At 32.8% G+C, this 144,179-nt stretch overlaps 5 protein-coding genes across 7 annotated transcripts; 3 read left to right on the top strand and 2 right to left on the bottom strand.

The window, feature by feature from the left end:
- Positions 1–55,896: 55,896 nt before the first annotated feature.
- LOC132722820 (uncharacterized) lies at positions 55,897–62,666 on the bottom strand. The gene is made up of 7 exons (XM_060707391.1): positions 62,498–62,666; positions 61,592–61,798; positions 59,327–59,470; positions 59,008–59,223; positions 58,043–58,137; positions 57,501–57,645; positions 55,897–56,799 (listed from the first exon to the last, which is right to left on the bottom strand). Exons 1-5 carry the CDS (start codon positions 62,583–62,585, stop codon positions 58,067–58,069), a joined length of 726 nt encoding a protein of 241 aa, XP_060563374.1. The 5' UTR covers positions 62,586–62,666; the 3' UTR covers positions 55,897–56,799; positions 57,501–57,645; positions 58,043–58,066.
- A 7,990-nt stretch (positions 62,667–70,656) lies between these two features.
- Positions 70,657–79,477, top strand: LOC132722823 (uncharacterized). Of its 3 annotated transcripts, none has more exons than XM_060707394.1 (2): positions 70,657–70,830; positions 78,316–79,477. In XM_060707394.1, exons 1-2 carry the CDS (start codon positions 70,702–70,704, stop codon positions 79,111–79,113), a joined length of 927 nt encoding a protein of 308 aa, XP_060563377.1. In that variant the 5' UTR covers positions 70,657–70,701; the 3' UTR covers positions 79,114–79,477. The 3 variants fall into 3 exon arrangements, with proteins under 3 accessions (XP_060563377.1, XP_060563379.1, XP_060563378.1); XM_060707396.1 differs by lacking the exon at positions 70,657–70,830 and adding an exon at positions 73,650–74,301; XM_060707395.1 differs by lacking the exon at positions 70,657–70,830 and adding an exon at positions 74,308–74,734.
- A 3,551-nt stretch (positions 79,478–83,028) lies between these two features.
- LOC132722822 (hephaestin-like protein) lies at positions 83,029–107,646 on the bottom strand. Its single transcript, XM_060707393.1, has 15 exons — positions 107,199–107,646; positions 98,810–98,932; positions 96,133–96,263; positions 94,684–94,896; positions 93,090–93,417; positions 92,592–92,698; positions 90,901–91,078; positions 90,466–90,564; positions 89,523–89,710; positions 88,900–89,108; positions 88,152–88,302; positions 87,094–87,306; positions 86,393–86,615; positions 84,677–85,605; positions 83,029–84,032 (listed from the first exon to the last, which is right to left on the bottom strand). Exons 1-15 carry the CDS (start codon positions 107,342–107,344, stop codon positions 83,626–83,628), a joined length of 3,645 nt encoding a protein of 1,214 aa, XP_060563376.1. The 5' UTR covers positions 107,345–107,646; the 3' UTR covers positions 83,029–83,625.
- A 19,456-nt stretch (positions 107,647–127,102) lies between these two features.
- LOC132722821 (uncharacterized) lies at positions 127,103–128,162 on the top strand. Its single transcript, XM_060707392.1, has 2 exons — positions 127,103–127,564; positions 128,051–128,162. Exons 1-2 carry the CDS (start codon positions 127,103–127,105, stop codon positions 128,066–128,068), a joined length of 480 nt encoding a protein of 159 aa, XP_060563375.1. The 3' UTR covers positions 128,069–128,162.
- Positions 128,037–131,992, top strand: LOC132722819 (uncharacterized). Its single transcript, XM_060707390.1, has 4 exons — positions 128,037–128,168; positions 128,686–130,018; positions 131,304–131,314; positions 131,737–131,992. Exons 2-4 carry the CDS (start codon positions 129,005–129,007, stop codon positions 131,990–131,992), a joined length of 1,281 nt encoding a protein of 426 aa, XP_060563373.1. The 5' UTR covers positions 128,037–128,168; positions 128,686–129,004.
- The last annotated feature ends 12,187 nt before the right edge of the window (positions 131,993–144,179 follow it).

Below are 144,179 nucleotides of genomic sequence, written 5' to 3'. Positions count from 1 at the left end.
CCAAAACAACAACAGCATCAGTAGCAACAACAATAACAACAACAACAACAACTTCTTAAACCTTTAAAAATATTATGTTCTCAATACATAAAGATCAATCACGCACTGGTAAATCATCCGGTAATTTTAGCTAGGGCAATTATAGGCAATGACGGTTATGTGATTGATCGAAACTTTTGTAACAATGTGTGTCATGCAATAAACGCCTACTTTATTAATTTTGTGATGTAGATCATTCAAGGGGGCGGTATGTTTATTATTAGTATTTGATCCTTTTGTAAATACAGGCGAAAAGAACAATATTGTATGGCTTGTAATGACAGTGACAGATATAATTATTAAACATATCAGGATTAATCATTCCAGCACATAAGTGTTGAACATTGTGTACCGCTATAACCAGTGCTAGGAGGCGTGAGGAATATTGCACTTTAACATTATCTCTCAAGAACAGACTCAATCAAACAGAGTCTGCAATTCTAAATAACAATTTTGTTTTCGGTGATGGATCACCCCATTTCCAGATTTTTTTATACAGCAAACTGATACGCGTTAGTGTAAATCATAAATACCTATAATACAATGTAATTTCAATATTCAGTATAAATATACTTTGAATTAAGTCTTCCAATGATGCTAAAATCAGTTAAAATTTATGACTTAGGTACATGTGTGCTCTATTGTTCGCACGTTGTCTCAGCCACTTAAAAACTAAAATTAAATGTCACTAATAGCAAAGTATGTTTCCATCAATCGATGTATTTCAACAGGATTATCACCAAAGACCACAATTCATTAAAAATTTTACAATATCATTTTAGTAAAATATCAGAATTTAGATATTAAATTCGTGAAATGATTCACCATAAAGCAAACACACATGTACATCACATGTAAACAAACATATGAATTCGTCGATTATCCATTTTTACACTGAGTTTTAATGACAACTGTTTTTCTAATCAGTGTAATTATTCTTCTATCTACATTTTTAAAAATACATTTTGCTTTTGCAATTTTAGTTTTGTATTATGATTTTAGCATACATGAAACTTGATGCCATCAAAACTTTACTGATTCTAAGATTATTTCAATTTTTTTTTAGAATACTACTTGAAGTATTTTACTCTTGTAATACAGGTGACTTTTGATTGATCAAAAAATACTTTCTGACCTGAGAAGGTAGCGATGTTAAATCTCATGCCAATTGAGATACGCTTAAGGAACTCCTTGATTATGCTTTCAAAATGAAAATAACATTAGATTATACCATAAGCTTCCGTTGTCAAACTGCAAGTCAAATGTTACAGTATGAGATTTGATGAAAATCTTTCCTGATGATATTTTTGTTTACACATTTGTTTTTAGTCATTTGAGAAAATAACAAATAACAAAGTGTTGTCTTCCTCTGATCAGATATTCATAACACCTCCTGTATTTGCTTAAAAACCCTGTTTGTAAAAGGGAAAATAGGCTCTGTAGACGCTTGCTTGTAAACAAACGTTAGACGATGTAAGGCTTTACTAGGTTTGTGTTTTATCAGCACTGTGTAATTAAATGATTATCTTCACCATAATATTTGATTTGATCTATATCTGTCTTTTTGCTGAGTTTGCACACCAGGGTTTTGTGGTAGAAGATGTGTGATATTAGTCGGGGTTTTCACTGGAGTACACGAATGACCAATGGTTAGAAGATCCGGGCTGAGAATTTAAACGCGCTCTTGTTGTTTCGTAAAAGTATATCATATGACGCCATGTGAAATCCGCTACACATTTACCCAAATGGTCAAGGTTTCCGGGATCCTCCAACAAGAAGTTAGAAGATTCTATCGTAAAACATCCACCATGCCATGCCCTCTGACATTTACTATAAATATTTTAATGCTTGCAGTAATTTATCTGCCCATTCATGACATCTACTATCCACTCCCCACACCCGACAAGTAAAATGAAATAAAGCATAGAAATTTTTTTTATATACCTATTCTTTTAATAGGGAAGCATCAAAAATGCGTAAGGCAAAAGAGAATGTATCTCAAGAAGATCAATCATGACGTCACAAGTCACACGAGTTAAGATACAAAACAAAATAATTTCTAGACATTTGTTTTCTTTCAAAACGCTGTATCTTACCATAGATAAAATTATTCTGGTTATCATAATGGCTCATTGTATGATAATTTTTGGCAGATTATTGCTTCAGAAGATTCGCTTTTATATATCCCACGACAAACCAGACGTGATTTAAACATCTATTTTCAGTAATTAGCATTGCCACTTATTCAATATCTGGGACAGTATAATATTTTATTGTTTGCTATTCACGCCGCGTTTTCATAAAAAGAAAAAAATGTAATTGTGGTTTGATAGTAAATTTTTTCAAATATAAATTGATAACCTTTCAATATTATTGCATATACATGTATATGTACCATGAAAAAGTAGGGAGACATACATGCCTGAATAGTATGTAATTTTTTCTATTTATGTGATATTATTCATGTTGGGACAAATGTGTTTGATATAATTTGAAATAGGGCATATTACGGCTATAACAACAGTTTGTTTGTATATTACTATTGACCTTTTTACAATACGATTTTCCATAGCAACGAATGTTGCATTTCGCGCATGCGCATTCTTCGTAGGACAATACGCAATAACGATGTCTACAGTCTATCATATTTTAAGGCTTTAATAGATGCGATTTCATGTTATGTCACCCAAAAAATATTAATGTTGAGATGACTTAAGGTGGTAAGTACTGAAAACGTGAATTTATTTTTTAACAGCTGCTAGATCTACGAAAATGTGCGGGAGTTATAATTCAATGGTCAAAAAGGGCACACACATGTTGTTTGTTTAAGGTATAATTAGACGACTTTTTCATCAGTAATTTAAATTGAAACAGCAGTGTGTTATAGATAAAACTTTATTACCCCTGTATTACATAATATTACACAATTTGTATTGTACACTTCCTTTGAATAACTGGATATTGGTCAGGCGGCAAGTGTCAAACAGATTGGCACACCAACGGTTGTTCATTCAACCGGGACTTTTATAAAATAATTAATCAGTTACGCTTATTAGAATGGTAATTTATGAAACTTTTAAATACATGTATACCGATCAATGTTTATGAATTTTGAGAAGGGAAAAATTGTGTGACGTGCATTATTAAATATATCATATGTATTACCACAAATCGGTGGTATTACGAAGAAGCGGATAAAATGTGTGTCATATCTCTTCCAAACAACCCATATTAACTTCTCAAGATTTTGAAAAAAATAATTACTTATTTAAAATCTATTTATGTGACTTTTTTTTTCTGTTTGCATCACAGGCAAATCGGATAAAGGATATATATAATCAGGAACATATTGAAAAATGCATTATCACCTGTTCTGATATTTTACAGAATTATAATTAATCTCGATTTCATGTTTTAAAATTTCTTTTGTTTTTATATGAACTATTTCAACAGCAAATAAGTTGACTTTTCATTTGCTAAAAGATACATTAATTTACACATCCTCTTAAAAAAAGGATCTTAGATAGTGTCAGGTCCATAATCGTAAATTCTTTAACAAGTATTTTTCCCATGCCTTTTTATGACATTCTTTGCCTCAAAGCTATAAGACATCTTTTCTATATTTGTTAAAAGCTATTTCATATAATTTTCTAACGATTACCTTGAACTAACTCGGTATTGTCTATGAACTTCTACTATATATTTCTATGTAGGGCGAAGCATTTTCTTTCCTACGCAAATTGCGCATGCGCGAGAAAATTGTAATTCCGGTTGATTTTTCATAGCAACGGACCGCGTCGTAAAAAGGTCTATAATCATGTTATAGCTTTCAATACAGAGAATGATTTTTTATTATCATAAATGGGTAACAACAATACTCAATTTGTACTTAACATTGCAAGATGTATTCTTTGTCCAATATTTCTTTCACTGATATGAACTTTTGCTCTTTTAGTGCTGTATGAATTTTACAATGTTGGTGAGTCCTTAAACCCAATAAAAATTTAACTGTAATAACTGTTAATCATAATAACACTATATCACAAGAAATTAATATGATTTTTCTGTGTGGTGATGCTATAGTGTTGTTATCGATTTTTTATGTTCCAATACAACAGAGGGTTAATACACCTTGTTTTGGTGCATTTACAACTGCAGAAGTACGAGGTCGCATTTAAAACCCGAGTCCTCAGGGCTTCTGCAGATGGTTATTCCCAAAAGGGAGCGGTGGCCTAGTGGTTAAGGTGTCTGCCTCTCAACCCAGAGATCATAGGTTCGAGCCCTACTCGGGTCACGACCATGTTTCTTCATATGACACCAGTACTGGTTGGTTCAAGGAAGCGGACTCGAAAGTGATTAATATAAGTTTCAAGAACTTGTTTCGCAATCGAGCTTAAATTAATATGTTTAAACCAAACCAGTGATATACTTGCATAACAATATGCGTCTTAACTGGTAATTCCTCTTTTAGTTATCTGTGTTTCGTATAAAGAAACCATTGCTTATATCATGCTTTCCTCATGTTTGTACCTTGTCATTTGAAAGTTATGTTTTGATAATATAACTACCGGGGTCGTCATTGCTTTAAGCTGTTTTTTACATTGCGTCCAAAATCATGCATATAAAAAATCACGCATATAAAAATGTGCAGGTCAAGAGAATATATCCATTAATGCACGTTAATGTATACAAGAGAGTTGTTTTTATACAATAATATTTAAGATAAAAGTTTTTTTTGCGTTACACATTTTAATTTTTTCCCTTACATTCTTACATAAATATCTTATGTATACTCTTTTTGTTCAGTATACATTTTATTATGTTCAGTAAGGCCAACAAATCCTTTAACATTATTATAAATAAGAAATATTCTGTATCACGAAAGGATTTCCCTTTGATTGTAAGGAAGAAACTATTAAGAATGCACTTTAATGCTCAATGATTGGCTGCTACAGCGTGTTTGAAATACATAAAGCTTTTGGCATAATTCTATTAAAATTATGCATTTCATACTGCGTAACCTGATAACAAATAACAAAGAGGTTCTTGTATGTTTCCCATAGAGGACAGTCCCGGCGTTCTATACTCGGATAAAATTGCCATTATGTAACTTTATACATGTAGCTTATAATTTCGTACTTGCACATCAATTTTAAGTATATGTAATTTAGTATTTTTATGTTCTGTTACAGACGACAATTATGACATTTCCGCGTGTATTCTTTGCGCAATTTAACATTTGCAACAATGCAACGTTTTAGAGTAAGTCAATTGTGTTTTTGATATGTTTAATTATTCCCATGATACATTTATCAATTTCAAGCGACGAAGCAAATGTTTTGTGATCTTTATCCTTAATATAAAATATTTCTAATATGAGCATCATTAAAAATCCAATTTCAAAATATGCTTTGGGAAATCATAATATGTATATACGGTTGTTTGAATAATCCCTTGCGCAGACAGAATAGCGTACCATAAATTGTATGGAATGTTTGATACTGTTTCTCAGAATCTTTTTAAACGACTGGATAACCTGTATCAAAGGTTTTTAAGAGCTTAGCACAAAGGACAAATATTATCGTTCACATGAGAATTATATGCTTAAAACTTGATATGGCATAAAATATATGAAAAGTTGCAATATCACTGTTATTGTTCATATAGCAGCTAATTTCATGTCTTAGTGAATAAGCCCTTGCTTCATAAATATCAGTTATATTGTTATAGAACTAATTTGTGTCATGTTGTTTGGATGCTATAGCCACCTGATTATGATGTACCATGATTGATATTAGACAAATCAAAAATCAAAGAGAGCACTGAAAGCAGAAACCGTTCTTAAAAATTGAACTGTGAGGACAACAACGTATAACATTTTGTTTTCTACAATCGTTATGTATTATTCTGGTGAATATGATTTACTTTGAATACAGATTCAACATTGATACGATAGGGTGCATATGTTCTGATGTTCAAATGCTTCAAGTGCTATGAACAATGTATTTTTTAAAAACCGTTGTTTTGTTTTAATTTGTTTTTTTTTATATCATTTAATCAGTAATATTTGTCTTATCACAATGTAGTTATTTATGCAAAATCGTGATATTGCGCCTAGTTGTTTAGTTAATCTTTTTTGCTTTAGTTTTTTAAGTCACACCCACAATGCAGTTTTGAAGAAAAGTGTTTAATTTCATGTATTACATTAAAAAAATATTATGCATTGATGAGATGTAAATAAAGATAAAACTATTATTTCCTCCGTTTTTATTTGCTTGAAAATTTATAAGAAGGCAGTAAATATAGACGATAAAACTTACTTTGGATTTCTTCCTTGAAAGCATGATACTTATACTGTTACAGCGCACATTAGTTAATTTCTTTACTCGATGACATGAGCATGTTCACTATGCATCCTCCAGTTTGTCCTCATTGTCTTGCTCAGATGCTGGAAAAGTGTAGCGACATCATACTTTAGTCTGATTTTTTCGTTCGCTATGAAACAGGGAAATTTCATTAATTATAAAACTGCCTAGATAACTTGATATTGCAATGGCAACAAACGTACATCTGACAGTTTGTCCTCATTGTCTTGCTCAGATGCTGGAAAAGTGTAGCGACAACATACTTTAGTCTGATTTTTTCGTTCGCTATGAAACAGGGAAATTTCATTAATTATAAAACTGCCTAGATAACTTGATATTGCAATGGCAACAAACGTACATCTGACAGTTTGTCCTCATTGTCTTGCTCAGATGCTGGAAAAGTGTAGCGACGACATACTTTAGTCTGATTTTTTCGTTCGCTATGAAACAGGGAAATTTCATTAATTATAAAACTGCCTAGATAACTTGATATTGCAATGGCAACAAACGTACATCTGACAGTTTGTCCTCATTGTCTTGCTCAGATGCTGGAAAAGTGTAGCGACAACATACTTTAGTCTGATTTTTTCGTTCGCTATGAAACAGGGAAATTTCATTAATTATAAAACTGCCTAGATAACTTGATATTGCAATGGCAACAAACGTACATCTGACAGTTTGTCCTCATTGTCTTGCTCAGATGCTGGAAAAGTGTAGCGACGACATACTTTAGTCTGATTTTTTCGTTCGCTATGAAACAGGGAAATTTCATTAATTATAAACTGCCTAGATAACTTGATATTGCAATGGCAACAAACGTACATCTGACAGTTTGTCCTCATTGTCTTGCTCAGATGCTGGAAAAGTGTTGCGACAACATACTTTAGTCTGATTTTTTCGTTCGCTATGAAACAGGGAAATTTCATTAATTATAAAACTTTACATGCCTAGTTAACTTGATATTGCAATGGCAACAAACGTACATCTGACAGTTTGTCTAATTTGAAGTAACAACATATCTCACATTAGGAGCTGAAAACAATAGCCGATGCAACATACACTATTCACTTAACTGCCCTTTAAGAAAGACAATTGCAATGTAGAAATTCGTCACTAAGTGGAAAGATTCACCTATGGGGAGTTCGATTAGGTATGAATCAGAGGAAATCGATGGAACATATTTCAGTTTACAAAAAAAACCCATAAAAAACAACAACAACAAGAGACTATGGTGGCATTTGTCTTCTGTTATCAATCATTCATTGTACATGTATTTCAATATTTTTGATGAATTTAAATCCGGCCCCAAGATAATTTAAAATCGATATTGCAGGAAATTATTTAGTAGTGTATACTATTAATGTTCATAAGTTTTATATCATCCTCTGGGTACTAACAATGACATTATTTTAATTATCATATTTTGCGTCACTATCAAGCAAAGAAAAGGGTATGATACAAGAGAGGCAATATGAGAAAATAGAAAAAAATAAGAATCCCTAAATAAGAAAATAAGAAAAATAAAAGTCCCTAAAGAAATACCAAAACGGCAAAATTTAAAATGTTGCAGACTTGCGCCTGTTCACGGACATACCTGTCAAGTGAAAACTACTTTCCATGTCCCTAGCAACGGCTTAAGCAGAATCCAAAATTTGACATGAAAATAGTGAAACTTTGAATTTAGAAACATCCGCAGATGTATTTATACGGCGGTTTAAATGATGCCTTCAATGTGACACGTAAACTTGTGTCATTCGATGAAAAGCGGCGTATGGTCCCAAGTAAAAGAAAGCGTTCGATTACAATGGAGAACGTATTCCATATATAAATAATTAGTTTTACTAGTTGCTGCCGGATATACAGCATAATATACCGTCAAAGAAATACTATGACCAAAGGCGATAGCCGATGCTTTTATTTATGTCTGCAAGGCGATAATCTCCCGTATATCGTCAGCAAATTAGCAAGTTATATAACGACTTCATTATAACTCAAAGTGTTATTGACGACAAGTTCATAAGAAAATCTAGCAACTTTAGACTGTTTTCAAATTCGCTGGAAATATGACGTCAGACGTTCACCGATAACGCAAACACTTACTATTTTTGAAGAGAATCGAGAAATATGCCAGAAAGAACAAAAACGCATTGATAAATTTATACATACCTCACTTGGCAGAATTGCTCTAAAGGCCATTTTTTATTTGTTAAAAATTGACCGTTACATAGAAAATCTAAAGTCATTTTTCTCTTTCTGTTTTATTTTTAACTTTTCGTACCTACGTTCGTTATAGTTTATCAAAACATTATCAAAAGTATGCAAAATGACGAAAATTAAATTCAAAAACTGAAAAATATAAAATATCAGAAATTCTGATATATCGGACCGTGGTGGCAGAGATCTCTGTACTGATAAGGGGAGATCACTGCGTAGGAGATTGCTTATTGGCATGATAAAGCATTAATTTTGATTTCGATGTCACGATACGTTCGATCATTACTAAACAATATATTTTGTAATGTACTCGTTAGCGTAGAATCTAGGCTTATTTACTAAAATTTCTCTGTCTAATCATGTATGTTTTTATAATTTTTTGCAATGAACATAAAACAAATGATCCCGTATGGGAATAATTTGGTAGTTTGATGATTCAGCAAAAGAAAACGATAGAAATAAATATAATAACTAATAAACTTTTATAATATAGTTAATTATAATTAACGCTAATACCAGAAAATATTATGATGATAGATAACATTCAATCATCATTCAACAAGTAGATAAATGATGCTATTTTTAATCTATCTGATAGAATATAATATTTATGAAATAAAATGCGCATTTCCGTATTTTCACTGTAAAATTTATTTTTCACTGCAGTGAAGCATATTTTCCGTATTTTCACTGGTAACTTGCCTGACTTACTTCTTAATTCAGCCAATATAGAAGTCTTAAGAATTGTATGGTCATAAAAGAGAAAACGTATATAATTAACAGAAAATTGAAGTTATATTCTATAAATACAGGATATACTTTCATTTTGTGATATTAAAATTACCATATTTCATTGTTGTCTACCACCATTAATGAAATATTTATTTTCATACAATTCAATGAAAATAAATCCTGTAGTTATAGAAAAAAACTCGAATATCCTCTGATTATTGTTATATGTCAATCGTAACGTCAAAGATGTCACGAATGTTTATCAACAGTAAGATGACGTCACTTAACGACGTCATTTGACGACGTTTCATAGCAATACCAGAATCAGGGCTAAAGGAGATCCATGATGAGCGCTGCAATTTGCCATTAGCTGAAATGTCCTCACAGAGTTTACCGAGGGCTACAAATGCTATATATCGCGACGATTTTACCGACTCGAGCGACGAAGAATTAGAAGAGGAGGAAGTCAAGCTAACAAATACACCAAAGCAGAAAACTGAACAACTGGCAGCAGAGATAAGTACGAGTTTAGAAGACAAAGAAGAAAATCATAGAGAGTCATTGGATATATCAGCCAATAAAGTGGTAGATAGTACAACGAAAATGAATCAAAGTGCTGAAAGCACTGATGGGGGCGCAATATGTTGCATACAAAATTTCGAGATTTGTAGAGCAATCTACTTCAGGTGTTCCAAGCTGATATCATTCTTCTTTCAAAGTAGAAAAAGTGCTCATTTTGTACACAATTTAAAAGCATTGCCTCCAAACTCTTGTCAAAATTGAAAATCATGTGCCAAGAACATACTAACAAACCCAGGCAAAAACATAATGGATATCATATATATCATGAAAAAACATTTTAAAATATGACATAGAAATTTGTTGGGAAACTATAATTGTAAACCAATTTTCATGTAAATGACTTCCTTATGTGAGTGAATAACAAATAAATCAATGTATTTACTATTTTATTCCAAGAAATGATTATGCAAATAGAAAATAAACAGAAAATTTTACTGTCTATTTAATATTTCTAAAATAAAACCAGGACTGTAAGAACAAACTTATTTTTTTGTAGAAACCTTTCAAGCACAATACAAAATACATGTGAGAATGTAAATTGGAATGGATACATATGATGTAGTTGGCATTGAAAACAAGAGCCACTATCTAGCTTGGGCCATGCTCGGCTTTTTCTTATATTGAAAGTCAAACACATCAGTAGGAGAATATTGTAATATCAATTAGAGTACTTCTAGAAAACATAATATAAATGTATAAAGTAAATTTCAAATTTGAATGTCTACACATTTAAGCAAAGGTCATAGTTGAATGATAAGTGTTCTTTTGTCCAAGAATGAATCATCTCATAGACAAAAACAAAGTTATGACAATGTTAGCGAATTTCAATTGTTTAACCTTGGAGGTAATGGTCATTTAAAGGTCAAAGTTACATCAGAAAAATTCAACATGCTGTTTTTGTGTTGGTTTGTCAAAACATGAATCAAATCTGTAAAAAATAACAAAGTAATGACAATTCCAGCTAACTCCAAAGATATTTTTTTTTATCAAATAATGGTCAATGCCATATATGAACTTGAAGGGCTTTTGTCACAAAAACATATGTCTTCCAAAACTGTGCATGGTTCTGATCACTCCTTTGAATTTTGGCAGTTTAACATGTGATAGATTTTTCTATTTTTAACTCTGGGCGCCATTTTTTGCAGTGAAACGGAACATGCCGGGATGGCACTGTGCACTCCTATGAAATTTCATTGAAATCTAACTAACAGTTTAAACACTACTTTTGTACTTTTATATTAGCTAAAGATAGAAAACATTATCAGTTTTAATCCTATACTTATTAGAAGTATTTATTGGATTCATTATTCAAAATTAGATGAAAGAGCAAATGGAACAAAATATTTTCAAGATCTAGTATAATCTAAATGTTTTTAAAATCTAGTAGAATCAAAACTATACAATAAATATATCAATAAATATACTATAAAGTACATTATAACAATACATGTATTTTGGATAATACACTCTAAGCTGAAATACTTTAAATGAGTGTGGTATTATAAATGTTTGTAAATATTGTAAATTATCTAAACAATAATTATGTCTGTTCTTACTAAAAGAAACTTGCACCTTGACACTTTTCTGTACAAACTAGAACTGCCACTGTCATGGCGTTAATACCCCCCGCATACCAATTTGTCAGAATCACAGTAGTCATTAAGAGCTCAAAGACAACCTCCCAGCCAAATCTGAGGGAAGTAAGCCAGTCATGATTGCATTGCTAAGTTATGTATTTTACATGTTTTTAGTGGAAAAGATCAAAGTGAACTTTACATTTGACCTACTGACCTCAAAACTGAAACTGCCATTGAATGAATACCCCCCATTTCATGCAGCCTTGCCTGGAGGTGTTTTATGATGAATATATGAGACCATTTGAACAGACAAGCTAATTGTAATAAAAGCCCCTGTGACCTTGACCTTTGACCCAATGACCTCAAGATCAATAGGGGTCATCTAATAATCTTGACTAACCTTCATGCCAAATATGAAGACTGTGGGTCAAAGGATTCTTAGGAAATTTGGCGGACAAGCTTTAATTAGCCAAGGCCATTGTGTCCTTGACCTTTGACCTAAGGTGACCTTAAAATAAATAGAGGTCATCTACTAATCATGACTAACCTCCATGCCAAATATGAGGACTGTGGGTCCAAGGATTCTTAAGTTATTGGGCAGAAAAGCTTTCTTCAGTCAAGGCCCCTGTGACCTTTGACCTGGTGACCTCAAAATCAATAGGGGTCATCTACTAATCATGACTAACCTGCATGCCAAATATGAAGATTTGGGTCAAAGGAATCTTAAGTTATTGGGTGGACAAGCTTTTTTAAGTCAAGGCCCCTGTGACCTTGAACTTTGACCTGGTGACCTCAAAATCCATAAGGGTCATCTACTAATAATGACTAACCTCCATGCCAAATATGAAGACTGTGGGTCAAAGGAATCTTTAGTTATTGGACGGACAAGAAAAAACCGACGGAGGCTCGACAAGTTGATTCCAGTATACCTCCTTACAACTTTGTTGTGCGGGGGTATACCAGATTTCAAACATTGATAAGTTAGCTCATCTTCTTGGTGATGAACTGGCGCCTCTATATACAAATGTGGTTCTGTCCATACATAGGTTATCAATAAACTCTCACCTTGAAGTTGATAAAGTTCTGTTCATACATATTTCAAAAATAGATAAGAGTGATCTTGAAAAACTGGTGACTCATTAAAGTTCTATACATATTATAATATTTCAAATATTGGAAAGTTATCTCATGTTCTTGGTGAAAGACTGGTGACTAGTTTTCTCATGTCATTTCTTTTTCTAATTAGATTAAGTCATGGTACTATAATCATGAGGCTTTCGACATCACATCTAAGAACTCATTATCCAACATTGCAAAGGGCAGGCAGTCTCCTGGTATTCCAATTTCTTTTAAGTTTTGAAAAAAAAAAACAAAAAAAAACTAATCATTGTATTAAGGATTTTAAATTTATGCCCATAGAGATTGTCTCCGATGATATGGAACGCTTATTACAGGAATCATACTGGATTCATAAGCTTAACACATTATCTCCTAATGGCATGAATGCAAAAGTTTTGTACAATATATAACTTTGTCATGTTTGAGCCGGTATACATATACATGTAGTATATTTTTTCTTATATCAAGGTTTTTTTTATTATAATTAATTATGAGAATTTGTGTATCACATGTGCAGATCCATATTATATGTGTAATTTATTGTATATTGCTGTATTTATATTCATGAAAGATTCTGTATTTATTTGACAAAGTTTTATTCCCGCGTTAACGTCACGTTCTGTTTAGCGTAAGGATTTAGCTCAATACAGGATTGGAGCAGTACCTCCAGACGCTTGCAGAAATCATGATCACAAAATAGACAAATATCGTTTTTTTCGCCGATTTTTATATTTTTCATTCATTATCATACATAAATCGGTGTGAAAAGATTAATTAGACCTATTAAAGTTCATTCCGTTGGGTAAAAAGGCAAGATTTTAGCATTTTATAATTCAAGCACCTTGCCCGGTATGTACCGGAATACGGAATTTAGTGTGGTTGTTAATGAACTGATTATATATTTTAAGTTTTGAAAAACCCAAATATTTCAATTTCTCAAGTGTTTCCGTCCGACATGAAGACACATCTACATGTATCTTTCCCTATCACTCCTGTTTTTATTGTTCTATCATACAAGCGCCTCTGTTTCCTGAAATATATGTTTTAGAAAAAGTTAATTGCAAAATTAAAATTCCATTATTTTTTTTATTTTTTTTTCGGGGGGGGGGGGGGGGGGGGGGGGGGGAGGGGGGAGGGATTTAAAGCACAATTTCCAGATTTATTGGTTACTGGTTGCTGAAGACCTTGGTGCACCTATGTGAATGATTTAAGGCACCTAGGTACCATCAATTTTCCATAAATTAGCTGGATAGCTTTCTCACATGAAAGAATCCGTAAACCCTTGCAGAGCTCGAACCTACAGCAGTAAAAGGCTTAAAGGTTTAAAGTCAAGAAACTAAACCAACCTGCCACAGACATCCAAAGTGTTTTATCTACATGTATTTGCTAAGCAGTAATTTTTACAAAATTATTTAAATTTATAAATGTGAGTGATTCTGATAAGCTATAGACAGCTAAGGGAAGATAAGATGATCATTTATGTCAGATATGTCAGAGTGCTTACTGTGAATATTCAATATTTTAATGTGAATTGTCCTGAGGTGAAAAGGAAAGGAAAGCTTAATTCCTAAATACATGTTACATGTCACAATTGTTCTTGCTACCTAATTTTGTTTCTAATTTCTAGTATAAGATGATATTTAAATACACTGTAATTCTTTTTTATAAATTTGGCTTTTTGTGACAATAGTCTATCCAGTGACAGAAGCTCACTGACTTAAAATAAACTGTCCTGTGTCAGCTTTTAAACAAGTCAAGAAAAAAAGCTATTAGAATATAATAATTAAGAAATATGATATACAAATACTTCTAAATAATCATGTACCTGTTCCTTAAGGGCCCATGCTATAGAAAGAAACATTTTCCATTTATGCACTCCAAGGTTTGTAAGATTGACAGTCTCACATTTTATTTCATCCTCATTGACCCTAAAGCATCCTAAAAATCGATATCTTGCCGTTCACATTCACAATTTTGACATGTAGGCCGATCTTCTGAAACAGAAAGTTGGAAAGATAAAATATAATTATTATTAGATATACATATAGTATCCCAATAATTATGTTAGTTGATATCAAATCAATAATTTAAGCAGTGTTTGAAATTAGCAGTAGTCCGAGAGCACGACTACTAAATTTCTCCACAGGCTACCAACTTTTCACAGTAACAAGCCCGACCAGGCTACTGTATTTTCAGAAGCAATATCAACAACTGTTTTGAACAAATGAATCGTGCTAGTGAAATGTCTTTTGGGCTAGTGAATATTCCAATCTGGTAGTCCTACCAGCCTAGTTGATTCAAATCCTAATTTCTTATACTGTTTAAGAAACAATTTGTTCAAAATTGTCCAAGCATAAAGATTTTTATAGTATACTATAGTAATTATAGTGTATATACAGTATGTACTAAATGTCTTTACAATCTACTATACTGTCCTGTAATTTTAAGAAAACAACTACCTTTAAAATCCATTTTCTCAGAAGTAAATGAAATTGTTCTGGGTTTGTATTATTCTGCACAACTAGCCACTAACAGCAAAAATCAAGAAAATTTAGACATTTTACCTTGAATGTTAATATGGAGGTCAAGTTTAGTCCGGTCTATTTGAAGGGTTGTTGTGGCAAAGTATGAAGACAATACACCAAGATCTGAAAAAGTTATGAACAAGGTTAAAGTTTGTTGACAACAACAGGAAAGCTGTCATGACTGTAACAATATATTTTGGCTCTAAATGCAAACTGAAAGTTCTAGCCTATACACACTGTTGAGGCTAGCCATTCAGCATTTTTTCAATAATAAATAAATGCAATGATAAAGTCAGTAACTTGCAAGTTTTCTAACATTTCTTAACATAGAATGAACATATATATTTTTCTTAATAATTCTACGATGATGTTCAGCCATTTATATTATAACAAGATATCAATTATAAAGCTCTTATGTAAAATGTAATGGTAAGCAAACATAAAGCGTGAAATTTTCAAGAAGCTAAAAGTTAAATAAAATTATTAAAAATACTTTGTCATAATTCAACTTCTGCTGGAAGTTGACCTACATGTTTGATTACAAATGTATTACATCTATATTGTCCATAGAAATAATAAATTAATTTTCAGTCTCTTTCTCTTTGCGCTTTCACACAGATTTAAATTATTCAAGTCCATGATTTTCAGAAGAAAAAAAAATCTTCTGATCATCAAACACTAAAGTTAATATACCAACTGTAAATTGCAGTCTGTGCGAAAGTCTGTCAGTCCTCAGACCTCGCCAACTAAAAATCAGGAGGGACGAGATAAAATTCGATACAATCAGTCGTCATGTCCGAATAAAATTTCGGCCAGTTTGAAACAATTTTTGGCCTTCTAAAATATGTAAAGCTTCCAAGATCGACCTATTTTTTTCATTTTAGCTTGTATTCACAGACCCAGATAACCAAAATCACCGCAGGATACGACCAGTTTTTGCTAAGTAATGTAAGCCACCATCTTGTCTTGGATAATTTCCTTACCAAAACATATTTTTTCTCCAATCTTCAAAATTAAACCTTTGAAAGATGTATGTTTTCTTGTGAATTATGCTAATGTTTTATTTATTATGTTTCTGTATATTTTTTTCATAGTATCTTATAGTTGAGTCTGATAATTCATATTTGCTAAATATTTTTGTTTATAATTATAGCAATATCCCTCCCCCACCCCTACAAAAAATACCTTTCAGAGTCCGGGCTGGGAAAAAATCATCAGGGCCGGAAATAAATGTAAGGATCCGAGTCCTTGCGGCTGAAAATTTTTTTTGACTTTCGCATTGACTGAAATTGTATATATGATATTCAGTAAAATCTTCTTTTAGAAAAACAAGTTTGCATATTATTGTTTTAGGCAACTCATTTTTAAAATGCTGTATGGCTAGCCTCAACAGTGAGTATATAAATGCTAGTCGTATGTGACTCGCATACAGCCAGCACTTTTGTCAAACAATACTGTTTCATACTGCTAGCCACTGCCATGATTAATTATTCCTTCCTCTACAAATTCACATACTTCCATCAATAAGACTTTTGAATACTATTAGTATAATAATCATATAGATGACTAAATATGATGTATATAAAATTGCGCTGCTAAAGACAAGTTGTTTTTATTGACTGTTCATATCAACAAAGGTAATGAGGTAAGATTCATCAGTGTATGACAGAAGCGGTCAATCAGCTGTTTTGAAAATGAAAGTACACACCAAAAACGCTTCAAATTTTCATTCTTTGTGTAATTAATTTACAGAGTGCGTAAATGAACGCAACAAATTGGTAACCCTGTGCGTTTTTAGTTTGATTTTGAAGCGTAAAATACGCCGATACGCACGTTATCTGGAACCTGACTGTTATATTTAATAATACAAGAGCGATCAGTGATCACATGTGTCGCCTCATGATGGCCAATTTCATGTTGGGACAAGTTATGTGACAGACGGACAGACAGACAGACAGACGGACAGTGCACAACTAGACTTGGTACTGATCATTCCTGTAAAGTTTGGATAAAATTGCACCAGTAGTTTATGAGGAGTAGTCCGGACAAGCTTTTGTGTATCTGGCAACACACAGAAAAAAACACCTTTTTATCAAAGGGCCATAACCCGGCCAAAAATCATTCAACCGGAAAACCCGTGCAATGTGCGCAAGGACTTGAGCTACAGATCAATTCTGTAAAGTTTCATTGAAATTGCATTAGTGGTATAAGAGAAGTAGTCCGGACAAACTTTAAAAATAAAAATTATTAAAGGTACATAACTCTGACAAAAATCATTGAACCGGTAAATGCTGACAATATGAACAATAAGACTTGGTACTGATCATTCCTGTAAAGTTTGGATGAAATTGCATCAGTAGTTTATGAGGAGTAGTCCGGACAAGCTTTTGTGTATCTGGCAACACACAGAAAAAAAACAAACCTTTTTATAAACCTTTATATAAAAAACCTTTTTTGAACCGGAAAATAACTAGACTTGGTACTGATCATTCCTGTAAAGTTTGGATGAAATTGCACCAGTAGTTTATGAGGAGTAGTCCGGACAAGTTTTGTGACGGACGAACGGACGTACAGACGGACGGACAGACGACGGAGAAGTGATCAGTAGAGGCGACACAATAATCAGTGATCTTATTATTATTTACCTGTGGTTTTGAATTTTAATACAACTACTTTTTTCATATAAATGTCTATAAATTTACAAATAAAAAATCTATAAAATTATGGACTGACTATAAATATCATGAAATCCTACATCTGATGAAGGCAAAACTGTGGAAATCAGATCTACATGTATGATATAAGTAGATCTGAACTTGAGTCATATTGTATAACAATTTCAATTATAATTATTACCAGAAAATTTTGGGACGAGTTAGACAAGGGTCGAGTTGAATTTGATTTCTTTCACACGATTTTATGCATTATTAATCACTTAAGGTAAATACAAAGGGATTAAGTAATTGTTATACCAGATTGCAATTATTTTTCAAGGTATAGTGTAATATAAACAATGAATATCATAGTATGAAACAGTCGTAGGCCTATTCAACATTGAACAAAATTTCGCAATGTTTACCTGCTTACCTTGTCATCATGGTGAATACGGCAAGGATTTTTTTTTTGCTTATTTTATAGCCTTATTGGGTCATATTCCGAATTGAAAATAGTATATTATTTTCCCAATTCACAGGAAAAAATTCCCAATTGAAAGTTAAATAATAAAAATATTGAATAAAAATTCTAAAATCTTTGCAAATAAGGGCTTATTCACTATAATAGTGCTTAAATGTTTGAAGATGCCATCCTAGACAGTATTTGTTTGCATCCATTTAATCACTGCAACATTTCATTCATATATTTTTCCCCAATTCTTAACAAAACACCGCTGAAATTCCCAATTCCATGGGTATGGGTTGTGTTCCCATAATCCTTGATACAGGAAAATTATGTACATGAGGAAATAGTATGTATTCATATTCATACGCATACAAAATTCTTACAAAATTTGCACTTTTGAAGCATTTTAAAGCTTATCTGATTTGAAAAACAAAACAAAACATATTGCAATATATTGTTAGTTGAAGCGTTCTATGATAGAAAGTTCACATATGACTAAATAATGTTGGTACTATATTAATGCACATTCTTTGACTTTCATAGGATAGGATTTAACTCTTTGGAAGTGGCTAGCCGTACGGGCCCGTATGGCCAGCAAAAAGTTCTAGCCGTACGTGAGTCACGTACGACTAGCCAGGACTCACTGTATTGTCTAGCCGTACGGCACTTTTCAAAATTATATGGAAGTCGAACATGCATATGTTATTTTGTGCCTCATGATTATGATTTGTTGTTTTATTTGAATAAGAGGTGAATTTTTGTTAATTAAGAACATGAATCGAACAAATAATGATCAGAGTGGAATAAATAAAAAACTTTGAAGGAAAAAAAACAAAAAAAAACAACAACAACAACGGTGAAAAGCAAAATTAATTGTATAATTTTCAAATACAGTAGATAAATATCGAACATAAAAGCACAATTAATTAATAAGCCTTAATTTAAGCCTAACCAGGGACTGACAATACAATTTTAAAATGCATTTCACGGAACATGCACACTTTCCTTAATGATTGACAAACTTCTATACCATTGGTAATTGACGCAATATCATTATCAGAGCCCAACAGCAATAATTTTTCATTTAAAAGGTGTCGAAAATTAAACTTAATTAAACAAAAACGGATTATCATTAAAATTTTGTAAACTATTTCAATTGATGTTATTTAATTGCGACCAAACGCTTTTTTTTCTCAACGTCTTGAGATGACAAAGATCGATATTCGAACTTTTTTTTCTGTAGCCAACAAGGCGATTTATCTCTAAAAAGTAAAAATACGAAGACAATTGTTGTTTCTTGGTTAAAATCCTCGCTTAAAGTCATAAAATAACATATGCATTTTCGCCTCCCATCTAATTTTAAAATTGCCGTACAGCTAGCCATGAGTGTGTCCTTGCTAGTCGTACGTGTCTCACGTACGGCTTTTGGCTAGCCGTACGGGCCCGTACGGCTAGCCACTTCCTAACTCATTACAGGACTGGGGCATATCTTTCCACGTTTCTGAATAAGTCCAGATATTAATTTTCTGGTTTCAACAATAAAGAGCGATAAAACAAACCAATATGTTAATAAATTGAAAAGTGGACAGAGTTTGAAAAGGGCCGAGCTGACTCGGAGCCAAGTACGTTTTAGGGCCGAGCTGACCATGAATCAATGTAATGCACTAAAATTTTCAGTCTATCAAGCGAAATATATCAATAGCTTTACCAGATTGTGAAGAAAACTTGATTCTACATACGGAACAGATTGTAACCAAAATATCAATGTAATACAACGTAATAAAATATAAACAATAAACATCTTGACCTGCTAATTTTCTGTAAACCGTTTTCCTGACGATTTTGCTACTGATAAATTAGTCCTATAAATATGACGTCGCTTTGAGATATTTTTGCTTCTGGACAAAGCAACGTCATATCGTAATTGCTCAAAACCCATAGCATGTTACGCCAGAAAATCGGACGGAACGAAAAACAATGAAAACAGCGTGTATTTACATAAGTTTTGACCTATTTATGAATCACAGGAACTTGACATTTAATCAATAGATCACAAAATATGCGCATATTAGTGATATAGCCCTTATCTCTATATAAAAAACGCAGGAACTTGACATTTAATCAATAGATCACAAAATATGCGTATATTAGTGATATAGCCCTTATCTCTATATAAAAAACACGTGTTTTTATATAGAGATAAGGGCTATATAACTAATATACGCATATTTTGTGATCTATTGATTAAATGTCAAGTTCCTGTGTTATGAACAAAACTAACAAATAAATACTTTTTGTCAAAATAATTAAACTGTCACATCCGAAAAATCATGATTAAATCCTCTCATGTATTTAAATTCCTTTTACAGCCGATAAACGAATGGCGGCCATAAAGTGCGCGAAATCTGATTGGCTAATTCAAATGCAAGCGTTTAACTGAGTCAGAACAATCTAACGGAATATTTTTTTTAACGAAATAATTGCCCATGCACCGTTCGAATACTAGAATATTTTTCCGTTCAAAAATTTGGAATCAATCTGTAAAGCACCTTGCTTAACCAGTATGGCTGATAGACAAAAATAGATTGACGTTTATATTTTATTTTAAATTGATAAGTACATTGTTTGAGAGTTTTTTGTGTATGATTGAGCATGAAATTGAAAGAAAGAAGATAAGCTTTTGAATAAAGCTTGAAAGGCAAGACAATAGACATTTTTTGAATTTTTTATGATGCTATGCGTTTTTGAGCAATAACTATTAGACGTCAGGCTTGACCGACATAAACTATAACAAGCCTGTAACGTCTAATATATTCGAATACTGATAAACGCAAGAAAAAGCAACGAAGTTACTCAACAGTTATGTATAAAGGAAATTAAGTGTTCGTATAATAAAACTCACTTAAACACCTGGGACTTCCTAATTGAAAGCAAATCTTCTCAATCTTTCTCGGTATAACTGGCCAAGATGGCGATTGCGGGAAAATGACGCGGGAGGGGAAATAGTTCGTATTCATACGCAGACAATTTTCTCTCTCTCTGACATTCACACTTTTTAAGCATTTTAAGCTTGAAAGTTATCTAATATGAAAATCGTATTCCATTTTTCCTGAATTATTGTGTTCTATGATAGTTAGTTAATTTATGACTTAAGGTATTAGGAAATAAAGAAATGACATCATAGGTCAGATGTATACCTTAAAGTACGCCTGTATGCAAAATTCAAACAAAGTTTACCGTACGGCCACTTTGCTGAACTCAAGCTAGGATGTTATGAGGGCCCTTTTTTAGAAATGAGGAACCTTTAAATAATCTGCAATAACATTCTAATGAAAAATGTTTCCCATGAATTTTTGTTAAGAAACAAATAGTACCATTCAGCTAACAATCCACATAAGCAAAATTATGGTTTCTACTTAAAATTTATGAAATCTATGCAGATATGTACTTTGGCTCTCATTGCATCGCGGAACCAGAAGTTAAAAATTCTCATTAAATTTTTTATCGACTGCTAGCGTAATAATATTCAAATCGCGTAAAGCAATGGTATATGTAATTTTGTGATAAAAGGATTTTAAATTTAGTAAATAATATGACCAGTCAATTTTAAAATTGATAATGTATTAGGATTATCTGAATATTTTGGCAAAATATTGGAACTATTTTTGCTCAGCGCAGCTAGATAGCCTAGATGCGTTCAAAAGGTAGTAAGCTGATTTATCGTAATTACATTGGGGGCTTGCGCATCCAAAAACGAGGCGGGAAATAAGGTAAACACTTCGAGTTTCACCTTTGTGCTTAGCGTAATACTACAGTACTTATTACAAACTAAAATGATGATAAATTAATCACAAGGATGACATTTTGTATGCAAATATAATGACTTATACTTTTATTATATCTAATGTTTATTATGTATTTGCTATTTGTTACATGTCTACCTCTTTGTGAGGGGTTTGACATTAATGTGAGGATATATTATATTTTTATACACATGAAACATGCTTGCTTTGTACTTCACGGAAAATATTCAATAATTCTGGCTTTCCCAATAGAATCGCCTATGAAGTGGTTTAAGTGAGTTATATCTTTTTGAGCTAAGATTGGAAGCCCAAGCTTACAGGTGCAATCCACAAACCTATATCATTTAAAGCAATATGTATGTAAAGATACAGAACAAAATGACATTAATTATATTTAATTTGTTCTTTGTTACTGTACCTGACAGTTCACGTTCTTGCTTTAGATTATTGCCGAATAGCTTTGTTTGTCAATTATAATTGGTACTTAGATATACCGGATTGATATAATTCTTTTCATATGAAGGATTAATAACATCGAAGAACATTATTTGTATCGTTGAATTTGAATTATACATGTTTGAAAACCTTTGAATGAAATTTATATATATGCTGCACCACATTTATAATACTATCCCTCGGGATTCCTATTCAATTGAAGGAAAATAAAGACCTTGATAAAAAAGATCAAGTTGAAAACGCAGAAAAGAAAAAAACATTGCGACCTCTTCTAACGAATCTGACCAGGGAAATGACAAGAAGCAGAAGAAAAAGAAGATAAAGCTCCCAAGTTGTTTTGGTTTCATTTCAACTTGGATTGCCAAAAGGAAGGAAAAACGACGTGAAAAGAAAAGGAAGACTATAGCTAACCGCGTTCCAACACCAACGCTAGGTAAGAAGTACACGTACCCACCTCGCTCGCATTTTGTGACAGTTAGAAAATATATGAATATATGTTTCCTGCTTGTAAGTTTATTTTAGTCATACTTTTATTTAAAGAGAAGAAACTGCGCACTGAGAAAACAAAACTGGTTTTATTATATTTAACAAGATAATTCATTGGCAATATTATTTCTATTTTAGTTCAATATGAGCATAGAAAAGCACGTGGCGGGGAATCTTTTGTCATTGAGGTAAATTGCAAACCAATAGTAAAGAAGCCGATATTGCCGCCAATTAAGACATCTGACGGGCCTGTAAGTATAAATGTTATATTTTTAATACAACATACTTTCTATGTTTCGCCTGGAAATATTTCTGATGTATATTTGAAAATTATATATTGTATTAATAAGATATTTTATGTATCTGCACTATTCGCTATTTAGTTAGCATATAAAAATGTTAAAATTTCCCAATAAAACATTTATTGTTTTGTCCAGACTGAGATTCATATAACATACGTAATTAGAATAGAAAGTGTAAAAGCCATTTGAAATTTGCCCTTCCACATATACTCAAAGATTATATATCAAATTTGCAACGTAAAAGGTTATATTTAATGCAATGTATACATCCGGCAAACATTGCTACAAAATAAACTAGCCTTTATAAATCCCATTAACGCTATATAAGTAACGGGAAAAAAAACACTGAAATATTCCGAGTATTGACGAATAATAAATAAAGTTGTCTATTGCCTAAAAATATCTATACATTCACAATAAACAAAACGGCATCATATGGAACGTAAGGAGTAGTCAATAGTCTAAGGATCGAAACTTTGGACTTTTATATTTTGTTTTTATATTATTACTATAGATATATACAAAATAGACAAAGTTGAGAAGTTTCAAAAAGAAAGTTTGAGTTTGACTTTAATGTTTGTTACATTTTAACAGATACGCCTAGCTTGCGAGGCTCAACAAGAGAAAGCCGAGGCCAAGAGAAATGAGGAGCTATCCAAAAAGAAAGTACCGGCAAGAGAGCACCAGAGAAAAAAGTAAGCTCACTTTTATTGTCTTAACAACCATTTGATTACATATTTGTGTACGTTTGATAACATAATTTACCTTCTTTTAAGAAATGTGTGTTTGCGTATACCTGATGTTCGGACAAGAATTATTGTATTTCGCATGCTTAATCATTATATGCTTTAGATATGCTCAATATCATTTAAAGAATAATTGTTATTTACGTAACACATTTGTATAGCATTAAATCACAGCAGTCAATATATCATTAATATCACACTAGATACTATATAATTTACATAACACCAGACACTATATCATTTACATCACACCAGATACAATTTCATTAACATCTTACCAGATATTATATCATTTACATCACACCAGATACTATATCATTTACATCACATCAGCTACTATATCATTTACATCACAACAGATATTGTATCATTTACATCACACCAGATATTATTTCATTTACATTAGACCAGATACTATATCATTTACATCACACCAGATACAATACCATTTACAACACACCAGATACTATATCATTAACATCACATCAGCTACTATATCATTTACATCACACCAGATATATTATCATTTACATCACACCAGATACTATATCATTTACATCACATCAGAAACTATATCATTTACATAACACCAGATACTATATTATTTACACCACACCAGATTATATATCATTTTCATCACACAAGATATATAACATTTACATCACACCAAATACTATATCATTTACAATAGACCAGATACTATATCATTTACATCACACAAGGTACTATATCATTTACATCACACCAGATACTTTATCATTTACATCACACCAGGTACTATATCATTTACATCACACCAGATACTTTATCATTTACATTACACTAGATATTATATCATTTACATCACACCAGATACTATATCATTTACATCACACAAGATATATAACATTTACATCACATCAGATACTATATCATTTACAATACACCAGATATTATATCATTTACATCACACCAGATACTATATCATTTACATCACACCAGGTACTATATCATTCACATCACATGATGTCATCAGGTATATTTCATTTACATCACACCAGATACTTTATCATTTACATTACACTAGATATCATATCATTTACATCACACCAGATACTATATCATTTACATCACACAAGATATATAACATTTACATCACATCAGATACTATATCATTTACAATACACCAGATATTATATCATTTACATCACACCAGATACTATATCATTTACATCACACCAGGTACTATATCATTCACATCAAACCAGATACTTAAGCATTTACATCACACCTGATACTTTGTTATTTTCATAACTACAGTTACTAGAGAAATTGCATCACACTAGATATATTTCATTTGAAACACAACACATATTTTATTATTTACATCATACCAGATACTTTATCATTTACACGTAAACAGATATATAACATACACATCACAACAGATTCTAAATTATTTACATCACAACATATACTATATATTTTACATCAAATCAGATATATATCATTAACATCACTCAAGTTATTATATCATTTAGATAACACCAGATACTATTTAATTTACAGAACAGCATATACTAAATCAATAACAGGATACCAATTACTATATCATTTACATTACACCAGATACTATATCATTTACATCACACCAGATACTATATCATTTCATAACACCAGATAATATGCCATTAACATCACACAATAGATTCTTAATATATACATCACACCAGATACTGTATTATTTACATCACATCAGAAACTACATCATATACAACACACCAGATACTTTATCATTTACACCACACCAGATACTTTATCATATACATCACACCAGATACTATATCATTTACAACACACCAGATACTTTATCATTTACATCACACCAGAAACTATATCATATACATCACACCAGATACTATATCATTTACAACACACCAGATATTATATCATTTACATCACACCAGATACTATATCATTTACATCATACCAGATACTATATCATTTACATCACACCAGATACTATATATATCATTTACATCACACCAGATACTATAACATTTACATCACACAATATATATATTTATAATCTACATTATTTAACGACATTGATAAACATTCAATTGACACAATTTTCTTTGATATATTTTAGAACCGAATGCAAGCAACGAAAGGACGAGGCCGAACACCAGTTTCAGGAAAGAGTTCGACTCACTATCAGATATAGACAAGCAGACGCCGAAAGGAATAGGAGCCGCATGTCGTCTCAAAGAGCCAGTATTAGCCGGATGTCAACAAGAGCAAAAAAACTCACTAGCTGTTTCCTCCTCCTCAGAGACTGTCGACGAGGGCAATAAGAAAGCCCTCAAGGTCGGCAGCTCTCACTAAATTTTAGGCCGGTCGACACTCCCTATAAATAGTAGGCCACATACATTATGCTATTGTCACGTGATATGACGTTTTCTGGACATAAACTACAAAAAAGCAACTTCATCCATTTTCGGTTTCTCATTTTTAATTTTATATTGTAAAAATTCTTTTTTTCATTTTATTATAAGATGATCATATTTTCTTGCCGTTTTCAGCCTTTAAATTTGTGACCCTTCTCCACGAATTTCGAATCATATTGTGTGTAACATATGTTCATGACAATTTATTTAGACACGCATTTATTTTGATTAGCCGATAACAGCAAAAACCCGGGGAAAAAATCCGGGCCCAAAGACATCGCATTTAAAAAACTAATTCTTCCCAACACAAAAAACAAAAGGGAAAAAAAAAGGGAGGGCCCCCAAAAAAAAATTTGAACCCTTTTTTTGCTAAAATCAAAGGGAAAACTACGGGGGGAAAACATTTTTTCTGCAAAACAGATATCAATCAGGGAAAAGGGAAAACCCTCCCCGCTGTAAAAAATTAAAAAACTATGCTTTTTTGTTGGAAACGTTTTTAATTTTTTGATGTTAACCCTTTTTACTCGCCCATGGGTTTCCAATAGTGTTTTGTAATACCCCAACGTCGAAAAAAAGAGTGTTTTGATTGGGTTTTTAAACGCCTCGTGAAATCGTGAGGCAGCCAATGAAACAGCTGCCTTTGACACACCTCTAATCGACTGAATATAGGCAAAAAATCCCACGGCTGATAAATGTTAATCGTTCTGTTCGACGTTCGGTATTACAGACACTATTGCGACAACCATAGACGACGTGAAAAGTTCAACATCGAAAAATTAAACGATTTCCAACAAGAAAGCACAGATAATTTACTTTTACAGCGTGATGCCGTGGGTATCCGACGATGACACACTAGTTATATTTTAGCACTATTTTCAGGAGCAATACAATGTCGATATATTATTTTATCTAAATGATAACCTTTACAAAGTTTACATACATACATATATAAATAAAGACAATTTTGGATTACAAAGCATACTGAACTTGTTGTTGTTTTTACTACCATTTAAACTTTTCGGGAGTACAAATCATCGTAAAAAGTAATCGGAAAATATCCCAAGATCAGAGAAAGCCAAAAAAGGGGTTAAAAACCCCTTTTTTTGGGGCAGATAACAACTTTTTAAAATGTTGATTTTGGATTTTTTAACCAATTTATCCCCAATTTAACTGTTTTTAAGACATATTATGCCTTAGTTAATTCTTTAGAAAGGGCAAAAATGAATGTTATAACATTTAGATAATGATTCCAGAGCATATAGGATGATTGTAACCTGAAAAAAATAGAGATAAATGTGAAATAATTTGTCATATTCTGACCTCTTTTTGAAATTATTTGTTTATCGTTACCTGCCGTTGCGTACTAAAATTTACTTCAAAAAATTCTTTCAAAACCATTTTAGAATCAATTTTGGGGCATGCCAATTTCAAGTGATAATTGTTGAATGTGCATTTTGTCAATATCAAGTACTTGATATAAACTGTCGCTAAAATCAAGCTTTGGACTTCATCAATATGGAATGTCTTTTACTTTGTTTTGAAGGTAGCATTTATTATAACAAAGCCATAGTCAAGCCCTAGCATCAGAGTGTTGCGGGGGATATTAGCTTTGACTTCGCCGGTTTAGTTGTGTTTTTTGTTCAGAAAAGCAAATATTTTTTGTTATATTGTTTCGATATGCATCTTTTGGCATAAGTTTTATGTATTTTAATTTTTCGAGCGTTTAAAGGTATTTCTGAACTAATGCATTACCTCCACTTTAAAGAGTATTCAAATGGGCTAGAACTACTGTCCATTGCATTGAAACTGAGGGGCTCGATCTCAAACCCCCAGAGAAGGCAACTTTTTCTTTCTTTCTGTCTTTAAACGTCAGATGTCATTATCGCCATAACACGATTGAATATATACATACGTTTTATTTTAAGAACGAAAGCATATGCTTACAAACAAAGCATTTTATCTAAGACTAAGCATATCATATTACACAACACCCTCTTACTAAAGTTCATTCAAATATTTCGTTCTCAAATCTGTAACATCAACAAATTTAAACTCGGCGAGTAAATGTGAAACGTAATTTAAATATCAATTATGTTTTGAAACACACATGTTATTATTTCTTAAATCAATAATAATAACAACTTTACCTATCGGGAGTTTTCTCAGTCTTATACAACATCACAATTTTACAGACATAATCATAAAGAGTACATACAAAAGGAGTGGGTCAAATGGTCTAAAAAAGACTCTCCGCCCCCCCTCTTCCTGAAAGTGGAAAGTATATTGTGATATGCGTTTTGCAGTTCACATTAAACAGACAATTGTTTTAATATTGATAATGTTATTGGAAGTTGATACAGACGACAATAGAAAATGTTAAAAAGCATCTTCACAAAAGTTTGAATTTCCCATTTTGAGGCAAGTTTTTAAAATGGTTTTGGGCAGGTTTTAACATTCACATTGCGGGGAAAAGAAGGGGAACCCCAACTACGGATCGGAAAAGCATTTGGGAAAAGTGTCATAACCTATGTTTAACGAAATAATATGGAAAGAAGGGTTTTATGCCCAAAAAGGCAAAATGGCTATCCAAAATTTTACATTGTTTTAAATGGTTGGAAACCCGGTTTTAAAAAAAGAACTTTTTGAATTTGTTTTTGGGTAACTGTTTGTTGGGGGAGTTGAATAAACAACCTAAAAAAGGAAATTTTAAAATTACCCCTTTTTATTTTAAAATTTGGGAAAAATGTGAAAAAGTTTAAAACCATAGCAGATTTTTAAATATAATTGGGGCAAAAATGACCCTTTAATCTGGAGGGAAAGTTGGGGTGATAAACCTTGGGGACTAAAACCCTTTAAAATGTTTTAATTTTTCATTTAAAAAGGGCTTTTGTGGGGGCGGGATTTGATTTTATTTAAAAAAATTTAAATTTGGGAAAAGGGTTTTTCACATATAAACCTCAAAAAAATAAAAACTTTGGGTTTTTTATTCCAAGCGTTCCATTTTCAGGGGCAAGGGCCGAAATTATTAAAATAAAATTAAGATGATACTGTAGCAGGGATTGGGAAATTTTAAATTAGGGAAAAAAACTTAGCTGGTTTTATTGGGGGAAAAAATTTTGGGAAAAATCATGTTCGCACGTGAAAAACCGTTGGTTTTTTAAAAAATTTTCAAAATTTTATTTTTTTTGTCAAATTTTAAAAGAATTTAAAAAATTTTTTTTTAATTGGACATTTTAGATGGGAAATTAAAAAGTTTCCAATAGGATCCTCAGATGACAAAAAGTTGTTTTTCGTTTTAAGAACATTTCATGGTTTTTAAAATGTTATTTCAAGGTTGATTATATATTTGTTTTTAATTTTCATTTCCTAATTTAATCGTACATGCTTTCCTTGCCAAAATGATATATTATGGTATATCTATTAAAGTGTACAAAATTAATAAAGAAAATGAACCACAGGCAAAGTTATCACCAGATCTTTGCTCTTTAAGACACTACCCTTACTTTAAACATTCAAACAGGAGGATAGAATTGACACAAATGCTTACTTGTAAACGATGTTTATGCATTAATCCTATACTATGTTATTTCTGGTAATCGTTGGTGCAAATGGTATGCTTTTTGGCAAGATAAATATATTAAAATGTTTTATTTTTTTAGAAATCACGACAAACTAGACATGATTTAATCATCAATGTTTATCAATTGACCAGTCCTGGTCTTCAGTCTCGTGGACACATGACACAACCGAGTCTTTGCCGCATTCTGAAACGATAAATAAAGTGGTTATGTTTCTCCAAATATTTTTTTTTTTAAATCTGGAAAAATATAATAATTTTTCAGTCTATTCTTACATGTAATGGCATTTCTTATAAAGAGAAAGAAATGATTCAATATACATGTAAATTGTTTTCACTCTTTTTTTACGTGAGAAATTAGGGAAAGTGCATGCCAAAAAAGTGTAATTGTATACTTTTATGGTAACGTATTGCTTTTTTTTTTAGTGGGCCTGTGTTTCTGTTTCGTGACCTTTGAATTAAGAGTTAATTTGAATTGAAACCCCACCCTAAATTATTTCTATAACCAATACTTATAATGTTTCTATTTTACTTTATCTCAGAATGCTAGTAAAGGAAATGAAAGTTTTTTTTTAGTTTCATATAAGGATATCATATAATAGGATAGTTTCATATAATAGTGCACATCATGTAGTCATGTAGTTTATTCAAAGATCAACAATGTAGAATGTATTCAATGTTAATTGAATTCTGCACAAACATTAACCGATGCACTCTTAATTCAAACTATGGGTCTGATATAATTTTACAGTAGAAAGTAATATACATTTTGTACTTATGCAAGAACATGAAAAATAAAACGAAAAAAAAAAAACGAAAAAAAAAAACGTTGAGTAGGAAGTCAGAAAATTGCTGCGACAACATATTACGACCCCTTTGGGAATTTTCACAAATTGAAATTCCGGCAATATAATTCAGGCGTTATTATGTCTTTTTAACTTTACCTACGCAACATTTTGCATATAAATAAGTAGCATATCATACAACATTTTAGCTCGTTTTAATTATAATTTTGTTTAGACGAACGCTTTTGTTTCCTTTGGTGTATGTATTTAAATAGGTCCCGAGATGAACGTTGACAAAATATTGTAGAAAATTGAGTTGAGTAATTTGTTTCTAGTTACATGTATACGACCATCATTGAATTTGTATTTCAAAGAATATCAAAGAGAAATAAAATCCGTTCTCAATCAATCGAAATCAGATAAGAGGCAAGATAAAGTTACTCAGTTATCAAACATGCAGCTTTTGTATAAAAAAACAACAAACAAAAAACTTTAGTCTAATAAATGAAGCCTAACAGCCGTTTCTTTAAGCTAAGCTCTGAATATATTTCAAGAAATCATTACCATAAGTCTTACCATAAGCATTTTTCAAACATTTCTACGTCATTTATTATTTTGTACGGAAGGGTCGTTGTAAGACAATATATTTTTAGCTTGATTTTAAATGAGTTCCAGTTAATCCATCGATTCTTCGCATGTTTTAAGAATTTCGCAACAATGAATGCTTATTTGGCGTGTAAGAAATAATGGAATTCAATTTTAAGATGCGCCACAATGGAAACTTTTTAGCATTAATTTTACCACTAGAAAAACATTTCCCGCAATACAAAGTACAAATGTATTTTAAGGACGTCTACACAAATCGGAAACAATGTCTGATTTATACAATTCTTATTTCTTATCGGGTTTAGTAATAGAGAGAGCATCGAAACACGAGACTATCTGATTTGTACGAGTTAGACGTAGCCCCAGAGTATAAACCAGATAACCGAGTGTTTTGGTGTTCTTTCTCTTTTGTATCATAGGCAAAAAATAAAAATACGTTCTCCGTTGTTAAAAATGATACCCCAGAGAAAAGTAAGCAATGAACGAGCATCTGAATATTATATTTCTATCGTTATCCCTTTCTCTGTCGCCACATTATAGAAACACCAGAACAATGAGCTAACCAATGAGCATGCTATGGAGTTCTTTCTGAGGTTCAAGATATTTTTGTATTCGTACCTGCACGTTGTATATCATGTCACTAACGATAGATATAAATGATAGATGACATTTTCATGTGCATTCTTGTTCCGTGCAATTTAACAATTTTGCAGTGTTTGAGGTAAAATTGATTTTGTTTTTGATATGTCAAATAATTCCAACAATGGATCTAAATTAATAAACCTGTTTATAACGGGATTTTTGTCTGAATGGAAAGTTCATTATTATACTTCTATTCTGAAAATAAATCTTAGAAAAAAATATTTTGATTTAGCATAAAATAAATTAAGAGATTTAATTGTGAAATTCTTAAAGTTCGGTTTTTTACCTAGTAACATTTAATATTTAATTTGATTAACAAACATGGAATATTAAAAGAAGAGCATGTTTTTTTGCTGCATCGCTTGAAATAATAAAACAAAATCCGACTAGGGTTTGAGATATTTCACACACTGAACAAGTAAAAATATTATTTTATAGCAAATAATAGGAAAAATGACATCACAAAACAAAGGGATTAAAAAATTTAGATTCCGTATAATATAACAAATAAAACATGGCCTTTCGGGCAAACTGCAAGTTTACCGACTGGTTGGTCAGACCTCGGAAGGAATATGTCCCGAAGCGCATATACTTTCCTCAGTCTGACCAACCAGTCCATAAACTTGCATATTGCTCTCAAGCCCATGTTTTATTTGTTAATTACCGCATCTCTTACGCCCTCTTGCACCGTCTTAAGCAATTTGATATAATTAAAAATACAATGAGGTATTGGAATCCCCGAATAAGGACAAGAAAAAATATTTAGAAAATATCACGCAAGGTGTGTACAGGTACTCGGCCTTTTTAAAATCTCCGCAACCCGTTTTAAGCACTACAATATTACCATCAATACTTAGAGTATAAGAATCCCCGAATAACGACCAGAAAAAAATATTTATAAAAATAATGCCAGGTTTATACAAATACTCGACCTTTTTAAAATTTCCACAACCCACCCGACTACAAAAGTACTCCAGTTTGATTGATCATAGCTAGATATTAGACAAATAATACAATAATATTATTTTTCGAAGCGACAACTTACTCCAGATTGAAACTGACAGAGATAGTAACGATGGTTTGTATTAAGCTAAAGCAGGAATGTGCCAATTGAATATGTTTTTCAGTTTGCCTTGCTTTGACACCTGAAAGGTGATGCGACAACACATATTACTAATGTAGTATAATAGTCTATTTGGTTGAGGTCAGAAGCTCACAATGACAATACTTTAGTCGGACACTGGCAATATACACGGGTTCGTTTGCTTTGAAGCAAGGAATTAACAATGGTAGCATAAGTTTGTTTCTTTGAAGCAATAACTAAGCAGTAGCAAAACAAAAATAAGATTGTTTCCTAGAGAACAAAACAAGAAATTTGTAACGACAAAGTTTTATACTCTTGGAAGTCTGAATATTACAGTACAAGTAACATCAGTAAGTTAGTTAGTTTGCTTTGAAGCGAAAACATGCAAATCCATCAAATAACAGAGACAACATACTCAGTATATTTATGTGGAAACATTAAATTTTCTGTGAACACATCCCTTCGTTTTAGTCGGGAAATTGCAATAGAAACATACTTCAGTTAAGCGGATGGGTTCAACTTTATAGTCTTCGATTCAGTGGGAAACACAAAGAGATAGATTAAGCTCTTTCAACTTATCTGTTTAATAAATAATTGCAGATCATAATACATTTTCTTATTTTTTATAAGATTAATCAACGTGCAGTGCATTCCAATACACTGACCATTGTTCAAATAAAATCTTTAGATTGAATCATGCCCTAAATAGATTTCAAATGATAATGATGATTTTGGGCGGCCTTTCTTCATTAATAAATGAGATGATCATCATTCAAATTTGAACAGAACGTCAAGGGAAATCTACATTTAAATTATTTCCTTACACATATTATGCATCTATATTATTAAAACAAATATTCAAAGTCCCTTGGGTAAACACTTTTTTTGTTTCTTCTTTCGTTTGTTAATTTTTATGCTGTGAAATGCTTTCACAATTTAAAGGGAAACGCCAATTATCCTTAGGAATTATTTTTTAATTCATCAAATGAAAAACAACATAAAAAGTAATCCGACTTAGCCAGAGTCAATATATTATGAGTAATTTTTTGGTCATCCACTGAACCAAATCAATACAAACAATATCGTAATTAATGGCTGAAAGAGACCTTCAGATACGTCAATATCATGTAATTACGTAATAATAAATACGGTATTCAAATATAGTTTTTATATAGTTTTTCTGGGACCGTTCCGGTTTTTCGTAGAGGAACACTTAGCTTCACCTTTTCCATTCATTGCTAGGTCAACTGCTCACAAACAGTATCACAAACATAACCATGTGTTCTTTTGTGCAAACAAGGTCAACCAGTGACTATGTATTATCTTAATGTAGAAACTGGATAGCAAGTTAGCCAATTTACATAAAACTGTGAACACTGGAAAGGTCCAATATTGAACATGTGAATGCACTTATTCGCCGCCATTCTCATTTTGAATACATTTTTACTGAATATTCACAGAAATCAATGCATGCTTTCCTAGAATACGTCCAATTCAATTTTATAACCATGTTACTGATTTTTTTTATATTTTACAACATCACAACGGCCTCTTCATTCAGTTAAGCCGTATCACAACGTTCACTTGATCTTGTGCGTAACAAAGTCCCTTCTATCTCTTCACAGGACAAGTTTTTTAATCCAACCCCCAGCAAATGCAATGCTAACAAAACAGCCAGTCCAATAAGATTTAAGCCGGTGCAATTACATCCAATGACAGTAACGGAAGAACAGAAGGTGATTCACTGAAACTTGAGAAACAAAATGTAGCCGATGATAAACACGTGTATTACTGAATATTTAAAGCGCATATTTGCAAATTTAATATAATATTTTACTGAGAGTGAAACAGATAATACAAATTATATAATAGATTTCTTCGTTATGACTGTGTGAAAGAGTAAAGAATGATTAAAAAAAAGGATGAAAGCGATCAGGATTTCCAGGAAAAGCGGCAATACAACAATATCATCAAAGACTATTTCTTCAAAATATCAATATATAATTAGTTCAATAAAAACAAACGCTTTTCTTAAGCTTTCGACGTTTAGTCTTCTTCAGAAAAAAATGACGTTTATAAAATAACAAATGACAAATGACGCAACGTCCGTTTAACTATACGCTAAACAGAACGTGACGTTGACGCGGGAATACATACTTTGTTAAATAAATACAGAATCTTTCATGAATATAAATACAGCAATATACAATAAATTACACATATAATATGGATCTGCACATGTGATACAAAAATTCTCATAATTAATAATAATAAAAAAAACCTTGATATGAGAAAAAACATACTACATGTATATGTATACCGGCTCAATAATGACAAAGTTATATATTGTACAAAACTTTTGCATTCATACCATTAGGAAATAATGTGTTAAGCTTATGAATCCAGTATGATTCTTGTAATAAGCGTTCCATATCATCGGTGACAATCTCTTTAGGCATAAATTTAAAATCCTTAATACAATGATTAGTTTTATTAAACTGTGTAGCAACATTGGTCGAAAATAACGGATCGGAAGAATTGTTGATATCAAACCTATGGCTATTCATGCGTTTAGACACTTGTTTTTTTTTTTCAAAATATCAACGCATTTAAGAACTATCGAAAATTGATTTATTTCCTCTTTAAAAAGACTTGCTAAAAGCTGTATAAATATGTATTTTATAATCACAATATCAAGAAGTTTGTTCACTTTATAAGAAATTATTTACAATTCATGAACATGTATATGACCTTTTTTTTACTTTTTCAATACTGCTATGTTGTGTGTAAAAGAAAATTTATACAGAACTGTCACTAAAGTCTAATGTGTTGTCTCTTGTAACAAGACCTGAATGATTACGTCTCGACTACTTGATATATACTAGCAAGGAAATGTTCATGAGTAGATGATCCTTTATTAAACATGTAACACAATTACCAGAGTTTAATGCTGGCACCTTTATACGATACGCTCATTCGATAAAGGTCAATGTTTATACAATTAAAACCTTTTATATAGAAATAACAACAACCTCACTGGAGTTACTCCGTATGTAATTGTTTTAATTGAAAAGAAACACTAGTAAGATCTGAGAGTTTTGAAAATGGAAATAACATTCATTTTTACTCTGCTTGTATTAAATTTTGACAAAAAATGACATAAGATATTGTCATTTTCATAAGCCGCAAATTAAAAAAAATTACGAAAAGCGTTAGATTTGACAATTTTAAACATCTTTAAGACTATCTGAGAGTTACAGTATCATTCAATTTGTATTTAAACACATAATCTGCTCATTAATAGGATTGTACAATTCAACGAAAATCGTCACATAATATTTAATTGATGTACATTTGTCATTCTGCTGACTTTGCATTTCAGGGGCGGTTATAGGCTTTTGTGTAAGGCGTTTTGTGATCTCAGTGGGAATTCCGGGGGGGGGGGGGGATTGCCCTGTACATAGTCAGCGGGTTCCTGTTTGGAAGCATCTATTGACGCTCTCTCGTTGACTTTTGTAAAACATTCGTCATATCATACCATGTGATATCTCCTCTCTTTGGTCAAGTGGCCTCGGGAATGATATCTTGTTGATTTTGAAAACCATCGTTCAAACCGATAAAGTGCTGTTCTTTGTAATATAAATATGTTTCATTATACTTTCAGGAGCTGGCAAGAGTCCTTTCTTCTAGTTCAACTTATGAATTTCATGTAACCATTGATATAGTTCCATGACAAAATCATTAAGTACACGAATGTCATTAGGTGACGAAAAATCAGGGGAGTTTAGAGAAGTCACTTTTACAAAATATATACAGTTTTCTTTTATAAATCTGAAAAAAAAATGTTTATAAAGTACCTGTATCCTTATTTGCTACATGTAAAGGATGGGTGTTGATTTTTTTGTAATTGGATATCCACAAAGTGCATTATTATTCCAATGAAAGTATTCTCTTGTGTCAAATGCCTTCCCCTTTTCTTAGAATTCACAGCATTATATCATTCCGCTAATACTGCAAAAAATTGAATAAGAGCGTAATAAGAGAGTTAAATCGAGCTTTTCTTAAATTACAGAATATCTTGTTTAATGAAATCCAGAGCAGCAACTTCACATTTGTACCACAATTTTTGGGCTGAAGGGGGACAGGGATATTTTTTTCACATCAGTTATAAATACTATATTTAAATTCTTTGTGTCACTTTTAAACAGAAGTCCAGTGTATCTGATATGATTCATTGCTGATATTTTTGTTCAAACGAACCTGAAATTTGAAATAAGCCTTTATTTTAAAAGTTGATTTATTTTGTTTCCACTTAATACAGTAATATAACTATAATTCATAATACGTACCTGTTTTTATCTCAATACCATTATAAAGAATAGAAGAAAAAAAAAGAAACGTTGGGCAGTTATATTCATCTTTCAAGGAAGACCAGTTCCTCATGACTTCTACGACCGATGGTTTAAAAATGTATTGGTGACACAATTCAATTATTTGTTAGTGTTATCAATGAAAAGTTACTTGATTATTTTGTATGACCAGGTAACCGTTTGTTTTAACTTTTATCAAGTTACAAATCAAAGATATTCATACAACAGGAAATATAACATATAAATATGATAACTTGTCATCTCCAATAACCCTTTTAATAATTAAAAGCTCCAATATCCGACAAAATCGTCCTGTGTTCGGCAATTATTATATGAGATTATTTTAAATTCTGTTATTTTATACAGGAGATAAACCACGGTTGTATTCCTCGCTATGAGCTTTGGTTCAGCTCCATGTAATACAATTTTGATAAATACTATCAAGTAGCTACAACCTCATTTTTATTATGTTTGTAACTACGTCGAAGTAGTGTCTATGTCCAACTAACATTACATCTAAACTATTACATCGCAAAAATGATATTAAGACAGATTACAAAGATTTTATTATCAATTAACCCAAATGAACAAGTCAAATTAGGTCACGCTTTGCATTCGTTCTTATTTTCACTTACACTTTTTAAAGCAATGGAGTTTTTACAGATTTTATGCAAATTGGCAAATTGATTTTTCCAAATATAAAAAGTAACTGGTTTACAATAAAGAACTTATGAATTTGTTTTGATTCTGTTTGTGAGCAGTGGACAGTTGACCGAGCAATGCAAAAACCTGGAAAGGTCCATTATCCCTTTTTCATTGAAAATTTTGAAAATGTGAAACATAAACAAATAGCATAATTATAATATAATTTGGACAAAAACTCCATATTTGAATCTGGAGCTCGTATGCGATATACTGTCACAAACAATTAAAAAAATATGAGCATTCATGAAATGACTTGTTCTTTGTGTACATATGTATGTGTATGGAAATAATTAATTTGAAAGACTTTGACACATATGGTCTCTCTAAAATAATAAAAACACATTTGTTATTCAGGCGTTCCACGATAAAGACAAACCGATCATTCTCTGGCGGGTTATTATGTAACTAGAGATGATATTGCAATAACAGTCATTGAAAACGCTATGCTGATTGATGTAAAATTGTGCAAAAATATGTCTCGCACGAGAAATCCGTTCATTTTAAAATTATCACGTATATTATTTTGTCATAATTTGATAGGATGAATAAATTAATCACTTGGAAATTCAGATGAAATCAACTTTCTAACAACTTGCGTAAATCAGATAACTAAAAAGTCGTTTTTCGTTTTATGTAAATTTTATGGATATTAAAAATATTTCAAAATTAATCATATATATGTGTTTAATTCTTATTTCCCAAGTGAATCATACACAATTTCATTGCCAAAAATGATGATTTATTAAAGATTACAACATAAACATTACCTTTGCAGCTTATTGAATACAATACACAACGGTTACTCGTCAGTTGATGCGCAGGAGAGTATGCTTATTTTGGCAGATAAATACCTTAAAAGATTCCATTTTATTTAGAAATCACGACAAACTATATAATAAGTCGCTTTTTTTCTAAAGAAACATAATTCATAATTTCAATTAAGTACAACCTTTTATTTTTATACAAAATGACAAAGAATCTTTAGAAATTATATTCACTCTTTACTGTGAAAATATTTGGGAAAGTGCATATTTTTCTGGTATTTGGTATTTGTTAGTATGCTGTGTGCTGTTTCATGACATTGATTATGAAATTATTGAAATAATTACTCCATAACAACTTCAATATTTCTTTTTATTTTAACTCTGAATGTTAGTGAAGGAAATGAAAGTTATTTAATATCATATATGCGCTAGTTTATTCAGATATTAACAATGTAAAATAAAAAAATCAATGTTTATTATCATCTACACAAACAAGAAACCGTTGCTCTCATAATTTCATCTATCAGTCTAACATAATTTTGCAGTAGGAAGCAATGTACTTCTGCACGAACATGCACATGCAAGTACATGAAAAAGTCAGCGTTGAGTAGGAAAATTGCCGTGACAACATATTACAACCCCTTTGGGAATTTCACAAATGGATTCCGGCAATATAATTCAGGCGTTATTATGTCTTTGTAACTTTACCTACGCATCATTTTAGCATATAAATAAGTAGCATATCATGACATTTTTCTGTTTCAGAGTTAGTTCGTTTTAATATAATTGTTTAGACGAACGCTTTTGTTCCTTTGATGTATTTAAATAGGTCCCGAGATACACGTGACAAAATATTGTAGAAAATTGAGTTGAGTAATTTGTTTCTAGTTATATGATACGACCATCATTGAATTTGTATTTCAAAGAATATCCAGAGAAATAAAATCCATGCAGTCAGATAAGAGGCAAGAAAATGTTACCCAGTTATCAAATACAAAGCTTTTGTCAAAAATACAATTTTTGTCTAATAAACGAAATATGCGATGGAAACCTAACAAGAGGCCCTGACTACATAAACATTATAAGAAATCAATTTATTACATGCTTTTCGGTGGTTTATAGAAAAATATCAGTGATATAAAACTGGTAATTTCACTGTTTGAAACAGTGAAATTACCACTTTGATAATTTCACTGTTTTGAATTTAAGCCCCTTACGTTGTTTCAGTGAAATACCAGCGTGCACAGTACTGGGTACCAACTTAATGACGTGACGTCGTAAATGACGTCACGTTGTATTATTATTTGGCGCGCTTTTCATTCAGTATTAGGCTTAATGTCTTTTTAAAACGTTTCTTTGCATGTAATAAAAAGAAAATTTGTTTAGTTTAGTGTAAGATCGAAATATATTTCACCTTGTGAACACCAAAAGTTCATATTTCACTCGTGGCTGCGCCACTCGTGAAATATACCTTTTGGTGCTAACTCGGTGAAATATATTCCGATCTTACACTGAACTAAACAAATATCCTCTATTTATTACATGCTTTTCGGTGGTTTATAGAAATATATCAGTGATATAAGACTGGTAATTTCACTGTTTGAAACAGTGAAATTACCACTTTGATAATTTCACTGTTTTGAATTTAAGCCCCTTACGTTGTTTCAGTGAAATACCAGCGTGCACAGTACTGGGTACCAACTTAATGACGTGACGTCGTAAATGACGTAACGTTGTATCATTATTTGGCGCGCTTTTCATTCAGTATTAGGTTTAATGTCTTTTTAAAACGTTTCTTTGCATATAATAAAAAGAAAATTTGATTAGTTTAGTGTAAGATCGAAATATATTTCACCTTGTGAACACCAAAAGTTCAAATTTCACTCGTGGCTGCGCCACTCGTGAAATATACCTTTTGGTGCTCACTCGGTGAAATATATTCCGATCTTACGCTGAACTAAACAAATATCCTCTATATCAGATATCTTACCATAAACGTTTTTTTTCCCAAACATTCCTGCGTCATTTATTACCTGTGTACGGAAAAGTCGTTGTAAGAATATATATTTTCAGCATTATATTAAATGAGCCTTAGTTAATCTCTTGATTCTTCGCATGTGATGTGGATTTCTCTACCATCTAATGGATGCTTATTTGGCGTGTAGAAAATAATGCAATTCAATTTTAAGACGCGCCAGAATGAAAAACTTTTACAATAAATTTTACTAGTAGTAAAAATATTATCAAAACATTTCTAGTAATACAAATGTATTTCAAGGACGTCTTTCATAAATCGGAATCAATATCAGGTTTGTATAATTCTTATTTCCTATAAAATACGTATATCAGTTTAATAATAATAGACCTTTTTACAATACGATTTTCCATAGCACTGAATGTTGCATTTCGCGCATGCGCATTCTGTGTAGGGCTAAAACGCAATAACGATGTCTACAGTTTATCAAACTTTAAGGCTTTAATAGATGCGATTTCATGTTATGTCACCCAAAAATATTAATTTTGGACCGGTAGGAAGTTAGCAGTAGCAGTGAGCAGTAGCAGTAGCAGTAGCAAATTTATAAAACGTGAAGTTGGCAGTAGCAGTAGGACAGCAGTAGCAGTAGCAAAATTATAAAACGTGAAATTGGCAGTAGCAGTAGCTCAGCAGTAGCAGTAGCAAAATTATAAAACGTGAAGTTGGCAGTAGCAGTAGCTCAGCAGTAGCAGTAGCAAATTTATAAAACGTGAAGTTGGCAGTAGCAGTAGGACAGCAGTAGCAGTAGCAAAATTATAAAACGTGAAGTGGCAGTAGCAGTAGCTCAGCAGTAGCAGTAGCAAATTTATAAAACGTGAAGTTGGCAGTAGCAGTAGGACAGCAGTAGCAGTAGCAAAATTATAAAACGTAAAATTGGCAGTAGCAGTAGGACAGCAGTAGCAGTAGCAAAATTATAAAACGTGAAATTGGCAGTAGCAGTAGCTCAGCAGTAGCAGTAGCAAAATTATAAAACGTGAAGTTGGCAGTAGCAGTAGCTCAGCAGTAGCAGTAGCAAATTTATAAAACGTGAAGTTGGCAGTAGCAGTAGGACAGCAGTAGCAGTAGCAAAATTATAAAACGTGAAGTTGGCAGTAGCAGTAGCTCAGCAGTAGCAGTAGCAAATTTATAAAACGTGAAGTTGGCAGTAGCATTACCACAGCAGTAGCAGTAGCAAAATTATAAAACGTAAAATTGGCAGTAGCAGTAGGACAGTAGCACATCAGTAGCAGTAGCAAAATTATAAAACGTGAAGTTGGCAGTAGCAGTAGCTCAGCAGTAGCAGTAGCAAATTTATAAAACGTGAAGTTGGCAGTAGCAGTAGGACAGCAGTAGCAGTAGCAAAAATTATAAAACGTAAAATTGGCAGTAGCAGTAGGACAGCAGTAGCAGTAGCAAAATTATAAAACGTGAAATTGGCAGTAGCAGTAGCTCAGCAGTAGCAGTAGCAAAATTATAAAACGTGAAGTTGGCAGTAGCAGTAGCTCAGCAGTAGCAGTAGCAAATTTATTAAACGTGAAGTTGGCAGTAGCAGTAGGACAGCAGTAGCAGTAGCAAGTTTATAAAACGTGAAGTTGGCAGAAGCAGTTGCTCAGCAGTAGCAGTAGCAAATGTTTAAAAACGTGAAGTTGGCAGTAGCAGTAGCTCAGCAGTAGCAGTAGCAAAATTATAAAACGTGAAATTGGCAGTAGCAGTAGGACAGCAGTAGCAGTAGCAAAATTATAAAACGTGAAATTGGCAGTAGCAGTAGCTCAGCAGTAGCAGTAGCAAAATTATAAAACGTGAAGTTGGCAGTAGCAGTAGCTCAGCAGTAGCAGTAGCAAATTTATAAAACGTGAAGTTGGCAGTAGCAGTAGCTCAGCAGTAGCAGTAGCAAATTTATAAAACGTGAAGTTGGCAGTAGCAGTAGGACAGCAGTAGCAGTAGCAAAATTATAAAACGTGAAATTGGCAGTAGCAGTAGCTCAGCAGTAGCAGTAGCAAAATTATAAAACGTGAAATTGGCAGTAGCAGTAGCTCAGCAGTAGCAGTAGCAAAATTATAAAACGAGCATTGAGCATTGACATGAATAATACATTTTCAACAAATCATGTATTACAACTTCCATTATATGACTATTTTCAGTGTTAATTTTTAGTTAATACAAATTTATTTTATTTTGCTATTCAACATCAATTGGTAAAAAATAACACTATTAACTGGGTTGAGTAAAGCAGTCAATCTAAATTATGGGGACATGTTACAGAAAGAAGGAAGACAATGTTATATATATTGTTTTATCATATATGTAATTGTTTTTTAGAGAAATTTTAAATTTACAACCCGAAGATCGGTTGCCTTCGTAATGCCTGCCGAGCACTTCTGAATACTCCAGGTAATCGATTTCATGACCGAACATAACATAATTTATTAATAAATGATTTATATATGATGTACGTCTTTTTTCAAATTTACAAACTGGACAGGATTTCTTTTTTCATTAAACGAGGAAACTTTAACTTTCAATCTGGACATAGGTGCGTAATTCGACATATAATTTTCGACATTTTCACTTTTCATAATATTTTCTGTAGTTGGTAGTATTAATCGGGTTTTATTTTTTTCCAGCAAATCAGGAAGAACTGACCTTTGGTTAATGCACATGCAAACGAAAACATGATGAAAATTAATTTCTTCTAAAAAAAACAATTTTATGTTGATTTTATTTAACTGATTCGAAGACATGTGTCAAGATATCAGATGTGGTGTATTTCCAAATAACTGGTTTCTTACATTAGAGTAGATTGAATAGGACGGAGCTATGAAAAATGATACTCTGATGCTAAGATATTTATTATATCACTTAGGAATTGGTGTTGATAAGCAAGACATACAAAATACAGCGTTTTGTTTACTGTCTATTGCTTGCTGTGCATATTTTAAAGCAATAATATCAAAACATTCCGAATATTGTGATAACGTTACAACAAACAGTGTACTGTCAACTGCCTATTTCTAACTATTTTTTTCTTGTTTCAAAATAAAAAATCTATTGCAATCACATTGGTCAAAGAACTATATATACAGTTGCCGAAATAGTTTGTGTTTTTTGTATTTACTCATAGATAGCAGTCACATATAAGGCACGCATCAAGGCTCCCTCAAAACTGTTTTCACTGCGACTATAGATATTAATAAAGGATCGATCTTTATAGCTGACCATTTATACTTGTTGTTTACTACTTCTGGACTGAATAAAATGTAATAATATGTAAAACATGCTCGAATTCGAAATATTCAGTGTATAACTTTTCTTTACTGTACGAATTCACACAGTCCGAATAAAGTTCAATACTCTGTATTACCGTTTCTTGTATTCTAGTATTCAAGTTCAGTATCCCCCAGACATAAACTAACCAACCTCTGTGTACGTTGGGCAACCGGTACTAGAACCAACGCTTAAAATCCAGTTTGCATATTAGTACTTTGTGATAAAGGCAAACGTATTGAAAGTGCGAGGTCGAATACTTGAATCTCGACTACGAGTTTTAAGGCCACCTAGTTCAACAAGCAATAATCTAAGTATTGCAAGCAATGTAGGAGCACATTTGTCTCGGGTCACATTTGTCTCACGAGGTTTTGCTTGCTGTCCTCATTACTGAATGAAGGTATTGTGACTGTTCATGGTTACTCAAAAATGGAATAGGATTTCATAAAAACGAATTATTATTTCGTAAAAACGAATTAACATTTTGAAAAAACGAATATATCGTAAAAGACGGATTATTATTTGGTAATTACGAATAAATATTTCGTAAAAACGATTATTATTTCGATAACGAATTAATATTTGATAAACACGAATTATTATTTCGTTAAAACGAATAAATATTTTGTGAAAACGAATAAATATTTCGTAATTACGAATTGATATTTCGTAAACATGAATTGATATTTCGTTATTACGAATTAATATTTCGTTTAAATGAATTAAGTCCCGGAAAAAAGTGTGGAAAATGTCACTTTAGGGGCTCCGTACAATTATGATTAAGTTTGTTAGAAAAAGATTTTTGCAATTATAGTCAGAGATGAGCGTGCGTAATACCCACATATGAGAAACACACGAGCTGCATATCTGGAACAATTCTGATACTTTCAAGACATTTATGAGAGATGGAATCTAATTCCATTAATATCTACACGATATAGAGAGTTCCAACAAACCTAGTATAAACAAGATCAGGAAAGGTTAAATAGATAAAAGTATCTCAAAATATTTATATTTCCCTTTATATGATGTATGAATGATGATTTAAAGAAATCAGTTTTAAAATTATGTTACTGTAACAAATCTGGAAACAAAGTGATCCCTCGGATGCATTAATCACAACAAAATTACAAGAGAAATGCAAATATAATGAGTAAATACAATAACAACTTTGGTGAAATTATCTAACCTGAGTATTTCTATTAAAGTTCAATAAATTAATATAAAATATTCAAATAGATTTGCTCATACGAAACAAATACCAATAACATCATGTCTGATGTATGTGAAGCATATTTTAAAGAGAATAATGTCGTGAATCATATCAAATGTATGTTAACAATACATAATCACATATAAAAAGTTAACAAGGGCATGCAATTTTCCGAATCAATTTTATAAATTCTTGAACAAATTAATGTATTATCTCAACAGAATTTCGCACATAAAAGTCGAAAAATGATTTTTTAAATTCATTTGTGTCACTAATATAACTTTACTGTTTTTACTTCGCTTTTTCAATTTCGAAATAAAACGTTCATATCATAATCATATACTTTCTACATATAGTCTCTCTTTGAATTTGTAAGATATAATGATATTTTGTCAGTTTTAAATTTTCATTGAAATCAACAAGAAATAACACGATCTTTAATAAAACGTTTCATGCATCATTAATACGGAATGCAGATATTGTTTTTCCTACGCTTTTTTTTTGAAATACCATAATGCATTTATACATTGAGAAATAGATCTACTATTCAATAAAACCATTAAAGCATCAAACTTTTATATATAGAAAATTTATATAAGGTAAATTCATTTGTAACATTAGTGACATTACAGTTTTGCCAATACATCGATACCGTACTTTGTCTAAGGTTCTTACTGACCGGGTCGCCTGAACCAGTGGGCGGAGCGATCCCTTCTCTGGCGTAATGTCAATTAAGTTCCTGCTGAGAATTATGCAATTAAACAGGACCAAGTACGCATTAAACAGGACACGGTCATGTATGAAATTCCATAGTAAAAAGGATGATCCCCTTCATTTACAGATAATTCCATTCCATGCAGAATTTGCGCTGTTGCATACAACTGTTAAAAAAACTTTTAACTCTATTTAACGCCTATTTTTGATTTTCAGGTATATATAGAACAAAATGAAATAATTCGGTTTTCGTAGGTAAAGCCGAAGTGAAGTGACTGTTCACCTGAATGAAGTGTTAAATTACGGTCTACTTGGTTTTTCATTGTCGTCTGAATGGCGATTGTAACACGATAAAATAACGCAAAATCGAAATGCAAAACGAAAAGTCCCGCTTGCGGTTCATCCTGTGATATATATCGGATGTAAATAGGGCAAAATATTGAGCTATTTTTTTCGGCCTTTTCCCCTCTTAAACGTAGTAGTAAAATCGCGAAAATGCGTTGCTGTTCTACTGCTACAATATTACTGCTACTGCTGTGCAACTGCTACTGCTAAATTCACGTTTTATAATTTTGCTACTGCTACTGCCAATTTCACACTTTATAAATTTGCTACTGCTACTGCTGAGCTACTGCTACTGCCAACTTCACGTTTTATTATTTTGCTACTGCTACTGCTGAGCTACTGCTACTGCCAACTTCACGTTTTATTATTTTGCTACTGCTACTGCTGAGCTACTGCTACTGCCAACTTCACGTTTTATAATTTTGCTACTGCTACTGCTGAGCTACTGCTACTGCCAACTTCACGTTTTATAATTTTGCTACTGCTACTGCTGAGCTACTGCTACTGCCAACTTCACGTTTTATAATTTTGCTACTGCTACTGCTGAGCTACTGCTACTGCCAATTTCACGTTTTATAATTTTGCTACTGCTACTGCTGAGCTACTGCTTATGCCAATTTCACGTTTCATAATTTTGATACTGCTGAACTACTGCTATTGCCAATTTCACGTTTTATAATTTTGCTACTGCTACTGCTACTGCCAATTTCACGTTTTATGATTTCGCTACTGCTACTGCTCAGCTACTGCTACTGCCAATTTTACGTTTCATGATTTTGCTACTGCTACTGCTGTCCTACTGCTACTGCCAACTTCACGTTTTATAAATTTGCTACTGCTACTGCTGTGCTACTGCTACTGCCAACTTCACGTTTTATAAATTTGCTACTGCTACTGCTGAGCTACTGCTACTGCCAACTTCACGTTTTATAAATTTGCTTCTGCTACTGCTGAGCTACTGCTACTGCCAACTTCACGTTTTATAAATTTGCTACTGCTACTGCTGAGCTACTGCTACTGCCAATTTTACGTTTTATAATTTTGCTACTGCTACTGCTGTCCTACTGCTACTGCCAACTTCACGTTATATAATTTTGCTACTGCTACTGCTGAGCTACTGCTACTGCCAATTTCACGTTTTATAATTTTGCTACTGCTACTGCTGAGCTACTGCTACTGCCAACTTCACGTTTTATAAATTTGCTACTGCTACTGCTGAGCTACTGCTACTGCCAATTTCACGTTTTATTATTTTGCTACTGCTACTGCTGAGCTACTGCTACTGCCAACTTGACGTTTTATAATTTTGCTACTGCTACTGCTGAGCTACTGCTACTGTCAACTTCACGTTTTATAATTTTGCTACTGCTACTGCTGTGCTACTGCTACTGCTAACTTCACGTTTCCTACTGCTGCTACTGCTACTGCCTACTTCCCATACATTAATTTTGGGATGACTTTAGGCGGTAAGTAATGAAAACGTGAATTTATTTTATAACGGATCTACGAAAATGTGCGGGACTAATAGTTCAATGGTCGAAAAGGGCACACACATGTCGTTTGTTTAAGGTATCATTAGACGACTTTTCCATCAGTAATTTAAATTGAAACAGCAGGGTATTAAAGATAGAATTTTATTACCCCTGTATTACATAATGTAACACAATTTGTATTGTAATAACAGGATTGGTCAGGCGGCAAGTGTCAAACAGATTGGCACGCGAACGGTTGTTCATTCAAGCGGGACGTTTAAATACCATGATATAGTTAATCAGTTACGTTTATTAAAATTGTAATCTATGTAACTTATAAATACATTCGTATACCGATCAATGTTTATGGATTTTGAGAAGAGAAAAATTGTGTGACGTGCATTATTAAAAATAACATGTATTGCGAAGAAGCGGATAAAATGTGCCAAACAACCCATTTTAACTTAATAGGGTTTAGCGAACAGCATGGATCCTGATCAGACTGCGCGGATGCGCAGGCTGGTCTGGATCCATGCTGGTCACAAACGCACTATGTTGGTTTTGTCGTGACGCGGCTCATATATCAACAGCTTCATAATATAATATGAAAAAGTGGCTTACAATCATTATCATTTTAAATAATCTTATATCTTATATCTTGCAATGTGTATTCAAAGCAGTTGAAAACAGAAAAACACCCAAACATTTAAAATTCAAATATATTATTTTTAGCATCATAAACGTATGTCATATTTCATTACTTAACGTCTGGTGGTATCTTGTGAATGTTTAACATTGTTAGAAAGGTGACAGATATGAAAATATTCCAGTTTCTATTTGCTTTCTTTTAACAAGACTTTACATGACAAAATTATTTTAGACTTTCTCAAAATATGTACACAATTATCATTGCTTTTAAATTATTTGTATCCTATTACATTACTCAAAAGCATGCACTGCGAAAGTTAGTTTCAGTTTTAGATGCCAATAGAAGTTACACTGGACCTTGGTTTTTCTTTTATTTTTGGGGAAAATGTTCTGTTCTATAAACAGTTGTTGATGCCATCCATCTTTTTTAGGTTCAAAATATTTTTGCATTCGTGACGTAAACTTGATTTTGCCATCTTAAATAATTCCCACAATGAATATAAAACGATAAAGCGATGAAACGATAAAAGGATGTTTTTTCTTAATATATATTATGCTTATGATAGTTCATTATTATTCTTCTATTCCAGAAAATGTCTCAGAAAATAAGAATATTAATTTTGGTTTAGCATACAATATATTAAAAGCTTTACTATCAAGTTTATATTAATTAATTAACAAATTGAATGACAATTCTGTATTGAGCAATACGGAGCAATGAAAGTAAAACTATCATTTAAAAATGAAACAATTGATTTTATTGAGTCTTTTCATGAGAGATTGTGAAAAGTCGCACATCTCTAATCAACACTTTAAGTTCTATGAAAACAGACATCATTCCTTTTACTTACCATTAAGCGCCGGGCAATTGCAATGGAAAACATACTACAGTATGGTTTTCGATTCAATGGAAAGCAAAGATCGATTTAACTCTTTCAATTTATTAGTAAACTTGCAGATCATGATGACTTTCTTGCTGTTTTTATGATCAATCAACGTGCAGTGCATTGTTCAGATAAAATCTGTGACGTCTTTGGTGAGTGAGACCCCAGATAGATTTTAAAAGATAATGCACAAGATTAGTGGGTGGTCTTTCTACCTTGAAGTTAATAAACAAGGTGATCATCATTCAAACTGTATTGAATAGAATGTCAAACACAAACAACAAAATAAAAAAATGTGTGGCATCATACATTTATACGAAGAGAATTTTCGAATGACTTCTATGATTATACATTAAAGAAGCGTATCGGTGACACAATTCAACTAACGTCCTTTGTTGTTCCTGAACTTGTTTATTTCCTGGTATTATCGATAAAAATCCATTTGGGTATTTTGTATGAACAGGGAACCGTTGTTTTAATCTTTAACCAAGTTACAAAGTCTTATATTCATACACCAGGAAATAACACGTATAAATATGATAGCCTGTTAGTTCCAATAATCCTTTTAATTATAAAAAGCTCCAATATCCGACAATATCACCATGTGTATTAATTAATTAACCTTTTAGCAACAAGTATGATTATTTTAATATTCTGTTATTTAAAACAGGAGATAATCCAAGATCGGTCTAACAATATCATATATCTCGGAATGAGTGTGTTGGTTCGGTTCCATAAGTGCAATTTGACAAATACTATCAGATAGCTACAATGTAATTTTTATATTGTTTGCAACTACGTTTAAGTAGTGTTTATGTCCAATTATGTATACTATAAACTATTGATATCAAGACAGATTACAAAAATTTTATATTCAAGTAATCCAAATCAAACTCGTTAAATAAAGTCACGCTTTGCTCTAATTTAAACATCTGTCATTATTATCAGTTATTACACTTTTAAAGAAATGTAATGTACTTTTCCAGTGATGCAGATTGGCAAACTGGCTATCCTGTTGCTTTACTTTGATTATACGTAGTCAAAGGTTGGCCTGGTTTACAATAAAGTACATGTTAATTTATTTTGATACTGTTTGTGATCAGTTGACTAAGCAAGGAAAAGGGAAAAAAACACTGGACAGATCCATAATCCCTTTCTATAGAAACATGAAACATGATATTCTTATTATATAATTTGAACAAACACATTAAAATTGATCTGGAGGCACTTGTGCGATACACTGTCACAAATACATAATGTATAGGAATTCATGAAATAATATGTTTGTGTGCGTATGGATTTGTATGTAAATAATTAATTGGAAACATTTTGACACAGTCTCTGTAAGATAATAAAGACACGTTTGTTATTCCAATGTTCCACGATATAGACAAATCGATCATTCTCTGACGGGTTATTATGTAACGTGAGATGATATTGTAGCAGGGATTGGCAATAACAGTGACGGAAAACGTTAAGCTGATTGATAGAAAATTGTGCAACAATATGTCTCGCACGAGAAAGCCGTTCATTATTATGAAATTATCACGTATATTATTTTGTCACATTTTGATCGAATGAATAATTTATTATTTGGGAATTCAGATGAAATAATCAGTCTAATACATTATCTGTGTAAATCAGAATTTTATGTAAAGTTTACAAGTTTACAAATGTTTCGTTTTATTTACATTTCATAGTCGTTTAACATTTATTTCAAAGTTAATTTTATATTTGCTTTTTAATTTCCCTATTGAATCATACATGCTTTTTTGCCAAAATGATATTTTATTATACATTTATTAAAAAGTAAAAAAATAACAAGAAAATGACCACAGACAAAGCTATCACTATGTTAATGCTCCCTTAGCAGCTAATGGAATATACTACCGTTACTTTAACAGTGAAACATTCGAAAAATGGACAGGAGAGTAGAATTGACATAAATATTCCTTAACATATGCTTACTTGTAGACAATGTTAATGCATTTATCATATCCTAAGTTATTCTGATAATCACTACCGCAAATGATAAATCGCTACAAACTAGACATAATTTAATCATCCATTTATTTATCAAGTGACCAGTCCTTGTCTTCTGTCTAAAATTGTGTTAGACCATGCAAACATTACAAGGTCGAATCTTTACAATCTTTGCCGCATTTTAAAACGATAAATAGAGAAGTTACGTTTCTCCAAATAGACCAGTACATTGCTTTTAAAAAATCTGGAGCAATATTATAATCACTCTATGCCAACATGTAATCATCACCGGGTATGTTAACCATTTTTTATAAAGAGAAAGAAATCATAATTGTGATTCAGAGACAAAAGATCGATGATGAAAAGTCAAAATAACGAAACCATGATAGTATAAAGTCGGAGATACGATAATGAAAGAACAAAAGTACGATGGTGAAAGTCGACATAACGAAATCACGATGGTGAAAAGCTGAATAACGAAACCACGACGGTGAAAATTTGATATAATTCGTGTTTTCACCATTGTACCTTCGCTTCGGTCTTTCACAATAGAGGTTTCGTTGTTTCGTTATTTCAACTTTTCTGTATCGTACTTGCGACTTTTTATCATCTTGGTTTCGGCTTTTCACCATTAAACTTTTGACTTTCCTGCATCGTACTTTTGTCTTTTCATCATCGTATCATCGACTTTTCACCATGATGGTCTCATTATTTCGACTTTTCACCATCGTATTTTCGTGTTTTCGTTATTTCGAGTTATGTGTATGTGTCCCGATTGCCCAATCGGGACAGCGAACTTATCACATCTATCAATTTAAAATAATTTTGCTGTAGGAAGCAATGCATTTATGCACGCAGGTGGATTGCATGGATTCCGGCAATATTATTAAGACGTTTTTATGTCTTTGTAACTTTACCTACGCAACAATTTAGCATATAGCTAAGTAGAATATCATGGCATTTTCCTGTTTCAGAGTTATTTCGTTTTAATATAACTGATTTGATGAAAGCTTTTGTTGCTTTGATGTGTTAAGATAGGTCCCGAGATATATTTGACACAATATTGCAGAAAATTGAGTTGAATAATTTGCTTTAAGCATCATTAAATTTGTATTTCAAAGAATATCCAGAGGAATAACATCCGTTCTCATCAATGTGGTCAGAAAGCAGGCAAAATAAAGTTACTCAGTTATCAAATATGGAGCTTTTGTAAAAAAAATACAACTTTTGTCTAATAAACGAAAACATGCGATGAAAACCTTACACCCGGGTCTTTATAGTAAGCTCTGAATACATTATAAGAAATCGTTTTCAAACGTATTATCATAATCTCATTTCAAACATTTCTGCGTCATTTATTACCTGTGTAAGGAAAAGTTGTTGCTAAGTCAATATATTTTCAGCATTATATTAAATGAGCCCTAGTAAATTCATTGATCCTTCGCATGTTAGAGTATTTTTTTTTAAATGGATGCTTATTTGGCGTGTAAGTATTTATGGAATTCAATTTTAAGACGCGCTATAATGGTAAGTTTTTACCATTAATTTTACCACGGGAAAAACATTTCCGCAATACACAAAATACAAATGTATTTCAAGGACAATGTCAGATTTATATAATTCTTATCTTGTATGAAATCTATCGGTTTTTATAATATTGTTCAAATAGGAGGGGCTAAAAGTTATAGCAACAGACTCCCCGTACAGTAAATGTTCTTATATACATTGTATAATATTTATTTTGGTTTACCTAACATTTTGGAAAAATATTCTATAAACAGATGCCATCTTTCTAAGATTCAAGATATTTCTATCTTCGTACCTGCACATAAATGAAATTAAATAGATTGTGTATAATGTCACAAACGCTAGCTATAACATTTTCATGTGCATTCCTGTGACATGCAATTTAACAATTTTGCAATGTTTGACATAAAATCAATAAAATAAATGAAAAGCTTTAATACCAACATTATATTAACTAATTACCTGATTGAATGCAAGTTCTGGAAAGGGTTCCGTCGAGAGCAATTAAAGGAAAAACAAAGAGTTGAAAATGTCAGAATCAATTTTATTGAGTCTTTTCATGAAAAGTGCAGAATCTCCAATGCCCACTTGCACCGTGTTAAGCAATATAATATTATCATCAATACTTAGTAATTTTAGGGGCGTCCGTAACTGAGTGGTTAAGGTCGTTGAATTCAAACCACTTGCCCCTCACCGCTGTGGATTTGAATACCAACATGGATTTTTGATTTTTTTTCATGTGTGGAAGCTATCGAGCTAGCATTCGGAACGTTGGTGGTTCTAAACAGGTACCAGCTTGTGCCTGAAATAATGCACGGAAGGGCATCTTCCTCCACCAGTAAACCTGGAACGTTGACCTATATTGTGTCGTTGTGACGTAAACCCAATCAACCAAACCTACTTGAAGTATTTGAATCCCCGAATAAAGACCAGAAAAAAATCACGCTAGGTTTGTACAGGTGCTCGGCCTTTTTAAAACCTCCACAACACACCAGACTACAAAAATCTTCAGTTTATCGCTCGATAGTTAGATATTAGACAACGTAATACAATAACCTGTATGTTTTCTTATTCGAAGCGGCATATTTCTCGAGATTGCTTCAAAAAGAGATATCGACAGAGATAAAAACCATAAGGTACAGAGTATATATTACAACACACATTCAACGCTAAAGCTGTAAAGCAGGAATGTGACATTTAAATATGTTTGAGTTTGCCTTGCTTTGACGCCGGAAAGCAATGGCTGTTCGACTAAGAGCAGAGTAGTTGTTTGGAATTTTCTATGAACATTTCGGCTTCTTGCCTTTAATTGCAATGGAAACATACGACAGTTAAGTGGTTTCAACTTTATCGTCTTCGATTCAGTGTTGAGTTTCATGTCATCACGAATGTACTTTAGGCACCGTACAACTTGAACAATAGTAAGATGTGCACACCGCATTTTCGTCCTTAAATCACTGCATTTTCTCTTCTTTTTTTCAGTAACGACGATCGACAAGAGACGTTTACATGTGGGATTTATGCATTTGAAGAAATTCGGAAAAATCAAATATAAAAAAATCAACTTACTATTCTATTGAGACCATTGCACTTATCTAACTGGTACTTTGGACATTCGACCTACAAGTCTTCCATAAAATAACATTTTATAAATAGGTGAAAGAGAAAGTGAACAGTCTTCCATCAAATAAAACATATTTGCAAGTAGATCTGTAAGTCTACAGTTGCTTATAAAGTATGGTGCAAAAGAAAACAATGCCAGTAATTATCAGTCTGACGGAATAAAAATTCGATGTTAGAATTCATTGTTGTGCGGTACTCCAATATTCATATCAGTTAGACAAATTCCACCACATATTCCCAAAACTTTACACTAGAAACACACCCTTGTATGTGGAACTTTAATTTATGCTGAACCATTATATATATACGGGCTCGTGAGGTCATAGCAAAACGCATCGTCGTTATAGCCCATGTTGAGGTCAACACGAACTTTTGTAAACATACGGTGTCTTGGGCAGAAGTATGATATTTTGACGTTGCGCGGAAAAGTTGTGGTAAACGCCTTATGACTTTTGAAAATGTAATGCTTAAATTGTTATGCAATTTGGCAAATTAAACTTGCTATCCAAATGCCACATGTGGAAACCTCATAGTCACGTGTTGACCTGGTTTACAATCAAATTTGTTTGCGATACTGTTTGTGAGCAGGTGTCCAAGCACTAAAATAACTGGAATTGTCCATTATCTCTTTTCGTGGAAAATTAAAATAAAAAAGAAACATACATAAATAGCATTCTTATAATATAATTTGGATAAAAAATGAACGTTGAATCTGGAGGCACTTCTGGGATTCATTGTCACAAACACTTCACAATATATGATAATTCATTATATGACTTGTTTATTTGCTTATGTCATTAATTTGTAAGATTTTGACACATACAATCTCTCTAAAATAATACAGATCTGTTTGTTAATCCGGCGTTCCACGATATAGACAAACCGATCATTCTCTGGTGGATTATTATGTAACGTTAGATGATACAGAAGCAGGGATTGGTAATTATAGTTATGGAAAACGCTAAGCTGATTGATGGAAAATAGTGCAACAACATGTCTTGCACGAGAAATCCGTTCATTATAAAATTATCACGTATATTATTTTGACAAATTCTGGATAGAATGAATAATTCATTACTTGGAAATTCAGATGAAATAAACAGTCTAATACATTGTCTGTGTCAGTCAGATGACAAAATAGTTGATTTAATAAAAAGTTTACAAACTTGTGTGTTGTTTTTCGTTTTATTTACATTTTATGATTTTTTAAAAGTTCATTTCAAAGTTAATTAGAGGTTAATACTTTTTAAAATTTTCCCATTTGAAAATTTCATATGTTTTTTTTTCATTTATATATGCAATACTTTATGATAATTGGTATGTTTGTAGATTATTCAACATCTGTCCGAAATCTAATTCTATAAAGTTATCATATCATACATATTATCTACATATTCAAGAATAATTACTTTATAACTACCCTATCATAACATGGGTTTATGACTGGAGAGCTTGTAATATTTGTAGATGAATATTGTTCTCCAATAGATTCACAATTGCCTCTATTCATCGTCATTGAGCCGCTTTCAACAATAACGCGATCATATTCTTCGTTAATGAGACGCTTTTGGCTAGATCCTCGGTGAAATGTGACGTCATAAGTTGAATCGTTGACATCAGAGGATGTCGTGCTATATATATTGCCATCTGTAGCGTTCCTGTCAATTTGTCTATATCTTGAACTATTAGTACTTCGTGTGCTTTCTAGAAAGTCATATTCCTTGTCAACCCCATCTGCATTTTGTTTTGTGTTCGTTCCGTCCATAGAAAGGTACCCAGGTCTTTCTACGCTTTTTCTCGTACTCGTTCTAGGTACAACATCCGGTTTGTTGTCGTTTTACTTTTTCTTTTGAACCATAGAATATGTGTGACCAGAATCTCTATTGCCGCTCGCAAAGCTTTCTTTATTGTCGGGTGATTTTAATTTTATCTGGTCAATATTTATTTGGTGATAGGTTGTAATGCGATTGTTCTCTTTAAACGCGGCATTATCTCTTCCATCATTTTCATCTAATTCTTCGGCCTCTTTCCTTCTTGTAAAACTTTTCCCTCCACGAGGCAGATCTTCTGAAGATTTAGTACCCCTAAAATTTACGCTATATGTATATACTGTCGGTTAATGCATCAAAAAATATGTGTTACAACTAGACTAGTCCTAGAAAATTTTGAAAGTAATAATTTGTTTAAACGTGGTTTAATGAGACTGAAGGTCAATCGATGTAGTTACCAAAAGTATGCTTTTTTTTACAAAAATAATAAAGCCGTATCTACAAAAGTCATACTTTTCATTAATTTTGAACGTTTCTCAGTCTGTTTTCAACCACTTATAAAATATTTTGATTTTAATGGTACGATGACATGAGCAGTATTAAATGACGCGTCTTGAAATTGTTTGATTGGCAGGTATTCCTAGCAAGGTCTACATAGTGAATAAAACTTGTTTAACGCCGAGATATTCTCTTTTTCGCACCAACACAGTTTAGGTCCTATGGCGACTTTCCAGCTTTAGAGGTGGAGAGAGATCTCGGTGCCCCTTTATTTCAGGGACCTGAATTGGGGGCATCTGAGTAGATCCGCCGACTTTCCGTAAGCTAGCTGAATAGCTTGCTTATTTAAAAGAATTCGAAGATGCTGGTGACCTACAGCGGTGAAAGGCAAGTGATTTAAAGTCAACGACCTTAACAACTTCGCTTCGGTCACCCCCTGCTCTGTCTTATGAAGACCAAAGCACAAAGATAAATCAGCTAATGCTGCTAAAGTAAAATAAAGAAGATTTACTACATACTGTTTGCGACGTATTCTAAGTATGAAGAAGACAACACCGACGATTACAGCCACAACAAATAACATTGCTCCTGCCAGTCCAATATAAAGTCCCTTTGAAGTAGTTGATGATGATGATGATGATGATGATAAACTTTCATTTTCATCTATGTGTATAAGTTTTGGAATAAATAAATTTAGTTCCCAGAATATGTTCATATTTTAAACATATTAAATGAAACAAACAGTATTTTTAAAATGTGTTCGTATCAAAAACATTACGTTAATTTATCATGTACTTTATTATTTTTGGCATAGATAATTTTAATGGAAAGTAAGTATTTCAGCTTCTATTCTTTCTGTTAGCTCCAAGAAAAACAATTGATCTCCACAAAAATGGTAAAATGGTCACTGGGGAGTAAAACTTCTTCACGATATTAAGTCAGAAAAATACAATTCTAATCCAATATCTAAAGGGTGACACAAACCAGTAAAGGGGAATTAAAGTGTTTAGTTTACTTACACACATTTCCTTCTGACTTTCAGTCAACTAAAATATCTTACCTATTTGGCATATGAAAGGTTTCTTTAGCAATCTGTGTATGATACACCGGTGCTAGTATGGTTTATGTATCCACATTGTAAAATATTACCAGCAACTGAAATATATTTGCGGGACTATTGCTAAAGCTCAAGAAACGCGCAGTTATATTTGAAAATGAAATTTAATTTTGTATCTTTAAATTGTTATTTCGGAACGCTCTGTTCTAGGTTTGCATCGACTTTATTCCGATAAAAACAGGCAATGATCAAAATTTTGAAGAAAACTTTTTATTTTACAAGACAAAAATGTGTGAAAACTTATTCATTGAAATGTAGAAAAAACAACAACAACAAAAAACACACAACAAAACAAATTATGCGTGTTAAATATCATGAGGTTAAAGATATACCTTGTTGTGTACAATACTGCTTTTTATTGAATGAGTATACATACACCGCTATCAAACCTATATCGGACGTGACACAAGCCGAGTCTTACATAAGTTTTGCAACTGTGTACGAGTCCAATTAAATCAGTTTTGTTCTCAACAATGTATAATGACCTCTTTATTTCACATGACTATTTTTGACAATTTGGCACAACTTATTTCTAGTACAAGAAAGATTTGATATGGACGTTTGGATTCTGAAAATAAAAACAAGACCAGATGGAGTATGATATGCACTTGATATTGATTTTTGGACTCCAAAATTTAAAAAAAGGCTATATGGGTACGATATGCATTTGGTATGGAGTTTTTGGACTTGGGGAATTAAAACGAGGCTAAATCGATTAGATTGGACCCAATGATGATCTACATTGTACATGCACAGTGGAACATCACGTGGTGCTAACACTAAAAGTTAATTGGTTATATTTTGTTACGGTATAAAATAAAAACAGATACAGAACTGCATAAGACACTGCATGTATAACAATTTAGGTAATGTGACAGAATTTTTCGTAATAATAAAACGTTATTTACTTGGTAATTTCGAGTATTGTTCCTGCACAATATAGTTGACCCAGTAGAAATTTCCAATCAATTTGTGATTAATCTGTGGTGACGTAAAATGTCCGCTTGCAAAGCTCGTGTTTTCTGCGACTGGCTTGCTTTTATACTCTGGTTCCCATAAATTACAGCCCCTGTTCGCAATCCATTCAGCAAGTGTGTTTTCATCTTTTATAAACGTGTTATTATCTGTGAAAAATTAAAATATTGTAATACTATATATTTTTTATTAAAATAACTTAAACACGGGTACTTGAATTGAAATTTGGTTTGCAAGCGCTAGTTGTCTTACCATTTGAACATATAGCTGGTAGGTTAGAAGTGCAGTTCTTAGTCACCAGGTCATATCCGTACATCAGATTGTTGTTTGTCAGCAAGCTTTCATCTGTTACATGTAAAGCAACGCATTTATGTACATGTATATCAAGATTGATTTCTGAAAACATAAGAAACATAAACTCTCATTATATAATGTGAATTGCTTTGAAATGTTTTGCGTATCTATTTAAAATGTAGTGAGCTATACATCTTTATGTGCATCAAATATTGTCTGAAGTTTGAAATAAATACTTATTTTATAAATGCCTGTATGAAAGAAATATGCAAGTATATTTTCTTTCAAGCGAATGGTGCATGCACGAAATCAATGCTAAACGGTACAAACCCTAGATAAAATAACAGCATACTAGTTTGCTACAGAACATTTTATTATGTTTACATAAAATATGCATGTGTTAAATAACAGAGACATTTGAGTACATGTATGTCAAACCTCTTTCTGAAAAAGGTTTGGAAACAATATTATTTTAATGTTGATGAAGTTTATAGAAATATTTCGTAAGTCCTTAACATTGCAATACACTTTTTGAAATACAAGTAGCATGAATATTCAGATTACATATGTTTGTATCCGCTTTTTAATCCCGAAAGGGGATTATAGGTATGGACACCGTCTGTCAGTCGCTCCGTCCGTTTGTAACACTTTCGTGGCTGCTCCATAACTTTTAAACCACTGAAAAGTTTTTGAAATAAATTGGCGCAAGTAATATCCATAATGAGACAATGTGCAGAGCGCAATAATTGGGCTGCTACCCCCAAGGTTAAGGTCACACTTAAAGGTCAAATGTTAAAAGCGCTTCATTCCATAATAAAAGTCTTCATTTCGTGTCCGCTCCATAATTTTTATACTACTGATTTTTTTAAATAACTTGGCACAAGTTATCACCATAATGAGACGATGTGCAGAGTGCAATAATTGGGTTGCTACCTTCAAGGTCAAGGTCACACTTAAAGGTCAAATATTAAAAACTGTTCATTTCATAATAAAAAGTCTAACTTTCACTTTTAACGACATCTCTTCATTAACCGCTTCATCCAAACTTCACAGGAATGTTTCTTTGGTAGTCAACTTTAAAAAATATTCAAATAATTTATTTACAAGCAGAACTCTGATTGCCATGGCAATTGAAAGAAAAAACTTAAAATATCTTCTTTTAGAAAACCAAAAGAGATAGAGCTTAAATATTTGGCATCAACATTATTAAGTCAGTGTCTACCAAGTTGTTCAAATAAAGGCCCTGGAGTAAAATTGGCCCCGCCTCAGAGGGTCATTGTTTTTCCCTTTACGTATATAATAAAAACTTAAAAAAACCTTCTTTTAAAAACCCCAAAGAGCTAGAACTAAGATATTTAGCATGAAACATCTTTTTATGGGTGCCTACAAAGTTGTTTAAATAAGGACCCTTGGGCCCCACCCCAAGGGTCATTGATTTTCCTTATATGTGTATAATAAAAACTTAAAAAATCTTCTTAAAAAACCCAAAGAGCTACTGTATGAAATATCTTCTAGTGAGTGTCTACCAAGTTTGTTCAAATAAAAGCACTGGGGTCAAATTTGGTCACTCCGAGGGGGGAGGGGGACATTGTTTTTCCCTTTATGTATATGGTCAAAATCTTATTATAAAAACCCCAAAGAGTTAGAGCTTAAATATTTATCATGAAACATCTTCTTATGGGTGTCTACCAAATTTGTTCAAATAAAAGTCCCTGGTTTAAAATTGGGCCTATATACAGGTGAGCGATGTCAGGGCCATCATGGCCACATCAAGACAACGTGACAGAAGTGATCACCATTATGACACCATTGGCAGAGCACAATAATCAAGTCACAACCCTGAAGGTCAGGGTCACACTCAAAGGTCCAAAGTAAAAAAAAAATCTATTTTTCATGTCCTTGACAATGCAAAGGTTTTTAAATTACTTGGTACAAATGATCATCAACATGACACAATCAATCTGCACAGTTCAACATCCAGGTTGCTTCCCCCAAGGTCAAGATTATATGTCCTCCATAACTTTTTTTACTTTATGGAAGATTTCAAATAACATGGCACAAATAATCACCATCATGAGACTATGTGCTTATGATATGCATGGCTTGGCTGGTATAAGGTTTACAGGGGGATTTAGCTGTCCTTCAGATTGCCTTGCTATACATTGCAGCTACTTTGGGTAATTAAGGTTAAAATATATAGATATTTAACTTTAAAGCAATCACCTGATCCTTTAATGACGTCATATGTTTTATAATCACCAACCCAGCTTTCGTTTCCAAATTTGAAGTGTACAGAGCGTTTAACGACAGTAACGTTTTTACCATTGCTGCCAGGTTCCGGTTGGAAAGGCACCAATGTCGCACCATTTTCATTGCAACGGTTTACGGCGTCGACCCACTGGACTTCATCCGCGTTGTAGTTCAAATTGTCTAAAAGTGTTTTTAAAAACGCATATAACACGAAGGGAATATGACAACAAAAGAAATGCAAAAATATAGATACTAATTGCATTTAAGGAATGTAAGATAATCTTTTTTATGACTGTTCAAGGGTATGTGAAATGCTTATTACTTAAGAAATTAGCTCTAAATGATAGAAACTATTTGTTATAAAAGTAGCAAAATGTAAACAAATACAAAATACTGAATCACTTTCCCCTCACTTATGGCCAAAAAGCAACAGAAGCAATAGATAGGTCAGGTAATTGGGAAATGAGTAACTTTTTATTGCAATAGGGCACAAAAACAGAGCTTTTGAGATAAATAAAGATAAATGCATATCTGGGGCATAATGGACCTTTAAACTTAAAAATAAGAACTTTAATTCAGTTCTTTAGAACATGCTTGACAAAGTTACTATTATCGCTGAAATTTAGTTCACTTTTAAAACGGAGAATATTATTGATTGTTAATGTTAGACGCAAGTAACTTTGTATGAACCACTTTCCGTCCGTTTCAAATTTACAGAATTTCAATAAAACATGTAAAAGTGAAATGTACAAGATGGAACAGATTACTTTAAAAATCCAGAAAAGTGATATAATAAGATACACACAGATATATCAAATAAACTTAACTCTACTACAAAAACAAATATAAAGTGGGACTTTGCGAAAAAAAATAGCTTACCAAAGACCGTGTTTTCATTCGTCACACACAGCTGTAAACTTTGACAAATAATCAAAATAAATATCAGATTCCCCGCAATTCCTTTCATAGTAAATCCTTATATAATGCCACGAATATCTCCCCATTAATGTTTTCAAAACAATATTGCCTTGTTAAACAATTTAAATTCATTTGAAATCGAAATGAAATCGGAAAGACAATTACAAGTGTTGTTATGATTGTTTTAAAAGACGCTGATAGTGGGTTATCATAATCCAGTTATTATCTTATAGTATTGTTTCGGCTATTGTGTACAATTGTTGATTATCAAACAGTGGTTATTTCTTGTATGTAACTAAAATGGATTATATAACTTATTGGGACCTTAAACCCTTATACGTTACACTATTAATACCACAGGGAAACCTGAAATTAATTGGGCCATATTTATGTTACATTGTTATACAACATAAACGATATATGCAAAAAATTTAGTACTCCGTATCAGTGTGTATCGATCGCATTGTTTTACATGAAAATGTATATTGATATCATTTTTTAAATTTAAAAACAACATAAGATTATGACATTCGCTGTCATTTGAAATGAACTCATTAAGATATCTCATTATATGATCCCTTTGGTGCCCCTCCCCCAACAAAAAACAACAATAAAAAACAAAAACAAACAAAACAACAACAACAACAACAAAAGGATTTCATAGATGCATACAAAAAATATTAACTTAGGTTAGAGTTGAGTTGGTATTTGCTATTCAGTCTTTTCGAGAATGATAATTATTGTTTTTTTTCTATCCCTGGCTAAACATATATAACGACTTATATCTATACATGGGTAAAGGGACGTGACTATGTAGTAAAGTAAATCATGTCTAATAGTGTCAGTTACCTTCCTGCTGGAATTCATTTATTGACGTTAAATTAGTTACTGTTTTTGGTGTAAGTGAAGGAGGTTTCTTAATAACGTTTGAGACACAATTCAATTGACATGTGATAGTGAAACATCCAAATGCAATCAAAGTAATTGGAGGTGCCAATTAGTAGATTTCCTTTTAATCTTTCATTCTTTACAGTTTGATTTTAGATTTAGTATGTATTCTTTGACAAACAAATAAATGATTAGACTTTCTATACTTTTAGATTTTGAATTTGTGGTAGCTGTAACTTTGTTTTATTTAAAGTTCAACTGAATTAATAATTTCCATATCAAGTGCAATACTAAGATATATGCTTAATGAAAATTCTCAAAAATGTCCCATTTCATAACAAGTCAAATATAGAATACCAGATAAGTGATGAACGCACTTGACAAATGTAATAAACGATAGTTAATACATGTAGATCATTAATAAAGGAAAATTCGGACAATAAGCTACATACAATGCTCGCTCAGAGGAAAAGGAAATACAAAGATGCTTTTAAAAGCGATACATATCGGGAGCAAGTAAGAGTTGTTTTTTCCCCAATTTCTTATGATAATTATTAGTTTTCCCCTGCATATATACCTAAAATAATATTGCCAGCTATAGCTTACGGGACGTCGGTGATTCTACCTACTCAGGTGCCAGTTCGTGCCTGAAATAATGCTTGGATGGTCTTCCTCCACCAGTAAAGCTTGAACGTCTGAATATGACCTATACTGTGTTGGTGTGACGTAAAAACCAATCAAACAAATAAAATATTATTAAACTGTATGTAGAAATATTAAGTATAACCATGTCTTGTGTTAATTTACAGATATTCCACTGTTTTCATGTATACTAATATGTTCTTTATGTAACTCGAGTTAATAATGATATGTTCTGTTCTGTTCTGTTCTAAAATTCTCAGAAATTTTTATAGTGATCAGTTACAATATACAATGTAAATTTCATTCACCGTTTTCTGATGATTTCTTTTTTAGTTCTCAATTACTAATTGTAGTTTACCATAAGGTAATATCATGTTATCGTTCAATTAAATAATTATATAATATTTACATATTGAATTATTATTTTGTTAACTTATTAGTTAAGAAATCAGAATATCCTGCGCTATAAATCTAATGAGTTCAAGAAAAGCTTTGTTCTTTAAATATAACGCAATTTCGAATTTGAATTTCACGTTTGTCCTTGATCGTTACTAGTTTGTGGAAAATTTATGTTATTCTATTGTTAAGAAAGCTATAAGCTTATATGCATACTTTCGATTCCATTCCTGTAACCGACCAGTACTGAGAATTGAGTATAAAATTTTTGTACAAGGAAACAACGGCTTTGTCCTAGATTACTAGTCCGACGAGTTAATCAGTCGGCAATACCGCCACTTAATCGTTTTCGGTCTTGTGAAGAATTTAAGTGGATTGAAGGATTCTGGACTAAAGCTACAGTCTCACTTACATCACGGCAGAGCCCCGGTAGACGTCCGGGGTGATCCGGGAACGACTGGGGTACGACCGGGAACAACCGGAGTACATCCGTAACTCTGCCGGCAACGTCCGGGATGATCTGGGAACATCCGGCATTCGACCCCGGATGGAATAAAATATTTAATATCACCGGGGTGGTCCGGGATGATCCGGGAAGGCATAGCTTTGCCGGCTTCATCCTTAGCTCTGTCGGGAACGACCGGTGTTATACCGGGGAAGCACCGTAGTTCTGCCGGCACAAACCGTGGATGATCCGGGGTATGATATAGCCGGTAGAGCTTTACGGTAGAGCTACGGTAGAGCCCCGGTAGTTGCCGGCAGAGCCCCGGTAACTACAGGCAGAGCCTAGGAGGATAAAGGTAGAGCTACGGTTGATCCCGGTAGAGCCCCAGCAAAGCCCGGATCTTTTCAAAAGAATTACGACAATTTGCGATGAATGCACTTGTTTGAATTAAAACGCTTCCCATTTCCCTTCTATCCAGTATGGCATAAGGATTTTTCAGAAAATCATCATGAATTACTATTCTAGAACAATAGATATTATATTAAATAAAAATTATGTATCAATGTTATCATTTTCGGGCGTTTTCAATCCACCGGGGTTCTACCGGGCTCTGCCTGGATCGTCCTGGGCTCTGTCTGGGCTCTGCCTGGATCGACCGGGGCTCTGCCTGGGTCAACCGGGGCTCTTCCGGCGTCATCCGGGAACAACCGGGGAAGCACCGGCATGAACCGTAGCTTCACCTGGGCTCTGCCTTGATGATCCGGAGCGCATCCTGGGTCGTTAGTTAGGAACTACCGTAGTGCTGCCGGGGTAAGTGTGACCGCAACAATAATTTCACCCCGGATCGTCCCGGATCATCCCGGTAACTTACCGGGATTGTCCTGGGGCCGTTTTATCAACGCTCTACGACATGTCGTAGGCTAGTTTTTTGTCGCAGACATGTCGCAGAACGTTAAAACCGTTTTATGAACGTTTGTCGTAGCCTACGACGTCGTAGAAAATGTCGCAGCTCTACGACAGGGTTGGGGCTGTCGTACGACGTTTCTGTGACGTCAAGACTGGCGATCACTGTTTACATGTATACATGCTCAGCACATTATTTTTATTAAATAACTTTTTCAGAATAAAAAGAAAACATATTTCAATTGTTTTTGTTTCCTTTTAATGTCAAGCGCTAATATAAGGGCATTATACATGCGCGCTAAGTATAGAAAGAAACAGAATATACAAATCTTATACCCTATAAAAATGTCTAAAATATCGTTCATTTGGAGCAAATATGCCCTTACGGTCATACTCTATTCTATTAATAATGAGTTCCGAAGATTTCTTCGAAAATAGAATAAAAATAACTTTACTCACATCTATTTTATTTCACATTTGGAAAAATCATAATATTTTAACTAAATTTTACATAAATTGAGATATTTCTTTGAAGAAAACCAAATGGTATAAAAAAGGACACCGGAAAGTTACCGTGGTCATGATTCCGGAAGAACAATTTTAAAAAGAAAAAAAATAGTCAATAGAATATAAAAAAGTTCAAAAAGACAAGGCGACATTAACCAAAAGTTACCGTGGATGAAAAGCACCAATATTTAAATTGTCAAATTTTATGATAAACTGCAATATACAGTGTAGATATAATAATTCATTCTGCACAATTTGCATTGTGTATTAATTATGCATTTTAATTCTTAAAAAAATCTAGAATCCGAACTGTAACTACGTAATTTGCAATCCCGGGGTGGGGAGTTATTTAGTATACTACAACTACATGAGATATACATGTACGTATATATATATCTATAAGTAGCCTGGGATTCAGGCGTTGATATATTTTTTGTCTATTCATAACTTACGCGCTATTTCATACTCGATACTCATAGATAACACTACATCACTGGTTTTGATAGTATCAATATATGAGCTGTGTAATGACAAAACCAACATAATGGGTTTGCGACCAGCATGGATCCAGACCAGCCTGCGCATCCGTGCAGTCTGATCAGGATCCATGCTGTTCGCTGTCAGTTTCTCTACTTGTTATAGAGTTGTAAGCGAACAGCATGGATCCTGATCAGACTGCGCGGATGCGCAGGCTGGTCTGGATCCATGCTGGTCGCAAACGCATTATGTTGGTTTTGTCGTGACGCGGCTCATATGTCGATTTGCCGACAAGAAGCACATAAAAAATCGACAGACTGGAACCCAGGCTAATCTATGAGAAAAATTAATCCGCTTTCCGAAAAAAAACGCAACAACAACAAAAACAACAACAAAAAAGCTACATTTTAAAGTGAAATATTTCATATAAATTACAAGTTGGAACAAAACAAAAACAGCGTGTTACGTTTCAATTAAAAAGCAGTGCGCTTAATATACCTTTACGAAAATATGTCAAAACAGCAATTCATTATTTCGATTCTTTAGCAATAGTAAATCTATAAGATTAATTATATATATTTATTTCAAACAACGAGAATGAAAAGAACTAGTTAGAAATCTTGTGTGTATTGAATTCCTCGTAAAATGGGTAAAAGTGTGCGCCACACGTTTCATAAAACGGTCGTACGACATTGTCGCAGACGTATGACACCGACAAAAAATTGTAGACTACGACACGTTGATAAAACGGCCCCCTGGGCTCTGCCGGGAGTAAGTGAGAACGCAGCTTTAGATACAAGTTAGAGCTATGAAAGATTGGTGGTTACATTTTAACTTCTTGAATTCTCGGGATCATCTTCTTGAATTCTCGGGTTCATCTTCACGAATTCACTTTTACAACTTTATGATTTCACGATTTCCTGAAGTTGAAATCGTAATTTCGTGAAGTTGAAATCGTCAATTCATCAAGTTGAAATCGTGAATTCATGAAGCTGAAATCGTGAATTCCGTATGTTGAAAACATGAATTTACGAAGTTGAAATTGTGAATTTACGAAGATGAAATATGGATTGCATAAAGTTGAAATGTCCGTAACGGTTTCTCGTATACAGCTCCTATTTACCATGGCATTTTTTCCCGATTAAAACATTCCATAATTGTAATTTTATGAAACGTATTTTATGCACGAATATGCATAAGAACTTCAAATAATTATAAGTTATTTAACATTTAAATGTACAATACGGGAATATACTCATATATGGACAAGTACAAAGCTGGAGAAACCATATTGGACTACACGCCATGCATTTTTTATGTGTAATAACCTATTTATTCTATAAAGGAAATGCGACTTTATATTGTTGCATGATACCAAGAATAATGTCGGATACTTGTAAATGGCTTTTATTATTGACGTTACATGGAAAAAAGCAAAACGCACTAAACTCTCCAATATAGGATAATTATATTGGACGCTTCAGTGTCCAATATGAGAATATATGGGATGGTCAAGTAGTACAAATTAGAAGTTAATAATCGCTATGGAATACTGCATTGTTATAAAGAGTTAAACATCCTACTCATGTTGGAACGAGTTTTATAACTCACATTTTAAGGTCGTTTAATTTTATCTGAAACATTATAATTATATAACCAGGAGTGAAGAGGTTAATTCGTTACAAATAAACTTGAGTTTTCATCAAATCTATCAACATATTATACGGAATCGACTATTTAGATAATGCATCAATTTAACGGTATTTCTTTATCATATCACATGATATTTTATAAGAAAAAGTCAAATAAGTGTTAATATAACAAATGTTGGCAAATATATGTATGTACAGTATACGGAATTTTTGACTTTGATTTTTGAGTAATGAATTGATTACTTTAAAGCTGCATGCCAGCAGATGTTCCAAAAAACTATCAGTGCTTTAAGAAATGTAAAAATTTGATTACACACTATTCAAATGACACGTTACATGATTTATACAGTTTCTAACATATGTAAATTACAATTTCATAATGGAGTGAGGTTTGTTTTTAAGCAGAGTTAGACATGTTATAGACAGACAGGAATATTGTAATGTTTTACGAACCCTTAAAGGGAGACACAGGCAAACTTTTCATTTCTTAGTTTTAAATATTTCATTCATTATTCTGTAAATGCCCTGAAAATGAATATATTAGACAGCCAAAGAGCAAAACTTTTTTTCCATATAAAGAATAAAATGGTGGTTTCCTAACTTGACCCGCGTAGGTCAGGTTAGAGCGCTAGGGTTTTACAAAAGTTACCACAGTGAACTCTGGGATCGTTAAAAACATGTCAAATAAATGACTTAGACTTGTTTCAATCATACAATATCCACACTGTCTGTTATTGTAACTTCAAGGGTTTGTTCAAGTCGCCTGACCTATTTTCAAACTATTCGGTGATTCTATTGGCGTCTAAATTTTGTTCAACATATATAGATTGATTTACGCTTTAAACCCAAAATATATAGAATTTAAACGGAAATTCATTCTGAAACTTTAATAAATGTCATTCTAGCGTCATTTGAGTGCATTAATTTTGTCATTGTTTTGCCTGAATATCCCTTTAAATTGTTTGCGTAGCATAAAAAAATTATTCAGATTTTTCAGCATGAATCTGTGGGTGTGATTCTTTAAAGTGTTAACGTATTAAATCAAATTCAATTTATCATACAATGTGCTACATGTATTTGTATTATTTTGTATTATAGAGAAATAATTATAACAAACAGATAAAAAAATCGCTTTTCTTGAAAACAAAATCTGCAGTTTTACAAACGGACAATCCCATGAACAAAATATTTAAATAAAAACAGGTACATGTACTTTTACGAACTGAAAATATTAATGTTTTTCTTGTTAAAAGTGAACATATTATGTATTATAGCAAGGGCCTGTTGAACTGGTTTGAGTAAATATATACTTTTCAGGAGTACATGTGAATCACCATTTAGAACGATTTAAAATAAAAAGTGCGTTTTCACATTAAAATAGGAATGGTAAATTATAGATAAATATCTATTGACTTTTGTTTGACCTCCTGCCATTTCTTACTTTCATTGTTTGCTTTCACTTTTAACGTTTTTCAGATTTTCTGATATGTTTTTATAAACGAAATTGACTATTATGTATTAATTTGATGTCGAGATCAAGATTAGTATTTTGCGCTCTTACTAATAAATAATTAGTCAGGGAATGGTTAAAGGAACGCTGCGTTTCGAAGGTTTGTCAATGTAATTTTAGAACTTTGAAGATAGATTTTTTGCCAATTAAAAAAAAAACTAAAAATATCAAATGGATTTAAGTGACACAGATGTATGTACTGAATAAAGAAAATTCAAGTGATATTTGGGGTATCAATAAACTCTTAAATGGGCTTAGATCAAATAAATTAACAGCGTATTTCTTTTACACGATTGAGTCAGAAAATAAAACAGACAATGTTTGAAGTATATTTGACTTTTTAAGTTGTTCACCATAATAGATTTTTTTAAATAAATGAACGAAAAGATAAGAGCATTTGAAAGTTTAAGTGATCAAATTTAAGCAATTATAATCGGTAATAAGTAAAAGATTTTTTTTTCAAAGTACAGGTTCAAAATTTTAGAAAAATAGACAGCGACAATGTCAATTTGAAAGCATTAAGAACAAAGGAAATTTCAAAAAAATGAGAAAAAGCGGCGATATCTGAATTAAAAGGAAGTGGTCATGCATACCTTTACAAGAAAAGTGACCTATCTAATATAAGGAAAGTGACAATAGCAAAGGTATATAGTATTAAAAAGTTATTTCGAAAATTAAGAAAAAAGTGACATCATCAAAAATATAAACAATTAAAAAAACAAAGGAACACATTTTAAAGATAAAAATGATAAACGAGGAACCGAAAAAACGTCATAGTGTGAAAGCGTTATTCAAATCGGCCATCTTCTGGGCAAAATTACAGCAAAAGAAAGAAAAGGTATCTCTGCCTACCGTAGCAACTTATGTTCATCAGGTAAATATAATGAAACTTTTTCTAAATGTTCAGACTGTTAACGATGTTTTAGATACACGCACTTATCACTTTTACTGTTTTATGTACTAGTAACAAATAATTTAAGAAAATCATAGTCTAAACAAAATTATGCTGGAATTAAAAGCATCAAATAAAGAGAGTTTCACAAATTAAAACAATAGCTAGGGTCGAAAGAAAAGTGATTGTTTCAAGGTATTTTTTTTATCTAACAGCAGGTTTGTAATCGTATTTCACAGCTGTTAAGTTAATTAAACCTAACGGTGCGTCGGTATCAAAATGTCATATTCGGAAGGCTTGCAGTTAGTGTTTTAACGTTACGTTTAGCTAGTATATTACCCAAATTAAGTTACAGAAACACATACAAATAACAAATTTGCACTGAGCCTTATGCTAGCACGGTTAACCAAGTTCAGGGTCGATTTTTTAATACCAATGCACCCTTGGATCAGAATGAATTCTGGAATCAGTTGTGGGTTTAGTTATACCTGCTGCACGTTTACTCTCGTCAGTTTTTAATTTAGATACTCGTATTTAATATTGTATGAACGTTTATTGTATGGACATCTATCATTTAAGCGTTTGTCTTATATCTGTCTTTTTAGCTAACACACTATTTTAAGAGCGGTTCATTCTCTTTTGGGTTTTTTTACATAATTTCTTCAAGGATTTTTTTTTAAATAACTGCCAACATTTTAATTCAACAGGTCTAAATTGATATATGATTCAGACTGACAGTGTAAAATTAATATACTAATCATTCTAACAATAGTAACAATACCTTTATTTTAAGTCTAAGTAAAGTTACAAGATAAAACAAACCATTGTATTGAAATGACATATCAGTTGAACTATGTAATTAAATATAAGGCGCGCGCGTTTATTCAATCAAAATAGTCTCATCCACATTAATAACAAAATTAATAACTATATATACTATAATTGTATTTTAAGTAACATTTTTAAACGCACTTACATTCCGTACGAAATTAAGTAATTGATTTTAAACTATTAAAGCCCATCTATTGAACCAAGACGCTATTATTAAGATGATTCATAAATCAGATCTTCTCGGCCTTGTAGTACGAAGTCATGCGAAGTGTCTCGGTACTTTCCGGTTAAGTATAATATATTACCGCCGAAGTTTACCGATAGTTTTGTACGGAAGTGTACGGAAACATCCGATGATTCGTGTTTATCAAATCATATCATATCGTGACGGGCGTGCTTAATCCCGCGGTGCTCCACGCGATTTATCAACTTTGATACGTTAAAGTTTTTAAAGTTGTCAATTGATAACGTGTCAAGCTAAGATTTCTCGTCCTGGTACCAAAATACATACCAAGATCGCAATTCTGTAAACTGTTATAGTAGTTGTTATTGGTTAAAATTTGCACTCAAATTTTAAATAAAAGTTGAATGCATGAGTTTCACATCGCGTTTGATAGAAAATGAAAATGCATATCAAAATGAATTTTAGAAATACAGAAAATTATAGGCTTTCTATTGTTTATTGATTGATAAGAAAAGTATATTCGATTTAATGTATCTTATATGAGATATGCGAAACTTAGTGCTGGATAAAAACATTTAGAACAAGTTTAGATGATTCTTGTAGATGTAACCCAAATATTCTTACGAAAAGAAAGTTTCTTTTGTTATCCAATGAAACGTCCAGTGTATGACATTTAGGAAAATAAAGTGATTTGTCGATTTGTTTGTTTTTTTTTCCAGTTAGTGCTTGTAAATTATAGGTGTAATTTCCGCTGCACTGTCAGATATATGACAGAGAAATGTACGTAAATAAAAGAATTTTTGATAAAACAACAAAATACATGCACGCTTATCTCCCTTTCGTTCAAGAACTGTAAACAGTTTAGTTGATGGTCAATAAAACTGGTACTAAGTGCATTCTTGTTTTAGTATCGGCCAATGTATGTGTCAGTCAGTTTTTTATGACATCAGAGATGATTTGATTGAGCAACCAGATTACACAAAAGCAAACATATTTACTTAAATAATAAAACCTATGACTACAGCGATATGAGAGCTTATAGGATATCATTAGACTCGAGCATTAACACGCTGTGTCACGAGGGACACTAATTTGAGATGGGTCAATCATCTCCAGAACCGATAAGGTACGGTAACACCATCAAGTACAGATGATAATATTATGCTATCTGTACTGAAATGAGTACGGGTAAATCAGTACAAAAAAGCAACAATCGGAACCCCTCGCTGATTGTTCTTAAATTATAATATTTTACCGAAGTTTAGCGGAAAAGTCCGAAAAGTTGCGACTATTGTGGTGAATGCCATTTTGTGTCAACAATATATCCGATGTCGCATAAAATGTTTTTATACCCGAGTACATAGATCCAGTCAAGATATAATAAACATCTGATGATTGTCCAATTTGATTTCTCCTTATAGAAGATTAATAAAGGCGTTGAACATTTCAATTAAAATATAAAATTGAAATTCAATGGGCAGTGTCATTTTTTACCGGCATTTAAGTGGGGCTTTCTTTTCTTTGAAGAAAAGATGATTTTTGAAAAAAAAATCCTTTCATAAAATTTCTTCTCCTATAAACTGCGGATATCTAATATTAAAATAGTATTAAATAATCGATTAACACATTGTCATCTTCTCAAAACAGAAATCTTCAAATCTGAAACCTGCCTTTTATTTGATAATAAACTCGCGGTAACGGGTAATTTAGACATTTGAGACATATCAACGTATTGCGATAGGGTTCATCAATTTGACGAATCTTTTCTACAACATTCAAATGCACGAGCATGATTCAGTAAACATATATTTATTTGTTCTCGGTTATTTAACATAATAAGATTTGAAGATAATTGTATTATATAATACTAAAATAAAGTCACACCGTATACAGATTATACTGTGAGAAAATTAGAATTGATTTTAAAACGAGTACAGTATACAATTATTGAATTATGGATACAAAGTTTAAAAGGATTATGGAAATAGCCTTAAAATCAAAAGAATTTTAAGAGAGGCAAAATGTCTCAAGAAATAAGTTGAAAAGGCGAAAAAATCAATGTCTACCATCATTAATAATATATGAGATTGTATGGAAATGGGATTGAACGCACGTGTGGTGTAGACGCTAGGATATTAGGGACGGAGTTTGGCATTTTATCTCAAAGATTACGTAAAAATGTTATGTCAACACGGATGAGCCTTTGGATTGTGAAAATACTTAACTTTATCAATAATAAACGGGCGATAGGAGGCCACCGGGAATTTGACGACCAATTACCATATATGATACGTTAACATATTGTCGATAAGAATAGATCAAGTGACCGCATCGATCCGAATTTTGAAAACGAAAATATGCAAGAAGATTTTAATGAATTACTCTTAAGTGCATTCGTTTTGTGATCTTTTTTTTTACTTTCTTGTAAAACCAAAGGAGTATGTGTTTTATTTCTTTTGAACAATTTTGAGAGGAATTAAATGGTATCTTAGTTTGAATAGATGAAAGTTAGAGGATCGTTAATTACGAGTATGAAGTAGATTTTGTTCAAATATGCATAATATTGCAACGTGAAGAAGTCAAAAGACTTTAGCAAGAGAAATACGTGCAAAATAAGGCACGCCTGAAAATAAAACTTTGATTGAGACTAATGTACTTTTAATACAAAAAATATTTAGCTAAGAATTAAAGTACAAACAAGACAATTTAATATAAATAATACTTGCACTGGCATAAAATCATTCTTTCTGGAAGTGAATATATTAAAACAACTAAGCAATGAGGATGCCGGCAGATCAAATAAAATATTTAAAATCGCACGTGCAAGGTAAGCACGTGCACGTACCGGAAGTAAACTTTTATGATGATGAGGTTTGTATTTTTTCCATGCTATATTTTCCAGGTATACAAATGTTTAACGCTATATTGAATCAAGATATCACGGTGTTGTTCTCACTCTCAGGCTATGATAGTAGTGATGGTATCTGACACAAATATTTGATCGTGATAAAATTAATAACTAAAACATCGACTGTATCCGGAACCACGTTGTTCAAATATGACTGTCATTAATTAAGTACATTATTAATATACAACATTAGAAGAGAAAACAATTTTAATTGTTGCTTAAATAAAACAACAATATGTTAAGTTCGAGCGGATGTTAAGGTCATGTTTTCGAACCCAAACCGTTCCAAATAACGTAATGCAGTTTCTATACAAATACAAAATAAAGATGGTTTGGTTTTGCACTTGCATGACAGGCACGTTGCGATTTATTTTACAATTATATACCATTTTGAATGTCTCTATCATTCTGAAACATTTCTCCAGCCTATATCGATTAAGTCCACCTTTCAATCAGAACAAAACCATTCCTCATTTTTAGGGAACACTTCAAAAATATCTTCTGACTGTATATCGAACAGTGCAGATGTGGGGAGGTCTGTCCTTATGCTGTTATAACTTGTATCCTATATTTCTTTGTATTTTTTTTGTATTATTCACGTAACCTTACATGTATTTATGTAAAGTGTTTAAGTTGCAATAAAATATTATCAAACTAAACAGTGCAGACCATGATCAGTCCCGCTGCACTGGTTGCATTGGTAGAATCTATTGCCACAAGCAGAGTAAGGGCTTGTAATAGTTGAACTTATAACATACTAATTGTTCTCATTGTAATATTGAATCAACAGATATGAGCGTTTTCTTAATAAGAACTTACAACTTACTTTATGTCAATTTATAAAGCTCTTTGATAATGTTGTATAAAAAATTTAGTAAAACGTATTTCAAAAGAATACTTTTCAACCATAATTTTCAGTAGAATATCAAAATTCACCCCTTTTCAAAAATTTCTATTAGTTCTTCATTTGACCAGGTTGTAATGATGTTATAAAGTAATAAAGTTCTATAAACAAATGATCAGCCTTTGATAAAAAATATGATATTTTTTATACGGGTATTTTTTTTCCTATTCTTGATTGTAGAGAAATACCATACATGTGTTTTTATTTGAAGATCATTAAATTTTATATTTTCATTTCTATTTCTAAAAGAAACATTTTTAGCCGCAAATGAAAATAAATGACCGTCCAAATAAAAAAAAAACTACTTCACAAGAAAAACTTAACAACGACTGACGGCATTCACTATATTTTGAACTTTTATGTGCCGTAAAAATATTGACAATAAATTCGCCCTATCTATTTCAATTACCACCAACTGCTGTTAGTTTTATACATAACGATATTTTACCGTAGACGTTTCAAATCCGCAAATCCCCTGGTCGCCCATTTCAAGTTTTTAAATGATCGCACAATTTAATTGTCATAATACAATATTAATATTGATTCCCAACCTATTATCACAGTACAATATATAAAATGGTCTTCATTTGAGTACAATTAAAAGCTATAACTGGATTACGATAATCTATATCCAACATCAGTTTCATTTTTAGTTTATTTGTCTACACGAGTTCCTATTTTCTATTTAAATAATGAATTGACGATTATATTTTCAAGAGGCAGCTACTTGACCTATTTGATTTAAGAGCGCATAATATTAGATAATCCATTTTATGGTATAAGTGGGCCAATTTAACAATATCTAATTATTTCAGTAAAGTTATAGGGTCATATTGTCATATCTATTGGGCGATAAAAATTGACAATAAATAATACATGAAAGTTTGACAAATGTCATTATTCGGTAAATGCCTTTTAAATTTTAATAGCGAGATAACGTTATTACTTTATTTTATCTAAAAGAGGCTAGATGGATATATTTATAATCATGGTCATACCTTATCAGCATTGTTTGTAGTCGGGTTCATACACCTAGTTTTAACCATCGTAATATCAAAACATGTAAATTATTTGTTGCTGGTTTGAACTGCAAGATAATATATCATTGTCTCATTACCACTACCATCATCCTCATTATCATCATTATTGTCGCCGCCGTCGTCATCATAATCGTCGACGTCTTCATCATCCTCATTATCAACATTATCGTCGCCGTCTTCATCATCCTCATTATCAACATTATCGTCGCCGTCTTCATCATCCTCATTATCAACATTATCGTCGCCGTCTTCATCATCCTCATTATCAACATTATCGTCGCCGTCTTCATCATCCTCATTATCAACATTATCGTCGCCGTCTTCATCATCCTCATAATCATCATAATCGTCGCCGTCTTCATCATCCTCATTATTAACATTATCGTCGCCGTCTTCATCATCCTCATTATCAACATTATCGTCGCCGTCTTCATCATCCTCATTATCAACATTATCGTCGCCGTCTTCATCATCCTCATTATCAACATTATCGTCGCCGTCTTCATCATCCTCATTATCATCATAATCGTCGCCGTCTTCATCATCCTCATTATCAACATTATTCGTCGCCGTCTTCATCATCCTCATTATCCTCATAATCGTCGCCGTCTTCATCATCCTCATTATCAACATTATCGTCGCCGTCTTCATCATCCTCATTATCAACATTATCGTCGCCGTCTTCATCATCCTCATTATCATCATTATCGTCGCCGCCTTCATCATCCTCATTATCATCATAATCGTCGCCGTCTTCATCATCCTCATTATCATCATTATCGTCGCCGCCGTCGTCATCATAATCGTCGCCGTCTTCATCATCCTCATTATCAACATTATCGTCGCCGTCTTCATCATCCTCATTATCAACATTATCGTCGCCGTCTTCATCATCCTCATTATCATCATAATCGTCGCCGTCTTCATCATCCTCATTATCATCATAATCGTCGCCGTCTTCATCATCATCATTATCATCATTATCGTCGCCGCCGTCATCATTTCATTATCGTCGCCGTCGTCATCATTATCACCAACATCATCATAATCAGATCATCATCACGACCAACTCCACCACCATCATCAGGATTATCATCTTCTTCATCGCCATCACCTCCACATTCATCATTATCGTCACCAGCATCATGATAATCATCAACATCATCATCACTACCACTACCAACAGCATCATAATATACGTCATGATGGCCATCATCATCATCATCATCATCATCTTTATCATCACTACCACCACCTCCACCATCATCATTCATCATGTTCATCATAATCATCGTCAACTTCACTTATCTTTGTTTAATTAATACGTAAACTACAATAATTTTTAAACTCAACAAATTATTTAGGACAAAAATCTTATCACAAGATGACTGACACTTCTTCGATAGTAAATTTGAAATTCCTGTCGTTTTTTTGTAAAAGTACGTCATTTCATATTGATTTTAGGATGACGATAAGATTGTTTTACAATACACAATGGCATGGCAACTAAAACAGACAAAAGACACGCGAGGTTTTGGTTTTATATTAGAAGTTGTCTTAGAAATACATTTAATTTTGTTTTTTGTGATTTATGTTTCAGATTCAGCAATGTCAGGAAATGTATGCCCGTCTGCATCTGGACAAACAGGCAGACGACAATGAGAACAATGTATCTCCATTTCCGCTTTTAAGAGGACACACTGTTATCAATCAAACACGCCCATTAACGTACTCATTGCGCAAGTCTGCAAAATCCTTACGGCCATATTCGATTCGATCTGCACCCGCGTTTATGTTTAAAAACGAACAAAGTCTAGAAAAGAGTAAAGAAAAAAGTGATAATGATGGTGCAAGAAGTGAGAGCACTGACTATGATTGTGATGAACATGGTTACGGTAGGAAAAGAACTAGAATGGATCCCGACAGTCTTTGTGAACACTTAAAACAACGAGGGCTTGGTTTACCTTCACTTGTAAAATCCGCGTCAACATACAGGCGTGTTACCCAGGCACCTCCGCGGGGCATGCGCAGCAGATCACTTCCAAGAAATCCCTCAAAAAGAGAAAAGATAAAAGGTCGGGCCAGACTTGATCAAGAAATGGCAAACATGAAAGCGCTTGCATTTTGTGAACAGCAAGCTCCTAAAGTATTTCGGACTGCTTCGGCAAATATGAAAAACCGAGATGTTCAGTTTATGGAGGAAGACTTCCGGGAACATATGCAGCGTGACGGCTTAGATGTTTTCATAGAGGACGATATTGACGATGATAACGCTAGTATAGCAAGGATGCCCGTGAAACAAGAAGAACTTTTTGTGCGTATTAATACATGGGTGGAAGAAGTTGAAACTTCGTGTAAGGTTTACCATAATCATGTTGAAGAAACTGAGACTAGCTAAACTAGCAATAACAAAACTAAGTGTAAGCATGGATGTAACGTGAACTATGTGATATGTGATGTAAGAAGTTTATAGTAAATACAGAAACTGAACGAAGCGTTTAAGAAAAGTGCTTTAACTATTGTATGCATATGCTGATTTCTAACTGGTGTTGCATAGCAATTTTCAAAACAAAAACATTGTGTTCGGAAATCAGGAACTTGATTCATATTAAGTAGTATATTGAGATTCTTTACTTCTAGATCTAAATAATATTTATAATGATATACATCTTCAAAAGATTCTTAAAATTGTGTAATAAATGCTCAAGTTCCCGAAAATGTACAAAATATTACTGGTCATGAAAATAAAACGTAAAGAAAAATCAAAATGTTTCTTTCAAATAAAATAAAAGATATGTGGGTGATTCCGATTGCTTTGAGTGGAAAAAAGATGACTTTTCATGGTGGTTTACGCGTGCAAATCAAAATATAATTAAATATACTTCAAGTTCCTTGAAAGTGAAAGTAAAGTTGATATGTATCTAAACAAGAGATGAATTTTTAGTAAAATTCAGTGTAACGAATTAAGATAATATTATCACTAAAAAGTAATTTTTCACAATGATTAATATGCCGGAAGAGTTCTTTAATTTAAAGTAGCATGTCTCCATTTTCATGCTAATTTCTAAGAAAATTTTGGAAAAGTATTAAAAAGTAATATATTGTGAATTGAACGAAGAAAGTAATTTACACATTGCAAAAGGCACTTTCAGTCTACAAACATTACCAAAAATACAAAAGATAGCCCTTACTGCGTTAGTAACGCAGTAGAAATATGGTGTTAAATACTGCAAGTCAGTCATTAATCTCACACATGTAAATTATTACTTTAATCTTAATATCATTTTTTATCTTTCTTAAAAGTTTAATACAAATTTCTCAAGTTTGATTTTTTAATATAAGAATTTTGCTCATGCAGCTTAAAGATTTCAAATTTTCATTGGGTACCATAAATCGAACCATGTTATTTGTGCCCACTGCATAATAAATAATGCTATATATGTAATGATATAGATATCAAATCAATAAAACCAGACTGATAATTAACAAAGTGCTTTTCTCGCTATATATCTTAAATGGACTTTATCTACTTTTGACCAACAGGTTCTGGTATATATAAAAAAAAATAAACTAAGAGTAACAATAACTACTTTGCCCTTACCTTTTAAGTGTACTTTAGGCCTACTTGAGAAGTTTTCTTTTTCTTTTATTCTTTATGCAAGTGATGATATCTACAAATCATAAACATACAATAAGCTAGGTTTTATTTAGAAAACAAAACACTAACCCATTTACACGTTTATGATCTGTGAAATCTGATCCTTCTGTTTCCAGAATATTCTTAGCATGGTTTTTGACAAAATAACGATGATATCCTATGTCTGCCCACCATCTCTGTAACGTTTCACTGATTAAAATTGTTAAATAATCCTTTGTTGCATGCTTAAATCGTCTGCATGATCCAGTTTAACACATATATTATTATTTACATTGCAAGTACTTCCGTTGAAAACGGATGTTCACTTTTTGACTATTCAACAAAAAGATATTTTATACACGAAAAGCACACAAGGGTGCGAACTACTAAATTTTATGGGTGTCATAGATACTCCAGAGAAGAAATTGATGGCCTATCGGTGTTAAACGTCGAAAATAAGAATGAATCGAGAAAAAAATGGCAGCCATTTTATTTCATTTAATTTAGAAAATAGACCACGTGACCAGATTTTATACTGTTAAAAAATACTGTTACCTATGTAACAGTACAAAATTCTTAGTCACGTGGTACACTTGCATTAACAGTAAAAATAACTCCCAGAGGCCTATGGGAAATTAGCATTACGAAAAAAGTGAGGGGTAATAATATTAACTGTCTACTACAGTAGATTAGATCGACTTAAAAGGTAAATTTGTAATAGGTAAGTTCCACTTTGAGTATAACTCTCTACTAGATTAGTTCGACTTAAAGCGTAAATTTGTAATAGATAAGTTCGACTGTAAGTATGAAATTGAACTAGATAAGTTCGACTTTGAGTGTAACTTTTTACTAGATTATTTCGCATTTGAGTATAAAGTTGTACTAGATTAGTTCGACTTTAATAATAAATTTGTACTATATTAGGTCGACTTTAAGTATGAATTTGAACTTGATCAGTTCGACTTTAAGTGTAAATTTTACCTATATTAGTTCGACTTTAAGTATAAATTTGTACTAGATTACACCGACTTTGAGTATTAATTTTCACTCCATTACTTTTAATCTTGAGTGCTCATTTGCACTACATTAAATGCATTCTTGAGTACTCATTTATTTAAGGTAAATTTCACCTAAAAGTATAAATTTGTGCTAGTTTAGATCGACTTTAAGTATAAATTTGTACTAAACTATTTCGATTATTTCGATTACAAACTATATTCGGGAAACCGGAAAATACATAAAGTATGAATTTTCACTAGATTCGAATTTGTGTTCGACTTTAAGCATAAATATTTTACTAGATTAGATTGACTTTAAGTATAAATATGTACTATATAAGTTCGACTCAGAGTATTAAATTTTACTCCATAACTTTGAATGTTGAGTGTTCATTTGCACAACATTAACATACATTCTTGAGTATACATTTGTACTCCACAATGTACAAGAATTTTCATTCAGGGATATTTCGATATCACACGGTACTTTACACACTATATTATGGAAACTGGAAAATTATATAAAGTATAAATTTATACAAGATGAGTTCGACTTTAAGTATAAATTTTTACTAGATTAGTTCGACTTTAAGTATACATTTCAACTAGAATTGTTCGACTTTAAGTATAAATTTGTACCAAATAAGTTCAACTTTAAGCATATATTTGAACTAGAATAGTTCGACTTTAAGTATAAATTTGTTTTAGATTAGTTCGACTTTAAGTATAAATCTGGACTAGATTAGTTCGACTTAAAGTATAAAATTGAACAAGAATTGGTCGACTTTAAGTATAAATTTGTTTTAGATTAGTTCGACTTTAAGTATAAATTTGTACTAGATTGGTATAAATTTGTACTAGATTAGTTCGACTTAAAGTATGAAATTGAACTAGAATAGGTCGACGTTAAGTATAAATCTGTACTAGATTAGTTCGACTTAAAGTGTAAAATTGAACTAGAATAGGTCGACTTTCAGTATAAATCTTTACTAGATTAGTTCGACTTAAAGTATAAAATTGAACTAAAATAGGTTGACTTTAAGTATGAATTTGTTTTAGATTAGTTCGACTTTAAGTATAAATTTGTACTAGATTGGTATAAATTTGTACTAGATTAGTTCGACTTAAAGTATAAAATTGAACTAGAATAGGTCGACTTTAAGTATAAATCTGTACTAGATTAGTTCGACTTCAAGTATAAAATTGAACTAGAATAGGTTGACTTTAAGTATAAATTTGTACTAGATTAGTTTGACTTAAAGTATAAATCTGTACTAGATTAGTTCGACTTTAAGTATAAATTTGTTCTAGATTAGTTCGACTCGGTGTATGAAGTTGTACTCGATTACTTTGAATATTGAGTGTTTATTTACACTACAGTAGATTTACCGGTATATTGATCCAGCCCTAGTAAATACATTCTTGAGTATACATTTGTACTCCAAAAATGTACCAGAAGTTTCATTCAGTACGTATATTTCGATACCACACGGTACAGTCCACAAAATCGAATACATTAGACACCTTATTCTTGAGACTATTAAATTATAGAATATTTCCAAAAAAAAAAAAAAAAACAAATTTCAAAATAAAGCATGTATGTAAATTTACTCTTTGTGAAAAAACACACATAGAATAGTTAGGGGAAAATACAAATTGAAATTAATCAAGAATCTAATTTGAGATAAGTATGTTTATTCTTTCTGTGCGGTAAGTATGAATTGGTGAGATAGTGTATTCACTATCTCCATATAGTATACAATTAAAACGTACTTATTTAACACGAACATATATTCTTTACACGAACACACCCTTTTTACACAAACTTTTCGTTTAGAACGTATTTATATTATTTTCATCGTAACCCATTTTCTAAACACTTACACGTACTTTTTATCATTACACGTACATATATTCTCCTCACGGGTATTTTATTTAGACGGAGGCCCTGCTTGCCCCACCCCCACCCCTAATTTGACTTACACATGCTTATCGTTCCTCCCTACTCGATTTAATGCATACACTTCTATTCTTTACACCTACTCGACTTACACACACTTATTCTTCACACCTACTGGCCTTACTCACACTTATCGTACATTTCCTTATTGGTGAATGTAAATATAATAACGGCGCAGCAGACGTGACTTAAATCAGACAGTATATCTAATTATAAAGAGACGCCAAACCAAACCATTTTATGAATATTATGCATTTGTTTCTTTCACAAAATAAATAACTGTTAACAAAAATATCTTTCAAATCGTCAACCGTTTTATTTTTTTCGTCTGTTTCTATTCTGTAAATTTGGCCGAGTTAAAATTTGCCAGCGACCAGGTAATATTCCATTTCTATGAAGACCCATTAACTCTTCATTAGCTAAAACATGCTTTTTGGGTCCACCGGAAGTGTTATCTGTTCTTTTCGAAATATGCTTTGGTTTTCCGTGTTTTGTCTGAACTGTTGGTGATAAAGCAACTTGATTTACATTATTAGCAATAATTGGCATGTCGCCTCGTGCTCTTGGTGGAATTATTAACACTGTCGCTTGTCGCGGAGGATCTTTCTTTGGTTTTTTCTTGGCTGAAGATGCAACAGTCGAAGTTTGAGTGACTACCGGAAGTTTATGTAGCATTACCGGAAGTTTTCTGTTTTTCTCGGCGTCTTCAAGAGGTTTGAGTGCTGAATATAAAATACAACAGAAATTTTAAACAAGTGTAACACATATGATGAATCACATGTATTTACTTAATAACAAATAGTTTGTACAATGTTTTAATGTACATGTACATTTAGCAAAAAAACATTGTTTTCAATGTACCCTTAAGAGGTAGCATTCATAAGACTTCAAGTAACTGGTGTCTTTTTCCACATTAAAATATAAAAGTATTATAACACAACTTGCTCTAGTTTTCTTGAACATTGTGACATTCAATATTAGTTTCAGAAAAAAAACATTTGAAAATAATAATAAAACCTTCATCTTCATTGAGACGTAGTTAAAAATTTATTTGTGTTAACAAATGTATAGCATATATGCAATGTATATAATTTATTATCGAATAAATGTAATATGGATTTTTTCACAATAATACTTTTAAATTGTTTCTTTTGAAATTGTAAATGCATGAATAAGATAATATAACTGTGTAGCCCAAAAACTTGACTATTATTGTCAATATTTGCTTTTGAGACACATAGATTCATATAAGTTTATCTATCAAGGTTTTTCCTGTAAAGTTACATTTATTTAAAAAAAAATACGGTATAAAATGACTAATTTCTGATAACTATAATGCTCGTGTAATAATTAGGAGACAACTTACCTCCCTTTGGAACCACTGCATATTTAGCTTCCATTCCATGTGATAAATGTTCCATCACGTGACAATGTAGAAGCCAAGTGCCCGGATTATCTGTATACATGTCAACAGTTTCGTATGTCCCAGGAAACACTTCAAGAACATCACCTCGATGTGATTTTGCTGTCCTGTGTACGTACGTCTGACCGTGAAAATGAACTGTATGGAAATCGTCCTCAGACCCAAGTCCCATTACATACCACGTGACATGTTCGTCAACCTCCATTACCATACCTGGGGTATTTCCGAGGACATAACCATTAATGCTATTCATCAAGTTACTCTCTTCAAACTCTTCATGTGGCGCCATTTCTTTCGTTCTCTGCATGTTCTCACGAATATACCAACTCCTGTTTTCATTTATGATGTAATATGACATGGCAAATTCTCTCGAGTGATGATCTAAGCGTTGGTTCTTGGCGTCTAGAACACCCCTTCTGCATGTAACTAACGGCCCGAAAAGTCCAGTAGGCACATCCCTTATCATATTGACAGCTGAATGGTACATCCACCCGATACAATTTGGCTCATTCGGTCCGGGACCAGCCCTCTGTGGGACAGTCCATCTATAGGTGAATACTTTCCCGGGCTGAACCTCGTTATCGCCCCGGTGGACTGACCCGTCATTGTACTTCATACCCTCATTTCCTTTATTAGTGAATACTCCGTGTGGTTTTATAGAAAGGGGATGAGAAGCTTTGTTCATGAATACAACTTCAATGACGTCACCAACCTCGCCACGAATAAACGGTCCCATAACTCCCAAGTGTATTTCTCGATAGCCGCGTTTCTTTTCATGTTTAAAAGTGTCGTCTGTGAATTCTCTGTAGACTGCTTTCTTGTAAATAGTTCCCATAAATCCACCGTCACTTCTTGTATACAAATAAGATTTCCTGGAATTATATGAATATCGTGTTAATTAACCCTTAACCTTTTGTGTAATGAATGTGCCCAGTTTTGAATTTAAAACAGTCCATTCAGACTTAAAGCTGTATGTCTCCAGATTAGTCAAGAAAATCTAACTTAACGAAAATGTACCAAGATTCTAAGAGAGGTAAAAAATATTCAAGATTCAAGTAACAATTTAAACGTTATATGCGTTAAATGGCTGACTTTGCAGTATTCGTCCCTATCTTTGTATTGCGTGACTTACGCAATAAAGGCTTTTCTGACATATTCTGACCTAATTTTGGTGATTTTCGTAGATTTTAAGTGTCGTTTGCAATGTGTAAATTACTTTCTTTGTTTACTTGACAGCATTTTACTTTTTATTACATTTTCATAAAAATTAGCGTGCATATGGAGGCTGCTGCTTTAAAGAGTTTTCAATAATAAAATATAATATTTGAACTTTCAATGGTATAGAGCCTGGTCAGACAACAAAAATGTGAAGGCTGGCTGAAAGACTTTTAACTGTTGATTATTTTGGTTCCAGGAATGCAAAGTCATTTCATAAAAGTACATAATGTGTAAGTATAGGTACTTTTCTCGTATTTATTATTCCAAACACACCTATATTATTACTTCTTATCTAGGTGTTAGGACAAATTACTTAACTTTGCTTTGTTCGAACAAATGTATTGGTACAAAAATAAAAGGGCAATGTAAAATTATAATTTTGAAATCTAAAACTACATCCAATAGGTGTATGCATCTATGAATAATATTGTGTAAACTTACGCTGTGTTATCTGTTAGAGGCTTTCCAATTATTTTGTCAATTCCTGAAGGGGCGTAGTCCCAGTCGATTTCCACAGCAGCTATGTAATACCGACGAACGCCGCCAGAGGGCTTCATTGGAACAACCGGAAGACTTTGTGGATTCTGGCACACATTAACACTGTACATTGATGTCATGCCGGCCATCAAGTGGTGGTGAGTATGACAATATAACGCCCACTTTCCTGTTAAAATGAAACCAAAATTATAACCAAAAATATAAGCAATCCTGTTATTATAACTTCCGTCCTCACACATTTATGATAGATAAATGGGTGAATGTATATCGTATCGTCCTCACATTATTATGATTGGTAATGGATGAAATGTACTGGGATATGTTTAAAAGCAACAAAAGCAAAATGGCAACAAAACACGATTATTTTCATTAATAAGAATTTATAGATATGTTCCTCAATTTTGTATTTATAATAGAATTCACATAAAATAATCAACTTTACGTTAATTAAGTACGATCTGGACATATAAGAAACGTTTTATATGGAGTATAACCTTCTATATAAATATGTGACAGGGTTTTGCTAGTTATGATTTGTAATAAAAATGCATTTTGTAAGTTTAACGAAGACACATTCATAAAATATTTTAATTCTTTTTAGCAGCCCATTCAAGCAATTTAAAGTCCGAGGGAAGTTTACTCACCAACATTGTCTGGATGCATGTAGCCTGTAAAACCAAGACCCGGGATGATAATTTTCGAATCAAGCGTTCGTCCATTCACTGCCATCGAGTTTCCTTCAATGGCAACTCCGTGCAAATCCTTACTCGAACCTACACCTAGAAAATGCCACGACACTCGATCACCTAAGCACATGTCAATTCCATTCAATGTTCCATATATTCGTCCATTAATTGCTGAAAAAAAGAGATCATACTTTTGTTTACAAAGTTGCCAATTATGCATAGATGAGCCAAAATATTTCAAAGAAATCAAACTAGAGAAAATGTACTAAGGTTTTAAGAAAAGTAAAATGATTCAAGATTCCAGTAATTATTTACATGTTATGCGCATTAAAGACTGAATTTGCAGTATTTATCACATATTTCTACTGCTAACTAACGCAGTAAGAGCTATGCTATTATTTTTTGGAAGGGGTGGGGGTGGGGGAGTAATTTCCACAGATTATAAGTGCCGATTGCAATGTGTAAATTATTTTTTTGTTTACTTCACAATATTTTACTTTAAAAATTTTGTTCAATGTTTTTCGCGAAAATTAGAATGAATCTTGAAAAATGCTGCTTTAATAGAATTATAAGAAAACATTAGCAAAATCTGTATACAAAGACATTAAACAGGAGGAGTGTCCGTCTAGTATGTAACGTATTTTGGAAATACCGATGAAACGTGAATATTCTAAAATGTTCAGTTTCACTCATTTCTATGTTTCTATGTATCAAAAATAAATGTTTTATGTATCATACATAAATGAGCCGCGTCACGACAAAACCAACATTATGTGTTTGCGACCAGCATGGATCCAGACCAGCCTGCGCATCCGCGCAGTCTGATAGGGATACATGCTGTTCGCTATTAATTTCTCGTCTTGTTATATGGCTCGTAAGCGAACAGCATGGAGCCTGCTCAGACTGCGCGGATGCGCAGGCTGGTCTGGATCCATGCTGGTCGCAAACGCTCTATGTTGGTTTTGTCATGACGCGGCTCAAATGTTTTATGTATCATAAATTAATGTTTTACAAACCATGTATAAGATTTCCATGCTTAAAAGCTTCATCTTGTTTGTTAAGTAACGCCTTATCAGGGGAGAACTCTCGTATACTCTCGTCAATGTACCATGATAAATTCTCGTCAACAACGTGAAACAGAACAAATATTTCCTTGTTCACGTGTACCTTAAACAAAAACATAAAGTAAACATGAATAGTCACTGTAAATAACTTGATAACCATTTTAAAAAGGGAAATAACGATAGTCTTAGTAATTTTTATAATGCCCCCTCCAAACTCCTATAAACGGTTGTAACAAAATTACAAGTATTAGCATTTCCAAAAACTGTTAGGAATCGCCGTTTAGCAGGGTTTCAAAAATATTAAGAAAAAGATTCCTTCTGAACAATAGAGCGAATGTTCCTTCTTTTAAACAACTATTATGTACATTGTTTACTTATAATTTACTATTTTAAAATACCTAAGAAATATCTTCACGCGCGAAGCCAAAAACCAGTGTGTAGGCTCCAGCGAGCAAATATTTTAAGGTATTTTTAAACTAGTAAATTATTAGTAAATTAGATAATCGATATTTAGGGCGATATTTAGTCCCATTTGAGATACATGCGTCGAACCACTTTTCATTTTGACTCATCATGGAAAAAGAACACAAGTTTTAAATTCAGACTTTGTTCTTATGGTACACAAATCATGAGCCCTGTCATGTCAGAGAAAAACAACCAGTTTTTTTTTATTATACTTTTATTACGACATGCTACTTACTTGTTTGCCCTTGTCCAGTGACCCTGGTTTACACACAAGCAGAGGACCAATTAACCCAGTGTTAGTATCCTTCCGGATATCTACCGCGGAGTGATATGTGTAAGAAAGACAATTCGGGTCGTCTGCTGTTGGCGCGGCGGTCCATGGCACTTTGAATTGATATGTTGTTATCTTTCTTGGTTCGGTAATCAGACCATATGGGGCATTTACTGTAAAAGTTAAAACATCAATACACTCATTATACAGACAATTTCAAATGTTTGGTTTTCATTCAACATCAAGATCTGCACTATTTCTATTGTATTCCACTATTAAAGTAATTTCATTTATTTTGAACTGATCACGTATAAGGAAAGAAATGTGTCAAAAACAATGCGGGTTTGGTTTCGGGTGAATACACAACTTTTCCTTCTTCTTTGAGACATACAATCATATCTTCAAAATTTTAGTCACGTGTCTATAGCAAGGAATATAAAAGCCTAAATCTTATGATATTTACTGGATTCAGAGCAAGGAAGTTAGGTTAGAGTTAGAGGCGTTGTTCACCTCTACAAAGACAAAACCATATGAAAATGTTTCAAACATATCACGGATTGAAAGTAGACCAGTATTAAAATATTTACCACTATCTCGGGTATAATAAACGGACCCTTCCTGTGACTTGTCAATGCCAACACCATGTGGGAAGAAGGAATAGTGTCTGGACGCCTTATTTAGAAAGACCACTTCAACAGTGTCCCCAACCTCTACTTTAATAGGGGGTCCGAGCATATGTAAATGTTCTTCTTCGATAGGACGAGGCTTCATTCTCCTGAAATAAATGATAGATATATGTTTAAAAAAACAAACAAACAAACAAAATCCCGCATATAATACTCATCGAACACACAATAAAAATGTACATGTATACAGATATATACATGTACGTGTATGTTATACAATATTTTTATAACACTGATAAACTGTAAAATTGTGTTGTCCCCATGATATTTTGGTAATTTCTCGTTCTCGAAGGAATTGTAACATAGAATGCCTCTGTCGTTTTACAAACATGAATATTGTACGTTATTAGAACAAAATAATATGCTGCTATTTTAAGAAGAGTTCGACAACCACATGGTATGCCTACCTTGTCGTCTCACAACCACATGGCACGACAACCATATTGTGTGACAACCACATTGCTCATATTGTCTAAATTGTCCGTTACCCACTTGCCACGACACTCATTTTGTAACACAGTCACATGGCACGACAACCATATTGTAAGACAACCACATGTCACGACAACCACATTGTAAGACAGCCAAATGGTTTGATAACCATATTGTAAGACAAACACATTGTTTGATAACCATATTGTAAGACAAGACAACCACATTACTCGAAAATCATATTGTAAGACAACCACATGGCTTGATAACCATATTGTAAAACAACCACATAGTTAGACAACCATTTTGTCCAAAAACGATATGGTGCGCCAGCAATGTTGTCTGACAACCAAATGTTACACTGACATCCGAATGGTACAACAACCATATTGTCTGACAACTTCATGCTAACCTGAAAAATTCGTCCTCATATTCGACAAAGACAGCTTTCTTATACGTGTTACCGAGGGCATCGTGGTGCTCACCGTGGTGCATATGGTGGTGAGAGTTACTGAAAATAAATTTAAATTGAATTTACAGAAGATAGATATGTTAACGGTTTATGAATTTATATGAGTAAAAGCAGCCGCTTATATTTCTATATTTCGTTATTGTTCTCTCACTGTATCTTTCGCAAAAATTAACAAATAATTGATTATTTCTTGATTTTTTTTCTTTCCATCATTATTCATCAAGCATTGCTATTGAAAACAAAATACAATTAATAAATCATATTCTACATACAGCATGTCATGCTCTAATGAATATCAACATAATTATGTAGGTTGTTTTGTTCAAATTTAGTAACTAAAATCTACAACAGCAGACTATCAAATGTGAATTATACCTTGAAAATCCGTGATCCATTTCAATTTTGCCGGAAGTAAACAAGTCTTTGCCCCCGGGCATATAATTCCAGTTCACTTCCTCGGCGGCGATAAAGTACCTCCGCTTCTTGCCTGCCGGCGTGTCCGGCATGGGTTCCTGACTACATCGCTTGACATTGAAGAATGCCGTCATACCGTCTGTAAGACAAGTAAACAAAGTTATACTATCACTTATTCTGATCATCCTTGATAAATGAGCCGTGTCATGACAAAACCAACATAATGGGTTTGCGACCAGCATGGTTCCAGACTAGCCTGCGCATCCGCGCAGTCTGGTCAGGATCCATGCTGTTCGCTATCGGTTTCTCTACTTGTTATAGAGTTTGTTAGCGAACAGCATGGATCCTGATCAGACTGCGCGGAGGCGCAGGCTGGTCTGGATCCATGCTGGTCGCAAACGCACTATGTTGGTTTTGTCATGACACGGCTCAAATGGTAATTGCTTGTATCTTGATTGACAATATGTAGAGCGTTAGACTGTGAATCGGGCGCTCCGGGGTCGATTTTTGGACTGTGCAGGTCACTTTCGTTGTGTGATTGACACGAAATCTTTTCTACGGTCATTCGCACTGTACCTCTGCTCTTGCATGTACAAAAGTTATCAGTTATATAATTGCGAAAGTGAAGGCAACTAGTGATGGTTAACTACTTGACAGCCTACCCAGGAACGATGCGGTGACTGAACTGTGCTCTGGTAAATTCAATGTGGCTTACTGCCGTGATCAGGAGTGAAAACTACCAAGAATATCACAACATATAGAGTGACAGGATAATCTTTCAGTAGTGCATATATAGTCAAACGGGATAAAGCGTCTAATGGGGTTTCTTGGCAAGGATTTACTTTGATAATAATGATATGGAAATATTGGATAGGGCGTTACATTTAAACAGTTTATGCTATCATATAATTATGCTAATATACACAATGTTATATCAAACAAATGGCGAGTTTTTATTTTGCAAAATTATAAATTATCCTTTATATTTATCATAAATTTCAATCTATTTTAATGCACATTAATCCTTATAAATGAATACGATTAATTCTCTAACTTTAAAGGTAAAATGTTTAAATTTGAGTTGCTTAATACAGGAAGAAAGCAGTGTTAAATATGATATAATTTGTTATATAAACTTAAACAAACTGTAATTTGTTTTCCATACAAAATACAAAGTCACTACATTTTACTTATGTCAAAAACAGCAACAATGGTTTAGCTATATGACCAATAAATACCATCTGACAGCAGGAACACATATTTAACAGATATAGTAACTCATTTTAGAATTGTGCGGAAACGGTTAACCTTTAAAGCAACAACAACAACACAAATCATAAAAATAAAAGTTAATATTATATATATTGATCGTATTTTGAGGTAAAATGAGCCGCGTCACGACAAAACCAACATAGTGCGTGTGCGACCAGCATGGATCCCGACCAGCCTGTGCCTCCGCGCAGTCTGATCAGGATCCATGCTGTTCGCTATCAGTTTCTCCACTTGTAATATAATTGGTAAGCGAGAAGCATGGATCCTGATCAGACTGCGCGGATGCGCAGGCTGGTTTGGATCCATGCTGGTCGCAAACCCACTATGTTGGTTTTGTCGTGACGCGGCTAAAATGATCTTTTATATGAGCAACATATTACCATGGAGATGGTCGTTATTTCGACAAACTAGAAGCCATGTTCCGACATTAATTGGCACCATGTTCATTGTGTGAAATGTAGCTGGATAAATTGAGGCAGCATCCGTTCTACGGGTAAAAATGTGAGAGATAATTATAAAGAAATATTAGCAACAATTTGATATTTAGATTTTTCTAAAAAAAAAAACTCATATGAAATTGAGAATATAAGTGTATAACTTTTTTGTTGTTGTCAGCAAACCACCTGAAACCACTTTGGTACTGTTATTTTATATAAATTATGTCATCTGTTATTTAAGACGTCTGCTTGTCTGCAATATTACATCAATATATAGTTATTAACAACGTTTAACTACGTAAAAAATGATTAGATGTTTTGGCGCAAATCTATATATTCTAGATCTAGTCTTTAAATCTTTATTAATGTATTAATATTATTAAAACATATATTAGAATTCTAAGTATGAAATCAAAATATACTGATGACATTTAACCTTACCTATGCTTTTTAATAACAAACGTTTGTCCATATATTTGCATTGTGTGTATCGCGTTAGCCAGAGCAAACGTATAAATAGCCACGTCATTGCCTTCACAGACGTCAAGACGTGGTAGATTTCCGTAAACGTAACCATTAATGTGATACATCTTATTGCTGGCTAAAAATTTTTCGTTTTTATTTCGCAAAAGTTGGAGACAGACGTGTGGATCTAGACACCGACGGACGTTGACGCTAATATAATGACTTAGACTTTCGTCTGTGACGTCAGTGTATAGAACAATTTCCTGATCTACGTCCCTTCTACGTCCATCCGGTAATAGCGTACCTAGAAACAAAGTAATAACATGTTTAATACATAATGCAGGGATATCTTTAATGCATGTGAAATTTGTAACGGTATAGTCTTTTTCATAACAAATCGTTATTAAATTAAATGCTGAAAATAATTCTTAAAGACACAATACGCATGACAAATGAAAATTATTTTTGTTAATTCTTTAGAAAGAACAAACATGAGTTTTATAACGTTTAAAAATGTTTTTAGGGCATGATAGAAGAAAATGGCAGTCAGAAGAAAATGGCAGTCAATGTAATGTCAAAATCACTTTATATGTACTAATTGCAAGAAAAGCAACAATTGAAAAAGGCAGTTCAGGTAATTGGTCAATGAGTAACTTGTTTGAAAATATAAAAGAATACCAAAAATAAAAAGATCTTGAAGCATTCTGCGACATAATGGGACTTTAATATAAAAATAACTTGTTTAAAAAGCTTCAAAATGCTGATTTTGATGTATACCCAGATCAAGATTATAATTATATACATGTATCATATGCGGAGCATCCGGGTTAGGTAATTATCTTATCTTGTTTGTGCACATAGGATTATAAGCAGGAATTAAACAGATACATGTACTTAAAACTGTATTCCATCAATAAATTGTATCATGTTTTTATACAAATTACTTTTTTTCGCTCAGTCAGTGCTTTTAGAAATCTGATGTAACTTTTAACACCATTAGTTCAACACTGACGCACTAGTTACTCTACATTTATATACAAATGTGGAGTACCACAAGGCAACTTTTTGTTACATGCATTAATTGTTTAATAAATACATAAAACATGTAAGTATATATTTATGATCAATTATTTACGTCATATGTTGTTTTTTTCCTCATGCGAAATATTGCAAATGTTTCTATTTTTGTTTGTGGCTTGTGTTGTACATATTATTTATATTAAATGATGACCAAGGACAACATTTGTTGTATTGAGATTCACAAACACCCGTACCTTTCTTGGTGGGAAGTTTTAACCCTCATAAAATGATTATTTGAGCCGTGTCATAACAAAACCAACATAATGCGTTTCGACCAGCATTGATCCAGACCAGCCTGCGCATCCGCGCAGTCTGTTCAGGATCCATGCTGTTCGCTATCGTTATAGAGTTTGTAAGCGAACAGCATGGATCCTGATCAGACTGCGCGGATCCGCAGGCTGGTTTGGATCCATGCTTGTCGCAAACCCATTATGTTGGTTTTGTCATGACACGGCTCATTTTATATTTTGGACAATAAAATAAGAATTACCAGGTTTGCATGCGACGAAGACGCCCACGAGACCAGATTCAATATCTACCATAGAGTCAACATGTGAATGATAGCCCCATGGAATACAATTATCGTCTGCCTCGGTGGGGGCAAAATTATGTGTGATATTCCAGATATATGTATGAGAGCCCCCTGGCGGTACCCAATCATCTACTTTAGCAATAGAGTTTTCACCGTCTAAATATAGCGCACCTGTAAATAATAATAATAATTATAATAATAATACAATGTAAAAATAACAATAATAATATTAACAGCAGCAACAACAACAACAAAAACAACAACATATGAACATATTGTCGTTGCAAAGCAGGCAAAACAAAATTTACTTTTAACAAAATAGATAAAATATTAGTAAGCCTACAGTAACAGCAGTTACATATTATGAAAGCCGTTTTATTTAGACCCTTCATCTTATGAACCTCATCCATGGTGCACTTAAATGAAAAACTCTGTGTGCAATTTTTGTGTCTTGCAACACAAGAAATTCGAAAATTACAAAAAAAAGAAAATAGATGGCACTGATTACGTGATTTCTATTACAAAAATTCTAAAACATCAACAAAATAGTATAATAAGGTCACTTTGGATGTGTCAGTTTTGTTCACAACATCATCAACAACAACATGATTTATAAATATTTATAGAGGTCTGAGAGCAAATTCTACATTGCAGTTTTCAAGAATATTTGATTCCTATAGAAGTCTATATCAACTAAGTTACCCTAGTGGCATGACTCATACATCTTTACAGGACTACATGCTGATGCTTTAAACCAAATATCTAGGGTCTGAGCATTAAAATTTCTATAAAGAATCAAGTCTATTTTTAGCTCATATGATCCCTTTATTCATCAGTCTGAAACCATTTATAAATGTAACTTTTTTACTGGACTACATAACGATCATTTCTGTGAAGTTTGTTAAGGGTTTCCACTAAGGTCCAAAGGTCTATTAGCATAAAACTTAAAAATCTTAAAATTTGAACATCAAACTCGAGTACTTAAAACTGAAATAATATGATAAAGAAATAATTATAATAGACTACAATTAATCAGGCTCTTTTGCACGCATGCATTGTATCTTTAGAGATTACACCATTTTTTAAACAATCATTCATAAACGAAAGGTCACAAAACTAAAAGCATAGTTCAGGCGGAATAACACAGGAGTAATGTGATAAGGAAAAACAACATCGGTGTAGTGGTTCTGGAAAATGCAATTATCACAATGTGTCTATTCTTACGTTTGATTTCCTATGCAGTATTGTATTCCATATATTCACCGATAAAAAACCTTTTAGAAATGTTTTTAACATTTCAATATTAGGGAAATAAATGGGGATGACGTCTTCTCCTAATACGTATGGATATTTTGCAGACGTATTTTAGGCGCAATTAAACTAAAAATATGTAAATGTAATACAAACCTTCATGGTGTTTTGTATAAAATAGTCCATGCGGATGAATACTTAGATTTGCATTCACTTGCGTAATGACATTTCTAAACTGAATATTTAGCTGGTCTCCTATTTCCCCCTTAAGTGTTGGCCCTATATACCTGAAAAGAAGAAAAAATATAATAAAATGGTCACGTTAAAAACATTTTCTTCCTAATAAATTCCATTTATTTTTAAACTATATTGACGTCACTTTCTTACCTTAAGAATAAATGTTGGTTATTTTATTGTATATCGATTTGTGTAAAAAAACGAAAAAAAACAACAAAAACGATATTAATCAAAATCAGTATTCTTAAAACTCAAATAATAATTCACCAAAAAAGTAGTTTTACATGAGTATTTAATTATATATCTTTTTTTAAAAAATTACCAGTAATCGATTAGTTTTATGAATAATCAAAACAATTCAAACTTTCAGAATTCGTATCAGGCATATCCATGCAAATAACCTTACTGGTATATTTAAGGTGTGATTGGGGGTAAAAATAAATTATATTCTATTACCAGACTTAATTCTAATTAAAGAGCATTGAATGCAAACTTGTATCAATGAATAGCATATATCGTTTAGTAGTGGCTAACAACACTTATACTAATTGTATAAAAAATGTTTTGGACAACTTGGAATTGGGTTTTCGGGCAGTATGATCTTAAAAATGTTCATATTTAAAGGATCAGGTCCACTGAGTCCTTAAGAATTAACTAAACCACGTAGATGCATTTTTATGATTAAACCTACACTAAATTAATGCGAATTCAGAAGCAGATGATGAAACTAAGCCAGAATTCGGATAGGACAGCAAAATTCGTGTTTAATGTCATGTTCTTATAAAAAATAACGTAGGCCATTACTTTTTATTTCTTCCAGTATGTTACAAATATTACTCCATGCCCTAATTTGTCTTGTCATAATTCAAAATTGCTCAATTAGGGCTTTTGTAACTTTAACACCATTAGTCCAACATTGACGCACCATGGCAGTTACTGTACATTTTAATACAATGTGGAGTACCACAAGGTAACAGTTTGTCACACGCCTTGTTTAATAAATATAAATAATAGCATGTAAGAACATATTTGTGATCAATTATTAACGTCATATATGTTGTTTTTTTCCCTTGCTAAATATTGCAAACGTTTCTATTTATGTTTTGTGGTTAACAGACAATCTTTGAATGTATGATGAGGACTAATTCTATTTCCTTTAAACGTATTTCCGGTATATTGAATATACGAAATGTTCTTATTAAGACAAAGTAAAAATATACTTGAAGAGAATTATATCTATATTTAATTAGATTATAATTAGATAATACTTAATGACTTAATGACAAGATTTCTATCTTATTATTATTTTTTTCTGAGACCTCTTCTAAGACAATAGGGATATTAGAAGAAAATCTTGACCCGGAACTTGTATATGACTCAAGTGGATTAATCATTAACGAGCCGACTACGATCCACTCTAGTAAAATCCATACGATTCAAAAAACAATGGTTTCTCCTCTATATAATTTTTTTTCAGGCGTCTTCTCCATAATTTTAGCGACACAATTTATGAGTTCATATATGTGTGTGCTGTATGTGTTTAGCAAACCAGAAACAGATTTACGCTTAAACCTGCCATTTTTTTTTGATGCACTGTTGTTTGATGTAGTACGATGACGGATGCTTTAATTAAACTATGGTAGAATGATTAACCGCTACATCTATTCGTCACATGTTACATTTTTTACCTTATCATTGCAACAGTTCTGCTGTTTCTGCTGGTACAAAACAGTTTCGTTAACACTTTACCTGCTTATTGTTTTAAACGGACATGTCCAGCTTCCGAAGTTTGTGGACCTAAGCCGTCCGTCAAGCTCAATAGGTAGAGCGTTGGACTGTGAATCGGGCGACTCGGGCTCGATTCTCGGGCTTTCGATGTGATTGATCATGAAATTCTTTCCACGGTCATTCGCACTGTTCCTCTGCGAAGAACCCGAACTGTTGATGTAAAAAGGATATCGTTCCGCAGAAACCCGCCTTGCAGAGATTACATTTTTGAAATCAGTTTGTATAGAGGCGGGTCTCGTGATATTGTTTGAGTACAACGTATATATTTTGGCTGGTTTCCCTATCTTTAAAATCTGTGAATATTTTGTACCTGTCTGTAACTTTTGATTAGGTGTCGGTGTTAGTATCTTTCGTTTCGAATCAAGGCAGTAAGCCACGTTGATTTTTCCCAGAGCTCATTTTAGCCATCGCATCGTTCTTAGACAGGCTGTCAAGCAGTTAACCAATACAGTTAACCAATAATAGTTGCCGTTACTTTCGCAAGGAACTGATAACTTTTGTGCATACCAGAGCAGAGCTACATGACTGTAGTAGGATTTTCTTGATCAATCACAACGAAAGTGACCTGCACCGTCCGAGAATCGAACACAGGCCGCCCGATAGACAGTCCAACGCCCGACCTATTGAGCTAACCGGACGGCTTCACTTCTGTTTAGATACATTGTCACGACATTCGTGTTCGTCTTTACTTTTTTAAATTTCTGTATACATGTATTTGAACTGAAACCGTTGCACATTGTGGCCGAAAGGACGAAAAGACGCAAAAGTGTTTTAGCATGATAATGATATGATGAAAATAGTTCCTTACCCATGGTGTGCAGGCGGAGGTATTTCTTGTGTGAAAGTACCATCTGTGTACTGTTTATACACAACTTTCATATATTTGCTGCCTATACGGTCCTTCTTCGTCTTGATACGGAGGTCAGCTTCGCTACAAGAGAAATGAAAACAATATTTAAAACGACATTTTTATTTGGTAGGGTTCTACGTCACACCAACACAGTATAGGTCATATGGCGCGTTTCCAGCTTTACTGGTGGAGGAAGAACTCATGTTCCCTTCCATGCATTATTTCAGGCACGAACGGGTACCTGAGTACATCCATCGACGTTCTGTGAGCTAACTGGATTGCTTCCTAACATGAAGGAATCAAATGTCCCTGTCGGGATTCGAACTCGGGCAACTGGTTTGAAGTCAATGACCTTAACCACACGGCCAGTGACGCCCCTTTAAAACGATATTAAATACGAAAAAAATCTCCTAAGTAAAAACTGCATATAAAGATATATTGGTATTTTCCATAAAAAATCCACGTCGTCTTTGTCAAATGTGTATAGTATCTTTACATTAACTTCATTCCAATGACCTCCAGTGCACCGTTTTTATGTGTTTTTTTTTTAATTTATTTATTTTAGATTTATGTAAGATTTTCTTATTTTGTATATTTGTTGAAAAAAACGACTATTTTTATTCAATAATTGCGTCAATCAAATACAATGATTGGCGCTTTAGACATGGAAAATCTACCTATGAAACACTTTTTATTTTACCAGCAAAAGTAAAATGCATATTTTTTTAAAATAAAGCTGATTCGTTATGTAATAGGCGCATTTCTGTTATGTACACAAAGATATTTCAAATATTGATAAAATGATAAACAATAATAATAATAATAATAATTATAATTATTATTATTATTATTATCAATTATTATCAATTATTATTATTATTAACGCAAGCGCGATACACGCGTTGAGTTTACATCATTCAAATGTTCACTTTTATATGACGTCAATGTATTATATTTAACACTTGATAATCAAGACTTGACGACGATTTATCATCGTTATATGATCAAGTGAAGGGAAGCACGCAGTCATACATTCTTACAGGCGTACATTACTGACACATATCCTTTCTATTTGACACCTTTTAGCAGGTTTACTGCCGATATTTGATAGGTTTTTGATGTTAATGATCATTTATATGAACATATATTGATTCTTAATTGAATCGAAATAATTTATTGGTTTTCTTTCCAAAATTTATCCGCCCAACATATAGCCAGTCGGCTTTTTACATATATAAGCTTAAAATTTTTCTTATAAACAGTTGTTTACAATAGTATTTCCAACTGTTATATTTTTTAGGAGAAGAAGAATAAAAAGAAGAAAAAAAGAAAAAAAAAGAAGAAAACAAGAAGAAGAAGAAGAAGAAGGAAAAGAAGATGAAGAGGAAAAAGGCTTATTTATATTTATTTTTTTATAATGGGATGTGCATTGGAATTTTTCTCTCAGCATTTTGATGCTATTGTCATAAGTACAATGTTTTATGCAAATAAAATCTATTGGCATGCATTATTATTAGCTGTATAAATGATTATTATTATACATGTATATCTCCTGGACATTTTCCTCGGTATTATTGATAATAAGTTGATAATAAGTAACGATGTATGAATGGCTTAAAAAGGGGTGCAGGGAGAGGAATGCCTTGTTTTAACCCATTAACCTTGATTCAAAATGACAATAATAAAACCGTCACTGTTATAATGTTAACACTGTCAGATTTATAGGCAATAAATGTTTTCTGCTGTCGGTTTTAACAGGGGTTTTGTCAAATGTTAACATAGATAAATCATTCAAGTAGCCGCCTACAACCTGTTCGATTAAAACATGTAAAAATAATTGTGATGAATAAGGACATCAATTTCTTTTTTCTAGAGATTTTTGACTTGTTCACGACGGTGAAGAAATACAATGTTATATATATAGAATGTATATAGTTTATACTCTTTGTAAACAGAAATTAATGGAAAAACTTGTTATTTGTCTGACATCAGCTTAATTGTTTTAATATAATTTCTAACAGTTTTCGTTCTTGAAATTAAACTTGAACTTTTTTATGTTTTGAAATGTCTTAAAGTGACATATTTATTTAACATGTGCTCTTGGTTACGTTATAAATTTATGTAACTGCCAGCAAAAACTGTCATAAATTTCAAAACAATGTTTTTTACAAAACCGCAATAAGATTGTTTGTAAAAAGTTACAGATTGTTTTTAATTTTTTATGATATACTTAGTCCTTAAATTGGCCACATATTTCACATCAGATTCTTATTATATAAATATGCGCACTTTTTGAATCAACAGACAACTTTCTTCATAGTTACAAAAAAAGAATTGCAATGACATTCGCATCACGGTTATGTTGTGTATCTATTTGATACGGAATGCCGTTAGGGCCATCGCCTATGAATGTGTTGATCTAAAACGCGATAGTCGATAATACGATGGTGAAAACGCGAAATCACGAAACTACGATGGTGAAAACGCGAAAGCACGATGATGAAAACGCGATAGTACGATGATGAAATCGCGACAGTACGATACTACGATGATGAAAACGCGATAAACTATCGTGTTTTCACCATCGTACTGTCGCGTTTTCACCATCGTAGTTTCGTGATTTCGTGTTTTCATCATCGTACTGTCGAGTATCGCGTTTCAGATCAAACCATTCATAGGCGATGGCCCTAACGGCATTCCGGAATGCCGTTAGGGCCATCGCCTATGAATGTGTTAATCTGAAACGCGATAGTCGATAGTACGATGGTGAAAACACGAAATCACGAAACTACGATGGTGAAAACGCGATAGTACGATGATGAAAACGCGATAGTACGATGATGAAATCACGACAGTACGATGGTGAAAACGCGATAGTACGATGATGAAAACACGACAGTACGATGATGAAAACGCGATAGTACGATAGTGAAAACGCGATAGTACGATGGTGAAAACGCGATAGTACGATGATGAAAACACGACATTACGATGATGAAAACGCGAAATCACGAAACTACGATGGTGAAAACGCGACAGTACGATGGTGAAAACACGATAGTTTATCGCGCTTTCATCATCGTAGTATCGTACTGTCGCGTTTTCATCATCGTACTTTCGCATTTTCATCATCGTGCTTTCGCGTTTTCACCATCGTAGTTTCGTGATTTCGCGTTTTCACCATCGTACTATCGACTATCGCGTTTCAGATCAACACATTCATAGGCAATGGCCCTAACGGCATTCCGTAATTTGAATATACAGTGTAACCTGTTCAAAGTGGCCCTCTTAGAGCAACAAACTCTTTACATCAATAGTATCTACTCGTACGAGTTAACAATATATTTAAATTCTCTTGGATATCTCCTCTTAACAATCAAAATCTTCAAACGTCTCTCAAAGGGTGTTGCTCAAGTAAATGTTAAATTGTATTGTAAAATAAATGCACCAAAGTGTGATTGGCTTTGTGTATCAAAATTTAGTAAGTTAAGAACGAAGACTAAACGTTTATTTTTATATGAGTGTGACGTCATACAAAAAAAGGAGTCATTTTAGAAATAAGGCTAAAATAGAAAATTTAGGATTGATAGGCTGTCTGAGCAATAATTTGCAAAACTTTAATGTCTAACAATCAATCAAAATGGAAAAAAAATCAAAATTTTCTTTACAGCAGTATTTCAAGAATAATAAGCAAAATATTAATTAAACATTCATGTCATATCTAATGTATTAATTTATAGGAGGTCATAAACTTTTAATTAAAACATTAAAAGCTGTAATTAACGGATGCTTAAAGTATACACGTAATAATCAGTCATGCTGTAATATCTATACATAGGCCTACATTCCGGATAAAACTCGATACAAATGACGTCAATTTTATCCCCGGAGTAAGATTTAAAAAAAAACTCAATACGTATTCCGGTATATACCAGACAAAGCCCTTGAATGATTCAATGCTAAATATTGCGTTTTCACCTGTCAAAATGCGCTCTTAGACTTCTAATTCATTTGTTCACACCGATTTATAAACGATAATGAATGAAAATTGAAAGAATCGGTCATTTCTACTCTGTGATCATGATTTCTGCAAGCGTCTAGATGTACTGCTCCAACACTGTACTTAGTGTCCAGCTTTATTTGTCATCCAATGAAAACGCTGTATTTCTTAAAAATTATGTGTGTTAATTTTCATAGAAGAAAAAAGTCGATACTATATTGAAATCCGTTCATAGTCGCCTTCTATTTTTCATAGTGCTTCATAGTACCGCGTAGTGACGTAATCAAGGGCCAAATAAAGCTTGACACTAAATATGTAAGTGTTCATCCTTAGCTGTTCTACAGAAATTAGAAACATTCTCCTGTCGCTATCGCTCCCGTCGAAATTTGTAATTTCTGTAGAACAGCACGGATGAACACTAACATATACATAGTAAGTTAAATAAAAAAAAAAACTCGATTTCAAAGGACGTCATAATATTGCCGTATATATTCCGATTCAAATGACGTCATATTTTATTCCTGTATAAAAAAACTCGCTCTCAATGACGGATAAAATTCTAATACAAATGACGTCATATTTTGCAATACATATGAAATAGTCTAATCTTCATGCTATTATGTAAACTTTGTATGTATTTTCCAGTGCTATTAAGATGTGTACATGGTTACATACAGTACAGTAATATGATAATGCATTTAATACATTAGTTTGAACTGACACATATTTATACGAACAATCATGTGCACATACGAACAATCATTTGCACTTTAGGCAGTTGTTTATAAGCAATCTTGCAAAATTATTCATAAGTGTTTACATCGTTTCTGAATTGTCATTATAAATTAAGCAATAAAAAGTACTTTGTTTACATTTACTATGATATGAATATGGAATGTGACTTATATTTGATATATTTGAATGATTATATTGTGTATGATGATGTATTTTGTACAAGTCTGAAATAAAGTTTCTGTTTTTCTTCAGTTATGTTCTTTAAGCAAATGAATAAGGAATGTCTTTTCAGTTTGATTTTGTTATAAAAGCTGTTAATTAAAGAAGAATCAATTAAAATGGTAAAACTTAGACTTAGTTGCGTCCTTACACTATAGCTTTAATGTGAGCCGCGTCACGACAAAACCAACATAATGGGTTTGCGACCAGCATGGATCCAGACCAGCCTGCGCATCCGCGCAGTCTGATCAGGATCCATGCTGTTCGCTTACATACTCTATAACAGATGGAGAAACTGATAGCGAACAGCATGGATCCTGATCAGACTGCGCGGACGCGCAGGCTGATCTAGATCCATGCTGGTCGCAAACCCATTATGTTGGTTTTGTCATGACGCGGCTAATGTGTGTTATGGTACTGCACGTTTCATTGGACAATCCTGGCGTTCTAATTATACACATGGTTGCTGCCAAGATTTGAGTTAAAGGGACTCCACTGAGGTCGACATATTTTTTTTTAATTATTGCACAGATCAGCTGAGGCACATAAAACAGTAAGAAATGCAAAAGATAATTATCAACAAGAAATATATTCAGAAAAATCTTTAAAATTGGGAAACCGTATTTTTGTGCTATCCTTAGCACGATTTCAGTGAAAAGCGACGCAACGATTTTCAATTTTTGGGCCATCATTCACAGTAAGAATAATAAACTGGAAAAAAACGGAGTGAGCTAATGATCTGAAATTTTGCAAAAGAGGTATTATCAAATGGCACATTATTCTTAGAAAAATATTGCCAGTAACGCCATGTCAAACGACCTCAGAGGAGTCCCTTTAATATTTTAATCAAAGTAATACATTATAATTACTCAGATCACACAGACGTTTATACAGGGCCATATCAGCCTGTCAAAATACAGATATCACACATAATTTATAATTTAAAAAAATATGTTGATACATGAAGTTTAAATTAAAATATCTGAGTTACTGTAGTATTTTTTAAATTCATTTTTGTACATGTATACTTATCATCCATGAACTGAAATTGGGAGTTCATTTGTATTACAAAACGGGCTTTTACCTCTCTGAAATCTTGATATAATATTTAATATATCATAAGTATTACCGTGTGAGGAGACACGATTTCATGGGCATTTTTAAATGCTTGTCACGTACACATGTATACCGTCACTTAGACGGTACGTACACGTACATTTTATATACATTTAACGTACATTGCAACGTTTAAAAAATTAAACCCGAGAGAAAAAAAGATGGATAATTGTTAGAAATGCAGTAACATCTATCTCCACTTGATGTATAGCATTCTGTAACCATTCGGTCATGAATACATTATCTATTTTCGTTTACTATAATAACGAAACAACGAGACCGCGATGATGAAACGTCGAAAGTACGATGGTGAAAACACAAAATTATACTTAATTTTCACCATCGTACTTTCGACTTTTCATCACCGTCTCTTTGACTTTTCACCATCATTAACTTTTCACTATCGTAATTTCGTGTTTTCGTTGTTTCGAGTTATGTGTATGTCGCGATGGGTCAACTGGTACAGGAAGACCCCTTACCAATGCGTTATTATGTTACATTTCTGGCATCTTGTTTAATTGTAAGTATTACTTAAAGCCTACTTGTAACCTTAATTTAAGCCGTGTTTTTGCTTCTTTTTATAGCCCGATAAGAAAAGTGTTTTGTATTACATTGCATTAGAATAGCAGCGCAAAGGTGTGACCCACTAGTCGACGACCATTGTGACAAAATATCTATTTTAATTTCGGTCGATGTACCTCATTTAGGAGGTCATTATTTTTTGCAAACAACACCTTACTTTGTTCAAAAGTTCATTTCACCCCAAACATATTCAAATAAAGGCAACAACCACATTTATTTTCAAGTAAACAATAACCTGTCAAGTTATACAACTAAACCTCCCACTACAACCAATTTATACACAGATGACCAATGGTCTGTCACGAATTGTAGGTGGAAAACAGCATCCAGATGGTCAAAACTAGATTTAAATTGCTGCCATTTGAGTGTAAAGTGTCAGCTTGAAAGATGACGTCTTAAGTACATGCGCAAATAATCATTAACTTAAGGACGTTTGGACCCGTTGAATTATTTTGGTATTTTTATTATGGTAATTAAAAAATTGACGTCACAATGGCATATCTGCTCTTTCAACTTGTGCATTTAATGTTAAGAAAGTCCTTGTGTGTAGGAGTCACAGAGGAAACATTTTTATATCAAAGCAACTGTAACACGTGCAACACGAACGTTACAAGATATATGTGTGATAAATTGCATTTACTGTCACAATTACTGAAACTACTGTTGACAACATTAACATGATGATGTAGACAGGTCCATTAGTAGAATGGTAGTCCGTATCAAGCACAATACGTCACACAATATATAATATAATAAGTGTAAACAGTACAATGTCTAGGAAGTCGGATTATGAACAGGTATAACGTTACTAAATATACGTACGTGTGTGCGTGCGTGCGTGTGTGCGTGTGTCCCATGCTTAATGGGGTCCATCCACTCTTTCAGGCACTGAGAGTACGGACCTTACTAAATATACTTTATACCCTGTCTATTTTAAGTAACGACGTTTTCCTGTTTAAAATTTTGAACCACTCGGAAACAGTGTGGTGATTTAGGTTTCTTTTTACAGCTTGCATTCGAATTATAATGCACTTATCATTAGCGTTCCGTTCTAACTTTCCAATTTATTATTACGGTATTATTTAAGAAATAATATATCCCAAACAGTGACTTTATCGCTCAATAAAATCACTGTTTGGAGTTCGGATGCGAAGAATTACATGACGAGGGCGTAAAGATGTAGTACAAAGTAAACTGCAGATTTCAATTATACATTTCTATTACTACCTTAAAATCAAGTTGAAATTTTAATGGACGAGTATAAAGCTATATATCTGCTGCAAAATAATTTAAATGAATACTTTCAAAATACCTGTACGAAAGAAATATGTTTGTGGATTTCCTTAAGACCAAATGGCGCATGCACGAAATCATTGTTACACTATGATTTCGAAACCCCTTTTAAAAAACAGTATAAAATATTTTGTTCAGGAATATTTTATTCTGTTAACATATATTTTTTCAATGTGTGTTAAATAACAGAAACATTCTATGTTTCATTTTTTTCGAGAATCTACCGTAATATATCGGAAACAACATGGTTTTATTGCATATAATTTTTTCATTAGATATAGTTCCATATCCTTAAAAAATACAAACTATATAGTCCAAAAAATGAATTTAGGAATTCAAACATATGAGGTAATTACGGTTAGAAGGTTCATGACAAAATGAGATAAAATAATTCACCGTTACCTTTGGTGATTAAACACGAGATCCTTGCCAGTGGGGGCGTAGTCCCATTCCTGTTCTACGGCAGCAATATAATAGTTTCTGACACGAGCACTAACGCCGCAACATAGTATAATAATAAGAAGTAAAACTATTACATAATTCCTCATTTTCACATTTATTGTTTCAAAATATATTCCTCTTTTTAAGTTTATGTTATAAATTTCCTTTTCCTAATATTACGTCCAACAAAACATGCTGTGGTAACGTAAAAACGATCGGCACGTTAACACCGTAACTCTAAGTGTCGGTCGACGTTACGTTACTGATTTCATTCCTCGAATTGGATTTGTTTACAATGGTTTAAAATCTGCATACTCAATTATGTAAAAGTTTCCACTTCAATAGCCCCATAGCGGCGGCATGTAGGATACTTCACTGACCGTGAACAGCGCTTAACTGTCAACGTTTAATTGTAACACCGTAATGTAGTCACCGTGATTGTCTAATAAATTATTTCACGTCCGTGTATACATAACGTAGGTAAAGAAAAAAAAGGTTGCATAAGGTCAGATATCTCAGACGTCCATTGCGGCAAACCACTTATGTTTTTATTCTTACAGGCGTGAGATTTCTACAATCATTTACTTATGTAATAAAGACGTTCTTCTGTTGATTTTCTCGAAGAAAACAATGAGTGGAGATCACTAATAATTGAATACAGGATTTAAGGGGAAAAATCTTATTCAAGGAAATATTGCGATTCGCTAGATTTATTGAAAAGAGCGATCAAAAATGCTCTCCTTAGAGATAATCTCATGTGAAAAGTTTGAAATAAAGTCTGAAATCATATTCCCAGTAGTTTTGGTTTATGAAAGAAAGTGTTATTTAGAATTAAATACAAATAATTATTATAACTAATTATGAGAAAATTTGTATCGCATATGTTGATGCATAGTCTATGTCTGTTATATTGTGCATATGCTGTATACATTTAGTAATATACATGTATATATTTTAATGGAAACATTTTTTTTTATTTGACGCAACTTTTATTTTCGCTATAACGTCACGTTCTGTTTAGCGTAGAGTTAAACAGACGTTGCGCGTCATTAACGTCATTTTTTTCTGAATAAGACTAAATGCCATAAACGAAGAAAAGCGGGTTTTTGTTTCTATTGTTTGAACAGATTATAAACAAAGAGCCATAAATACGGGCACATAATGAAAGGACGGTCAAAGAAAATGAAATGTCCACAAAATGTAAGTAGTTGTACAGAATTTGAATATCATTGAAGAAAAATGTCTCTGATAAAGATAGTATTTGCTGTTTGGAAAATACTACAACGTGAAAACTTCACAAATTGGCATTTTATCAACCAATACGTCTGTACAAAGTACAAATGTAAGTGTCAAAGCCAAAGTTAAAAAGGAAGTATCATTTTTTGCTGGTACCGATTGAATCAATATACGTCATATCAAAGTATCTAAGATCGGTACCAGAAGCTTTATGACTTCTTGGCGGGAAGAAACTATTTCCCTTCCGTTCTGCCAATATACAATGCACATAAAAAGCGCACAGGATCGCTCGCTATTGAAATCAAAATTAACATTTTTACTTAATAGCTTACTAGTTATGACACTTGCATGGAGTAAAATTCTTACCGATTTCAGTTTCTAAATGTTCATTAAGGCCGCACACGGTTGCTTACTATTGGAATCAAATCACCTTTTTGTAAAAAAAATTCTCACACTTTGGGTGTCTAAATTTCCTTTTAACAGCCTGTTAAATGACTAATGCCCATATTCATACATGTATATTTACATAATAAAATTGTGACTATGATCCATAATGGCTTTGCCAATTGTATAATGTGATATTTGTGAAAGAATTAAGCTTGTTCGTCTTCTTCTTCTTCTTCCTGCTTTAGGGTTCTAACATTTTTATCAACATTTATATGCATATCTCTGATGTATCTTATCTTAAGAAACATGCTGGAAAACAAATATCTACAAATATCTTAATCAGCATTAAGTATGATCAATGTCATATCCATCCTTATCCATCTTATTAAAGGCCCATTATGCCTTGTAACAACGCACTTTGGGGTCAAACGCACTTTGGGGTACGACCCCAAAGTGCGTTAAACTTCGCACCGCACTTTGGGGTCAAACGCACTTTGGGGTCAAAATCGAGAAATTGACCCCAAAGTGCGTTAATATGCTACATATCAACGCACTTTGGGTTCCAGAGGTCTAAAGGTGTCATCTGAGTTCTGCTTAAATACTGAGTACTGACTTATTTTCGATCTGCGACATTGAAATATTTGAGGTAGGGTTCAAGATGGAGGTCAATACTTAATGTTGCTTAAGTGATAAAAGTTTTATTAATTTTACCACTTGAAATATTTAAAAATTGTGTTCATGTAACAAAATTACGGTGGCATAAAAGTGACATTAGCATTTTTATTCAGTTTTGCATACATATTTTTTTTTTAGTTTTGCATTCATATTCGTACATATTTTATTTTTGTTTTTCGTAAATATTTTAGCCAATCAAAACAGCCTTCACATCTTATAACAGTAGTTAAGTATAAAACTAGCACAGTGGTTTTGGTCACATTTCGGCCCATTTTTGGAATCGGCCCAGTCGTTTTCGGCCGGGCAAGTCTGGTTTCGGCCGACCCTTTTGGGCCCATTTTTTTAAAATTATATGTATTTTATATAATTTTTTCATTATAATATACTATTATATTAGTGTCTATTTGATAAGGGCTGTTGATTGGTGATCAGTTATTATCCCATGGATATGCACCACTCAAACACCTTGTGTCAAATGTTAACCACATCCAGACCATATGCAGACATTTGGGTTACTGCGGACTATACATAGTAATGTTGTTATTTTTTTGATGCCTCCAAAAATGAAAATGTTGGTATTTGCAAATTGCATTTACAAATGGGGTACTGTAATTTACAGATGGCGAAGCGTTTGATAATGGTGTTTTACAAATGGCGTAATTATTCAAACATCTACTTTGCAAATGTGGTCATGTAAAAATATGTACGAAAAAACAAAAATTAAATATGTACAAAAAAACTAAAATAAAATATGTATGCAAAACTAAAATAAAATATGTATGCAAAACAAAAAAGTATGTATTCAAAACTAAAAAAAATATGTACGACAAACAAAAAACAAAACAACAAAAAATATGTACGAAAAACAAAAAAAGTATTAAAAAAATGCAAATGTTACTTTTATGACACCGTTCAAAATACTTTAGTACAGAAATTATATATTATAATTAAAAGATGCTGCGAAAAATATCCCGTTCTGTCAGTCATTTACTTGATAATTTTTTGGTGCCATATTGAGCTCCATTTTAAATATGTTGGAATGAAATAAAATGCTGTTTGCATTTTTTTCCGAAGAATTATAAATATACTCTATTGCAATGTTCTGGTGAAACATCAAGTTTTTCGATCGGACTATATATAGTGATTTTTACAAATACATTATTAAGCTTATCAACAAACTAAAGGGTTTTTGTAACAACTGTTCGCTAGAGGTTTTTTATGGGAAATCTTACATATTCTAAAGAAAGAGCAAAGTTAACATGAATTTTATAATGTTAAAAAAATGGTATCAGAGAAATGTAAGATGCTTGTAATCTGAATAAAGGAACGATAAATGTGAAATTATTTGCCATAAAAGTAGTCAAAACAATGTAACAAAAAGCAAAAGATGAAAAAGATGGTCCAGGTAATTGCCCAATATGTATTTTTGGATAATATAGAAGAACATCAAAATAAAAAAAAAAACTTTGAAGAAAAACAAATAAAAGCAAAATGGACCTTTAAAATATTATTTTTTTAACCCTTGAGGGTGGGGGATCGATACCCCACAATCCCCTCTTTACCCTCAGTGAGAATTTTACATTATTCTGAAGCTCCGCTCTTAATGTGCGACTACTTAAATAGTTATTTTGGTACTGCCTGTACGGACTACTACTTAAAGCCGCATCTACACCTAGTCAAGTTTCTTATATGTCACATTTAGCTAAATGAATGGCTCTTTTAACATATTATCAGGCACATTTTTTACTGAAATGTCTAACTAAGATTACCCATAATTTATACCTTTGTCTATGCTAAGACTATCATACACTTAACAAATCTTATAAGTGTGCACCTTTTATGTCCTTGTAACTTTTTCGTTTATCAATATATTTTTACAAAATTTTGTGTTCTGACTATTGGCTGCATTTCCACACATTTCATGTGCTCAAGCATGTCAATTTTAATTATGAGATGCGTTCAACGATGAACGAACGATATTTACACAATGCACGAAAAAATTGTGAGAATGGGTGGAATAAGATTGCACATGATATCTCGGATACGATAGAGATCGACATATCAGAAAAACACCACATGGGTAGATTATCTATACAACATCGTGGCATAACCCTAAGATTGGTCAACGTTGGTGTGCACCAAACAGAGGTTGGTGACATGTATTTCTTTAAATAATTATTTTAATTCCTTTGCATTGTAAAAGCCGAAAAATATTTAAATAAGACGAACATAAATGCATATTTTTATTTAGTAATTAATTGTCTGTATCATTTGTAGGTTGCGCCTGGCATGAGTGTACACCAAACTACCTAAGAAGGCTAGTCATTAAGTACAGAGCAACTTCTTTGGTAACCTTCCTCACCAACCCCAAAATTATCTACAACGGTATGTTAGATCGATGTGACGACGCTGCCAGGCTGTAATAGTCAGGGTGGGCACACACAGTATAAAGGACATCATATTGCAACATCGACTTTCGACACGCATTCACTTTTTTTAAAAATTTAATCTTAAATTTGTATCTTGAATGAAAAGTACTTAACAAAAATGATAACATGTCTCTTTTTTGTATTTATTGAAAATTTCAGCATGATCGGGAAAATATTGATACACCTATGAAACCATTTATACATGCACACTTATAAGATTTGTTAAGTGTATTTCTATAAAACGTGTAAATAAAAATTGGGAAAATAATGCATTTAGCTAAAACCAATGGAGTTAATGAAAGGTGTACATTCTTTTAAAATAAATGGACAATTTGAAAAAAAAAATATTTAAGCTTAATAATTGATACAAATTCTTTATTTGGTGAAAGTTCTTCACTTACTAATCAAAAACATTTAAATTCCTATTGATTCTACTATAATTCAGGGCACATGCTTTGCGTCTATTTAATACCTTGATTTTTTGTTTACCATTGGTTTTGACTACAATACATTATTTAAAACATAATGAACATTAATTTTCTATGACCCCAAAGTGCGGTCGTTTGCCTGATGTTAAAAAATGTATATGTACCTGTCTAACGCACTTTGGGGTCGAAATTGGACCCCAAAGTGCGTAACGCACTCTGGGGTCGGACCCCAAAGTACGTAACGCACTTTGGGGTCGGACCCCAAAGTGCGTTTGACCCCAAAGTGCGGTGTTACAATGCCTCATAAATGCTTCCATTTTTATTTTCTCATTTTTTTTTTTAATTTTTGGTAATTTGATACAGTTTCGACAAAAATACCCCATTGCCACATAGATGAAAAAAGCTTTTGCTTCATTTGGTCTGTTTGCGATCGGTATAACTACAGTGAATATAAGTGATTTTGTAAGTGAAGTCAAAATCCTACCTTGTTTGAATTTTGCTACCTTAACGACACACTGCTGAACGTTCAGTCTTCTTTGTTCAGTTGTTTAACTTTTAACATTCTCTAAATTCATTATTTAAACATTATAAAACACATGTTTCAGATTTCTAAAGAATTAAGAAAATGTGAGGCATAATTAATGTGCCTTTAACGGTTTCTAAAGTATCTAATTTCCATGTATTTAAGTTTATTTTGTACTAAATCGTGACCTGCTTAATTTGTATAATCGATTTGCCTTTTTTTTTAAATTTGGAACAGTCCATTTAAAGTTTAAGAGATTGGTTTAGACAGGCCAGTCCGGATGTTCAAGCGTATCTGGCTTATGGCAAAGGTTCCTTACTTCCGGTCCCTGCAGGCTAAAGTGACATTTTGCTCTTTTTTTTTCATTGTCAAGTTGAGCTGAATTGATTATGTATTTCAAAAGTTGGTGATTAACCAATAAACGATACTGGACATGTTTTGGATAAAATATGAATCTGCCTAAAATAATAAAAAGACTGCCTAACCCTTTTTATAAAATGAAATTTAGTGGTACTTTTCGATGGATATTTATAGAAATTTCTTTTGTCTACGTGAGTTATTTATCGTTCATGCGAATTGATACGGATTATGGCAGAATGTAAACTTATTTTGACTTTCACCTGTTCAATGTACTATATACTCTTGGATGAGCATAATGTCGGTTGAAGTGCATTATCTAAATTGTAATTGTGGTAACTGGTTAATTTTTCTATTTCCTTCTATTTTCACTACAATTAATATGTTTCAACAAACCGCGGTGAACTTTATTAATTAATAAGCGCATAATTACCGGTTTTTTTTCCTTACAAGTCTTAAATAAACTAAACAAACATGCATGGCGAGCATATTGTCAGCACATATCTAGTGGCCACTCGAGCATGGGAAGCCGTGCTCAAAATTTTAAAACATTTAGGCTAATCTATATAATTATAAGCAATTTTATTGTAACGTGCAGTAGTTTGTATCATGTATGTTTTTAAAATTAATATCTTTTGTCACTATTTTGCTGGTTTAACCTTTGCTCAGCTAAATATCAGAAATGGACTTGTCCATCTTTTAATCTGGGCATATCCATTTGTCATTTTTAGGTAAAATTTCAAAATAAGTACTGACTGAATAACGAACAGTGCAAACCATGATCAGATGGATATGCCGGATAATCTTTGTTTGAACTGGTTCAGTTGCCGTCAGAATTTTATCAACTAAAGCCGTGTCACGACAAAACCAACATAATGGGTTTGCGAACAGCATGGATCCAGACCAGCCTGCGCATCCGCGCAGTCTGATCAGGATCCATGTTGTTCGCTATCAGTTTCTTTACTTGTTATAGGGTTTGTAAGCGAACAGCATTGATCCGGATCAGACTGCGCGGATGCGCAGGCTGGTCTGGATCCATGCTGGTCGCAAACGCATTATGTTGGTTTTGTCGTGACGCGGCTCACTTACTTTTTTCTTTTTTCCATTATTTGTTTTTAAACCAAGGATGGGTAATGTTAATTTACAAAAACTATTATATTATCGGGATCATACATATTTCGCGCCTTTTTTACTTGCGAGGAAGAGACTTCATCGGATTTGAACTAACAGCATATTGAAGTAAATGATACCTGATATATCAGTGACCTTATTCAGGCAGCACATAATATAGTGTATTTTGATTGTTTGTTTTCATTTTACGCCTTTTCCCAACAGTATTTCAGTCATAAAGGGGGATAGTTTTCTAACCATCTTTCCTGGAGAGTTACTTTGAAGAGAATCTAATGATTTAATCAATTTACCCACTTTCATGTCGATATACCACCACCATGTCAAATAACCATCAAGATGTTCTCATTTATCTGGTCCTTAAATATAATCTATATCATTTATCTGGTCCTTAAATGTAGTCTTTATCATTTATCTCCGCCTTAAATGTAGTCTATATCATTTATTTGGACCTTAAATGTAGTCTATATCATTTATCTGGTCCTTACCTGTAGTCTCTATCATTTATCTGGTCCTTAAATTAGTCTATTTAACATATGATCTAAATAGGTAAGACAAAGTGGTTGCCTGATCCAGCCAACTTTAACACATGGGACATAATAGATAAGACAAAATGGTTTCTTGATCCAGGCAGTTAAACGTATGGTCTTAATAAGACAAAGCAGTTGCCCGACATAAGCAATTCAATAAATGGTCTTAATAGATAAAGTGGTTGCCTGACATAGACAATTCAACATATGGTCTTAATAGATAAGACAGTGGTTAATTGACAACAGGTGCAACTTAATAAATCATCTTAGTAGATATGACAAAGAGATTGCATGGCATAGGCAATTTAACAATGGTCTTAATAGATTATAAGACAAGGTAACTGGTTTCCAGTCATGCATTGTTTTAAAATGTTACCATAGTCTGGCATTTGCCTTTAATTTATATAAAGACTTAATTGGAATACAAAATACAACAATATAATATGTTTCCATTTATTCATAGAATTTCAACAACTTATGGCATAAACTTAAACAACAGTATATACATGTATTGCAATATAATTTTTAACAGTTACAGTATACTAAACTAAATATCACAGATTAATGTTACGCCATTGCAGATCATTAGACAATAATGGTAATATGTTGTCTCTATTTACTTTAACAGTGATTATTATGTCTATATTTATCTTATCAGCGGCAATTATGTCTACATTTATCATATATGCAAGAACTATGTCTATATTTATCTACACAATGATAACTGTGTCTGTATTTATCTTAACAGTGATAATCATGACTATATTTTGTCTAAACAATAATAACTATGTATATATTTATCTTATAAGTGATAATTATGTCAACATAAAATTTTATCTAAACAATGATAATTATAATGTTCATATTTTATTTTAACAGTGATAATTATGTCTATATTTATCTAAACCATGATAATTATGTACAAATTTATCTAAACAATGACAAGTATGCCCATTTTTTATCTTTACAGTGATAATTATATCTATTTTTTAAAACAGTGATAACTATGTCTATATTTATCTTAACAGAGAAATTATGTCTATTTCTATTTAAACAATGATAACTATGTCTATATTTATCTGAACAGTGAAATTTAAGTCTTTTTTTATCTAAAGAGTGATAATTATATCTAAATTTATCAAAACAGTGATAATTATGTTTATTTATATCTTAACAATGATATTTATGTCTATATTTATCTAAACAATAATATCTATGTCTAATATTCTAAACACCAATATCTACTCTATATTTATCCAAAAAGTGATAATTATGTCTATATCTTAACAATGATAATTGAAATTAAATAATATATAAAAACAGAATAAAATATTGCTCAACATAGTTTTCTTTTGCTATTTTTTGTAATTGGAAAAAAAACCAACAGTATCATTCTTTCAATTTAGGATCTTTAAATATACAATTTAAGTAAGACAAAAACAATTACATAAATCCCTATTATATAACACCCTTTAACCTTTATCACACAAAGTAAATTGAATGGAATTGTCCATCTTTCAACCTGGACACATGCGTCAGCTGATTTTGGTCTGCACTGGTCACATGGGTATGTTCAGAAACCCCTAGCAGACTAAGTGTTAAGAAATAATATCTAGTTTATAATAATGAGCATAAATATATAAATCACTTCTGAATTACAGAAAATCAAGTATAGTATAAACCTCTGCACAGCAAGCCCCCTGTAGAACAATCACCTCTTTACAACATTATTTCTAATACATTCTACCTCTGTCATGTCTGTAGAACAAACACCTCTAAGGAACAAACAAAATATTTGTCTCCTGAATGGTCACGCTCTTCAGAGGTTATACTATATATAATGTATGTACTATTTTTTTCAACAATATAATTTGTATACTGGTATATTTTCATATGCACTAACAAGATATAAAAAATATGACTATTCAAATAAATAACATTTCTTATATACAAACATTTCTTCTTAATAAAATATCTGAAATCTTTCTACAGTCAATATCCTTAAAAATGGGTCAAAGACAGAAAAGGCCGGGTTGCATTTGTACACCAAATATCATGAGGCTGTGATGTTACGAAAAAAAATTTCAATTGACCCATTTATGCCGAAAATTTAATTCAGTAGGTAAACAGGAAGTGGTTTAGCTACACACCTAAATTGAATCCCACAGTATGGGACCAATTCCCGTCTGTAGATTTTCCACAGTCTTTCTGGAAAAACTCTGGAAAATAACTGATTTTCCATGAATTTTCATGGAAACAAGCTTTTTTCCACAGTATTTACAGAGTACTCTGGAACAATTTTCATGGAGAACTCTGGAACTTGACTTTTTCATCAAAGAAATAACCATGAAACAGTTCTGGAAAGCTCTTGGAAAGTTAACACTTAGACAATTTTTCAAGGAGTTTTTACTCTGGAAAACACTTAGTCATTTTTTTGAGAAAGTTTTGGACTTAGGAAATTTCCATTTTATTTCTGCATTTACATAATATTATACTTCACTTAATACATTTAACTTAAATATTTTTTCCTAAGTAGTCATAAATAATCTTTTTAATATAAGACAGTTTTCTGGTTTTAAGACACAATGGAAAAAAAAGACAATTTAAAATATGGCATTAACACAATGTTGAACAGCAAGAACAAATGAATTTAATTACTTAGCATTGAGATTGGTCAACATGACTGTGTACTCATTGTAATTAAATGTAGCAGTTAGCAAAATAAACACTTACAGTTAAACAAAATGAAACCATCATAAGCCCCTCAACAGCTCAACTGTTTCTTTTTTTATTGCAAAAAAAAAAGCTTAAAAAAAAACACATGCAACTCCATTGCCCACACTTTGGGCATTAAAAATGCATTTTAGGTATTTTTTTCATTTAACTCTTATTTATTTTCAAGGGTATCTCATATCAAGCCTCAGATCTGAGAGGTTCATTATTATATATTACCCTTAGTTGGAAAAAATAAATACACAATTAAAAGAAAACAATTAAATTTAAGAAAAAATGTAAATTGTTTATGCACTTATGTTTCTTTATTAATTGATGATAAATTTATTATGTATCTCTATTGAAGTATATAATTATTTTATCTATATATTCATCTTTGTGTAGAGGTAACATTTCAAATTCAGCATCAGCCACAATGTAAATATTTATGACCCCTCAAGTGGAACCAACTGTTTTTCATAAACACCAAAGTTAAACTCACCTATCTGATATAAGAGAATAGAAAGAGGTAAATGTAGGTTTTACAACCTACTATATTACACTGTAGTTCCCAAGTAACTTAATACCCTTGCAGAAATCAAATCACAGGTCAGAACACTCCTTCCAGGCGGGTCATTTGAATACAGAAAGCATTGAAAAGTGACTAACTGCTTAAAAAGTTATAACTTGAAAAAAATTATGTTTGAGCATTGGGATATTAGATCAAATGAGTTTTTAAACTGGACAAATTTTACAAAAGTTTTCTGGAAATATGAACTTTTAAACATGTGTATTTCATGATTCAGTGAAAATGGAGGGAACTACATGTATATCATTGTAATATATACCATTTCTAACAGTAAGTACAAATGTATTTTTATTTTTAACACTTATCATTTTAGTTTTTTTCAAATTTTCTTTGCAAGTATACACTGTTTTAGTGATTGTATTTCTACATACATGTACATGTAAACTTTACAATATTAAATAGTTAAGAAAATCTTTTTCATTTTTGAATAATGGCGGGAAATTTTTAAATCAGAGATTTATAATTTTCCATTCAAAATATTTGTGATTGAAACAGATTCCATATCAAGCAATGAATTTCCAAATTCACATTTAATAAAATTCATATGCCTTAAAATTGTAATTTCTTGTTACTCATGTACATATGTTTATTTTTCAACATATTTAGGTTGCAAACTTTCAAGTCTTGGAGTCACATGAGATGTTTCCTCTCAAGGATATCAGATCAAGGGAAAATGAATAAATGTACTGTTGAATACAGAATGGCTTACAGAACTATCCTGGTAAATAATTTAGTTTGTTTTGTTGAAAAAAACGTCGAAGTAACATGTTTTCCAAAATATAAATGCATGCTATTTTCCAAACACTGAACAAAATGTTGCTCTTCATGTTTTATGCATATAGTTTTATTATTGTTATACTGACTCCACTGAACACATCTCAAACTTTCAGTGGTAATTAAGTACTTGTGAAGATCATTAAGTAATTTAAACTGCCATTACATAAAGTTGTCATTACATAGCTATAGGAAAAGCAGGGAAATAATTGACACAAGTTTATCATAATGTTGATTTTGACCAAAAAAATAATATTTTCATCAAAGCATGGGTATTTACTTTATAACTCTGTGCTGATATTCTGCAAAAATCATTGAAATTGAAAGTTTTCCATTTTAACTTTTTTCACCCTTTTGTGTTTTTTATCAATCCTGTTTAAACAATACTAATTATATTGACATTGTGCATATAACACAAGTACTATGTATTTATATACAATTAATTCATATTTTTTTTCAGTATCCATCAGAGAGGTCACACCACAAGTCAAGAAGAATGTTGCATCATGCGAAAGTGAAGGATTATATACATGTGTTCAAGATGGATGTTAAATTACAATTTGTTTTGAATAAAACACTCTGACTTCAAAATAATTTGTGAAATGTGCAAATTACTATAAGTGTTTTGAATTCTTGATGACTATATATAGAGTGCTTTTTTTTGGATATGCTAATAAAAACATATTAAATGCAAATTAAAAGGTCATTTAATTTTATTTATGCAACCATCATTTCAAGTAATCCCAAAATGTTTCCAGAGTGAATTCCATAGTATTTCCAGAATTATTTCAAGGCTAATTAAATGGCATCTTACCCCATATCCTATTTTTAACTGCGGAACTTTTTCCACAGCGGCTCCGGAACATTTTCCAAAGAGTAACTCCGGAACATTTTCCAGAGTAACTCCGGAACTTTTTCCAGAGTAACTCCGGAACATTTTCCAGAGTCACTCTGGAACATTTTTTCCGGAGTAGAATGTCATTTTAGCAGAACAATTTCCAGAGTTGCTTTGAAGACTCCGGAACATTTTCATGGAAAACTCCGGAAAAGTTTTATGAAAAAAGCTCTGGAAATTCATGGAGAAAGTACATGAAAATTCACGATTTTTTTTTCAGTTTTCTTTGAACAACTCCGGAAAACTAGTCCGAATTATCCAGAGTTGGCAATTTCCATGAAAATTCCGGAAGTTTTCATGGAAATTCATGGAAAATGTACGGACGGGAATTGTGTCAATGCTGTATGCCAAATATCAAGAGGCTGTGATTAGTAGTTTCTGAGAAAAATGTTACGAAAATTTCCTACCAGTGACCATTAATGTGAACAGGAAGTGGATGAGCTGCAGACTTGAAATCGAATCCCACAGTTTGGGACCATGTGTCAATGCTGCATGCCAAATATCAAGAGGCTGTGATAAGTAGTTGCTGAGAAAACTGTTACCAAAATTTCCTACGTCGAAAAATCTAACTAATTTAACTAAGTGGATAAACAGGAAGTGGATGAGCGACAGACCTAAAATCGAATCCCATGGTATGGGACCATTTGTCAATGCTGTATGCGAAATATCAAGAGGCTGTGATAAGTAGTTGCTGAGAAAACTGTTACGAAAATTTCCTACCATTGACCATTAATGTCGAAAAATCTAACTAATTTAACTAAGTGGATAAACAGGAAGTGGATGAGCAACAGACCTGAAATTGAATCCCACAGTATGGGACCATGTGTCAATGCTGTATGCCAAATATCAAGAGGCTGTGATAAGTAGTTGCTGAGCAAACTGTTACGAAAATTTCCTACCATTGACCATTAATGTCGAAAAATCTAACTAATTTAACTAAGTGGATAAACAGGAAGTGGATGAACGACAGACCTGAAATGGAATCCCACGGTATGGGACCATGTGTCAATGCTGTATGCAAAATATATCAAGAGGCTGTGATAAGTAGTTGCTGAGAAAACTGTTACGAAAATTTCCTACCATTGACCATTAATGTCGAAAAATCTAACTAATTTAACTAAGTGGATAAACAGGAAGTGGATGAGCGACAGACCTGAAATTAATTCCCACGGTATGGGACCATGTGTCAATGCTGTATGCCAAATATCAAGAGGCTGTGATAAGTAGTTGCTGAGAAAACTGTTACGAAAATTTCCTACCATTGACCATTATTGTCGAAAAATCTAACTAATTTAACTACAGTAGTGGATAAACAGGAAGTGGATGAGCGACAGACCTGAAATCGAATCCCACGGTATGGGACCATGTGTCAATGCTGTATGCCAAATATCAAGAGGCTGTGATAAGTAGTTGCTGAGAAAACTGTTACGAAAATTTCCTACCATTGACCATTAATATTGAAAAATCTAACTAATTTAACTAAGTGGATAAACAGGAAGTGGATGAGAGACAGACCTGAAATCAAATCCCACGGTATGGGACCATGTGTCAATGCTGTATGCCAAATATCAAGAGGCTGTGATAAGTAGTTGCTGAGAAAACTGTTACGAAAATTTCCTACCATTGACCATTATTGTCGAAAAATCTAACTAATTTAACTAAGTGGATAAACAGGAAGTGGATGAGCGACAGACCTGAAATTGAATCCCACGGTATGGGACCATGTGTCAATGCTGTATGCCAAATATCAAGAGGCTGTGATAAGTAGTTGCTGAGAAAACTGTTACGAAAATTTCCTACCATTGACCATTAATGTCAAAAAATCTAACTAATTTAACTAAGTGGATAAACAGGAAGTGTATGAGGGACAGACCTGAAATTGAATCCCACGGTATTGGACCATGTGTTCAACGCTGTATAATATAAAGATGCTGTGATAAGAAGTTTGCTGAGAAAACTGTTACGAAAATTTCCTACCATTGACCATTAATGTCGAAAAATCTAACTAATTTAACTAAGTGGATAAACAGGAAGTGGATGAGCGACAGACCTGAATTTGAATCCCACGGTATGGGACCATGTGTCAATGCTGTATGCCAAATATCAAGAGGCTGTGATAAGTAGTTGCTGAGAAAACTGTTACGAAAAATATTTTCCCCGCCCGCCCCCGCCCGCCTGCCCGCAAACCGCCCGCCTGCCTGCCCGCCGCCCGACATTCACCATACTATAAACCCGGATTTTGCACCAGTGCAACCGGCCAAAAATCCATCCTTACCATGCTTAATATCTTAAATGACTTTGTCCGCCATTCAATCTGGACAAAACCATTAAATGTAATTGAAAATATATTTTCAAAATAGTATAATCTTAATTTTCCCTTTTTTATTCAAATTTTTCTCCCAACTATGAGTCAAAAAGGATGCAATCTAACACATAATTAATCAGCAGCAACAAAATTTGTGTTTTGCAATGAGAAAAAATCCCCCCAAAAATCATTTACCGTACTTCAACACATTTTTTTTTTACACTTAATCAAACTTAGCTAAGTACATTATGGCGATTTAGCCTATCATTTAGAATGCTAATTTGGATGATATAAGAGAAAACTGCACTATGTCATCTTAAAAGACGAAGTAGCTAAGATAGTTTTGCATTTATTTCATATAATGTTCAATTTGTAAAGAAATATATCTTAATGCATCACCTTTATTACACTAAGGGAAACATTAAACAGGTTAATTTTACAAAGAATTTTGTGCCCAAAACAAAAAAATAACAACAAAAACTCCCCCAAAAATCAATAAAAGTGATAATAGTTTGTTTTTGAAAAATTTGTAAATCTTATAATTATTTTTAATCAGCATTCAAATTCTAAATGATATTTTGATTTCTAAACCATACACAATTTTGACTGAGACTTTGCATGTTTAATTATATGTTACATAAGTTATACAAGTTTGTATAGAAATAGAGTCTCAACACTGAACATTGAAATCTTGATTTAACCCTTATAGTGAATTTTAAATATTCAAATACCCAGTTTCTTAGTCAACAAAAATTAAATCTTCATATCTATAAAAGTATTGATACAAATTCCTAAAATTAAAATTTCCTTAAAAAGGACCTTTAAATTTAAAAGATTTACTACTATAAACAAGATTGCATTTGAGAAAAATGCTATGCCACCGCATTAATACAACACTAAATAGTAGTGTAGGAACAGATTTTTTTTGTTTCTATACAATTTTGAAGATTGTCATAAAGCATAGATCCCTGACCTATCTTATTCTTATTATCAGATTAGTGGTTAAATCTGTTGTTAACTCAATAAAAGATCAGAGTAGGAATGTATCAATGCACTCGAGTCTAGTGAATCTGGTGGTGGATGTCGTATTTCACACAGCCTAAATTTCATGACTACATCAAAAGGACAACACAGTAAGACACTTTGTCAAAATCTAGGTCAGCTGAAATCAAAGTTCACTTTACATCTTAATCTGTGCACATGGTTCAAATTTCAAAGCTGTACATCAAAGGACAAGAAAGAAGGTCACATCAACAAAATCTAGGTCACCTGATATCAAAGTTCAATTTTACAACTAAAACTGTGCACATGGTCAAAATTTCATTGCTGTATATCAAAGGACAAGAAAGTAGGTCACTGTCCCCTTGGGCAAGGCAAAATTTTGGACCCAAGGGTTTAATTCAAAACAATCTTGATACAAGTCCACCAAACAACATTTCAAGTCAAATATCTAAGCTGTAGCTTTCTCCCATTCAGAAAACATTTGTTTTATTTTCTGTTTTTACTATGTGTACATAATGAGAATCACTGTCCCCGGACAAGGCCAATTTTGACACCAGGGAAAAAAATTGAACAACTTTAGTAGAGGACCTATAGATGATATTATATAGCAAACATCAAAGCTCTATGCCTTGTACCTTCAGACAAAAATATTTTTTATTTTTTTACTATATGTACATAATGAAAATCAATGACCCCCTGGGCGGATCCAATTTTGACCCCAGGGCTATAATTTGAACAATCTTGGTAAAGGTTCACATCGCAAAGTCTCATGCCATATATTTAACCTCTAGCCTTTGTCAATTCAGAGAAGAAGATTTTTCAATTCAGAGAAGATTTTTCAAATTTTTACTTTATACATATAAGGAAAAAAATCGCCTCTGGGGCAAGGCAATTTTAACACTAGGGGCATTATTAAAACAACTTTAGTAGAGGACCCATAGATGATATTATATACCAAATATCAAAGCTCTAAGCCTTGTAACGTCAGACAAGAGGATTTTTTAATTTTTTACTATATGTACATAGTGAAAATCAATGACCCCTGGGCATGGGGCCAATTTTGACCCCAGGGCTATAATTTGTACAATCTTGCTAGAGGTTCACTACATAATGTTTCATGCAAAATATCTTTGTAAATTTAAAGAAGATGATTTTTTAAGTTTTTACTATATACATAATAAATTTTAATGGAAAACCTATGGCCCCCGGGGCGGGGCTATTTTTTATTTATTTTGACACTCAAAGAGGCAAAATTTGAACAACTTTGGTAGAGTTCCTATAGATAATATCATTTAACAAATATTAAAGCTCTAAGCCTTGTACCTTCAGACAATAAGATTTTTTACTATATATATAATTATATATTGAAAATCAATGACCCCTGGGGCGGGGGCAATTTTGACCCCAGGGCTATAATTTGAACAATCTTACTAGAAGTTCACTTCACAATGTTTCATGCAAAACTGTACTGGACAAAATGTGCCGAGGCAATGAATGTCAAATTTCCTGTGAATCTAAGGACAGGTAAGATAAACATGTTACGAGTTTTAAGAGAAATTATTTCAGGTTTAGTTTAACCACAGGCGCTCGTCATATTGCCTGAATATATTTTTTTATTTTTTATATTTTTTTATATTTTTTATATTTTTATTATTTATATTTTTGGTCAAGATAGTGATTCAATGTCATATTTATAAAAAAATATTCCACAATTTTTCATGAAAAAAAATTAGTATAATTATTGTATAAATAAAGATAGTAATTTTCTTTCATGAAAAATTGTGGAATAATTTTTCATAAGACATAATTATATTCATCATATTGACCAAAATAAATTAACTATAAAATTTTTTAAAAAATGTTAAAAATAAAAATATGTACATTACTGTATTCAATGGCAATAAGACACACACTTGTGATAGGAACAAATGAAGGTGATTGAATACATTTTGAACATACTGTTATCCATGTTGCTTCCATGGTGACAGATAGTTATTGGAAATTCGGCTTTTATGAACATTTTTGTACTTTAATATAGACAGTTCACCATTTCTGCAGCATTGTTAAGCCTTTGAACAGTCATGTTATAAAAACATTTAGTAATACAACTGTAATGGATGTGGATTTCTGGTATTAAATTGATAGATAGCACAATAGTTTCTTAATACGCTGAACATGGTAACTCATTTTTAAAAAACATATTTGTAAATGAGTTTATTTTTTAACAGGCCGTTCCTGCAAAAATGCATTTAAGAGACTGGACATCACTGAACAGATCCCGACCTCTTCAGGAGAAATAGTGAAATCAGTGGATCAAGGAACTCAGACTGACATAGTGCTCCCTATATCTACCAGGTAAATTGTTGAGAATGTTAACAGTTGGTAATGAAATATTGAAACATTGTCCAAACCATATGCAGGTATGTAATGGACACCAGTGAATGGGTAATGCAATAATTGAACTGTTGTATCATAGTTTGGAGACCTTTCTGTTGAAAATGTGTCTGGGTTAAATCGTATACATATACATGCACCGTGCGTTAACTGGAGTGCGGGTATTAGTTACCCGCACTCCAGAGCATACCCATTGATTGGCTCATTTTTGCTGGGGTTTACATATTGTGACGGCAGAGAAAGGGAAAGCGACAGAAATGTCATATTCAGATGTTCGTTCATTGGTTCATTTTTGCCGGGGTTTCATATTGTGACAACAGGGAACGTGCTTTTATGTTTGACTATGATACAAAAGAGAAAGAACACCAAAACACTCGGCAATCTGATTAATACTCGGGGGCTACGCCCCCTCGTACAAATCAAATACCCTTGTGTTTCGGTGCTCTTTCTATTACATGTATCAAGCAAATCAGTGAGGGATGTTAAATTGGGGCCCCGTGTGACATTGCTTAATACACCAGTGCACGTTAAAAAAAGTTAGCTTAATGGTCCAAAATGATAACACTTAGATAATGTATATGAAAAATGTTAATGTTGACTCTACAATTTGTAGAGTGTCAGGTATCAGGTTATTGATATACCAACACTCATTCTCTGTGGTTCTTCAGTTTCAGGTCAAGTGATAATGAGGAAGGTGAATGGATATTTTTGGAGCCAAAAAAAGAACTTAAGGTAAATAATATTGTAAGGTGTTTAAATATTTTGTTTTTAAATAGAAAATACTTTGTAAATTCTTATTGTAATATTTAAACTTTCTGATATATCTGAAGATATACATAGTAATTCATGCTAAGCAGCAAAAATTAGAACATTTTAGATGTTATACATGTACACATGATGTTATGATGTGGGCTTTAAATTGAATGTTTGTGTGTATATCTTAATTCAAATGGCCGAATAAGAGCCCTTGATCAAAGCAAGATAATATTGCAAATGCAATTAATATTCTTCGGTTGTCACTATTAAATGTATGTGCCATTAGTAAAACAATTGTTTAGATAAATGCAAAATTATTTTTTTAATTTTGATTCAATCCACTTTTCTTTCAAGTTTTTTGCACAAGGTTTTCCAATGACTGATTGTTGTCAAGTATTCTGCTTGTTACAAGAAATAAAGTTTTCCAAGACAATCCAACTTGATTTTTGTCTTACTCCAGAAAAAAGCTGGCAAGGGTGCAGAGTCTATTCACAAGGCTGCTTTAAGACGTCTTCGTCATTATGCTGAGCTCAAGGACGATGAAAAGGCTCATTTGGTGGAGTTGCTTTGTAAGTTAAAAAACAGAAACCATAATTATTCTTTATACACTTATTATATGGAGTTAGGCAGAGCTTCCCAGATCAGATTTCCCTTTTTAAACTGTTGAAAGATTGGGCTAATAAAACAAGTTTTAGGTATTAAAAATTGTTATTACGAATGAAATCTTGCATGACTACAGGCATTGATGGAAATCAGCTGTTCAAGTTGTCTTACTGTGGAAAGAACTGTAATGGTGGTTACTTATTTTGCAACAGGTAGAGGCAGTCCTCAACAAATTGCCAGAGGATTAATGAGCTCGTCTCTAGCAGAGGAATTGAAGTGCCTTGTGCTATATGACGTAGAAATGGAGGCCAGAGAATGTGCAACCAGAAGGAGTGTTTTAAATCAAAAACAATATGAAAATCTAGCAACCTTCAGTTGGGACAATATTGTAGCTGAAATGACAGACAAGCAAACTTTTCTGGCTGAAATTTTACTTGCTGTTGCACTTCCAACTGGAAAAATTGGAAATTTAGCTGCAACAGAGTCTGTTGTGCCAGTGCTGGGTACAGTATATGGCATGCTGATGAAAGAGAGGTTCCATGAATTGTCCAGTGCCCAAAAGGTTGTTGCAGTTACACTTGCAAATGAACAGACTCACCAAAAGGTATATGGTTTGTGCATGCAAAACTGTTTCAGAATTGTTGCAGGCCTGGTAGTTAATGTTTGGCCTCAACTGTTTGTTTTCTGTTATAATGAATTGTCTTATAAATAAGCCACTAACAAAAAATTCTAAATTCTAAATGCGTAATAGTGCTATACAAGCATGCCTATATACAAACATGCATAAATGTATGAACCCTACTATTTCATTACTATGAGGTATATATTCTCCAGTTGTAACCATTGATAAGGAAACAATTTATGACACTAAATGAGAACTTGACAACTGTCATACAAATTAAAATAGATACAGTATATGCACACCACACATAAATGTATATAATATCATAAGACATTTTTGAAGTTTTCGAAGCATGTTACTTTAAATATAGTTCAGCATCCAATTGCTTTTGTTATAGTTGAAACCCTTGTTTTTCATGTTATACAGTTAAGTTCCAAGTTATAGCTGACGTTTTCTCATGTTCTACAGTTACGTTCCAAGTTCTAGCTGATGTTTTCCTGTTCACCTGCTGGTTCTTCTCTTCACTTTGAACAGTTAATGAAGTTCGACCACAGGATATCACCGTCAAAGAAACAACCTATTTTGGGTAAATGTGACAGACCAGGGCTTTTTCTATTCAAAGTCTTCAATAGGTCTCTTTATGTCATGTTTATGTTTATAATTGAATATGATTTTGATATTAAAGCAGCCAGGAGTCATTAATTATTTAATTTAATTTACAAAAAGTTTTCACTATAAATCACTGTTATGTTATATTTCATAACCTGCTTTTAAGCATCAGTCCTTCAAGAGAAAGGACCATTGAAACTGTCTTTGCAGTGTCCACTTGTAGCATTTAACATACAACCACTTATCACCAAACTTGTTGTCGTACAATTAGGTGGGGCATATTTTCTGATGACAGTTGGTGCTCCTTAGAAATGTAAAAAATAAGTATTACCTGTACATATAAATACTAAATATAGACTTGTACGTTTTTGCAGTGAACTTAAATTAGTACTTGTTCTGAACCAAAAAGACTGACCTTCAATGTAAGGAGATGTAATATGGTGTAATCCTCAACACACACACTATCTATTTTATATGTTTTCTCTATCCAACAGGTGTATGACCGGCTACAGCCTCTGGGTATATCACTTAGCCATTCTGGCATGTTGGAGACTATGTCAGCTATATCAGGCAGCTTTAACACTGAGCTTATCAATTCCATACAAGGGGGCAAGAAATTTCGAATAGTTGGAGACAATATTAACTTCAATATTGGAGTCACGAACGAGAGAAAAAGTACAGGTAAAGCTGGCCATATGGAACATTGGTTTAGATCTGCTGCCATAATATATTGTTCAAAATGTTTCATTCAATGACTGTTCAGACACAATACCCCAGTGCAACCTTGAGCAGCTTCCAGCTGAGCAATTCATTATGCATGATAATGACTGGAAAGTGATAACAAGTGATATGTGCATTCTTGTTTCAAGGGTATTAACAGACTTTTTTCCATGGCTAAATTTTGCCAAATCAGCTGTAAGTAATGAAATTCAAGGGGGAACACCTTTGAAAATGAAACTGAAAAACACAGTCATACCCCTTCAAATACAGCATAAAATTGAACAGAAATATGCTGATGTTGTAGATATTTTGGACACATACCAAGATTTAGGTGAGACCTTATATCAAGGTTCTGGACTCCAAGTTCCTCAAATTCACATAGGGGGTGACCAGCTCACTAGAGAAAGGTTTTCTGGTGCAAAAAGACTAAGAGCAGCAGCCCTGACTGCATCCGAGAGGTTTGAAAATCTATCTCCAATAACATTTGAGCTGTTCCATCTTCAAATGACTGTTTTAGCAACATTCTATGACATACTTTACAAAGCGGACTGTACAGAGCCATTCACACTTTACTCACAGAAAGTAAGACTTTTGCGAAAACATGCTGAAGGTAAAGACGTCAAAAATCATTATCATAGCTGTCGAGACCTAGCAGTTTCATTCATAAGGGCGTACATTGTCGAAGCAACATGTCAGTATTTTGATTTGAAGAACACTGACACAGCCCCAGAAAATCTCCCAGACCCCAAAAATATGACAAACAATGAAATAAAGCATTGGATGACGACTTTTGTACAACCACTTGTTTTAAACATAGTATCTGAAAGCAGGCGGCACATATCAAGCGAAGATGTGGATGTTAATAGAACTGACGCTGTATTGTCATATGGAAAAGTTGTATTGGAACTTGGACTCATTTTTCTCGAACTATGTGACATTGTGAAATCACCAAGTCGGATTCGTTTGCTCTGTCACATGAAGTATATCATGCTGGTGTTGAAAGGCCATAAGAATAAGTCAAAATATGCTCTTGAGATTTTAAGACTGTTATGTCAGCAATTTGCCCTCTTGAGTGAAAAAACATTGTTGCCAAGTTTAGGACACAATGTATCTATAAGTTTTAAATACCGTAGAAAGTTGTTCTCACTATATTTTTATGATAGATCTACAAGCGTATATAGTTTATTTTAGTATCCGAAATTGGCATTACATTCGCATCATCCGAACACTATAACAGTAAATCAAAATGCAATTGCTCAAAAAATTAATAAATCTATGACAAAATCACTGCTGCGCTACAGTTTCAGGCTTATAAGACAACTTTTATTTTGTAATTTCAGCCAATGGTCCAAACATTTATACTTTTTCCTATCCGTTTTACTTACACTGGAGGTCGCCATTTTTGGGCCACGCCAGACGTACTCTTGTTGTGCAGAGAACCAGATTAGTCTTTAGTGTGTAGTTCCTGTTTCGAATGTCTGCAAAAGTGTCCGTTTTGTAGACAGTTGTATAATTGTAAACTTGCATCATCTACGAGTACACCAGTTCCAGATACATCTATGTTTATGGAGCCAAATATGTCAATGTTTACAACCTTCATCATCTTTAAGTACACGCGATGCCAGGAAAGCTAAAGACAACTGGAATTATTGGTTTGGACGTTTTAACGGACGTAGCATAATGAGACTATACCTATCAGGAGGTCTTTTTTTTAATCACGATGTTGTACACCGACTTCTAAATACAGGTAGTTTTTATGAACCAAATGGGGCTGGTGTGTGTTTGAATAGACGTGAAGCCTACCATTTCGTACGGCGACAATTGAACGATTTTGTTCACCAGTTCTAATTTTTATTGCGTATCTCTGAATTACATGTACAGCAGATTAAAACCAGCATGTAAATTTTAAGAAATTATATCAGATCATAGTGCATGAAGGGAAGACCTTTTTTGTCTAAAATTTAGTGTAATCATACCTATCGTCAGTGCAGATACCGGATACGGGAAATTGCATTTAGTGGATCTTTGAATTCTCTCCCTTAATTTAAAATACTATTTTTCATTAGAGATTGGCGGAGAAAGTTACAAAGTTCACGAACTAAATACATTTTACAATTAAAAATGATTAGGACAATTTATTGGATACTTCTTGCGTACGCGGGTACTCAGAGTATGTGTGAACAAACTGAATATATCTATTTGGACCATCGATGCGGACATAATATAGACTTTTCACAGAGAATAACTTGCACGTATGATTCACGAGGAGTTTACACATCAAGAAGAGTATATGAAAATGTAAATGTTATCCAATTTGAAAGATTTACTGGCAGCATATTAAATTTAGAAACATTCCCGAATACCACACAGATATATATTAAATCTATAACAGAGAAAACAGAGGTATGTAAACTAATCGAGGGATTCAAGGGGCCAGGCAGTGTAGAAGTCCATTCAGACCAGTCTACTTGGACGTGCAGTGTAAGTAATACAGCAAGATATGACGGGTTTCATAATCATCCATGAAAACAAATCTAATCAAAACCTGGACCTGCTAATTTTTTAACTTTGTTTCAATTTATGTTTTACCTAGATAGACTTAAATGTTATTGAGGACTTGAGTTTAGACATCTCCAGCCTGATCTCACTTGCGAAAGGAGGTTTTAAAGAGCAGATTGTGCAGAGCATTTTCATTTTTGATGTTTTGGGCTTTCTGTAGGGCATCCTATTTGATTTATTTTATCAAACTGATAATACATTGTTTTCTTTATAGTTTACAACACTTACTCCAATTAATTGCTAATACTGTTTTAAATATCTTTCAGGGCAATGAAAGTAATATTTTATCATCTCCCACGTCTATCGAGGATTTCTACCTCCAGGACACCTGCTGCCAGTAAAATGACATCATCTTATGTTGCCACTACCCCTATCACACCTACCACTCCTACGAGGATTTCTACCTCCAGGACACCTGCTGCCAGTAAAATGACATCATCTTATGTTGCCACTACCCTATCGCAACTACCACTCCTTCTACGAGGATTTCTACCTCCAGGACACCTGCTGCCAGTAAAATGACATCATCTTATGTTGCCACTACCCTATCGCACCTACCACTCCTTCTACGAGGATTTCTACCTCCAGGACACCTGCTGCCAGTAAAAATGACATCATCTTATGTTGCCACTACCCCTATCACACCTACCACTCCTTCTACGAGGATTTCTACCTCCAGGACACCTGCTGCCAGTAAAATGACATCATCTTATGTTGCCACTACCCTATCGCACCTACCACTCCTTCTACGAGGATTTCTACCTCCAGGACACCTGCTGCCAGTAAAATGACATCATCATCTTATGTTGCCACTACCCTATCGCACCTACCACTCCTTCTACGAGGATTTCTACCTCCAGGACACCTGCTGCCAGTAAAATGACATCATCATCTTATGTTGCCACTACCCTATCGCACCTACCACTCCTTCTACGAGGATTTCTACCTCCAGGATACCTGCTACCAGGAAAATGGCATCATCTCATGATGCCACTACCCCTACCGCACCTACCACTCCTATGTCTGACACAGTCACTAGCAACAGCATGTCCATGATAACAGGTACTGTAAATAATGCACTGCAATTTTCCCCTCATTTTATAGTAATATATATCTTGATATTCCTATTATGCTGTTTCATTGTTATTGTAATTATTTTTGTCTCTAAATTTAATGTATCAGTTAAAAAAAGGCTCCTCTGTCTAGAAAATCCGATATTTACTGGAACACGCAACAGCAGTTGGACATGTTCGAAAGGAGATTGCGTATCTTAGAAAATTCCCCCTTTATTCAAACAGAGAGTAGAAATAGTACACGTATCGAAACTGAAAATGATTATCTTAGCTCGCCACAGAGATTAGAAAGTCATACAAATTTGAGTTGGGATATGTATGATGTATATGATTATAATAATTATGAGCCAGTATATAACACAACCACAACTAGATTCTAAAATAGTTTAGCTGTTACCGTTAAACACAGGCATTAAATTCCTATGTACTAAGGCAATCAACTGTATTTACATTACCATTAAGATGTCAGACACACACACACATTTTCACACTAAGTACATTAATCCTTTACACAAGTTGTAAAACCTAATAATTGAGTCGTGTCAATCAAAAAGGGACGTTAAGGCGATTACAATCAACACGATTACAATCAACACGGATCCAAATGATCGTTTTTATATCATATGTTGCATAATGATGGTGAACAGCTTGGATCCTGATGAGACTGCGTGGATGTGCAGACTCATTGGGATCCTTGCTAGTCACAATCGCCTTAACGTCCCTTTTATCCTGATTTTATTCTAATTAATCTAGCAGAAAAGCAAAGTCTGTCAAAGTATTTTCTGTGGAACATATACTATCCATATGATCACGCGAAAACGTATTCCAGTACCGTATTCCTTTACCCATATGATGGAAACGTATTCCAGTACCGTATTCCTTTACCCATATGATGGAAACGTATTCCAGTACCGTATTCCTTTACCCATATGATGGCAACGTATTCTCGTACCATTGCACTTGAAAACGTATTCCCGTACCGTATTCCCTTACCGTATGCTTTGAACACTCTAAATAAGACTACTTGTTGGATCTTAAGTCACACTGTAACACCCAGCCTCACGGTAGAGACCAAACAACAACTCTCTAGCTTTACTGGTGGAGGAAGACCTCAGGTGCCCCTTCATGCATCATTTCAGGCACAAGCTGGCAGTAGAACCACCAATGTTCCCTTGATGGGCTTCAAACCCACAGGAATGAGGGTCATGTGACTTAAAGGAAACCAACCACCTTAACCATTTGGCCATGTTTTTTTTTGTTTGAGGTGTAAAATATGATGAAAGGACATATGAGTTAGCAACATGGCTTACACCAGGACAATGTGTGTGTCAGCCTGCAGGAGGGCAATGTGTCAGCTTTCACGAGGGCAATATGTCAGAGGTTTTTGCAGGTTTTGAGGTTTAAACAACAACTTATATGCTGACCCAGCAGTAGCCTCCATTTCAAGCCTCCATTTCAAGCCCTATCATTGGCTTTATAAACAAGTAAATTGAAGACAGTTGATCAACTTCAACAAAACGACTCATAACAGAACAATAGAGATTGTTAACGACTTATAACAGAACAATAGAGATTGTTAACGACTTATAACAGAACAATAGAGATTGTTAACGACTTATAACAGAACAATAGAGATTGTTAAGAGGAAGCAATCTCATTTCACAAGGAAGGAAGCGGAAATGTGTACAAAGATGTAGCATGGAAAAAAACATATCCATGTGACTATATATAGCATTATTTCTGTATTGGACTACATAATGAGAGAAAAAAGAAAAGAATAATTAATGATTTGTTTATTTTCTTTGTAAAGGATATTACATGCATTAATACACTTGTTACTATATTTAGTTACAAAATTGCCCATGATTTCAAAAGATAATAAGTGTCACATGACCTGAATTAAGAGTTTTCAGCCTGGTGTCTAATAAATCATAATCAGCCCGCTGAATGAAGTCTATTTTACGTCAACAAAATAGCTAAGATTGCTTGACCTTTTTATTACAACTGAAGCATAATTTGTACAAACACTGTTTTATTGAAATTGAAAGAAAATCAAAGACAACAATTTTATTCCGTAAGAAATAAAACTTGCTTCTTGATTCTAGTAGACTTTGTAGAATAAGGTAAAAAGTAAGTAAGGAATTATATATTTTCTGCATAAATTTTCAAAGGGAAAATTAAAAGCTTTTAGGAAGATGTTAAGAGCTTAAGACGGAAGTATCGGAAATTGGAGGACGGTATCGAAGAATTAGAAAAAACAAGCAGGACAGGGCAATTAGTAAATGAAAGTTCTGCTGACAGTCTTGTGAAACCTAAAGTTGCCACTGTGGAACTAGACCACACTGTTCAACAAACCAAGATTGTGAACAAGACTGCCGAACAAGACACAACTGTTGAACCCGATATTGAAGCTGTAGTTGCCAAGGGAATAGGTGTACACAATAAATTCAAAAATTTATGTTTATACTTTTTCACTAGTGATGAACTCTGCTCTGGAACAAGAACCAGGAAAAGGACAATCAAATGTATAGATGAGGTTAAATGTCAGCTGAACCAACACCGGTTCCAACAGCTGGAAAGTTGTGTAGTCAGCAAATATTTGCTATATTCATAAAAAAAATTTGAAAATTTGCAAAAGGTTCTGCGTAGAGACCAGAAAAAGAGTTTAGCAAGATTCATAAAACCTTGGAAAAGTGTTAAATTTTAAGGTATCAGACTTCACTTAAACAGAAACACTTATGTTCTAATACAGTTTCAATTTTGCAACTAGTGGTTGACTTTTCTTTGAAAACATAAAAAATGTCCTTGAAAAGCGCTTGAATGTTATGTTATGTTGTTTTTGTATGAAACCTCACCATAGTCATGTTACATTCACCATGGTGCACTACTCATTTGAGTTTGTTTTGTGCAGTTTGATACATTGGTCCATCAGTCTGTTCTTCTGTGTCCAATTTTTGTGAGGACTACTAGTCAGAAGCTAAGACTCGAGAAGTTAATGAATTGTTCTTGGAACTTGTAACATGTTCAAGAAGTGTTCTAAAACATGTTCTAGAACTTTTCTTAAACTTATTCAAGAACTGTTCTTGAAAGTTCTAGAAATGGTTTAGTTCTTGAACTACCATTTAATGTTCTTGAAACGTTCTGGAACAAGTTCAAGAACTTGTTCAAGAACAGTTCTAGAATTTCTCGCCCCGGATTTTAGCACAGTTGCATAGTTTAGTTAAAACTTGTTTAAATTACTTCCCTTTGCTGTGAAGTATGAAGTGAAATTAAGAAACGCTGTCATAATTGAAATGCTTTACGCTTTCTTTTGATAATACTTACACTTATTGAATAAAATAATGGATATTACTGATGAGACTCTGAGCTTAGGAAGAAGTTGATGAAATTAATAATGACCGTACATGTATGAACCTTATGAACTAGAGCTTTAAGCTGAAGCCAGGAATTAAGACCAAAGTGCATCAAATTTGGATAAAATTATGGACTATTCTGATGACTCTGAGCTTAGGAAGAAGTAAATGAAATCAGACCATTTATATCTGTTCATGTTTCAGGAGACACCGATATACATGTACTGCTTATCGGCAGCTGGCCAGTAGCTTTGGGAAGTTTGGGTGGTCCTGCCATCATGTGCTGTGATCAAAATAAGTACTACATACCCATCTGAAGATTATGAAGGGTTCCACTTTGCCGGATATAAGGACATTATTATATAGACATTTGTTAACTGAACAGTTGTGTAGATTATTTTGTTTGTTTATATAAAAGGTTATTTTGTAGAGGTTGTTTCTTTTTACATTGTCACAACTGCAGCTAAATGAAATCTTTTTTTACAATAAATAAAACCAGAATTGGCCTGCCTTCTCAACATCCATGTGTGGAAGACCGTATGAATTAATTTATTCACGACCATGGGCCTAGGGAAGAAAATCAAGAAATTCATGAGTTAGTGAAATAAACTAACCATGTTAAATAATATGAATTTGTTTCATAATTTTTTTTTGAATATCTATGTCTACATTTTCTAAACAGCAATATCTATGTCAATATTTATCCAAACAGTGATAATTATGTCTTTATCATAACAATGATAATTTAAATTGAATAATATATAAAAACAGAATAAAAAATTGCTGAAGAAAGTTTTCTATTGCTTTTTTTGTAATTGGGAAAAAACCCAACAGTATCATTCTTTCAATTTAGGTTCTTTAAATATACAATTTAAGTAAGACAAAAACAATTATATAAATCCCTATTATATGGCTTTAAACCCTTTAACCTTTACCACACAAAGTAAATTGAATAACAACTTCTTGAAAAATCAACATCAACAGAAATAGCTGAAACTCAATAACCTTAATTTATCCAAAAAAGAAAGATTTGAATTGAACATGTAATTTTTAAGACAAACTTGTTTTTATCAGTCTTTATCTTCATAATCTATTAATATATAGATTGAAAAATCTGTAAAGTTAAATTTTCATAATTTATAAATCTAAAGATAATTTATAAATATAAGTCTTTCCTAAACTTGCTTGTTTATACTGTTTCTCAAGATATCTTTTTTGTTTGAGACATATAGGTTTACAAATTAATTGACATGATAAATAAAGTAAAATATAAGTAATTATATCACTCATATATTTGAAGAAAGAGGAAGTATTCTACTATCAAAAGAAGTTTGTATGGAAGATCTTGAACATGGCCGTTACCATTAATGATCAACCAGAATCACTTAAAACACTCCCAAAATGCTTCTTGAAGTTGCCTGAGGTGTTCCGATTGAAAACTTGTTTGAATTACTTCCCTTTGCTGTGAAGTAAGAAGTGGAATTAAGAAACGCCATAATAATTGAAACGCTTTACACATTGAGCTTAATCTTTCGATAATACTTATATATTGAATAATATTATGCATATTACTGATGAGACTCTGAGCTTAGGAAGAAGTCAATGAAATAAGACCGTACATGTATGAACCTTATGAACTAGAGCTGTAAGCTGAAGCCATGAATTAAGACCAGAGTGCATCAAACTTGGATAAAATTATGGACTTTTCTGATGACTCTGAGCTTAGGAAAAACTTAATGAAATCAGACCATTTATATCTGTTCATGTTTCATGAGACACCGATATACTGCGTAACGGCAGCTGGCCAGTAACCTTGGGAAGGAAGTTGGGGTGGTCCTGCCATCATGTGCTGTGATCAAAATAAGAACTACATACCCATCTGAAGATTATGAACGGCTCAACTTTGCTGGATAGGACATTATTATAAAGACATTTGTTAACTGAACAGTTGTGTAGATTATTTTGTTTGTTTATATAAAAGGTTATTTTGTAGCGGTTGTTTCTTTTTACTTTGTCACAATTGCAGCTAAATGACATCTTTTTTTACAATAAACAAAACCATAACTGGCCTGCCTGCTCAACATCCATGTGTGGAAGACCGTATGAATTTATTTATTCACGACCATGGGCCTAGGGAAGAAAATCAAGAAATTCATGAGTTAGTGAAATAAACTAACCATGTTAAATAATATGAATTTGTTTCATAATTTTTTTTTGAATATCTATGTCTACATTTTCTAAACAGCAATATCTATGTCAATATTTATCCAAACAGTGATAATTATGTCTTTATCATAACAATGATAATTTAAATTAAATAATATATAAAAACAGAATAAATCAAAGCACAGAAGGCGCTGAATTTGTTTGGGTCTCAGAATGTAAGAAAGGTGCAGGTTGTGAGATTATATGTTTAGTGCCACCAATGCTTTCCAGCGTTTTAATTGTAGTAAATTGGCTATAAGACTAATTGCAACACTGATATTCAATCCAATGTTTATTTGACTTTAACAATTTAAAAAAATGAGTTACCTTTACTGGGATTTGAACTCCAGACCTCTCGCTTCCTAAGCGAGCCCGAAAACCCTTCAGCCACGGTTAAATTTATATGTGAACGGTCTGAAGAAAACCATATTATTCTAAATTAGGGCTTGTAACGACTTTTAACTGTTGTTTAACACAGATGTAAATAATCCTGAAGCTTACTATAAGCATGTATATTTATAAAGAATCAAAGGGTTGCAAGTTCTGTGGTATTTTCTGATCTTTGCAATCTAAATCGTACTGTATATCTGTATGCATTTTCCTGTATAAGTTTATTTTTATGTATTATAATTCATTTTGTAAGGCACATACGGAATTCTGCATAACTAGAGTTGCATCAAAAAATCATTTATGTACTTTTTTTACGACAGCCACACTTTATCCTTGTAACTCATGGCTACTTCCTTAACAAAAACACTTAAAAAAAGAATTTAACAAAAAAAAAATAATTTCCTCGACTGGGATTTGAACTCGAGACCTCTCACTCACTAAGCGAGCGCGTTACCAATGTACCACGGAGAAGTTATACACAGAATGTCTGAATAATATCAAGTCATTCTAAATTTAGAACTTCCATTGCATTCAGGTTTGTAATCCTTATTAATTTCGAGGTATTTTGTTCAGGGTAAACCTGTTGTTTAAAATTGAAGTAAATATTTTAGCGAAAATCCTCTCGCCCAAACAGTCCGACATGTAGAATCTATATATTCCACTACTCGGTTTGTGTAGTATTCGGTAATCTACATGGCTAAAAATAGTATTTTCATTGATAAAATCATATTCATCCGCGTAATTTGTGATTGTGCATTTATTGACAATTCTATAAGCCAACGCTATTGTTTAACTTTAAATGCGTTGTAATTTGTTGGATGCTTGTAACAAAATAAAATATTTCTTTCTTTTAAATCGCTAGTTTTAAGCTGTTTTGAGGCTTACTTGTTAGCTTTGTCGTAAACTTCTGTGTCAGAGATTGAATGTCCGCTTTGTATTTAGTTATTTTCGATCAGAAAATACAATAAAACAATATTAGAAATCTTCGACCATTCGGGAATTACTTTGCTTGAAAATTGATGCGCCTGTCTTTGACCATCTTTACGCAGTGATCTCCCCTGAATTTTTTGGCTTTTGTGTACATACAAAAGGGAAGTAACCGCTTCAAAAAAGTGGACTACTTTCGGCATTTGCAATTAACAACATTAGACTCTGAAATTTCGCTACCATTATTTGTTTGGTCTGACGACCCAAACAAATAAAAATTGCTGAAGAAAGTTTTCTATTGCTTTTTTTTGTAATTGGAAAAAAAAACCCCAACAGTATCATTCTTTCAATTTAGGTTCTTTAAATATACAATTTAAGTAAGACAAAAACAATTATATAAATCCCTATTATATGGCTTTAAACCCTTTAACCTTTACCACACAAAGTAAATTGAATATTAACAACTTCTTGAAAAATCAACATCAACAGAAATAGCTGAAACTCAATAACCTTAATTTATCCAAAAAAGAAAAAATTGAAATAAACATGTGATTTTTAAGACAAACTTGTTTTTATCAGTCTTTATCTTCATAATCTATTAATATATAGATTGAAAAATCTGTAAAGTTAAAGATTCATAATTTATAAATCTAAAGATAATTTATAAATATAAGTCTTTCCTAAACTTGCTTGTTTATACTGTTTCTCAAGATATCTTTTTTGTTTGAGACATATAGGTTTACAAATTAATTGACATGATAAATAAAGTAAAATATAAGTAATTATATCACTCATATATTTGAAGAAAGAGGAAGTATTCTACTATCAAAAGAAGTTTGTATGGAAGATCTTGAACATGGCCGTTACCATTAATGATCAACCAGAATCACTTAAAACACTCCCAAAATGCTTCTTGAAGTTGCCTGAGGTGTTCCGATTGAAAACTTGTTTGAAATACTTCCCTTTGCTGTGAAGTAAGAAGTGAAATTAAGAAACGCCATAATAATTGAAATGCTTTACACATTGAGCTTAATCTTTCGATAATACTTATACTTATTGAATAAAATAATGCATATTACTGATGAGACTCTGAGCTTAGGAAGAAGTCAATGAAATAAGACCGTACATGTATGAACCTTACAAACTAGAGCTGTAAACTGAAGCCAGGAATTAAGACCTGAGTGCATCAAACTTGGATAAAATTATGGACTATTCTGATGATTCTGAGCTTAGGAAGAAGTCAATAAAATCAGACCATTTATATCTGTTCATGTTTCAGAACACACCAATATACATGTACTGCTTATCGGCTGCTGGCCAGTAACCTTGGGAAGTTTGGGTGGTCCTGCCATCATGTGCTGTGATCAAAATGAGGACTACATACCCATCTGAAGAATATGAACAGCTCCACTTTGCCGGATAGGACATTATTATATAGACATTTGTTTACTGAACAGTTGTGTAGATTATTTTGTTTGTTTATATAAAAGGTTATTTTGTAGAGGTTGTTTCTTTTTACATTGTCACAATTGCAGCTAAATGACATTTTTTTTACAATAAATAAAACCGGAATTGGCCTGCCTGCTCAACATCCATGTGTGGAAGACCATATGAATTAATTTATTCACGACCATGGGCCTAGGGAAGAAAATCAAGAAATTCATGAGTTAGTGAAATAAACTAACCATGTTAAATACTATGAATTTGTTTCATGATTTATTATGGAAGTTAAATTTATTTCATTTGTATTTACATTAATATCTTAGAAAATCGGTTTAAACTGACCTGTCAAAAAAAAACCAACAAATTTCAGTTACTGAAATACTGGACAAGGTAAAATTTATTAAAAGACAAGATCTGAAGTGCTTTTACTGGAATAAAAATTAATCATAATTTTGTTTCCAAGTTATATTGATACCTGACCTATAGGCATTTCACAAGATGAGAGTTTAGGTTACTCAGCCAAGCAAGTGTAGACATGTCATTCCTGAATGAGTCATTATGGAGCTGTTTCCTTCAGACTTTCTCCAATTTAGGTCTAATGTGTGCAAAAAACGGATAATACACCACCAGTTTATTGTAAGAACAGTTGGAGCCTAGAATGAACTCAAATCAAAGATTATACCCAATGGGTAAGAAAACATGAACCTGCAGCAAGGAGAAAGTATGCATTAACATTGTGTTAGACACATGACAACTTTAAAGTAAGTGAATGTGGACTTTTGGTATGTGGAAATATGCCATATCTGGGTCACAGTAAGCCCGGATGGACTTGTAGACTGCTCATGCTGTGGGATGAAGATTCTTGAAGTAAAAATTCCTACAAATATCGATATCAAAGCCCTGTGATGGCTGCCCAAGACCCAGGGTTTGTTTTTATTTAAAGGAAGTGGGTAATGAATTAAAACTTAAGGAAAACCATAATTACTATTTTGAAGTTCAGGGACAATTAGCAATTTCAGGGAGAAAGTTCTGCGACTTTGTGGTTTGGACGTTACAAGGTTATTATGTCCAAAGAATATGCTTTAATTGACCCTCAGCTCTGGCAAGAAATGTCAAACAAACTTCAAAGTTTTTATCTTAAATGCATAATGGCGGATCTGTATTCCGAAAGAATTAAAAGCGGGAAGCTTTTGAAAAAAATACTGATGAATGGGAATGTGTATAATTCATGTATATTTTGAGGAATCAAACTACTGAAAAATGCTATTATGATAATCATAAATGTTTTATGCCGGCCTCTTGAAATTTTCAATTTGATCTGATAAGTTTTATTTTAATTTGATCACTTACATGTTCAGTCTGTGACATATAATTATTTATTTTAGTTTTTTCATTTCATAATTAGATCATGTGTATGCTTATAAGTTCTAGTCTGTTCATGTGATGTAAATAATAGATAATAGATACTATGTCTAAATTAAAAGATGGAAGCAGTATAAGCATAAAGAGACATGTAAAGATCTCCATTGTCAAAGGTTGCCTCTTCACAGAGGGTTTCTGAAAGTCATTTAAAAAAAAGGTCTAAAGAGAGTCTAGGGGTGGTCAAAGGCAGTTCAAAACAAAGTCCCATGATTGACCTGTTTCCCATACTTCTAGCCAAATTTCAGGCACTGAAGTAGTCCAGGGTAGTGAAACGTCATCAAAAGAAATAAAGGACAGGTATCATAAAGATAAAGATAGACCTTTATCAAGGTCTGATTAGGATTATTCATCCTCTCATAGGTCACAGTTCTTATCATCAAATAGGTCAAGGTCAAAATATCTTCATGACAGTCATTTTCATAACAGCATAACCCATCGGAGGGATAGAAGTAGATCAATATCACAAGTGGGTCACTCTGATAGGTCCTTGATAAGGAAAGTTGAAGGTCATAGTCTTTTTCATCCGAAATAGCATGTAGCAAAGGTCTATATCTTGGCATTCAAGAGATAGTCAGAGGTCAATGTCACATTGGTCATCTGACAGCGATTCTAGAGGGGTGAGGACACATGTATAGAAACATTAATATGATAAGGTCACATTCATTAAGATACAGAAGCCTGGAAAGGTCATCAGAAAGAAGACAAAGGTCACATAGATACCCTTATCATGCGTATCATACGAAACATTTAGTTCAGGAATTATGTCCCGTGACAGTCATTTTCAATGTACCTACTACATTTTATGTTAATAATATTGTTTTTTCAGGAGAAATACTTTCTTTAAGATTTGCAGCTCAGCAGGTGGAACAATGTGGAAAGCTCCACAACTACATATCAGTGGATTCAAAGATGAAGCCTAATGTATGTGTGCCTATACAACTTACAAAACCTTTCTACAAAAGAAAACAACAGAAAAAGGACAATGACCACAAGAGGAGTGTCTCATCCAGAAAGCCAAAGCATGATGGAAAGCGTGTCAGCAGGTATCTGATGACAGCTTTCTTACACAGGAAGAGCTTGCTAAAAGTAGTTTAACCAGGTTTGAGTTGTCTCAATATACTGCTCTGAAGAAGCAAATTGTGGATGCTGTAATTGGTATGTTAAACAAATGAAAAAAAGGGAAATGATTATTTTTGTCTAATTCAAAACATGATCAAGTAATAAAGAGCAATACAACGCAAAATACGCCCATGTAAGACAGAGGTCAAATTTCAAACTATAACCCTGTGACCAATATTCAATGCATTTTGACCCACCCACCAACATTTTGATACCCATTGACATAGTTATTGACCCTGAGCTGACAAGGAAGATTTTACATGACTTTGATCGTAAAAGGGAAATTATTCTTGACTTCCAGGACCAAATTTGCAAACTTAGTCTTTATTTTGTTGTAATACACACTGTGAATAAGTTTTATTAATGTATGTCTTAAATTATCAACAAAGCTTATTATACATTTTTTTTTATAAAAAAAGGAGAATAACTCTTTAGACTTTAAGGGAGGAACTTTTGCTGGCTATTGAACTTTGGTCTTCATTTTGACCCAACACATATTTTGACTAAGTTTCATCAATGTATATGTCAAAGATAACTCAAATTGTTGAGCAGACAAGGAAATTTACATAACTTTGATCATTAAAGGGCAATAACTCTTGACTTCCAGGACCAATTAGGTTGTTATTGTACTTGGTTTTCCAGGTCAACCAGTGACGTCATTATCCCGATTCTAAAAATGGATAGGCAGTCAGTAAATTTGAATAATAATGTAAGCACTGGTGACCAGTTGTTACATAGAATGAACAATACTATTGCAATTATATATCGTCATGATCG

The sequence above is a fragment of the Ruditapes philippinarum genome, unplaced genomic scaffold (genome assembly GCF_026571515.1).
Source record: "Ruditapes philippinarum isolate M1 unplaced genomic scaffold, ASM2657151v2 ctg2794_1_1_1_1, whole genome shotgun sequence".
Taxonomy (NCBI): Eukaryota; Metazoa; Mollusca; class Bivalvia; order Venerida; family Veneridae; genus Ruditapes; species Ruditapes philippinarum.
Note: the sequence above shows the minus strand (reverse complement) of the source record. Positions and strands in the feature narration are given on the sequence as shown.

Coding starts and splice junctions, on each gene's coding strand:
- LOC132722822 (XM_060707393.1), bottom strand. CDS start 107,344: ATGAGGAATTATGTAATAGTTTTACTTCTTATTATTATACTATGTTGC. Junction 91,079..92,591: donor AAATAACGACCATCTCCATG/GTAATATGTTGC, acceptor CTTGTCTTACAG/ACGGTATGACGGCATTCTTC. Junction 89,109..89,522: donor TTATTATACCCGAGATAGTG/GTAAATATTTTA, acceptor TAACTTTTACAG/TAAATGCCCCATATGGTCTG.
- LOC132722823 (XM_060707394.1), top strand. CDS start 70,702: ATGATAAACGAGGAACCGAAAAAACGTCATAGTGTGAAAGCGTTATTC. Junction 70,831..78,315: donor TAGCAACTTATGTTCATCAG/GTAAATATAATG, acceptor TTTATGTTTCAG/ATTCAGCAATGTCAGGAAAT.
- LOC132722819 (XM_060707390.1), top strand. CDS start 129,005: ATGCATGATAATGACTGGAAAGTGATAACAAGTGATATGTGCATTCTT.
- LOC132722820 (XM_060707391.1), bottom strand. CDS start 62,585: ATGAAAGGAATTGCGGGGAATCTGATATTTATTTTGATTATTTGTCAA. Junction 61,799..62,497: donor GAATGAAAACACGGTCTTTG/GTAAGCTATTTT, acceptor AAACACTTTTAG/ACAATTTGAACTACAACGCG. Junction 59,471..61,591: donor TGACGTCATTAAAGGATCAG/GTGATTGCTTTA, acceptor TTATGTTTTCAG/AAATCAATCTTGATATACAT.
- LOC132722821 (XM_060707392.1), top strand. CDS start 127,103: ATGGAAATCAGCTGTTCAAGTTGTCTTACTGTGGAAAGAACTGTAATG.